This window comes from Cornus florida, unplaced genomic scaffold (genome assembly GCF_030987335.1).
Source record: "Cornus florida cultivar Cherokee Brave unplaced genomic scaffold, ASM3098733v1 CherokeeBrave_3.0.0_Hap2_Chr05, whole genome shotgun sequence".
In the NCBI taxonomy this organism is placed as follows: domain Eukaryota; kingdom Viridiplantae; phylum Streptophyta; class Magnoliopsida; order Cornales; family Cornaceae; genus Cornus; species Cornus florida.
The window spans coordinates 53,401,700-53,545,878 of record NW_026775575.1 but is presented as its reverse complement, the minus strand read 5'-3'; the positions used below and the strand labels follow the sequence as shown (position 1 = coordinate 53,545,878).

The 144,179-nt window shown below is 35.5% G+C and overlaps 8 protein-coding genes across 8 annotated transcripts; 5 read left to right on the top strand and 3 right to left on the bottom strand.

Annotated features, from left to right (window-relative positions):
• Positions 1-32,889: 32,889 nt before the first annotated feature.
• LOC132309286 (uncharacterized) lies at positions 32,890-33,416 on the bottom strand. The gene is made up of 2 exons (XM_059807605.1): positions 33,368-33,416; positions 32,890-33,227 (listed from the first exon to the last, which is right to left on the bottom strand). The coding sequence occupies exons 1-2, from the start codon at positions 33,414-33,416 to the stop codon at positions 32,890-32,892; spliced, it is 387 nt and encodes a 128-aa protein (XP_059663588.1).
• Positions 33,417-42,355: 8,939 nt separating this feature from the next.
• Positions 42,356-42,838, top strand: LOC132309285 (wound-induced protein 1-like). Its single transcript, XM_059807603.1, has one exon. The coding sequence runs from the start codon at positions 42,356-42,358 to the stop codon at positions 42,836-42,838; it is 483 nt and encodes a 160-aa protein (XP_059663586.1).
• Positions 42,839-76,181: 33,343 nt separating this feature from the next.
• LOC132309284 (uncharacterized mitochondrial protein AtMg00810-like) lies at positions 76,182-76,716 on the bottom strand. The gene is made up of 2 exons (XM_059807602.1): positions 76,571-76,716; positions 76,182-76,428 (listed from the first exon to the last, which is right to left on the bottom strand). Exons 1-2 carry the CDS (start codon positions 76,714-76,716, stop codon positions 76,182-76,184), a joined length of 393 nt encoding a protein of 130 aa, XP_059663585.1.
• Positions 76,717-89,693: 12,977 nt separating this feature from the next.
• LOC132309283 (receptor-like protein 6) lies at positions 89,694-92,559 on the top strand. The gene has a single exon (XM_059807601.1). It carries the CDS (start codon positions 89,694-89,696, stop codon positions 92,280-92,282), a length of 2,589 nt encoding a protein of 862 aa, XP_059663584.1. The 3' UTR covers positions 92,283-92,559.
• Positions 92,560-92,926: 367 nt separating this feature from the next.
• On the bottom strand, positions 92,927-94,275 carry LOC132310153 (short-chain dehydrogenase reductase 2a-like). The gene is made up of 2 exons (XM_059808371.1): positions 94,193-94,275; positions 92,927-93,749 (listed from the first exon to the last, which is right to left on the bottom strand). The coding sequence occupies exons 1-2, from the start codon at positions 94,273-94,275 to the stop codon at positions 92,927-92,929; spliced, it is 906 nt and encodes a 301-aa protein (XP_059664354.1).
• Positions 94,276-109,583: 15,308 nt separating this feature from the next.
• LOC132306478 (U2 small nuclear ribonucleoprotein B''-like) lies at positions 109,584-116,773 on the top strand. The gene is made up of 5 exons (XM_059803868.1): positions 109,584-109,739; positions 113,198-113,370; positions 115,025-115,118; positions 115,671-115,753; positions 116,345-116,773. The coding sequence occupies exons 1-5, from the start codon at positions 109,667-109,669 to the stop codon at positions 116,624-116,626; spliced, it is 705 nt and encodes a 234-aa protein (XP_059659851.1). The 5' UTR covers positions 109,584-109,666; the 3' UTR covers positions 116,627-116,773.
• Positions 116,774-120,327: 3,554 nt separating this feature from the next.
• LOC132306477 (WRKY transcription factor WRKY24-like) lies at positions 120,328-124,294 on the top strand. The gene is made up of 5 exons (XM_059803866.1): positions 120,328-120,807; positions 121,523-121,711; positions 121,837-122,426; positions 122,540-122,701; positions 123,593-124,294. Exons 1-5 carry the CDS (start codon positions 120,349-120,351, stop codon positions 124,026-124,028), a joined length of 1,836 nt encoding a protein of 611 aa, XP_059659849.1. The 5' UTR covers positions 120,328-120,348; the 3' UTR covers positions 124,029-124,294.
• A 3,556-nt stretch (positions 124,295-127,850) lies between these two features.
• LOC132306476 (uncharacterized) lies at positions 127,851-129,817 on the top strand. The gene has a single exon (XM_059803865.1). It carries the CDS (start codon positions 128,101-128,103, stop codon positions 129,547-129,549), a length of 1,449 nt encoding a protein of 482 aa, XP_059659848.1. The 5' UTR covers positions 127,851-128,100; the 3' UTR covers positions 129,550-129,817.
• The last annotated feature ends 14,362 nt before the right edge of the window (positions 129,818-144,179 follow it).

Below are 144,179 nucleotides of genomic sequence, written 5' to 3'. Positions count from 1 at the left end.
CAAATAATAACGGCCAATGGAATCAGCTTTTAACATTTAATTACTCTAAGTATTGTACAGACGTCCTCCAACAGCTTGTAAACACCTGTAGGGAGCTGGTACGCACTTACGGAGGCAAAACAGCACTTGGAACAAGCCCGAAGGACTCCATACGCGCTCCCACGCGTCTAGGGAAGCTTGCAGGTCAAGGCACGCACTTCCACGCTCCCCCACGCGCTGGCACCCGCCTGGGGCGCGTTGTGGCGCGTGGCACACCAATGGAAGTACCTCCACGTGCCTTCACGCGCGTGGAGAACATATGTTAGTGCTGGCGCGTGCATCTCACGCGCCAGCATCTCCTCAAGGCCTCTATCTCCTGGCACGTGCTCCTCAAGCGCCAGGCTCACCCTTGGTGAGATACACTTGATCCCAGCCTCTTCTGATGCCTCTTTTCGCCGCCGGCGAGACTCCGGTCGCCGGAAAATCGCCGATTTTTCCAAAAAATCAATAAAAATTTCCAGAAATTAAATTAGGCCTTAAAAAATTTCAGAAAAATTTCGGAAAATTTCTAAAAAATCCCAGAAAATTCTTGAAGCCTAATTTAACCCTCTTGGACCTTCTTGAAGCTTCATAGCATCCTTTGATGAATATTACATAACTTTAAATAAATTTACAATTTGAAATACAATGAGAAAAATTAAATTACATCATTGAACTTTCAAACGGCTAAATCGAAGCCTTAATTACATTTAGCCAAAGATAAAATTACATTCAATTATCCTATAAGCTTCATCCATGGCCCAAACACACATCATCATCCATTCACAATTATACATACATCATTATATATCAATATATTAATTCATACATCAACATACATTAATAAATAAATATATATGCATATCAAAATTGGATCCATGAATGATGAATTTTGATAAAAACATGATCTCTAGTAATGAATCAAACCATGCTCTGATACCACTGTTGGGAAACGTGCTAGTTTTAAAAACTTTTCAAGGGATTTTCTTTCACAGATCTTGATTCACCACATAGAGACAAGTTTTATGTAAAACTAAAACATGATGTATCATTCAATTAAAAGATTGAATACTTACATCAAGGTTTGAGTAAACCTTAGATCTCTCCTCTAAAGTGAATGTTCTCACTTATTGTAGATCCCTTAGCAAGATGCATTCTCCTTGAATCTCTATCTTATTGATAATTGTTTTGCCTTTAGGAATCATTCATATGCCTCTATGAATGACCTTGGAAAACTAGGCTTGTGGGAGCCTCCATTAGATGAGAACACTAACCCTAATTTTCTAGAGAGAGAAAATTTATTCTTTTTTTCTTCACATAAAAATCACCCCTAAAATATACATAGACCATGTATATTTATAGGCAACATAAAGGTAAAGAAAAGGAAACAACTAATCCTTCTCAATCTCTAATTCACATGTCTCAAATCTAATAGGATTCCAATATCAAGTTGGGCTACGAGTGAGAATCCATTGGGCCTATTATTTTATTGGCTACAATGAATTAATAATTGGCCCGATCCATGGACCCAATTCAATTAATTCATAAATTAATTTCTACTCCACTAAAAGAAATTAATTGAACTCCAATTAAATAATATATAACCTCTAAATCAATATTGCACTTTGACCCCTCTATGCATAATTAGTTATCGGATAAATAAAGCTATCAATCCGACTACTTAATTAATATATTTATTTTGGTACTTTTGATTATTTCTGGCTCGATCACAATAAAACATTTGTTTGACAAAAATAATAATTTAAATAAATAAATATATAATAAATCATTTTGTCTAAAAACACACGAAGGCCTTCGAATTTACTTTGTGATCAACCATAATCAATACAAAATAAATACAAGTAGCAATGATGCAAATATTGAAAATATAACCCTCTAGTTATTAATTACATAACTACCCAAAGTGTCGGTCTAAGGATCCCGAAGAATCCGCCGAACAAATCAAAGTAATTATTAATTAATAAAAGAGTTTATAATTTTCTCATGCTTAAGAGTCAAATGTCATGACGGTGATAGGGAGTAATTACATACGACGGCTCTCGCAATATATCTCAACCTAACGCGGATCCAATTCAAGTCTTAATTAATTATGAGTCCATCCATAATTACCGATTATGAACAATTTATAATTATTATTTATATATCATGCATTGATTGCCATCACATACATATATATAAATATTTCTTGCAATTATAGGGACACTATCAATTTCATAGTGAATCGAAACATAATACATTGAATTCACCAATTATATAAATCATAAATATTTCAGACATGTCAGGAACATATGTTACTATAATCCAGATAGGAATTTGTTATGCCAGGACAAATAAATCCCAACAGTAACTGCCATCTATAACTGCTATCCTTTGGATCTATTGGGCCTGGGTTCATCATGGGCTTGGCATCTCTTCATGTAGGGTGGGCTTTGGGCCTTGTAATTGAAGTTAGCCTGGGCTAATTGTCAGTATATTGCCTGTAGTATTGCTGTATCCTGTCTTTATTTTAAAATATTGAAATTCATTTTTTTAAAAAAAAAAAAGTTTGCATGTCATTAATTATTTGTAATTCATTGCAGTGCATGTGAAATAAATGAACCTTATCTAACACTCCAACATTAGTTTTATTATCTTTCCTAAAACATGAATGTTATTATTAATTAGCGATATTCTAGTGACTGTACTTAGAGACTAATTATTATTATTATTATTATTTTCTGTTTTTTTGTCACTCCAGATAGCTTGCAGAGAATGGCTCAAAATGGCTTCCTTTTGGGGGATGAATGTGAATCCCTGAGTTAGAACTAATCAGGGTAAAGTGTAAAATAATAATAATAATAATACTAATAATAAGGGTAGAGTGTAAAACATCATATATATACATAATGTGCAAATCCTAGGTATAAATTTGAGTTATTTTATAAATTTTAAGATAACAATACAACATAGTTGTACCAAGACTGGATTGGGTGGGTTTAACGATTTCTTAAGTTTACTAAACCCAATTTTGTCTTCAATACAAGCTCTCCAAACTAAATTTATCCGGTGCTCAAATATTTCAGTTTTGAGTTAAATTCGTGTTGGATTTGAAAAGGATTGTTGCTATGCTTGGCGGCACCCAATCAACATCTTGAATTTGAATTAAAAAAATTCAATACAAAATTTAAATTAAAATTTTTCAATTCTAAATTCAAAATATCGATTCGATACTCCCATTGCATAAGTTACATCATCACCATCAACAACAACTAGTAGCATATTACTAACAAACATTTTTCCAATTACTTGCTCTCTTTAAGACCACAACTGACAACCTCAATCAATCATTTTTCCAAAATGAAGGTGGGGGGTGGTGGAGTTGTTTTCAGAAATTCGGAGGGAGTGACAGTGAAAGGGGTTGTGTTGGGGCAGTTCAAGGCATCCTCGGCTTCTATGGCAGAGACTGTGTGTATTAGTAAGGCACTTGACTGTGCATTAAAATTCCAATTTTCAAATTGTATGGTTGGAGACGGATTCGATGGTGGTATGCTCAGCTGTAATGAAGGAGGAGAATTGCCCCCATTGAATTTCAAACTCTAGTTTTTGATGTCAAGGCTAAGTTTCGGAGTTTTTTCTCGATTCAGATTAGCCATGTGTGTAGGTATGATAACGAGGTCACCCATGCAGTGGCAAAAATCTCCAACAGCCATGTTGGTGAGGTTGTTGAGTTACTATTTTTTTTCTAGTCATGTACAGTCAGGTCTTTGGAATGATGTATCTCAAGGCATGTAGTGTGTTTTGTTTGCTAGGAAAAAAAAAAAAAAAAAAAAAAAAAAAAAAAAAAATCAATCAGCCATCCGGCCCTGCTATGTAATTAAGTTACAAGTAATATTTAAACGTAAAAAAGTTGTGATTTATAATTATAACTGATGTTAATGCAACTTATTAAAAAAAAAACAGGAAAGAAAAAAGTAAAAAATAAAAACTAATGATGCTATATAATGCACAAAACAGAAAATACAAGTCTCCATTCAAATGTTCCGAACTCTTCAAAACCTAATATTTTATTTTAAAAACATTTAGTACTTAATTTTTAAGAATAAATTATTGTGTTACTGATTTCGCAAACTTGTGTATGCATGCAATTTTTATCCACAGACGAGTCAGATGCATTGTCAAACGGATAAAACCCCCTTTACTACACATATCCACTTAATAAGTTAGCTTTAAATGGCAATGGCATGGTTGAATTTTTAATTATATTAAAGAGCAACTATTTATATTAACAAATATCCAAGCTGCCCTTGCCTTTTGAAATTCAAAAATATAAAGAAGAGTAATATTAAGCATAGCTAAAGGGTAGAACAGTAATTTAAATGTACAAACAACACATCCTATTGACTCTTGAGTGTCCCTGGCTATAAATATAATATACCGGTTAGTGTCCTTATGTATTGATCACACTTTCCCGCTTGCTGAGCAGAGCTAGGGACGAAAACCTGCTGTCTACTATTCCCGCGCGCTTTCCCATGTCTAATAAAACTTACAAACTTAAAACCCTAACCCTAATTTATTCTTTTAAGCTCATCATCAATGGCTGATATCGTCCAAAGCTCGTCAATGCCGTCCAACAACGACAAGCCAGTGGTCGTTAGGGTTAAAAGGAAAGCTTTCCAGTCACGTCTCGAAGCTCTCTGTGAGTTCTAGGGTTTCTTTCAAGTCTTGCTTTCTTGTTTCATGGTGATTATTTAGACTTGGTCTTATTTTTGTGACCCTTGTGCTTCACAGGGCTTGAAATCATGGAGAGGTCACTGAAACGACCGTTGCTGGACTTTGAGAAGCTATCTATATCTGATTCACTTGGGAAAGGTATGTCTGTGTTTCTCTTTCTAGCTTCATTTGCCAAAGAGTATATTTGAGTATGTTGTGATACATATTTAGTACGCGATTAAGAGAGCTCTCAATCGTATCATGAGAGGATTTGAGATCGATTTTCCTATTTAATCACCGGATTGAAACAATTTTTGAAATATTTGAAAAGTCAAATAAATCATTTAATAAAATTTTCAATCCGGTCAATTAGAAGAGTTTGGAGGGCTCTTATGATAGCATTATACCGGATAAATTTACATCATGGGAGCAGCCATTATTTTGAATTAAAATACTAATAAATACCAAAGCAAAGGCCTTTTTCTGAATTTTGATTAGTTGAAATTTTGTTGTACCAGAGAGAATACATGGTTCTTTATTGAATTTTGAGGAACTTGTTGGGCCAGTGAAGTAGAAAAGGAGGAGTCTTTTTGAATTTTAGAATTTTTTCTAAAGGACTTTTATGAATTTATAAGGAGTTTAGTGGGCGCAAAGCTATAATTAGTAAAAATTTTGTATAATAAATTACATTAAATGGAAACTTTTTTTTGTTTTTGAAAGTTGAAATTGAATTATGTAAAAAAGGAACTGTACAGCCCAAAGCTAGCCTATAGCTAACTGTGGAGCAGGCCCAAAAGACTACAACCCAAACAGGGATACAAAAGCCAACTAAAGGCCCAAATCCAACTGCCCACTGGCAAAATCAAGAGAAAACTAATCCAAAAAGAAGTGCAAAACCGTAACAGGGTTGCGATCACTCAGATAAAGCCTTTACTGACATTTTTCTTAAAACATTCCTGTGAAAGGGATCATGTTTTAGGAACTATGTTCTTTTAGTTAGTTTTTACCATGAACTGGAAGGAAAACTATTCAATTATTTTGTCCATTTATGAACTACTGAAGTGAATTACAACTGAATGGAAGAGGCACGAATTTCGTAGCAACTAGTTGCATGAAAATATCTCTATTTAATGCATTTTTTTACATTTTTCTGTAGAGGAATTGAAGATTAAGAAGGTTTTCGTGCAGCACGTGGAGACAGTAAGCAGCTCTGAGGCCACAATAGATATTTTGCAATCACTTGTTGCGGTCAGTATTGTGGTCTGTGTGTTGTTTACATTTTAATTATGTCACTATGATTGTGCTTTTGGTAATGTCGTATTAGGTTGTGCTCAGTTTGATTTTTGCGTCTGTGATTGTTCTCTTGTTGTGCAATCATTCCAAGTAAGAATCAAAGTCTTGTAGTGGGACTAATTGGGCATTAGGTAGAATTTGGAAAGCGAGGTGTGGTCAGTTGTGTTTCTTAAGGTATGTATTTCAGGACTTGTCCTCCTTCCTATTTCTACTAGTTTGGAGTTGTTGTTACTCGTCAAGCCATTTGAAGGGAAGAGAATGAAGCAAATGCATGACCACTTACCGTATTTAATGTTTATAATGTTGGACATAAATTGGAATAGAGATAGAAATACAATGTATTGTATTGATATAAGATACAAAAAGGTCCAATATATATAAGAGAAGATTTAGGGTAGGTGGATGTAAACATGGAAACTGGATAGGTGAAGGTGTAGATGTGTAAACCCTAGTTTGTAGGTAAGAAATATTATAATACTTTTATAATCTAACACAACACGAAACTACGCCAGGGACATGTTTAGTAATGACAACATGTAGTTGGAAATAGATGTTTTGATATTTCACAGTACTGTCCCCAACATAGACAAACTTATGTCCCCATCTCGGACATTGTTTTTAAACTACGACTGGAACATGAATATCAAGTGGCTTTTCTTATAGTTGTTAGTTGTTACTTACAACCATTGAGTCACACTCGTAACTATGTTGGAGTTGGAGGCTCTAATTTATTTATTTTTTATTTTTGTGAGAAAATTCCTAGTCATTGGGGCTTTTCATATTTTTATATTTTTTCTTCATTCTTTCTTTAAACTGTAATCTTATGCTTAAGATAAAGTGGTGAAACATAAAAATTCTATTATCATGTAATTTATAGTATAGATAGACAATTAGCTGCACAATGCCTTGTTGATGAATTAATGATTCAGTCCTTAATTTAAATGCTTCGGAAAATTGCAGGATTATTTCCAGTTATTCGCCTATATTAAGAGAGTTCATTCCAAGTGCTGCTGAGGAGATTGATTATGATATTCATGCTTACATGTCCAAGCAAGGTTTTGCTCTATATTATGCTTCCTTTTATTTATTTTATTTTTTAATAAAGCAATTTTTCATAGACTATTTTTTTTCCTGGGAACTGTGGTAAACACACAGCTTTTCCCTGACCAATCCCCTGGACACCATGCAAAACACCCCCTCCACACAGGTTAGTACAGTTCAGGCTTTCACCCAAGGGCGTGGCTCCGATAAATTGTTTGCACTTAAGGGAGTCAAACCTTAGACTTGATGTTTGCTTTACTTAAATTGTGATATTCTTAATATGCCTTTCATCAAATCAAATGTTATGATTATGAACCACTGCAGTGTGCAGGGTAGCCAAACCATGAAAATTGGGGTCGGTTTTCTCTCTTTCTTTCCTTTTTTTTTTTTTATTTATTAATATTATTATTATTAATTTATTTATTTATATTTTTGATTTTTTTGACATTGTGGTCCTATTATATTAAACTTCATTCAAGGATGATCATTGCTATTAGATTCTCATCTTTTTAAGTCTGTCATTGTTCGTTATTGTGCACTTTTTGATGGATATATATTTGTAATTTTTATGTAGCATCAGCTGATGACTATGTATATGACTTGTATGCTGTGAAGGATGACATCAACACAGATGATTTAGATGCTTCGAACCTATATCCTCTGTAAGATTTTTTTTTTGGTTTTTTATGCTTAATAGCAGTGTTACACATCCTTTCTTTCTCATTTTAACATATATGCATATTTCTGGTTTAGAGTACAAGTTGATGATGACAATGGTGTTTGTGATGGTCCAGTCGAATCAGAATTTGAGACTAATTATTCCAATGGTATCATCAATTTTATATATGTTCCGTCCTTTTATGTCAATTAAAGATGACATTAATTATCACCTATTCATTTATTATTTATTGGTTTCTTGGGTGAAGATAATCCTCTGCATGACTATCTGTATGAGGAAACATCTGAAGACGAGGAGGAAGCCTCTGTACAATTTGATGATGACGATGGTTTTTATGATGGTCCGGTTGAATCAGAATTTGAAATTGATGATTCCAATGGTATTATCGTCAATTTTATTCCTGTTTCATCCTTTTTGGTCTGTTAAAGATGTATTATCAGATATTCATTTATTATTTATTGGTGTCTTGGCTGAAGATAATCCTCTGCATTACTGTCCAGATGAGGAAATATCTGTAGATGAGGAGGAAGTCGAGGGCCGAGCCTCTAGTGAAGAATTGGAGGAACTTGATAGTAGTGTTAGTATTATTTACAAAACCAGAAATAATTCACCAGAAGTTGAATATGATTGGTCTGAAAGTCCAGATTCTTCGATTTGTGGATATGAGTTTTGCAACTTTTGCAGCAGCGATGATGACGGTGGTGACGATGATGTTTACGATTTTGATGGTGATTATGATGGGGATGACTGGGGATATTGTTCCTACTAGCAGGTTTTGTTTGACTTAATTTTATCATGGGAATTTGGTGTGTCCATCTTCTATGGCAAAACTGGTCCCGAATTATTGTGTTTCTGATTGAGGGTAACATTGAACTGATTGTGCTTATGAATCTTAAGTTATGCGCACATTATTTTTGCCTCTGAAAGACTTCTGGTATCATAGTTCCTACATGAATCTTGTATTCTATTTTGTGAAGACTTGGAATATTAATGATTCTGGATAATGTTATCTGAAAACATTATATAACTTGTGGTAATTTTAAACGAATTTTAAGACACTGATATACAACTTAATTTTTTCCAATGATTTATGGACAATAGGAGCTTTAGAATCGGTATCCCCTCTCGTAACCTAAGAAGCATGGACACGGGACATGAAAACAAAACAACACAAATACAATGACACGCGTATGGTATAGACATGGCGCGAACACGGCTAATGTAAATGTAAATATTCATTGAATAGGCTGATTATATAACTTTTTTTAATTTTTAATTTCTTCACTGAAGCTATATACATTAGAAGATTAAGCTATTTGAATATAAAAAATAATATATTATGTTAGGTAAAATATTACTCTTTTTTTATTATTATAATTATGCCTTTGTTCATTACATACAATAACACGTTTAATGTTAAATTTTTAAAGAAAAAGAAATTGAACATTTTGATATATGTTCAAGTTGGTTCCAGTACCATAATGTATTTGGCTAAGTCATACCATTTACAATAAGATTTCCATGAAATCATATATAAACCTTATAGTATGTAATTAAGTGGTACCAAAAGCAGGTGGCTGCACTTATAGCAACTCCAGCGCAGCCCAATCCGGCGATTTAAATAAATTTGTTTTTAGCATAATTTTGGATGCACTTATTTAAATTATATATACTTATAAAATTTAAATAACTTAAGAAACCTAAGTTACAATAACTTTATTTCTCCTAAAGTGACTTAATCTAACAAACCTTCGCGAGTTTGCTTTTATTTAAATGGAGCGGGGGATCCACTTATCTCCTAATAGGATGGAGATGCGATTTGAGAAATCAACCCAGCCGGCATGGGACCAATGTAAAATTTTTATTAATTAAACGAATGTAAGATTTTTCGCTTCAAGTATTTCCAAACCTACGTCTAACAATCAAAAACATCCCAAGGCATTATTAATATAAGTACTCATTTATGGTTTGATTTCTCATATAATCCTAGCTAAGATGACGATGTGATATTTTTGTAACGGTAAACATTAATCCACAATTTCATGTGAATTTGAAAGATGGATGCTTTTTGGACGATGGGGAGCAGGGACTTCCAACATGTGGCTGCCTTAGTAAATACATGTTAGTCACTCTTTAATACATATTTTTATATCCTAAACGTTTTGCCAGTGCAATTTTAATTAATTCTATATATTTCTCAAATACAATTTTTTTTTTTTTAACTAAATTAAATATCTTTGGTACTCCAAACTTTTGCTGTCACAATGCAATTCTAATTTTATATTATTTTTCAAATATATATATATATTTTTTACTCAATTCAATGTCTTTAGCATAGATTAAAATTAAGTAATGGAATATGTATAGACTTTGTGAAACATAGATTCTAATAGAATTTTTTAGACATTTTTTGAAGATCTTTTTTATTTTGTTCATTTCATTGTAAGATTTTAACTCTCACCATTTATTTTGAGAGATAGAGAAGATATACTAGATGAAACGTGTGACCACTTGCCCATTTACTTAATAACTTATCCACCTATTTATACACACTTCAATTTCCATCCAAATTAACTTCCATCCAAATTTAATGTGGGACAAGTTTCACTTGTGATATTAGATCACGAGATCTTTGGTAAATTAAAAAAAAAAATGAAAAAGAATTGAAAGAGCCGGGAAGGACATATATGACTTTAAAAATAATAAAATTTGAACTTACATGGTGTGAGATTATTTTGTAATTTCATTGTGAGAGAAAATGAAAGTGGAGCGGAGCCTACTATTAGAACCCTAAATTAAAACTACACTATCAAGTGAGTCTTACAGTACGGGATCGTGTGGGGTCCATTTCGGATAAAGTTATTTTTTTCATATTACCCTCTAATGAAAAAAATAAATAAATAAATAAATAAAATAAAAATAAGAACAACACATTTGGACTATAGTAGATGCAGATAGTCAAAATTTGGCATTCCAAAATCTACCAAAAGTATTAACCCACTGAACTATCGAGACATCTGCATAACTATAGCTTGATAAGCTAAAAGTCCATAACCTAGTATCCAGCACAAAATATAATTTTTTTTTTGAAATTGAAGTAAATTTTTCTAAACATTAATTACAAATATGTTCCAAGAAAAAAGAAAGAAGCATAAAAGAGAGAAATGAAGAGTCCCTTTGATATTCTAAATGAACAATCACATCAATACAAACATCTTGCCTTTTGGAAATTAAACTATATGTCTCGGCCATGAAAGCTGTTTTTCAACACTTTATACAGCAACAAAAAACAAATAAAACAGTCACTTTGATATTCCTGACAACATTATGTCGTTTAACCTAGTATACACTAACTGTTGGAATTTATATGCCTTGGCATAACAAATTCATATTTGGATTAAAGTGACATATGTTCCTAACATATCTAAAATATTTATGTTTTATACAATTGGTGAATTTAATGTATTATATTTCGATTCATTATGGAATTGATAGTGTCCACTTAATTATAAGAGATATTTATATATGTATGTGATGGCGATCAATACATGAATATAAATAGTAATCATAAATAGTTCATAGTTGGTAATTAAGGATGAACTCATTATTAACTAAGACTTGAACTGAATCTGCATTAGGTTGAGATATATTGTGAGAGCCGTCGTATGCAATTGCTCCCTATCACTGTCATGGCATTTGACTCTTAAGTATGAGAGAAGTATAGACTCTTTTATTAATTTGTAATTACTTTGATTTGTTAGGCGGAATCTTCGGAATCTAAAGACCGGCACTATGGGTAATTATGTAATTAATAGTTAGAGGGTTATAATTTCAATATTTGCATCATTGCTACTTGTATTTATTTTGTATTGATTATGATTGATCACAAAGTAATTCGAAAGCTTTCGTGTGTTTTTAGACAAAATAATTTATTTTATATTTATTTATTTAAATTATTATTTTTGTCAAACAAATGTTTTATTGTCATCAAGCCGGAAATAATTAAAGGTACCAAAATAAATATATTAATTAAGTAGTCAGATTGATGACTTTGTTTATCCGATAACTAATTATGCATAGAGGGGTCAAAGTGCAACATTTAATTAGAGGTTATTTATTATTTAATTGGAGTTCAATTAATTTCTTTTAGGGGAGTAGAAATTGTGATACCCCTCGGATCCAAGACACGAGTTGATCAGGCCCAGGCTCAAACCCGAGGAAAATATCAAACAATTAAAGTATTTTATAGCGAACACAGAATATAAAGATTTAAGAATTTAAATTACAAGCTGAAAGAATTAAGAAATATAAAATCCTCCAAATAAAACTGAATAGTAATACTCCAAATTCAAAACCTCCATGAGTACAACTTGGGAATCCATCTAGTGGACCTCTAAATAAAAATGTCAACTGAATTGGAAAATAAAACTAAGCTAGATCATAAAGAGAAATCCTATGTAATCCAATGAATAAGAAACTGTCCTCAACCAGCACAATTAAGCTCTAAGGCTGGAACCGTCCTGTATCTGAAAAGAATAAAGGAGTGGATCAGACCCACGAACAAGTTCTAATCTAACTGCAATCTATACAGTGACCCGATATGCAGATACACCCTAAATATCCTCACAATAGCTATCTAGTCCATACGTATATATATATCCACACTAAGGACATTCACTGGATTATAATAGGGGTCTTAACCTGAATAGAAGGCAACATGCGAAAACGCACCCGAAGGTGGACATGAGTACCTAGACCTAACAAGGTACACCTACCTACTATATCCAGCTACGCATTCACTGCATATACGCACCCTAACCAACGAGCCTGAGACTCAAGCTCATCTCGTAGTACCATAACCATATATCTAAAGTCCGTCCAAATCCAGAGTATGTTATTCAATTATTCATTGAGGGGACATATAAAACACAGTACAGATAATCACTCAACTTATTCAGCTAATATAACTTTACTACAATGAACAAATCCAGGAAGTCACTCAACTTAGTCAGTTGATCTAACTCAAACACAAATAGGATTCAATATTATATAATCCATTCCTTTAATCTGGTAGGTTAGGTTAGCGTTTTGAGCTAAACCATCCCTAGTATACCACCGTCCCATACTGGTGCATACAATCCTCCATATCCATGTAAATTACAACACATAAATAATAGTTAATATTCTAGCAATTTAAATCCAAACCACAATCCAGCTAATTGCAGAAAAAGATTTAATATTCCAACAATTAAATTCCAAAACCATTATCCAGTCCAAATCCGAAGTCCCGATAATTGCAAAATAGTGTGTGATATTACAGCAATTAAATCCAAAGTATAATCTAGTTTAAAAACCAAGTAAACTACAGAATTATAAACAGTAGCTTAGCAACCAAAGTCCAAAACATGCATAGGTCAAAACTAATAAATACATGACCCTATCACACATTTAAAATCAGTTTTATAACATATTAAATCCCATTAACTTGCTGAAATTTATTTAAGCAATTAGTCTATCTTCCATCCGTTAACAGCATAGAAGGTTAATTCTTTACTATTTATCCCATTCACATAGAGGTCATCCTAAATCACTTTAAGATCATAATGACACCTAAAACCAACTTCCTAGTCCCTCTGTGAAATCCCAAAACTATTAGAACAGTTCAATCCTCACACAATTCAAAACAGTGCGTCAAAAACAACAACAGGAAGCAAATTTGAGAGAGAGCCTACTTCAAGACTTTGGGAGCAGGTTCTAATCAACCTGGAGCCGGCTCCAAGGACCTTGGAGCCGGCTCTACATGTGTGGGAGCCAGCTCCCACTTCTATGGAGCCGGCTCTCACCTTCTCTGAGAGCCGTCTTCAACCGCTGCAACTTCTGCGACCTTCTGCTTCGTCTCCGGTCGCTCCCAACTTGTTTATTTGGTTTTAAACTATTCCTAAGGGTCCTAACTGTGTCCAGTATAATCCCCATGGTGTGTTTACAGTAGTTAAAATTAAATGCAAAAACTACAAGTTCTACAGACTAAGCATGCTTTAAGAATACAATTAAAATCAAACATACCCAAACTATAATTTAACAGATTTCAACACATGTATATCATCAATATAGCATCTAATATACATGTAAAACCCAGCTAATGATTAATTAAACCCTAGAGACAATCTAGGTGCACAGAACACAAGCCAGAGGGAAAGAGGAAGAAAAGAACTTGCCTGTGATTTCAGTTTTGAAATCTCGGCGTTGCGTCCACTGTTCCGGCAACACTAAACTACTTTCTATCCTCCTCTTACTTCTTCTCTTCTCTTCTCCTAGGTCCGACCTTGAAGCCTCAGTCGAATCCCACACCAAACGTGCTCTGTTCTCTCAAAGCCTCACTCTGTATCTCTCTGTTTTAACAGAACTAACTTCACGTTTTTGTGCTATGAGTTATGATCGTAAAACCCTAGGCTACAGCATAATGGTTGTATTTATAGGCATAACTCTAAAACCCTAATCCTTGTAATATTAGAGACAGAGTCCTAATGTAAACCTTAGTCGGCCCAACCGTGTAATCTAGGTTATAATAAACGCGGCTACATGAATATAACTTAAGTTTAATAACCTAACTTTACCATTACAAGAATTATATTGAACAGTGAATTACAAATAACAATAAAAATACTACAATTAACAAGTAAAGAAAAATAGCTCACAATAAATAACCAATTGTCAATAATTCAAATAATTCACGTGAAAAACAATTAAATCAATTTAATTCAAATATCATTTAATAAAAAGGCAAATAATCATTTAAACAAACAAAATTAACAAATAAACAAATAAAATGTAAGAAAAAAAAAATTAATATGCCGAGACTATCCTTTTAAAATTAGGGATATTACAGAAATTAATTAATGAATTAATTTAATTGGGTCCATGGACTGGACCAATTGTTAATTCATTATAGCCAAGAAAATAATAAGCTCAGAGGATTTTCACTCAAAGTCCAACTTGATATTGGAGACCTATTAGATTTAAGATATCACGTTAGTTTTAGAGATTGAGAAAAATATAATGTATTTAATTATTATTGTTTATGTTGCCTATATATACATCGAGTTCATGTATATTTTAGGTTACGCTTTGTAAAATAATTTTAGAAGACAACAAAATATTTTCTCTCTTTAGAATTTTAGGTTTAGTGTTCTCATCTAATGGAAGCTCCCATAAGCTTAGCTCTCCAAGGTCATTTGTGGAGGCTTATGGGTGATTCCTAAAAGCAAAATCATTACCAAGAAGATGGAGATCCAAGGAAAAGGCATTTAACAAAGGGATCTACAATAAGTAAGAGCATTCACTTTAAAGGAGAGATCTAAGATTTACTCAAACCTTGATGTAAGTTTTCTATCTCTAAATTGAATGGATCATCATATTCTTCATGCATAAAACTTGTCTCTACAAATGAATCAAGATCTTTATTTGAAAATCCCTCATAAAGTTTTGAAAACTTTCGTTTCCCCAACACCAACCACATCCAATTCAAATCATATTTATGATAAATTATTACATGGTTCAATCATAATCTGACACGCAAACAAACAATTACGTTTGTAGATTCAAACCACGTAAAAATTTCTCCCTATTTCAAAAGTCGATAAATAATATTAAAGCTTAGTAATGGAAATATTGATTGATGGTCATAATAGAGTGTGTGTATATATAACAAGTACAGAAATCACCCCCACGACTTGTAGCCATTTCTAATAAATCTCCCTTATCAAATTTTTTACCAAAGAACCCCCCTCAACTATCTCAAGGGTGTAAAATAGTTGATATTTGGACCAAAATATCTTTTTATTTAAATCTTAATTTTTTCGAATTTCAAAAATTCATATCTCACAAACCGTACATCCAAATATTACAAATAATATATGCACGGAAAGCTTATAAAACAAGAATTCCGAAAATATAAGATTTGTTTAACAAAACTATGATGACCTTGGATTTTACAAACCTAGTATGTCTTGTGATGACCCGAAACGGATCCAAAATGCGGAAGCTAGAATAAAACAAGGTCTTTAAAGATATCAATCTTCCCTAAGACACCCAAGTGACTCTCAATGAAGTCATGAAATTCAGAGAGAATGAAAGTGGAAACAAAGGTCAAAACGGGCAAAATTCGTTAAATAAGGGTAAAATGGTCAAATTAAAAATAAAAGGAGAAATTTGACTCTAAACAAGTCAAATGAGGTCCATACAACCTAAACTAATCATTTTACAACATTCCAAGAGGTTCCAAAAACCTTGGCCAAGAATCCCACGAAACACCAATTCCTGGTTCAAGCAAAACCTGACAATGTCTCACTAAAACTTGAATAACTCCCATTGTGATTCGAATCTGTGAATTCAATTGGTACCATTGGAAATCTGACTCAAAATTCTTAAATTTAGGTTCAAGAATCACCCCATTTGGAATAGAAATGAAAGAGATATGACCGTTTGAAGTTAGAGCAACAGTGCTGATACACAATCTGAAAGGCTAGTGAATGTGAGGCATTTAGGTCGACCGAAAAAAGCCACCGGTCGACTGAAATGAACCCAAAATGATTTAAAATCTGGAAAATGAAGGAAAATCACTTCGGTAGTCCGAAATGATGAACCGGTCGACAAAAATGAACCCAAACAGTACTTTAGCTACTGGAAATGACAAAATACTGTTTAAATTGAATTGAACAATGAACCGGTCGACTGAAATAAGCCACCGGTCAACCAAAACAGATTGAAAACATGTAAATCAAGCCTGCTATACACCAGAACTGAAAAAGAAGCATTTAAGTCTCATTGGAATCCCTCATGGCATGATCAAACTTAAAACCGTGCATTTGTGTGCTAATGTGAGCATACACACAAGCATAAAATAACATTTTAGACGCATTACAATGGCCTACGGCCTCATTACATTTCATTTATTCCAAATTACATGTCAAACCTCTAAAGTTAGAAAAATTACATTTCAAAGGCAAAACTTAAAATCTAAATACATACACTTGAACTTTAAAGTTTGTGACCCTTGGCCTCGTGTCATATATATTAAATACGTTCCAAATAGTGCATCTAAGTACACTTTACATACCATAAGGCAAAAACGGAATATTGAACCTAACTAAGCATTACATCTTTATAAGCAAAACTTAAACATGCTAACACTTGCATGTGAACAAGAATACACTAAAAGAACTTCAATCCATCGAAACGACCTAGGGATGTTGTGTATCCCAAACTAAGGAATTCATACCTGAAAAACAATCTGATAACTTTGGGGTGAGTAAACAAGTTACTCGTAGGGAATGACCATGCATAGACCTAATTTTTTACAAGGTTATTACATTCAAATGAAGCAATTCAAAAAGATCATGTTACCTAACCTCTATGTCATAAATGAGACTCAGGGATTATCCTAAGCTACTCATGCAATTGAAATGAATTACGGCATACAAGTATACATGCTTAAGTATACTAAACAATGTCAAAACATGATATACGACATATAAGCATACATTTACAAGTATACTAAGCCATATTAAACAAGTTATGCAATTTCTAAGCATACATACACAAATATACAATTAACATGGAAAAAACTCGTGAATCACGTATACAAGCACAAGTATACTAAGTAGAGTTTAGACACACAACCAAGATACAAGTTCAAGTATGCTAAATGGGATCTAAATATATAAAGCAAGTATACAATTTCAAGTATACTAAATAAGATCTAAATATACAAAGCAAGTATACAGTTTCAAGTATACTAAATAAGATCTAAATACATAAAGCAAGTATACAGCTTCAAGTATAGTAAATGAGATCTAAATACATAAAGCAAGTATACAGTTTCAAGTATACTAAATAGGATTCAAATACCCAAAGCAAGCATCAATTCTCAAGCAACAAGTAATCTATGATTAACAACTTGAAATTAAATGCAAAATCAATTATTGGAAAGACTCGGACATGCGGTTGCTAGACCAAGTAAGTATTTTCGGGTAATTATGACACACAATGTACCACCTAGTCTGCACTTATGACTTAGAAGACTCTTATCCCCGTATTAGAGCCAAACCTAAGCCATCGCATAAATTATGTCCTCACAAACTTTCCAAAATCAATAAGTTCAAAACTTATACAAAATCAAATACAAGTTACCACATTTCATGCACAACTAAGGTTGAATTCACACAAACCATGTCCTAAAATTCAAGTCTAAATAAAATATGACATGTCATGTCCTCAATATGCAATTTATACATAAAACAAGAATATCTTTTAATAACTAAATCAAGTTACCCAATATAAGCCACAAGCACTAAATACGCCACAATTTAGTAACTAGCTCCCATGGTAAACATTAGTTATATTATAAACAAGTTATATACCTACACGTGATATATTTAAACAAGCTATTTAAGACAATGATATCACATATCATGCTAAGTCAAATTACCATCTTTAGAGACGACTAGTACTAATTCTACAATAAGTTAGTAGCATGCTCACAAGGTAATTAAACATACTACATTTGAAGAGATTATCAACCTAACATGGAAAGTCTCTAGATTTCAAATAGTCTCGAATTAATATATGTTAAAGGACATAGCACAGTCTTTACATATATTACACCCAATATCAATTTAAGTGACTACAATACTTAAAATAAAATTAATTAAGCTAATTAATTAATTTTATCTTGATTTTCAAACAATTCCAAATGTTCTCAAATTAACATAGGTTAAAGAACATACCAAGACCTATTTTAATATCACGTTACAAGTTGATTTCATACTTGTTACAACTATGTGAATTAAACTTTCATAAAAGAAAATTATTAAATAAAATTTACAATTCTTATTTAAATGCCACCAATTTAATATATGTTACTCAACATACCAAGGCCAAATTTACTAGCATGCCACAATTCAATTTTAAACTATACAGAATCATTAGAATTAAATCCTATACATAGAAAATAATTAAATTAAATTCTAGAATTAATACAAGGCATGCATACAAGTTGTATAAACTCATATAACAATTAATACAATTCAAATATAAGCCTATAACATCCCCTACCTCAATTTGAGATGAAAATCTCAAATGCCCACCGAAATGAAACCGCTCCGAATCCAACGAAACTTCAGGGTTTTGTCGGGGACAACAAGGTGATCATTAAACACTAAGGAGGTCATACCAAAATCTAAACTTGACTTCAAACCCGAACTCAAAAAATGGCCAAAACGGGATTTCAATCGGTTGGAATCAAGGGCCTCGTCAAGACTAACAATAAATGCTAAGGCATCACCAGTTTTTACTAAAGGGAGGAGGTTCAAAAGAGGAGAGAGATGGTGGCAGTCATTAATTGCCATGGAATACGGCCAAGAGAGAGAAAGAAGATGAAAATATCTAACTTTTCATTTTAGAGACCCCTATTTATAGAAAACTCAAAAAGTGCCCAGAACGGGTCCCGCCGGGTCTGGAAAAGTGGAATTTGAGCAGACACGCTCAAACGGCAAAAATCTGTAAACGAAAAAGAACCAAAATAAGATAATATGAACAACGGAAGAAACAGCGTAAAAAATCGAGTCCTGAGCGAAGAGATATGCCCCAAACAAGTTTGGTGCTAACTTGGGCCGAAAACCCAAAAACTATAGGGATCGACCGCAAGGTAATTTCAAGAGTACATGACTCGACTAAATGTGAAAATAAATCCCGTACGAGGATTCAAGCTCCAAAAGAACACTTAACAATTAACTTTCATTAATTGCACAAAGGCCCCTACACAAAAGGATAACTGCGCAATTGACCCAAATGAAAATATCTTTAAAAGAAATTTATGAAACCCCAAAACAAAATATCTTCAAAAGATATTTATGAAAAATACCCCAAGAAACTAAAATGTTTCTAAAGAATCTCTTTATCCATGCCCCTACGAGAAAAAGAAACAACCGGCGAGCTTTTCTCAAAAGTAAATCTACGCCTTTCAAGGAAACGAAAAAGAATGGAAGTACGTAAAGTCAAAAAGTAACTCTGACCACGAAGAGTGAGGTTACGCGAAGGGAAATTTTAACGAAAAAAATTTAACCTGCAAAAAATGGAGAAAAATGAAAGGAAGAAAAATGACCGGGTAATTACAACCTACCCTCCTTAAAGAGATTTCGTCCCCGAAATTAGGAACACTCCCAGAAGAATCATACAAGGACTGAACACATGGTCACACCAAAGAATATATCATAAAGTACCCAAGGACAACTCCAAAGGTCATAAGATCTACGAAGAGACACAAAACCACGAACAGTGAGACACCTCTCCAAACGAATTGACATACTAACCCAATGTCAATCACCCAAAGGAGACTAAGGCAACTACACACCGAAACGAGGAACACAACCAGAAGCAACATGGCAGCACGAATAGCGACTAAAACCCGCCCACAATGTACCCAAGGTGTGGTAGCATCGACAGCCACAAGTGCCTGCCTACACTCACATTACTAGCTAGGTAATGCAAGGTAACATCGATGGCACTAGCACTCACCCACACACAACCTGTACGGTAGTATGACAGTATAAAGCCCTAATTCGTCATTTGCCCCAACAAGCTTACCCATGAAATCTATCGATACAAATGAAATCAATGTCAAAATGATTCTTACCAAAAGCACCACGAAAACCAGGCATTGTGTGAGAGTTGAGATATGGTCCAAAGATGTCCAGCCGAACCATTCTGGCTAATCCCAAAACTCTGATAATAATGTCATAGGTATCGCTATGCTTAAGTCCTTAAATCTTCAATACTGGAAAAACTGACAACCCCAAGTCTCAAAACAACATTGTCAACCACACTAATCACGAATCCAAAGCCTGACGAGTCTATGCCCTCAAGCCAATGGATCGGACTTCATAAAATCAAACAACATCACCATCGCCCTAGTCACAACAACTCCCAACAAGACAATGCACCCAAAATCCTCCACGTCATCCTAAAGCTGACCTACTATAAGGCTACGCCTAGGAATCAAGATATTAGATCAAGATCACACGCACAATCCCAACAACCAAGGTCATACAACCCCCAGCATTGTACGAAATGATAAAAAAAGAATGAACTAATAAAGTAATTAGTCATGAAACATATATATATATATATATATATATATATATGCAAGTATACATTCATAAGTATACTAAGAACTATCGAAATGGAAACACAATATATGTATATGTACAAGTATACATTCACAAGTATACTAAACAGTACTAAATCCATAGTAGACAAGTATACAGGCTTGAGTATACTAAACAAAAATGAATTAAAATATACAGTGCGCAAGCACACTAGGTACAAGTATACTAAACGTAAACGAAAATCCACGCACCAAACAACTAAACACATAGTGTACAAGGACAATCAAATATGCTACCTATCACATAGGGGTCAAGCATCAGAGACACGCTACATATCACCTATGACGCTAGCATGATAAACAGATATAGTACATAGAAAACATATCATCCATATCATCACACAACTACCAAATAGTCACATTCCCTAAACATGTTTCTAAGGCATGCTCAGAACAACAAGGCATATAAACATGTAAGAATGACTATGCAAATAACAATCCCGCAAAATCAAAAGCAAGAAGGGATGAAATGCCTCTCAAAAGGACAATCTCAAATAAAACGAATCTCAAAAACCCAGATGAGTCTGATCTCTCACCGTAAGGAAATGAATCATCTCTTAGAATGAACATTAAGGTCCATGAAACAAAGAACCTGCAAGTCTTTCCCATGATTGACTAGAACCCAAGGTGGAATCCTAATGCCACACAAAATAAACAACGATGTAATGGATAGTCCCAACACTAACCATTATAAGACACCAATAAGAGAACTCAACATAAGATGTCGATGAGGGATCTTGTCGGAACCCTAAACGCAACCCCGAGTCTTCCATGACAAGGGAGAGTAATGAATTGCACCAATGCAATTAATTACATGGAAACACTCACACCCCAACCTTGGCTCATAAAAGCTGTCCAAGGCAAAACAAGAAGAATTCTAGGTCAACGCACCTTTCGAATCCGTAACCATCACTCTAAGAAGAAAGGATACGAGAACCTTGCAGTTGAGGCTCACGAAAACAAAACTCCTAAATCCCCAAGGAAGGACTCGAGTCAATCTGACTCATCGTTCCATGATGCTAGAAACAAGACCCCAATGATGTCATCACATCAAGGTCACCATGAAACCCCAAGTGACGATACCAACCCTAGCACTCCCCGACCACGTCGTGAAGTTATGAAGGAGAAAGGAAATGAAATGGTGCCTCCCTGGCTCAAGCCTCATTCCACCAGACAAGGATTGCAACTCTGCGCTCACATGAGCCTTATTTGCATCAACTGTCAGACCAAGGTGTCGAAACACCCAAATCAATAAAACAGACAAGAAGATTCCTGACATAGGGTCTTTACAGAATGAATTTCTCCTACCCAAGGGGGAAACTCCGCAAGACAAGAATGTATCCAAGAGATACAATAGACTCCAAGAAACAATGCCCTAGCATCAATCTCAACCAACCAAGTAGAACAACCCGTAATGCCTAAACAAGACATAAAAATAAACAGTTAACACGTAACACGTAACACAGTAATGTACTACATACTCACACAAGTAGTAAGGTCACATAAGGCATGTCGATACACACAACATACAGTCATGCTAAGGATAACAAGCACATGCAATACACCAAAGCAAACAAGCATAACTCTCATGCTAAGAAGACAAGTGTAAATCAACATGCTAAAACAGACAAGCACATACAGTGTACTGAAGTCGACAAGCATATACAGTATGCTAAGGCAAACAAACACATAGAACATGCTAAGACCTACAAGTATATACAATGTACTCAGACAGACTAGCATATACAATATACTAAACCAACAACCATAAATATCATGCAAAGACAGTTAAAGTAAACTCCTAAACATACGTCCATATAATCACGTAAACATGTTGTTAAACCAAAACATGCTATCAAGAAGGAACTAAAAACATAGAGTATGGCAACACAAGCATGATATGCACCCAAAACATGTCGTCCTAAGGTTTTCGAACCTAGGAGCTCTGATATCACCTGTGACGACCCTGGATTTTACAAACCCAGTATGTCCTGTGATGACCCGAAACGGATCCAAAATGCGGAAGCTAGAACAAAACAAGGTATATAGAGATATCAATCATCCCTAAGACACCCAAGTAACTCTCCATGGAGTCATGAAACTCAAAGAGAATGAAAGCGGAAACAAAGGTCAAAACGGGCAAAATCCATTAAATAAGGGTAAAATGGTCAAATTACAAATAAAAGGAGAAACTTGACTCTAAACAAGTCAAATGAGGTCCATACAACCTAAACTAATCATTTTACAACATTCCAAGAGGTTCCAAGAACCTTGGCCAAGAATCCCACGAAACACCCATTCCCGATTCAAGCAAAACCTGACACTGTCTCTCTAAAACATGAATAACTCCTACTGTGATTTGAATCTTACAATTCAATTGGTCCCATTGGAAACCTGACTCAAAATCCTTGAATTTAGGCTCAAAAATTAACCCATTTGGATTAGAAATGAAGGAGATATGACCGTTTGAAGTTAGAGCAACAATGCTGATACATAATTTGTAAGGCTAGTGAATGTGAGGCATTTAGGTCAACCGAAATAAGCCATCGGTCGACTGAAATGAACCCAAAAGGACTCAAAATCTAGAAAATGAAGGAAAATCACTTCGGTCGTCTGAAATGATGAACCGGTCTACCAAAATGAACCCAAACAGTACTTTAGCTACTGGAAATGACAAAATACTGTTCAAATTGAATTGAACAATTAATCGATCGACTGAAATAAGCCACCAGTCAACCAAAACAGATCGAAAACATGTAAATCAAGCCTGCTATGCACCAGAACTGAAAAAGAAGCCTTTAAGTCTCATTGAAATCCTTCATGGCATGATCAAACTTAAAACTGTGCATTTGTGTGCTAATGTGAGCATACACGCAAATATAAAATAACATTTTAGACGCGCTACAATAGCCTACGGCCTCATTACATTTCATTTACTCCAAATTACATACCAAACCTCTAAAGTTAGAAAAATTACATTTCAAAGGCAAAACTTGAAATTTAAATACATACATTTGAACTTTAAAGTTTGTGGCCCTTGGCCTCGTGTCATATATATCAAATAGGTTCCAAATAGTGCATCTAAGTACACTTTACATACCATAAGACAAAAATGGCATATTAAACCTAGCTAAGCATTACATCTTTATAAACAAAACTTAAACATGCTAACACTTGCATGTGAACAAGAATACATTAAAAGAACTTCAATCCATCGAGACGATCTAGGGATGTTGTGTATCCCAAACCAAGGAATCCGTACCTGAAAAACAACTCGATAACTTTGGGGTGAGTAAACAAGTTACTCATAGGGAATGAGCATGCATAGACCTAACTTTTTACAAGGTTATTACATTCACATAAAGCAATTCAAAAGGATCATACTACCTAACGACTATGTTATAAGTGAGACTCAAGAATCATCATAAGCTACTCATGCAATTGAAATGAACTACGGCATACAAGTATACATGCTCAAGTATACTAAACAATGTCAAAACATGATATACGACATATAAGCATACATTTACAAGTATACTAAACCATATTAAATAAGTTATGTAATGTCTAAGCATACATACACAAATATATAATTAACATGGAAAAAACTTATGAATTAAGTATACAAGCACAAGTATACTAAGTAGAGTTTAGACACACAACCAAGATACAAGTTCAAGTATGCTAAATGAGATCTAAATACATAAAGCAAGTATACAGTTTCAAGTATATTAAATGAGATCTAAATGCATAAAGCAAGTATACAGTTTCAAGTATACTAAATGAGATCTAAATACATAAAGCAAGTATACAGTTTGAAGTATACTAAATGAGATCTAAATACATAAAGCAAGTATACAGTTTCAAGTATACTAAATAAGATCTAAATACATAAAGCAAGTATACAGTTTGAAGTATACTAAATGAGATCTAAATACATAAAGCAAGTATACTAAATGAGATCTAAATATATAAAGCAACTATATAGTTTCAAGTATACTAAATAGGATTCAAATACCCAAAGCAAGTATCAATTCTCAAGTTACAAGTAATCCATGATTAACAAATTGAAATTAAATGCAAAATCAATTAGTGGAAAGACTAGGACATGCAGTTGCTAGACCAAACAAGTATTTTCGGGTAATTACGACCCACAAGGTACCACCTAGTGTGCACTTATAACTCAGAAGACTCTTGTCCCTGTACTAGAACCAAACCCTAGCCATCACATAAATTATGTTCTCATAAGCTTTTCCAAATCAATAAGTTCAAAACTTATACAAAATCAAAAGCAAATTACCACATTTTATGCACAAGTAAGGTTGAATCCACACAAACCATGTCCTAGAATTCAAGTCTAAATAGCATATGACATGTCATTTCCTCAATATACAATTTATACATAAAACAAGAATATCTTTTAACAACTAAATCAAGTTACCCAATATAAGCCACAAGCACTAAATACACCATAATTTAGTAGCTAGCTCCCATGGTAAACATTAGTGATATTCTAAACAAGTTATATACCTACATGTGATATATTTAAACAAGCTATTTAAGATAATGATATCACTTATCATGCTAAGTCAAATTACCATCTTTAGAGACCTCAAGTACTAATTCTACAACAAGTTAGTAGCATGCTCATAAGGTAATTAAACATACTACATTTCAAGAGATTATTAACCTAACATGAAAAGTCTCTAGATTTCATACAGTCTCGAATTAATATATGTTAAAAAATATAGCACGATTTTCACATTTATTACACCCAATATCAATTTAAGTGACTACAATACTTAAAATAAAATTAATTAAGTTAATTAATTAATTTTATCTTGATTTTCAAACAACTTCAAATGTCCTCAAATTAACATAGGTTAAAGAACATACCAAGACCTATTTTAATATCATATTACAAGTTAATTTCATGCTTGTTACAACTATGTGAATTAAACTTTCATAAAAGAAAATTATTAAATAAAATTTACAATTCTTATTCAAATGCCCCAATTTAATATTTGTTGCTTAACATACCAAGGCCAAATTTACTAGTATGCCACAATTCAATTCTAAACTATATACAATCATTAGAATTAAATCATATACATAGAAAATAATTAAATTAAATTCTAAGATTAATACAAGGCATGCATATAAGTTGTATAAACTCATAAAATAATCAATACAACTCAAATATAAACCTATAACATCCCCTGCCTCAATTTGAGATGAAAATCTCAAATCCCCACTGAAATGAAACCGCTCCGAATCCAACGAAACTTCGGGGTTTTGTCGGGGACAATTAGGTGATAATTAAATACTAAGGAGGTCACACCAAAATCCAAACTTGGCTTCAAACTCGAACTCAAAAATGGCCAAAACGGGATTCCAATCGGTTGGAATCGAAGGCCTCGTCAAGACAAACAATAAACACTAAGGCATCACCACTTTTTACTAAAGGGAGGAGGTTCAAAAGAGAAGAGAGAAGGTGGTAACCCTTGGCTGTCATGGAATCTGGCCAAGAGAGGGAAAGAAGATGAAAATATCTGACTTTTCTTTTTAGAGACCTCTATTTATAGAAAAACTCAAAAAGTGCCCCGAACGGGTCTTGCCTAGTCTGGAAAAGTGAAATTTGAGCAAACACGCTCAAACGGCAAAACTCTGTGAACGAAAAAGAACCAAAATGAGAAAATATGAACAACAGAAGAAATAGATTAAAAAACTAAGTTTAGCGCTAGCTGGGGCCGAAAACCCAAAAATTGTGGGGATCGACTGCAAGACAATTTCAAGAGTACACGACTCAACCAAATGTGAAAATGAATCCTGTACGAGGATTCAAGCTCCAAAAGGACACTTAACAATTAACTTTCATTAATTGCACAAAGGCCCCTACACAAAAGGATAACTGCGCAAGTGATCCAAATGAAAATATCTTCCAAAAGATATTTTCTAAAAAAAATCCCAAAACAAAATATCTTGAAAAGATATTTATGAAAAACACCCCAAGAAACAAAAATGCTTCTGAAGAATCTCTTAATCAACGCCCCTGCGAGAAAAAGAAACAACCGGCGAACTTTTCTCAAAAAGTAAAGCTACTCCTTTTAAGGAAACCAACAATAATGGAAGTACGTGAAGTCGAAAAGTAACTCTGAGCACGAAGAGTGAGGTTACGGGAAGGGAAATTTCAACAGAAAAAATTGAACCCGCAAAAAATTGAGAAAAAATAAAGGAAGAAAAATGATCAGGTTCTTACAAAAACTTCATAACCAGAGAGAAATAGACAATCTAAAAATCTACTGCAATAATCTTATTTTATTTTATTTTTTATAAAATACTCAAGTTATTTGTAAGAAAATTTTCAGAATTATTCATTTTCATATGGAGCATTACATATAAAAAAATTAGCTCCAATAGAGACCGAATATTCATTTTTATATTCTTTTAAATGGCGAGTCTATAAAAGAATGTAAATACTTTGATGCAAAATATGATATTTCATGAAATTGATCTCTGTTGTGGTTAAATTTTTTATATATTCAGCTCCATATGTAAATGAATAATTCTGAAAATTTTCTTGCAAATATCTCGAGTATTTTATTTTTTTAAAATAAAATAAGATTGTTTGAGTAGATTTTTAGATTGCCTATTTTTCTTTAGTTATAAAGGTTTTTTTTGTATAAATCTTATATTTCTGAAATCCTTATTTCATAAGCTTTCCGTACATATATTATTTATAATTTTTAAATGTACGATTTGTGAGATATGAATTTTGTAAGCTTGGGAGAATTAATATTTAAATAAAAGTGTATTTTGGTGCAATTATCAACTCTTTTACCCCCTCAGATAGTTGAGTGGGGTTCTTTGGTAAAAAAATTCGACAAGGGAGATTTATTGGAAAAAGGATACAAGTCGAGGGAGGTTCTTTGGTTAAAAAATAGACAAGAAGGGTTTATTGAAAAATGTTACAAGTCAATGGGGGTTTTCTCTACTTTGCCCTATAGTGTATATACACCAATCCTCATGCACCAACCAAATAGATTAGGCTCAAGTCATTTTCTAAACCTTAATGTAGTTGAACTGTAACAATATTAATTATTATTTTGGGTCAAATTAATCTAACCTAATTTTCCCTATATTTATTGCTGAGAACACCAGACATCCAAAATTCTACTAAAAACAATTTATTTTATAACTTTTAGTTGTTCCTTATTGGGCTATCTAATCTGATCCCCATGCACACCAGCATCTAGATGCTCTTCTTTAGCTAGTAGAGTCCTTCCATGCAGGGTGCCTTAGAAATTTCTACATAATTATTTTTAATTTAAACTGTATTATTTATAATTTGAAGATTAATAATTTTAAAATTAGAAATAATGTTCTTAAAATCTCAATTCGATATATTTAAATCGTATAGAAAAATACATTGCTCAATGAGCTACTTGGTAGAGTACTCAGCTCCCACAAGTGTGCCGTGTTCGAGTCTTATTGATCTCTCCTATATAAGTAGCCTACATCCCTCCTATAAACACATATGGTGTTATATAATCATATTCCTCATTATCTCTGTATGTCGTATTTCAGAGCTATAGGCTAGCCCACAACCAAGCCTGGAGGAAAAAGAAGAAGCCAACAAAAGGGTGGTGAAAGCCCTCTACGAAGCCTTGAGCTCCCGAGATGTCGATACAGTGTACCACCTATTAGCACCACATATAGAGTGGTGGTTCCATGGCCCACGTTACTATCACCACCACATGATGCGATTACTTACCGGTACCACTACATCACCCCACTAATCATTCATCTTTAAACATCTCTTCTTCATCACGTTCGAATCAACGGTCCTCGTGGAGGGTCACGACTCGGTCTCTTGGGTGCACACGCGGACTGTCACCCATGGGATAATTACCCAGCTATTGAAGACCTATAACCCTCGCTGAGTGCCCTTGCAATTTGGCTATGACAGGGGGGTGCCCTCGCAGTATATCTTCGCTGGGGGCGAGAATTCATATGACAGTAGTTTTTCGAGATTCGTGGCAATGCATGTTGGACTGCTAAGAGAAGGGGTTGGTGCACTATTTCTTCCAGGGAGGGATAGGGTCCCTATATATACAGAGGCAGAGCGCTCGCTCTGGGCTATTGAGCTTGCGAGCTGGAAGGATTTTGTGCAAGTCCTACTCAGCTAGTGAAAGCTCAGGAAATATATATGGGGGACTACTCGTTGAGACCCCCTATAGACTTTAACAGGGGCGCTCGTTGTAGTTTCGCACCTGCTCTTACACCGGCAGCGATGTAACAAGGGAAGTCATTGTAACCTGCAATGACAACGTCTATTCCTGAGGCTAAAATAGCTCCAACGCCTATCCTTAGATATAAAACTAGAGCCACCTCTCGTGTAAATGCTGACTTCCCAGAAAATGAGCAGCTGAGTACTGTAGTCTCGGCAATTACTACTGCTAGAAAAGAGAGTATAAAGCCTCTAGCACCAAACACATCTCTACCAATGGCATTAACTAGTAGGGTTCCATTTGTGGATGAGTAATCAGAAAGTGTGGACGCTAATACATCCACTGAGGATCACAGGGAACACACTCTTATAGGAGAGCATGGTTCAATAGCCGCTGCCTTTGGACCAAGTCAGGGTGGGGTGCATAAGCTTCAGCGTGTGCGAGATAGTGGAGTTGATGCCACCATGCATGATGTAAGCTCTGGCGGGGTATTAGCTTCTGATAGTGAATTTCCTAACTTACCCACTTTTGACTTTATGCGAGTCGTAGGCGAGAATTCTCTAAATTGTTGTGCTCAGGAGGATAAATCAGTACGGCCAAGGGAAGATGAAGTGGAGATTTTGAACCCATTGGACATCTCGCCTCTTATTACCATGCGAGATGTACCTGTTCATACCCAAGCGGCAGCTGTTGCGGAAATGATGCAAGAATACTCTGGCACAACAGAGCTGCCTCATGATGGTGTGAATATTGAAGAGGAAGCAGGTCATGCGAGGGAAGGGATAAACACTACTCGAGACGAAGCCCAGCTAACGGAGTAGAATGAGGGGTCCAAGTCCCCAGCTCTCAAAGTGTCAAAAAATTTGGGTGAGGATTCTTCTAAGACACTTAGGGGCGAGAATGTGGAAATGTCCTCTCGAGAGGTGCCAGATCAAGCTGAACATGTAGAAAAAAGCTAAACTTTTCCTTTGGGAGTACCAGAGCCCTTGCATCCTCAGGAAACACAGGAAGTGGAGGTACAAGGAATGGGACAAGATTCCCTTACAAACGAGGGAAACTCGGGTGGGGAAGTGGGGCAAACCTCGCCCCTGGAGGATCTGCAAGTCTTGTTAAACCCTACTAAGCCATAAACACATGTGAATATAGAGGATGCAAATGAGGTTTAGATGAGGCAAGTCTCGCCTCCTGGTGGCGAGCAAACTTTTCGAGATTCATAGCTGTAGGGAGGTATCGGGGAAGAGCAAGTTGCTACTGCCAGGCTTAGGACTCAGGAGGGGAAATGATATAGGGCGAGGTTCCGTGAGTTCAAAAGTTAAGTGGATGGGTATACCATTCCTTCGAGCTTATGTGAGTTTATTAGAGATAGCTCTATCCCATCACCCTGAGGTGTCGCAGTTCTTGTCCTTGCGCTATGAACTTGTGCAACGATCAATGTATTTATGCCTTGGCAAAATTTTAGAGATATTTGTCGAAATTGAGCAGGGCTTGACCAATGAGGATCTCGTAAAGGAGGCCGCACTCCTGTTGGAAGATGTTCAAAGGCTCGAGGTTCTTGTTCAGTGGTTGCGAATGAGGCTAGTTGTGGCTGAGAAGTGCCTAAGGTAGAGACTTCTCGCACCGCGCCTTTAGGAAGCAAGAACGTGTATTGAGCAATTGGAATGAGAGCTTGCACGGGAGCAAGCAAGCTTGGTAGTGATGGTGGCACATTCGTAGGAGCTTGACGATGACTACTCACTGCTATCCTTTTACATAGGCTAGGCTCTTTGTCTTTCTTTTGATGTATGTATATAACAGTCGAGGACTTGACAATTGTAATTCGAAATATTGAATAAAAAAAAAAGTTATGTTATTTCGCACTCCCCCATTTTTTTTGAATGAAAAGAAGTTAAGAGGATAGCGTCGTACATTTGCCAAAAAGGGTTTCCTTGCAAGATAAACATTTTTTGTTTACAAACACTTAACAAAAGTAAGGCATCAGCCAGACATTGTTAATTGGGTTATGATCAGAGCCCTTAAGAGTGCAGTAACCACTATCACTAGACGTCCTAACAATGTAAGGGCCCTCTCAATTAGGTGCAAACTTTAGAACTGAAAGGCCTCGCATAATGTGTGGGGGGGCTTTAAGGACAAGCTCGCCTATCCTGAATTGTCGAGGCTGGACATGTTTATTGTATGCTCGCGCTATGTTGCGCTGATACTGGTGAAGATGTTGAAGGGCTATTTCGCATCTTTCATCGAGAGCCTCCAACTTGTTATCTTGAGACATGTAAACCCCACTTCGCAAGGCAAGCTGTGTTATGGGGATTGCGATATTTACTGGCAGGACGGCCTCAGTTCTATAGACAAGGGAGAACGGGGTCTGGTCGGTAGAGCGTTTGCTAGAAATGCGATAGGCCCAGAATGCGAGGGGCAATTAGTCTAATGAGATCTAATCCCCATGTGTGGAATGGCATGGGGCCTCAATAGGATGGAGGGGTGTAGCTGGAGTATGTATTTGATGGTGGTGGTATTGGTAAGGCCTACACTTCTGCACATGAGACTTGGCATTGCGCTCCATGGTAGGGCCAGTAAAATCTTTTGCGCAACAAATGCGTGAAAAGCTTACGCGCGCCTTGATACTCCAGTTGGTGAGCCATTTTTAATGCTTCCATGGCCTTGCTTTGAGCCAAGCATTGCAAGTACGTGCCATTGACGATGTGGCGGAAAAGCTCGCCCTCCCTAAGCTCGAACTGTGCAAACTTTCTTTTTATCTTTGTTGCGGCCTGTTTGTCCTTTAGGAGAGCGCGATAGGAACTCAATAAATGGGCGACGCCAATCAACAACATCGATAACACAGGCCTCAGTTTCGTCCATCATAGCTTAACATTATAGGCAGGTGCGCTGAAGGGCGTTGGCCTGTACTGCCATGTCTGGCCAGTAGTAACCCTGGCACTAGAGTCGTCGATACAGAGCGAGAGGGGTAGTATAGTGCTGCTCATGAGTTGTTTTGAGGGATGCTTATGCTTTTTGGGGTCAAGGCACCTAGCCAATGTTCCATATGGTAAGCGGAAGTATAGAAGCCCCCAAAAGAGTTGAAATGATTTCAATTATGTGATGGGTATTGGTCCTGTCATGTGTTTGAGTTGATTAATGATTGGGGCTCGCCAGTCATTGCTCGGAACATTCTTTATTGGGAAAAGCTCGGTGATTGTGGCTAGACCAATGCGTTTGGTGATATAAACTTGAGTCGTATCATCTGTAATTATTAGCTTGGAAGCCAATGTTGCGAGCGCGTTTAGATATCAATTGTTGGAGCGAGGTACATGAGTAAAACGGACGCAGGGGAACTTGGCGAGGAGCCTCTGAATGATTGTGCGGTAGGATGCGAGCGAAGGCTCGCGGATGGCATACTCACCAGTTACCTTCTTGATAACTAATTTGGAGTCCCAACAGATGCATAGTTTTGAAATGCCCCTGTCTATGGGTAAAGCATCGTCAAGGGGCTTATGCCTCTACTCTGGGAACTGTGCAAGTAAATCAACTAGGGCTTAGCTCTTGATGCCTCGTGGTGCGTGAGATGCAATATCAAACTATGGAATGGCTAAGAGTCAGCGTGATGCTTTGCTAGAAATGATGGGCTTAGAGAGGATATGTTTGTACAGGTTGCACCGTGTGATCAAATGAATGGGGTGGGCCATGAAATAATGCCTGGATTTTTATGCTGCGAAGACAAACACGAGGCAGTGGAGCTCAATGGCTGAGTATCGAGCTTCGGCCTCATGGACGAGGCGGCTGAGATAATAGATTGGGCGTTCTCGGCTTTCAACTATTTGAGCGAGAAGGGCACCAATGGACCTGTCAATTGAGGTAAGGTAGAGTAGTAGGGGTTGCTCTCTGATAGGTGGACGCATTGTGGTCGAGGAGCTAAGAATGGACTTGATCTTTTCGAAAGCTACTTGATGAGCTGTTGTCCAGACAAATTTGGCATTGTCTTTGATCAGCGAGCTGAAAGTGTGAGAAACCTCGGCGAGTGCTGGTATGAACTTGTGCAAATCTGAAACTTTGCCCAAAAAAACTCTTAAGCTACTTGAAAGAACACGGGTGGGGTATATCTGTAATTACGCGAGCCTTGGTGGGGTCGAGGTCGATCCCCTGGCGATGCACTAAGAAACCCAAAAAATTGCCTTGACTGACCCCAAATACACACTTGAGGGGGTTCATACGCAGGTTGTACATGCGGCATCTTTCGAATACTTGGCGTAGATCCTAGAGATGGTCTTCCTACTATTTAGATTTCACCACTAAGTCGTCGACACCATTTTCCATTGTGCGATGCAGCATATCATGGAATATGGCAGTCATAGCTCTCTGATATGTTGCACTTGCATTTTTTAACCCGAAGGGCATGGCAGTGTAGTGGAAATTGCCAAGTGGGGTTCGAAATGCAGTTTTTAGGCATATTCTTTAGCCATCCATATCTGATTGTAGCCACTGTAACCATCCATAAAGGAAAATAGGGAATGCCCGGCCGTTGCGTCGACCAACGTATCAATGATTGGAAGGGGGAAATCATTTTTTGGGAATGCCTTGTTGAGATCACGAAAGTCAACACAGACACGGATTTGCCCATTCTTCTTCTTCACGGGAATAATATTTGCTAGGCAAGTGAGGTATAGGATTGGTCTAATGAAACTTGTGAGGAGCAAATTTTTGATCTCTGTTTTGATTTGAAGCTCGAGCTTTGGACGATAGACTCGAGGTGCTTGTTTGATGGGACGCGAGCCCAATATGGTGCTAAGATGATGTGTCATGCGCTGGGGGTCTAATCCTGGCATCTCGCTGTAAATCCAAGCGAAAATGTCTGAAAACTCTTTCAAAAGACAAACGAGACTGTCTCGTAGTGACGGATCCACTTGCGAGGAGATAAAAGTGATCCGCAGCTCTTGTATAACAAGGGCAAGATTGATATCTTTGAGATCTGAAAGCTGGGGCCGCTCCACTTCTGTACGTGTGGGCTCAACAACTGAGCTGGTCGAAGCTAAGCCCGCACACCATCATAAACGGTAAACGTATCACCCATCTAGTAGCCAGACCCGCTTGCATTCGCGAGGGGTAGTGGCGTCTGTACTGCGGCGAGGTACATATGGCTGTGGAGGGTAGAAAATTCCTTGTTGTACTTCTTCTGACTTAGGCAGTGGGGTGCGAATGATGTTGGCCTCACCCTCTTTGTCCTCATTTTCCATCTCATCAAAGAAGAGTGCTTCAGCAAAGTGGGCCTCATGCTTAGCGAAGGGCTTATCTGAGCAGGGGACAGTGATGAGTTTGTTGCCCAATATGCCTTTGAAACACTGATGATAGGTTGAAGCTACTATGCCAAAGCGGTGTATCCATGCCCGCCCGAGAAGGACATGGTAGGAAGTGTCAGCCTTGATAGCGTGGAGCTTGGTGGGAGCCCTAAACTTGTTAACTGCCAGGTTGATATTCACATAACCTAGAGTCTGGTGGGACTTATTTCCGAACCCATATACTTCTATAGCTTCCTTGATGAGGTGCTCATGAGGCAGACCAGCTTTCTTGAAAATTATCTAGGGCATGAGGTTAATGGAAGATCCATTATCTAAAAAAGCACGTCGAAACTCCATACCATTGACATATGCGGTGACATAGAGAGGACGGTTCTGAGGAGTAGATACTCTCTTATCAGATTTAGAGAAGGAAATGGTTAATGGGGCTTGCCGGGAGGTGGGCTGACTCGACGAAGCTGTTGCACAACACTCGTCCTCACGCTATTCTTACTGAATCTGTGAGTGGCGGGGATTGGTTTCCGTGTTCTCATTGTAGTAAGTGACTGTGGCCACACTGTGGTGGCGAAGATAAGGGTTGTGTCGCACATCCATTGGCGCAGTCACCTTGAGGTCACCACCTTCAAGTCGCTGCTGAAAAATTTGCCTAAAAGTTCAACATGCGCTTGTTGGATGCGTGATGGCTTGATTGAAGATGCAGAAATTGGGACTGGCAAGATCTTGTGCTGTTGGCTCTTTGTGAGTGATGGGTAATACGACCACGTCATGTTTAACCTACTGCTTGAGGGTGTTGGTGACTTCTTCCATACGAACTGCGAATGGGAGAAGCTTGTTGGCTCGCTCTGCAAACGATGCCTTAGCCTTGGTGTCTACTTTATGGCGCCTTTTGGTCTTGTCATTGTGAGCAGTAACGGGTGCTTCTTTGCGGGTGACCTGTTTAGCGACTTTTACCTTTGGGGGTGCAAGGTCCTTGCAGATGTTCTGTACAGCTGTGGTAAGATCACTGAAGCTGTTGAGTCCCAGATTGACCAAGTGTACCCCGTAAGTTCTGTTCATGCCTTGTATGCAGATGTCGACCAGATCTCTTTCACTACTACCTTCTAAACATTCCCTCACTCGAGCTTGAAATATGGGGATAAACTCAAGTGGTTCCTCACTGGGCTCCTGTGTTTCCTTTATGAAAGAGAGTGGTGACTCGCTCAATGGCCTGGCTGAACTTAGCGTGGACTTTTGGGAAAGCTGCTGCCACGTGGTGATCGAGTTTAGCTCGAGACTCTTAAACCACCTGTAAGCGAGCCCCATGAGGGACTTGGAGAACTCTCTAAGGTGCAGGACCTCGTCGTGGCTATGCTAGCCTAGAGACTTTATAAATCTCTGTAAATGCTCGTCAGCATCTCCTTTTACACCGTCATACTTGGGAAACTTTGGAATGATGTACCCTTGTGGGTACGGAGTCTGAGTAAGACTTTTCAGGTATGGCGGCTCAGTGCGTAGTACCAACGCGCGCGCAGCATACAAGGCATGCTTCATGAAGCAGTCCAGTAACATAGATTCAGTGATGTACTCTGGAGAGGGGTTGACTTGAGGTTCAACTTGCGCCTAGACGGGCTTTGGGGCTGCTTGAGCCTGCGTCGGTGGATGAACTGACTAGTTGGTTGTGTTTAGGCAGGGTTGCTTTAGCTGGAAAGGCGGTTCTAACCCGTGCATTTTCTATGATCATAGCCTCCAGTATGTCTAAGCGATCATTGAGATAACGGTTGGATTGCAATACTTCCTCATGGACTGAAGAGGCCATTGAGCTCTCCAGTAGTGTGATGTGGGGTACACTAGCGTTGGAGGCACGTGACGGCGCCTGAGACTGGATGAGAACATCACCACCTCCCCCAACATGTAGGGGTTCTTTTTTATCAAGACAATAAACAAGTGTATAATGGTAATATCAGAAGTACAACTGTGAAGGAAATAGAGAAGATACTTGGTGTATGAGGAGGAAAAGAAGACCAATCATCAAGATTGAGATGGTGGTAGGGCAGGTATACAATTTCTTATGACAGCTGCCTTTTCTAGTCCGTTATTCCTTCATGGGATAGTACTATTTATAGTCCCAGATTCCATTAGTCATTATCCAATGGTCTTTTTCATGCATGGTTTCTCGCATGCATGGCTCCCAGTCAGGACCACGTGGGTAATCCTAAAGGTTTAGGAGCCTGAAGAGTCCAATCCTCTCATCGAGCCTTGCACTATGTTGTTATGTCGTTTCTCCCCCAATTTGGGCATTAAATGTTACTTGGCCGCCGGTTGGTCGAGCTTGACACAACATTAAATGTGATTTTAAGGTTTGCTGTCATAATGTGTATAATCCTATCATCTTATTAATTGGGCTTTGCTAAGAGCGAATGCACTTCTTGACTTCTCATACACCAATCAAAGATCCTCTTAAGTTTCCCAAGTTTAGATTCCTTATAGCTATGAAGGCCCTACCTTCGTTTCGTGCTATATATGAACCTATGGCATTATGATGGCGAGCTCTCTGGGGCTCCAATCTTTCGATACGTTATGGCCTGGTATGGTACTAGGGCTTGAGGTGCTAGAGAGTTGGTCCCTTGAGGCTCGGTAGGCCTAGGGGGATACCTGGGCTTGGGGTGCTCGAGGTTTGGTTCCTCGAGGCTTGAGGAGCCTGGTGCGATACCAGGGCTTGGGGTGCTCGAGGGTTGGTCCCTCGAGGCTTGGTGAGCCTGGTGCGATGCCGGGGTTTGGGGTGCTCGAAGGTTGGTCCCTCGAGACTTTTGACTTTTCAACTCGCCATGAGGGCCTCGGTTAGGGTTGTATTGACTTATCAACGTGCCATGTCTGACAAGTCAGCGTTTGATAAGTGACACCCACAAAAAGTTCATTTTTTTTGTTGCTCCATTTATTAGAGGGTAAAAAATTACACACACCTAAACAATTTTGTGTTCATTGTACTGACTTATTGTAAACTATGACTAGGTTGCCCAGAATCAAAAGATGACTTATTATAATAATAATATATTGTAATTTATTTAAGGGTAAATTACACTTACTTCCCTTGATGTTTGGATAAATCTCACATGGGTGACGTCACGGTTTTCACACACCAGTCTATTTTAATAATATATTTTTATAATACAAAATATATTATTAAATCTAAAAATAATAATTTTCTATTCCACCCCTCTTAGAGCATCCGGGGCGTCATTATGTTTAGAGTAGAAATGTGTCAGTTAGGAGAGAGAAATGGGCGGTGTGATGAAAGAAGTAGAGTATATCTCTTGTGGGACCTACAGCCATTGTCTAAGCTATTGTCCACAGATAGAGCTGCCTTTAGAGAATACTCCATTCTTTTTTTCCTTTGTTTAATGAATCTGATTGAAGGCAAAAAAGCAAAAGGCAGCAACGGCTCAATTTACTTCCAAACGTTCCATTAAATTCAAACGGTAATAAACGGTTATATTTTTAGCCTATAAATACTATATTTCATCTTCAATATAATTTCCTTTTTCTACCTATGGGAAGCTAATGTAATGTAATTTTCTTTTTCTATTTGTGGGAAGCTAATGTAATTTTTATTTATAAATGTAATGGATATTTCTTTAAATTATAATTTCTTTAAATTTCTTAACAAATCTAATCGAAACAAATAATTTTTAAAATATTGTTTATTCGTCAGCAATATGAAAATTACATTTTATTCTACTACAACAAATTTAAAAATCTTCATTACCAAATTGATTCCATAAATGTTCCATGAGATCTCTCCTAAGATCGGCATTGTCTGATCTATTGCGAATCCTACTTAGGCGAAAGGAAATGTGTGCCGCCAACATCGATGGGTTTCAAACGTAATGTGGAAGGGAGATTGGGTCATCTGTCGGAGGTGTCCATTGCAAAATGTGTTTGCCCTCGTCTTCAATGATCATATTGTGTAATATGATACCCGTCACTGTATAGGAGTGAACCCCATACGACTGAGGGAATCGAGTTTCTGGAGAACCATTTGTCATATGTTGTAACACCGTTCAAAATGCGAAGAAACAACTCTCGTCGTATCCGAAACCTTCTATGAAATATGTTTGGTGGATAAATCGGATTTTCAACAAAGTAATCTCGGAATAGCCGTTGTGCTGCCTCCTCTTGATCACGTTTAATATATTTTCTCTTACGAGGTTAAAAGAATGCCTGCACCCCATCAGGCGATAATAATCTGCTCACATCGTTCATCCTTTTTCGATGGATTTCAAAAATATCTTCCCCATCTGAATATGACGAATTCAATGGAGAAATAGACTCAGAGACGGGTATATCTCGTGACAATGAAGCCATTGTTTTTTTGTATAAGAAATATGAAGACTCAAAGAATAGAGAATGGGTTTGAGAATGCAAAGAAGTGGACTTGATAATTGAAAGAAGATAGAATTAAAAAAAGATAGAATGAGTAGTTTATATAGAAATTGAAAGAACAAATAATGGACTTGAGAATGCAAAGAAGTGAATTTCATAATTGAAAGAAGATAGAATGAGTGGTTTATATAGAAATTGAAATATAGCCGTTGGAAATATAGCCGTTGGAATATATCCGTTAAGAAGACAAAAAATTATTAAATTCACATTCAAATTTTTTATTTTATTTTAAAATTAAATTAATAAAATAATAAATAGAGAAATAGATAATTGGGTTCTACACCATAGAACATATGCATAAAAAAAATAGAGTACCATATCATCACTTTTTAACTTACGTAACACTCTACGTTTTAAAAAGTAAATAGATAACTTGTGTTGTCCAAATTACTTACTCTTATTACTTTCTTTCTTTTTCCTCTCTACTTTATGGTGTGCGGAGCTGCCCGAAGGAATTTGATGTATCCTATCGGATAGGTAATACCTGGAATAGCTATTTTAAATACTATGCAATTATGCAACCAGCTGTACATACGATATGCATGGCGGCCATTCTGGATATACTTCACACATGCAAGTGGAACTAGCGTGTGGCTTCCACTTGATTAGGTTCAAAAGGCGCAGGCTCAGAGACCCCCTCAACTCTTTCATTTTCCACGTGGGTATTTACCCTCTTTCTTTCAGTGTCATATTACTATCTTAATAAGAACCAACTTAATTTACCTTATTACAATTTCTCAAGTGTGCGTGTGTGAAAGATGATGGAGAATGGTGGCAGAGCACTTGGTTTTAGCAGGAATGGGAAATAAAGTCAAAAGAAGTTCCGTTTAGGGATGAACACTTGCAAGTGAAGGCCACATCTTCACATAATTGGTACGACAAATAAAATACCATGGAACACACAGAATAGTTGAGTAATACTTTCAACCTTCATAAATAACCCATTGGCCTCTTTTTCTGTGTGCTTCTTTCTTCAATCTTTTCAATTTTCTTTTTTTATTTTGCAGTCAGGTTTCCGAAACTAAGCTGATTTTACAACTAAATATAATTCCATAAAATAGAATGGAAATTAGATAGGTGGATTTCTTTCAATCAAAAACATCCCAAGGCATTACATATATAAGTACTCATTTATGTTTTGATTTCATATACAATTTAATCCTAGCTAAGACGATGATGTGATATTTTTGTAACGCTAAACATTAATCCACAATTTCATGTAAATTTGAAAGATGGATGCTCTTTGGATGATGGGGGCATGGACTCCCAACATGTGGCTGCCTTAGTAAATTCGCGAATGATACATGAATTATATGTTTGATTTTTTTGAAAAATACTTTCATTTGGCTTTAAGGTTTCAAAGATATTGTAAACACTTGTCAGTCACTGTTTAGTACATATTTTTATATCGTTTTCGAGTCCCAATGCAATTCTAATTTTATATTTTTTTCAAATATAATTTTTTTTAGCATAGATTAAAAAATTAGTAATGGAATATGTATACACACTTTGTGAATAAATATTCTGTTAATTAACCCAACATGTGGCTGCCTTAGTAAATTCGCGAATGATACATGAATTATATGTTTGATTTTTTTGAAAAATACTTTCATTTGGCTTTAAGGTTTCAAAGATATTGTAAACACTTGTCAGTCACTGTTTAGTACATATTTTTATATCGTTTTCGAGTCCCAATGCAATTCTAATTTTATATTTTTTTCAAATATAATTTTTTTTAGCATAGATTAAAAAATTAGTAATGGAATATGTATACACACTTTGTGAATAAATATTCTGTTAATTAAATCTATCAGTTGAGGTAAAGGAAAGAAAGAGATAGAGGAGACATACTAGATGAAACGTGTGACCACTTACTCCTTTATCCAATAACTTACTCATTCATTTATATACACTTCAACTCCCATCTAAATTCGATGTCGGACAAATTTCACTTCTAATATCAGATCACAAGGTCTTTGGTAAATGAAATAAATTAAAAAAATAAGTTAAAAAGAATTGAAAGAGTTGGGAAGGACAAATATGACATTAAAATCACAAGATCACTTGTAATTTTTTTTTTTTTGAAATTGAAGTAAATTTTTCTAAACATTAATTACAAATATATTCCAAGAAAAAAGAAAGAAGCATAAAACAGAGAGAAATGAACAGTCCATTCGATATTCCAAAATGAACAATCACATCAACACAAACATCTTGCCTTTTGGAAATTAAACAAATAAAACAGTCACTTCGACATTCCTGACAACAAACAAGAAATGAACATGAAAATATAGAAAGAAAAAAAGAAAGAGAAAGGCCATTTATAGAGTTGTTTTTTTAGGAAAAAACAGATTCATGTGATTATAAAATTATGGAAAAAATGGTTCTCTACAAAACAGGATCAAGATCATTACATGGTTTAACCTAATATACACCAACAACATCCAATTCAAGTCCTGTTTACGATAAATTATTGCATGGTCCTAGTTAATCATAATCTGACACGCAAACAAACAAATAAGTCTATAGATTCGGACCACGTAAAAATTCCTCCCTATTTAAAAAGTCAATAAATAATATTAAAACTTAGTAATGGAAGTATTGACAGATGATCATGTGTATATATAATATATATACACCAAACCTCATGCACCAACCAAATAGACTGGGTTCAAGTCATTTTCTAAACCCCAATGTAGTTTAACTGTAACAATATTAACTATTTTTTTGGGTCAAGTTAATCTAACCTAATTTTTCCTAAATTTATTACTGAGAACACCAGACATCCAAAATTCTGCTAAAAACAATTTATTTTATAACTTACACACTGGCTACTGAGGTTCGAACCCCTGACCTTCCTTTGAGAAATATGAGTCTTATACCGCTAGGCCACAGACATGCTAGTTTTATAACTTTCACTATCATCTAGATGCTCTTCTCTAGCTAGCAGAGTTCTTCCATCCTGGGTGCCTTAGAAATTTCTACAAAATTATTTTTAATTTAAACTGTATTATTTATAATTTGAAGATTAATAATTTTCAAATTAGAAATAATATTCTTAAAATCTCAATTCAATATATTTAAATTCAATGAGTAACTCGGTAGAGTACTGCCCCGGGGGCCTAACAGTGATGGTAAGGTGTTGGTTTGAGTCATCACTCGGCCCAGGTTCAAGCCTTCCCCCCTGTTAAGATTCTCTCAACTCACCCGGTGTATGGTGGGGGCAGCCCTACACCTCCAATTTGGTGCCACATATTGGGGTCTATAAGGGCCGCTTCGTGGGAAGTTCTGGGTTATTAAAAAAAAAAAAAAAAAACTTGGTAGTGTACTCAGCTCCCACGAGTGTGCCGTGTTCGAGTCCTGTTGATCTCTCCTATATAAGTAGCCTACGTCCCCTCCCATCAACACATATTGTCATATAATCATATTCCTTATTCTCTCTATGTGTCGTTTTCCAGAGATGCAGGCTAGCCCACAAGCAAGCCTGGAGGAAGAAGAAGAAGCCAACAAAAGGGTGGTGAAAGCCCTCTACGAAGCCTTGAGGTCCCAAGACGTCGATACGGTGCACCACCTACTAGCACCACACATAGAGTGGTGGTTCCATGGCCCACGTTACCATCACCACCACATGATGCGATTACTCACCGGTACCACTACATCACCCCACCAATCTTTCACCTTCAAACCTCTCTCCTTCGTCGCGTTCGGATCAACGGTCCTCGTCGAGGGTCACGACTCTATCTCTTGGGTGCACGCGTGGACCGTCACCCATGGCATAATTACCCAGCTGAGGGAGTACTTCAACACTTCCGTTAAAGTCACTAGGTTTGGGAACTCTAACGTCACCTCACAGTCGTCGTCACCGTCGATGAAGTGTCAGAGCATTTGGCAGAGCAAGCTCTCGGACAATTCGTCTGTGCCAGGTCTTGTTCTGGCACTGTAGGGAAGGGGGAGGGGGTTATTATCGTCATTTTACTTGTAAATAATGTGCTTGCGTGTCCTCCTCCTGTGTGCTGCTCTGACCTGTTGATGATGGAGTGAATCCTGGTTTCTTGCATTTTGTGTATATGGGTGTGTTTACTGTGTGAGAATGTGGAGGAAGTGTTGGATGCTTTTGCATGTTTTCTTCATACTGTTTATGTCATACAATAAAAAGCTGTTATAACTTGTGTTACTAATTCTTTTTCTTCTCTCCATCTATCTGTTGGAGAAATTTACATGTGGTGGTAGCCTACTAATCAGCGACCGACTTGAATAATACGTGAGAGGGATGATCTTGTTTTATTTTTTATTTATTTATTTGAGTGAGAGCAAATTCTAAATTTTATAAGTACATAATTTGAAAAAAATTAAAATTCGTGGGTATAATAGCAAAAAGATAAAATTTTAGTGGTGGCAATTCCTCTCACTGAACCAATTACAGGTCCATCTCTGTGAAGTGAGAGTTATTATTTTCGTTAAAAATTACACGTTTCTCGATCATCAATGAAAATAGAGGGTTTCACTTACTTTCCACGGCTGAAAATTTTAAAATATCCGGGATCTCCCAGCCGTCACCACATCTAAGGTCTGGTAGACTCAAGGATATGGTATTCTCGAGATATTGTAGAACTTATCATCCATGGCTACGAGTACCTCATGTAATTGATAGCAACCAGGAGTGGAGAGAGATGTGCCTAGAAGGGCGCATGCCCCTGATTTTATTATTATTATTATTTTATATATATTTTTCTGAAATTTCACAAATGTCTCCCTCCCGAAGTAATGTGTATATTTCAAAAATTAGATTAGTATGTGTATTAAAATGTATATTTCAAAATTTATATTTTTGGAAACCATCAGCATACTACTGTTATGTGCCCTTGGTTTCATAAGTTAGATTAATATGTATGTTAATGGATTGAAAAGATAGTGATTTTGCTATGATTTTTTTCTTTTTTTCCTTTCAATGTGTTAGCTGATTTCCCCCATCAAATACACTAAATCCCTCCGAAATTTAATTCTGGCTCTGCTCCTAATAGCAACCACATTACTATTGTTCATTTCATAGTAACTAAAAAGTAGCTTAGTTTGATATATTTAAGAAAATATTAGAGTTTAATTTTGGATGGCTTTATTGATTGGACCACCACACTCTAAAACAAAACCAATAAATTAAGGGCATGTCAAAATACATATACATAGAGAGAGGGAAGAATGCGCCGCCAAGGCGCCAATTCAACCAAAGAATGGAGAATTGGATAATGTAAATAATGCTTGCTTTGGAAATGTTAATTCATAATTGCAATCACATCAGTCAAATAAGGGGAGTCAAGGAATTGCCAAATATTATGTTTCTAGATCCTTATCATTATGTTCTTTCTATCTTCTTTTTTAATTGATTTGTTGGCTTTGGTGTTCAAAACCTTCAAATAGTACGGTTAGAAAGTGAGAGACATGGAAGAAGAGAGAATAGAGTCAGGTGTGTTTGACGGCGTAGAGTTGAACTTTTGAAATTTGAATTGGTAGAATTAGAAAAAAAATTGGTTTAATTTTTTGAATTATTTTTTTTTAATTCCATTAATTTTAATTTCAAAAGTCTAATTCAATATCGGCCAAACATAGCCTCAAAGAATTTGCAATAAGCATCTAATGAAGAAACTTGAGAAAGAGGGAGACCACTAGGGCATTCAATAATTTTATTTTATTGAATTTAGAGAGCGTATTACCAACTGGTTCAAATATGAATAAGAAAATGATCCAAGGGCAATATGGTAAATAAGGGTAAATTAGTGATTTTTGTCTATGTTTTTAAAGGGAAATAAACGGAGGGAGTGATTTGCATAGTTTTTTTTGCAATATTTGAAGATGGAATGTGAGTATATTTTTTACACTCACATTATTGAATTCTTTACCGTTCATAAAATTATTGAATTTGTCTTCAATGCAAGCTTTTCAGACTGAATTAATCTGATTCTTAATATTTTTATCATTATTATTATTATTATTTTATTGGTAAGAAGCTCATACCCATTTGCTCATATGAAGACTTGAACCCTCACTTTTTATATTGGGAGGAATATGAGATATTACTATGCTACAACCTTTGATGATTAATTTATTGCGTTTGCAAGCATCAAATCAATGACTTGGTGTAAATATATATATGTAAATACATACATATAATTATATTGTATTGGCAACGATTTTTCAAATTCATCTTCAATGTGTATCTCTGGAGCTAGCCCAAATAAACTTCAAGTTAGAGATTTTTCTCTCAAATTTACGGAGTTTCAAAAGATGACGTCCACATTTGAAAAAAAAAAAAAAAAAGAGATTGGGTTTTATTCTGGGATGGCCAGAAATTTAGTTTAGGAGGGCATATTAACAATTAACAATTAATGGTGTGTAACAACATAACAAACTAGAAAATAGAAGTGCAGTAATCAAGTTTCAAATAGTATGTTATTGTTTGCAAAAAAAAAAAAAAAACAAACAAACAAACAAACAAAAAAAGGAAGAGGAAGAAAAGAAAAAGAAACGAGAGAACTTTGAAAATCTCGCGATGGTTGTTCCATTGGACAACAACTATTTGCCTCTTATAGATTGCACTAAATACGTATTATTGTAGGACTCAAAGGCAAAGCACAAATTGCACAATGGTGCTTTACCATTTTTTCGGTTTTGTTTGGCAGTATGGAATTGAAATTGGTGGAATTGAAAAAAAATTTGGTTCAATTTTATAAGAAACTTTTCTCTAATTTCATTAATTCCAATTCCAATTCTAAAACTATAACTCCATATCTACGAAACATAGTATACATTTGGAACAATAATTTGAAAAATTTGTCCTCAAGAATAGCTTTATGTAATGACATAGAAGTAACTATTTGTTCCATTGGATAGCAACTCTTAACTTATTATCGTTTGCACTACACACATTATTGTATTAATATTACAAATGTAAAAGATTTAGCTCCATAAAAGGTATATACCGTAACCAACTTTTTCTAACCAATAATTTGTTGTCTAATATTAACTTTTTTGCGCACGACATAGAGAAAAATAAATAAATAAAAGAATAGTGTACAATTATTGAAAGTATATTAATATGTTATTTAAATTTACAACCTCAAGTCACTTGATTTGTGATTGCCATTTTGAAATGTAATAATAAGATATAATTTAGTGGCGGAAAGTATAATTTATGTGTTTGTGGAGTCCTTGTAGTGCCAAACTTTGTTTGGCCATCTCCACTGTCTTTCGGTTGAAGCCTCAATCAGCTCTTTTGTGGAAACGTACGTGCAATCAACAAAATCAGCTTATATAAGAATTAACTCTTTTCAGGAAAAATATACACAATCGTGCGTGTGTAAGTAAGTTAGTGCTTCAAATTTGAATATTTAATGAAATTTTAAAATTTTGTTTGAGAATTTTTATATATATTTTTTCCACTAATTTTGTTTAAGAATAACCAACGTCCTCGTTGAGTCTTCATCACTTTGTCAAAACAAATGTGAAAGAACATTTGTCGAAACAGATGTGTATAGCCGAAATTTTATTTTATTTTGACACAAACTCAAGTATTGATCTCATTCACGGTCTCAAAAAAAAATAAAAAAAAATAAAAAAAATTCCTTGGCTATTCACAATGGTTTAAGAATTATTTTCCTATATTGAATCAATAGAATCATCTCAATTTCAGGAAAATAAAAATAAAAATCAGCTTAAGCACTAACCCATTTTAAAGAAGGATAAATTATACTGACCTTCCCTAAGGTTTACACAAGTTACACACGGACAGACTTTAAAATTGTTTTAAGTAATAAAAATTGGGCAAAGGAGAAGTTACAGCAGTTTAATAAAAGACTCGCACCTTTCCCTTATAAAGATTTCCTTGAAAGGAAAATCAAGAAGAATAGTCCGAGAAAGCCTCTTTTCTCCTATGTTGTTTTAGCTCTCTTTTCTCCTATGTTGTTTTAGCTTCACTTTAATGTTTACTACTTTAACATCCCTTAATTTTTGGCACATGTGCTCAATGATACCACTAACTTTTTTTCTTTTCCGACAGATATGTTGACCAAATTTTATAGAACAATAATTTTGTCGTTCCCTTGTATAAAATGTAATATAATATATTATTATAATATAAGGACATTATTGACTTTTTATATTTAAAGTCACCATTCAACGGCCAGCGAACGAGTTTCAAGAAGATCAAAATAATAAATGTTAAACAATCAACCCGTGTATAATTTATTCAAACCTTATGAGAAATCAGTCATTTACTCTTTAAAGGAATACCCATAGGCAGACACATCGTGAGACGGTGATTTAATTTTGAATATGTAATGAAATTTTATTAATGTTGAAGAATAAACAAAGACCTATATAAAAAAGGGGAGAAAAGGGCGAGTCGAACTTGGGTCTCTACTAATTGGAGTACTCAACCATATAATAATTCAATAAATAAAACCGTTTGTCTTTCTCCAACCGATATTGTCAAGCGTAATATTAAGATCTGTCTTCTCAATGCCATCTCAACAGCATAAGAAACACTGGTGGTCTCACCACCAAATATATAAAATGCTATCAAGCAAAAGTATCGTCATATTTTAAACATTAGTTAATTAAGTGATATTAGCCAAAAACATAATATGTAGCTGCCCTTATATGTTTGAATTTTCTCCTGAATTTTGTATATAAAATGTATTTAACATAAAGAAACACTAGTGGTCTCACCACCCAAAATATAAAATGCTATTAAGCCAAATTATCATGATATCTTCAACATTAGTTAATTAAGTGATGTTAGACAAAAACATAATATGTGGCTGCCCTTATGTTTGAATTTTATCCTATATAATGTGTGTAACAATTCACTTTATTATATGGTATGAAATTGTTCGTTTTGAATCCGAGTTTATACGATTTTGTTTTTGAGTTTTACTCTAAAAACCCCCATTATCAATTGGAGTGTACATATCTTACATATACAGTACTTTCCCTTTCCACACCCAAATAATGTGAGATTGTGCAATCGTAGTCTACTAGTATGATAGTTTGCCATGCCTCGCACCCACCCACACACATACGCCCACAAGGTCACCACAATCACTCCCCTTAGGGGGCCAAAATTCTCATTGGCCACACTTCCAGTTAGGTCAGCCTCTGATACTATTTATAGTGATAGCCTCTGATACTATTTATAGTGACTCACTACCCCACATGATATGATATTGTCCGCTTTAGGCCTGCTCGTACTATTTTGTTCTTAGTTTTTACCCCAAAATGCTTTATACCATTTGCAGATAGTACCACCACATATAAGCACTTCACTTTTCCCTTACAGTGTGGTAACTCGCCTAGTGCCTATTTACACCCGCCCACACCACATCCGTCCTCATAGGTCATAACAATTACCCCTCTTAGGGGCCCAACGTTCCCGTTGGCTACACTTCTGGCTATATCAGGCTTTCATACCATTTATAACGATCCACTCCACCACATAGTATGATATTATTAGCTTTGGGCCGAATCCCGCATAGTTTTGTTCTTGAGTTTTACCCCGAAAGGCCTCATACCAATTGAAGTGTACCTACCCTACATAAATAACACTTTCCATTTCCACACCCAGAAAATTGAGATTGTGCACCCGTAGTGTAATACCCCTAATTTTGAAAAGGATAGTTCTGGTGTTTATTTTATTGTTTCAATTGCATTTTTAATTGTTGACATGCATATGTGTTAATTTTATTGATTTAATTGTGGTTAATTAGTTAATTGTTTTCATTATTGTGATTTAATTGAATTTACTTATTCAATTGTTCTAATTTAATTGATTTAATTATAGTTAATTATTTGGTTGTTTTAGTTGAATTAATTTACTTAAATTTAGTGGTTTAACTGTTTAATTGAATTGTTTAAATGGACTTGATTTAATTAAATGTCATTATGTTTTCAAGGTGACTGTTATATAGTTGTACATTAGGTTTACAGTCGACATTGATATTAACCTAGATTTCTCTTTGGGCCGAGTAAATCCAATTAGGGTTCAAGAGAGCCTAGGATTAGTGGGGCCTATAAATATTCACCTAAGTTATCTGCTTAGGGTTGTAGAATAAAATTACGACATAGTATGGTTGAGAGAAGTTTTAGAGACGGCTGGGAAGAAAACAGAGAACAAACAAAGGGTTCGCCGGAGAATTGAGACGAACGTCGGTGAAAGGCAAGTTCTATCCTTACTCTCTCCCTTAGGTTTCGTGTTCTTTGCATTCCTAAACAGTTCTAGGATTAATTGAATGTTAAAAACATTATTGGTTCTTGCTTAAACTTGAATTATATCAGTATGTTTGTATGCTTGTTAAACTGTTAAAACGTGATGTTTGCTTGCATAATTCTCTGTTTAAATCTATGTATGTAATGTGATATCAACTTGAACACGGACTGGGAACACACTGGGGTTTGGTTACAACATCTGGGAACCATGGCAGTGAAGTAGCAGAGGAGTAAATAGAGTCGGAATCGAAGAAGACGAGGCAGAGAGGGAGAGAGCCGGCTCCCTTTGATTGGGAGGCAGCTCCTAAGGTGTGGGAGACGGCTCCAAGGCCAAAGGAGCTGGCTCCACACTTGTGGGAGCAAGCTCCTTGCTCCAGATTTTTATTTTTTCGTTTTTCTGTGAGATGTTGCATACAATGGATGGTTCTATGATTTCAGATGCATTTATGACTGTATGGGGGAAATTTATATGAGGCATATGGTTGTATTAAGGCTCTAGAAGTAATGCTCATTAACTAATTTCTTAGATTAGCTTGGACAGTAGAGGACTTAAACAAATAAGTACACTGTTTTGGAGTTGAAAGAATTACACTGTTTAATTCTCTGTGTTAGCAATTTTCCTGTGACGGATATGATAATTGAAACTTGTAACACCATATAACATGATCATGTATTTGTGGTATAAACTAAGCATGTTAAAATCTAAATATTTTTCCTATGCTTGCTATGGAATGATTGGTGTTTAAATTGTCTTGTTTATCGCATCAATTGTTGGACTAGAATTATGAGCATAATAATTGGTCAAGGTTTATTATGCTTGCTGTGGAGTTAATTGATGTAGACTTTTAATCATGTTCTCTCAATTATATGGATTCTGGGGATAAGTTAATATCTGCATATACTGTTGTATTGTCAATTGCTGGATTGTTGGTTGGGTAATGTAAAATCAGCATGTTAAAAGATGTTAATTTAATATGCTCACTTATGGAACAATTGATGTTTAAATTTAATGTTTTTATTCTCAATTGTTGGATTTACGAATTTGGATGATATGTACATGCATGTTCTGTATTATCATTTGTTGGATGGACGGATTGTATACACCGGTATGGGACGGTGACATACTAGGGGGATTAGCTCAAAAATTGCTAAGTCCTACCTACTCTGGAAATTAATGAATGGATTTGACTAAAAATAAATCATATTGATTTGTAGTGTCAAGGCAACGCACAGTTGAGCGGCACTACTATGGATTCTAGATGGATTTTAAATATATTGTTATGGTACCTTGATATGAGCTTGAGTCTCAGGATCGACGGTTAGGGAGCGTATATGCAGTGGGATGCATAGCTGGCTACGATGGTTGAAGGTGGACCCTGTTTAGGCTTAGGTACACATGCCCAATTCGTGTGCATTTTAGCATGTTACCTCTATTCAGGTTGAGACCGACCTATAGTCCATTTAGAGTCCTTTAATGTGATTATATATATACTTACGGACTATTAGCTATTGTTGAATTGTTTAGGATGTATATGCGTATTGGGCCTCTGTTTGGATTGTAGTAGTATAGAACTTGCGCGTGGGCCTGACCCACTTCTATTTTTCAGGTACACGACAGTTCCAGACTTAGACTTGTTCGTGCTGAGCAGAGGTTTCTACTCACTCTACCGACGACGTAGGACTTCTCTCCATAGCTTATATTAGGATGTTCTTTCAGTTGTTTTAATTCAGTTTGGATTTGTGTTATGGGTCCACTAGAGAAGGATTCCCGAGTTGTTTAATCTATTGGAAGTTTTGGATTATTGGAATTTAAGTATTTATTTTTAAAGGATTTTATTTTAGTTTCTTTCAGCTTGTAATATTTATTCTTATTTCATTTTGACATCTGTGTTCGTTTTTAAAATATTAATTGTTTGGTATTTCCTCGGGTTTGGGCCTGGGCCTGATCAACTCGTGTCTTGTATTCGAGGGGTATCACACGTAGCCTACCAGTGCCTCGCACTCGCCCACGCATATCTGTCGACAAGGTCGACACAATGTTATAAATGTTCTGATACCATTTGTAACGACCCACTCCACCACATGATATGAAATAATTGTACACTTTAGGTTTGAGTCAGCACGATTTTGTTTTTGGGTTTTACCCCTAAAGACCTCGTACCAATTTAAGTTTATCCTTCCTACATATATAACATTTCCACTTTCCACACTCAGGTGATATGGAATTGTGTACTCGTAACCTGTTAGTGTCTCGCACCTGCCCACAAGGTCACCACAGTCACCTTCTTTAGGGGCCCAACGTCCTCGTTGGTCACACTTTTGACTGGACATGTTCTAATACCATTTGTAACATCCCATTATACCATATGGTATGATATTGTCCGCTTTAGGCCCGCTCGCACGGCTTTGTTCTTGGTTTTACCCCAAAATGTCTCATATCATTTAGAGATAACACCACTACATATAAGCACTTTACATTTCCCTTACCCAAGCGAGGTAGGATTATGCCACCTGTAGTAGCTCACCCAATGCCTATTCACGCCCACCTACATCATACCCGCCCTCATAGGTCATCACAATATGTATCCAAATCTCTATTTGATTTGTTTCCGAGAGCTCATGACTCTTGTAAGGATAGGGTCTCTACATAACATTACGTTTACCCAAATAGAAGTCACTGTCCAAACTAGCTAGTTTGATTTAGGATGATGTCATTTTTGTAGGGATGATTGTGTGGTGTCGACCTATAAGTATAATGCTAAACAGGTCAACCCGAACATAGATGTATTTAATAATCGTGTCAGTGATCCTTGACATGAACAAAACCCATTTATTAAATGGGTTATACGGGTAACCTGTTTAATTTAAATAATGATATAACTCGTTTATTAATCTAAGTATAAAATTAAAATTAAAATACAATGAAAAATTTGAGATAATAAAATATAAAAGTAATGAAAATTAGAATAATTTGGACAATACAATTATAAAAAATGGCCAAATAAAATATCCATATTGAAATAATGGAGATGTCCATAGTAGTTGGGATAAAACATGTTACAAGTTAATCAAATTGACTTGACACGATTAATTAAAGGGGCTGAACTCCAAAACATGAACACGACACAATTAATTATATGGGTTGACACGATTATAACACAAACATAATTAAGGTCAACCCAAACCCACTAACTTCGTGTTGTGTTCAAAGTTAAGCTCATATGTGAAAATGAGAGTCAAGTTGGATAGATGGTTAATGTATTTTTTGAAGTGTTAAAGTAGGGGTGCACTTGGGTGGGCCAACCTGAACCCAACTGGAGCCAAGCCTGATTTTTACATTTTAGTTGTTTTGGGCTTGGGTTAAAAAATCTCAATTCGAAGTTAATTAGGATTAGACTTAGATTGAGGTGCCAGCAACTCGAGCCCAACCCGAACCCAAATTATAATATTATTTATATATATATTTTTTTATTTAAAATATATTATATATAATATTCAAATTATGATAACCTTTTTCTTTTCAATTTCATTTGTTTTAATCTTAATTTAATTTATGTTTACAGTTTGGAGAATTAATTTGCTAAGAAAGCTTGTAATTTTTTAGAAATTTGCATCAAGTTTTAAAATTTCTTGTGCTTAGAAATAATCTAATATGAAACTAATGCATGATCACTTTAAATTTTTAATGTGGAGATTGGTCATATGGATAACTCGAATTAACCTGATTTTGTAACCTCAAATCTCCATGAGTTTAAAAATTCAAGAATGGGTTGGGGTTGAGTTGAGTAATTAAGGTTGATACTTATGGGTAAGAGCAAAGTGCAGACTTGAATCCTATTGTGCTTTCAACTTCTATGCAGCAAGAGGTAATGTGAATAATATTGTAATTTCTACATGTGAGAAGCAAGTGTTTGTTGCAAATAATACAGATAGTGGGACATTGAGTTAGGGTTGTACAACTTTTACATCTCATATGTCATTGGGTGTGAATTATACCTCCAAGTTGCAGACCTATGTTGAAGTTAAGAATTTTATTTATTTATTTTTGGTAAGTAAGAATACAAACACCTAATTTGAACACTTTAATCTCTCATATGGAATGATGGAGATAGCTAGTTTAGTAGTATTTTGTGATCTTTCAAAGCAAAAGGTCTAGGTTCAAGTAACAAGTTGGGTGTATGTGTTATTTGTCGGGATATATATATATATATAAATAAATTCAAATGATCGAACAAGCCTAGCTATAGCAATTGACATGAAGCAAAGATCGCAATGACAGGACTAAAAGGAGCCAACATTAGCAGCAACTGAGAGCTTAAAGCAAGGATCAACTCAGGAAGTTGAACTGCCATTCCATGGAAATATTTCTGGCTTGGGGAGAGTTTTGGAATTGAACAGAGGCTAATATCTTAGTCTGAGACTTCTTTTTCTTTCTTCTTTTTTTTTGAGGAAAGTTGAGCGTGTATATTTGTTATTTACGGATGTCCATAAATGGACTGGGCCAAAGAGACCCAAGGTAAGTAATGCAAGCCCAATTAATAGGGCCCAAAAAGCCCAAAAAAAAGAAGACAAGCCCTAAAAGTTGCAGCCCAATTTAGACAATCAAAATGCTCTTCCTTCCCTGCCACTAGATCAGGTGGTACACGCACCTGCCAAGTCCGACCTTTGAAATGGGCCGTGGTTTAGTTACAAAGGAGGCGGCATGGCATTTCAATATATATATATATATATATATATATATATATCAAATTAAGGGGACATGAACACAGGCACATTAAAAGAGCTGAGTACTCTACCAAGTACCAACTAGGCCATTGAATGTTACCCTTCGCATTCCAAAACTTCTGCCCGCTATCATTATTTCATTATTCTTCCACAAATTCAATTCTAAATTCAGTGCTTGAATTAGTGTATTTGGATTTTCATTTCAACAAACCATTGATTGGGAATTGAATTAAAAATAATTGATGTGTATAAAAAATTATGTGCAGCATATACATAAATAGATTATATTTATTCCTTTTTCTACTTCTTCTATACACACTCATATAAAACCAACATCTATGCAGATAGACATATAGGTATATTTGTATATACCTATATGATTCAGGTTCTATGTCCAGCAACATCTGAAATAATTAAACTTCAAAGCCATCCACCACTAAAAATATTACCTTTTCAGCAAGATCATCAATTCATCATTAATTGAAACTCACTGCTCATAATACAAAATTTTAAACCCAAAAATGTAGATTAAATGTAAACTAAATCATAAAAATATATGAGTTGAACTGAAACTTGCTCAGATTAAAATCATATAGGGAATGGTAATGCAACAAAACAAACATGATCCTTTCTCTATCTACCTAAATATATATATATATATATATATATATATAGATATATATAGATGAGCTTTAAGGAGTTAGTTCAAGTGGGCAAGTCACTTGATTCTGGTATCTCGAGTTACAACTACTACGTAAAAAACCAAAATAAAATAAAATATAATAACAAGTACACAATACACAAATAGCTTCCCAAACTACAAAGCGGAGCACGTCCACCAATTGGGCTACACAACGCACCCAAGAGGTGTTGAAGTTGTGGAGCCTAAATCATAAGTTTTGATTCTGAGATCGAAGAGGCATTGATCCTAATTGTTATTGACATCTAACCCAGAAGCTTTAATTTTGAGCTCTAGGCTGAAGATTGAAGCAGGATTGAAGCGTCCATCGGCCAACACCAAAGAAACTTTAGTCCCAGAAAGTTGCTAACTTTGGCATATTTTGAACGGTCGAAAGCGGTACTAGTTCGATCGATGTAAATAAGAAGATGCGGGATTTGTTTCCTAAATTGAAGATTTGCCTCTAAAAAGGCTCTAGAATTGTTGAGCAAGTGTTTTTTTTTTTTTCGGAAAATAGAATTGTTGAGCAAGTTGTTTACATATAAATATTAGGTTTTGTAAGAACCCTAGTGTGGCGTATGTGTGTGACACATTGTGGATAGAGAGATATAGACGAGAGGTTGTGGGATTGATGTATTGTGAGACAAAGAGTAAAGTTGTTCTTGTAAACATCTCATTATTGTTGATGGTGAATATTTCGGTACGTTTTGTGAACGTAAACACAATAATTGTGTCGAACCACATAAATCATTGTATTCTTGTGTGATTATATTATTTGCTTCCACGTATTTCATTATTTTCAACAAGAGGCCCATCATAGGCTCTAAAATTCCTCTTCGTCCATAGTAATGCCTCGCAGATCACCCACTAGGATCATGACATGGGATGTTAGGAATATTCTAAACTTCTCTACACAAGTATGAACTAATCCAGAGCTATTTAGTGCCGGGTGGAAATGTATGTCATTCTTTAAAACACTACAAGAATTGTATACATCTGTACATACTATATTATTGTAGAGATAAATCTTTGGAGTATTCTAAAACCACATTCTAGAATTCCCCAGCAGTTGGATTATTAACCATTGATTGTGAGCACCAAGCTTATATAAAGGGATGGGAGTTCGTTTGCTTCTCACCAAACAAGTGTTATAAAACATTCTCCAATACTATTTCAACATTCTTTCAAATTCATTGTGTTTTAAAGACGGTAAGAAACCGGGATATGAGAAATTTAGATCTGATCTCCAATTTAAGAACCCAATCAATGATAGGACTATTATGACAAAAAGAATTAAGACGGAATGGTTTATGTTCATATTTCCATAAAATAGCATTATGAAATATCAAATTAACCACAACCTACAAAAGAGATTTCTAGCAGCAGCACTACTACTAATTCCCGTTCGGTGGGTTCCCATTCGGGGGCTTCAACCAGCATTTCGCCCCATGCATCGGGAATTGGATAAATGAAAAGGCTGCAGAGGGTCTGTAGTACCCGAAGCATTGGAGTGATCCAGTAGCCGGGAATGACTCCCAATTTTACCATAGTCAAAAATATAAAATCAAATTAAATTGAAAGATAGTATTCTAAACAGCTAAATACAAATTTGACAAATTTGACGCAAATACACAAAATCTACAATATCTACTATTCATAACTCACATATTAGAATTATCAAATTTATAAATAAATAAAAAAAGTTAATTGGAAAGGGTAGTAAGAAAATTTTATTGTAAAAGTTGTCGTCTTCTTGTCTTGTCATAATACATGGTTTAAGAAAAGAAAAAAAAAACGAGAACAATGAAGAGAGACCAAAAAAAGAAAATAAATAAATACAAAACATAAAATCAACAACTTTCCAACACCCAGAAGTTCTCAATGCAAATTGGCACCAACAGCATATGTCAACACCTCGTATTTGTTACTGAAAACTTAAACAAAACACAGAACAATGAAGAGCAATTTATATGACTGAAAACCAAATCGTAATCAAATTAGGACTAAGCGTCTAAGCAAAACCTATATTTTTTTTTAATTTAAAATAAATTTTAGTAACCATTGAAGAACTTACTTTTCATAGTGCCAACCAAAATCCTTCTCATTTCAAATGCGAGATTCTTGCTTAGGCAAATACTTCCATTGGGATCAAAATATTTTATGTCTATGCTTTAATTATTATTGTAATTCGACATCTTGAGAGGGAAGGAGGGAAATTCTTACATTAATTTTCATGGATTTTTACTTTTAGGAGTTCAACTCAGAACTGCTTGACTTGAACACATTGCAAGGTAAAAAAAAAACTCAATTAGCCAACTTACCTTTCTACTTGACAAGTTCAATCATATTTAAGTTGACCATATTTGAGTTAGGTTTGAGATGAGTTCTAGCTAGACTCAAATTACTATAGTTTTAATGTTGATAATATCAATCGTTGTATCATTAACCATTTCTTTTTTTAATTTGGTGCAAGGAACTTTGTTTGGCCTGAAAAAAGCGGGCGTCGGTTCCGATGGAACCGGATGGGCGTGCCAGGAGGTGCAGTAGTTCCAAAAAGAGATCCAAACAATATTCCAGAAGGAAGACTGCGAGACCAGACGATTGTGAAAAGGTCTGGAATGAACACCTCTGGGTTATTTTTGCCTTTGATAAAGGACTTCGGGAAAGTTAATTGGTTAGAAAGAACTGTAAAATTACTTATGAAAGTAAATGATTTATCTAATAAAAGTAAAGTGCAAGACTGAAACTAATCATATTAAAAGTGCATTGCAATGAAAAGTAAAGTTGTATTGAAATGTTGTGTTTGGCGTTGAGCCCCTATTATGTAACACATAATGACCTATTTATAGAATGAAAAATACAATCAGTTAATAATAGCAGTTCCATTGATGCCACCAAAAGCTGCCAAGTGTCCAAGCCATGCAATCGTGCCTTTCTAATCAGGGGCGGAAAGGGATAAAGAAAAAATTCAAGTAAAAATAAAAAAATTTCAAACAAAGAAGATGATTTATTGGGGAAAAAATTTATTTGTTTTTCTGAGAAATCCAAATATAAAGAAACCCAGATCCAACAACATGATTCAACACAAAACAATCAAAATTTAACCTAAAGTAAAGAAAACGATATCCAAAATTTTTAGAAAATAATCCAAAAAAAAAAAACCAATTACCAAATATCATTATAAACAGAATGTTGAAGTTATTTTTATTTTTAATTTTTAAAAAAATCTCCACTAAAATTAAAAAAGTGAAAAAAACATTGTTGAAGGAAAAAGAAAAGGATTAAAAACTGAAAAGGGATTTTTTTTTGGTAAATAAAAACTTAAAAAGGGTTTTTATTTTGCTTAAAATTAACCTGAGTAGTTTGGACTTCTTCATAGATTAGCTTTGGTTTGTTGGGCTGGGCCATTTATTATGGATTGGAAACTTGGGCTGGACTATAGCTGATAGGACATAGTAGTAGTAATTTTTTTTTTTTTTTGAACCTGGGCTGCAGCCCAGGTTAGCCCATGAAAGGCTTCGCCCCTGTTTTTGATCCTTCCAGAATTTCCACGTTCCTCTTCCATGTTCCAATTATGTAACCGTGTCTGGAAATTGTGCCTGAAACTCCCACGTTGCAAACATGTTGGAACTGTGTTTTGATTTCTTGGAACTTCCACGTTCCAAACGTGCAATTATGTTTGATTTTCCTTTAGAGCTCCACGCTCCAAACATACCAATAATCGTGCAATCGTGCCCTTGAATGCCGTTAAAGCTCCAACAACATGTAATCGTGTTTTGATTTTTCTGGAACTTCCATGCAATCGTGCCATCACTATTTGATTCCCAAATAAATTGCACGACAGCAAATGGCCATCACCCATTTTTAGGATGGTGGTAGTAGTGGCCCACATTAAAACGGTTAAAGTTTCTATTGTATCGTGGCTTTTGAAGAAAACCAACTTCCACATGTTAAGAACTCTAATTTTCACGTCTAAAACTTCAATAATTGACACGTTCCTTTGACTAAGTCATCTTGTTCAAACGTGGCTTCTCCTGTAGTGGACTTTCATACTAACTCAACTGTTAGATAAATCTCATACCCATGCCCACGTGTCTTATTTCCATTGGAGAAACTGTTTTAAGCCAAAAACTATCAACGACTTCTAATTGAAATTCCTTGAATTTAGTCTTGACCCAAACTCCTTTCATATATCACAAACCGGCTTATCCCAAAAATTCTTTCCACGTATACATTTTCAATTGGGCGAAAATAAGGGTGTAAACATTGCCCCCCTAAATTCTTTGCCTTTGTTTGCACAAAAAAGGCATGGAATTTAAATAGACCCATTACTTCTTTTGGCTTCTAATATTGACAGACGAATTGCCAATTTCTTGGACCCACCAAAATTCTTTCTTTAAAAGAAATTAATTCCTTTTGCTTTGAAGAGAACAAACTGAGCCGTCCCCTAGGAAATCATCCATTTTTGAACCGGCACACAAAACCCTATCATTAAATGGACCCACCAAATCCATTTTTGAAAAGAAACTAACCCCTTATAAATTGGGAGGGCAACTTATCCGTCTTCCATCTCGAACCGATTTTCAAGGCTTCATGAATGAAAGGACCTACCAAATCTCATTCCTTTAAAGAAAGGAATAATTACTTTTGATCTTGAAAAGGCAAGTCAACCGCCTCTTGTGTCTATCAAATTAAGTCTCCATAAATACTCACATTCCTTAACCGTTCAAATCTCCTCGGTTTGTTCAGCTTTTAAATTTTGAACAACCCTTGTATCTCTCTTGCGTATCCAGCACAACTATAAATATAGATCTACTAAAACAAACCCTTCTTCTTCGATTTCAAGTTGAACGAAAACCCTAGACATTTCTGTGATGGCTCCAAAACAAAAATGGCTAACCAGGTCTACTACAAGTTCAACTGTGCCTGCTCCCTCTTCTGATCGAACCAAAACACATAGCCATAGCCACCTAGTCCAAAAAATCCTTAAGTTAGTAACTAAATCAGAGATTACTTTCGATTCTTTCCATCGTGTTGGTCCTTTGAATGGATTAGGGCCGGCTCTGTTGAATGTATTTCCTCCATCTCTATCTGAGTTTTACCCTATAGCAGAGGATGATCTTCCATTTAATTAGGAATACCCATTGATCCTGGTCAAAGGAAAGAAGGTGAAACCCACTCTATCTCTTAAGAATTGGCCAAGATGCCGTCCATTATGGAAATCATGGGTCAATCGTCTCTCCAGTGATGACAAGATCGCCTCCACTTGGAAAAGGCAAGGTATTTTTGATGCCATACAATTAAGCAAAGTATCAATGATTCAAAATAAGAACCTATTTTTTCCTACTGTCTTTTTCTGGTCTAACGTGACCAACTGTTTACATCTCCGGAATGGAATGATGTCTGTCACAATGAGGGATATTTGTTGTATAACTGGTTTGAAACCTCATGGAGATGACATTAGTGCCTTGCTACATGCAGGTTCTTTTAGTTTTCCTTCTTCTAAGGATGGAAACAAGAAATTCTATTCTTCTCTTGTTCCTTTCATAGAATACCATAACAAAAAAACTGGGCGTATTGCAATAAAAGAGCTTACTACATTCTTGATTTGCTGGCTCTCTAAACACCTATTCTGTGTTCCCTCTAGACAAGTCACCAAGGATTTCGTCCAAATTGTTGTTGCTCTAGCCAAAGGTGCAGACTTGGCCCTTGCTCCTCTGGTTCTTTCTCACTTATACTGAGGTATAAATGATTTCCTAGAGTTTAATTTCACTCCCTTTGGCGGTCCATTCTGGATTTTCCAGGTGTGGCTAAAAATATATTTTCCAAACTTGACTACTCCCATTTTTGTTCAACCTGAAAAATCTCTTTTATTTTATAGCTTTGTTGAAAGCCGGCCCACCCCTTTCTCTTTTACAGAAGTATTTCGTTTCTTTTATGACCATAATGACTTCAAACCAAACTCATCCTTAGATCCATTTTCCACTTATGGACTGATGCCTTTTTGGCTTGTACCCTCCTCTGGAGTTTCAACCAAAAAGTTCTCTAATGATTGGAAGAAAATTTGGGCAAGCTTTTTAATCTGCCGTGATTTGCACTATGGAACCTCCACTCCAACTTCAAAGAATAGTCGTTATGGGGTTGAGTATTACAGTCCAGCTTAGTTGGCTAGACAATTTAGCTTGACACAACTCATTCATTTGCCCCCTTTTGAATCGACTAATAGATTCTTTAACACGAGAGTCAGATTTACTAAGAATGAGCAATTCCAGGCAGTGGATGAAAAGTATGCCTTGAAGAAAAACTCTTTTGAATTTGAAGGTTTTAATAGTTGTCCAGAGGTAACCTAAGAATTCATTAATTGGTGGACTGGTTATGTTAACTCAACCAGAAAGTTGGCTTATGTTGAGGTTTACAACAGGCTTTTGAACTTATTTAAGCTTATCACGCCGAGCTGTGAAAAAACATTCTCTGATGGTAAGCTTTCCATACTTTGAGTTTTTTTTTCAGACTAATCACATATAATCTGTTAAAAAATCTCATTTCTTTTAACAGACAATGATGATGATGATGCCGATGGAAAGGACGAGAATCCTGCCGGCAAGAAAGGAAAAGTTGAATTGACTGCAGAAGTCGAAAGTATTGAAGGAGGTGGGGATAGTAATCCAGAAAGCTCTGGTGGTGATAAGGCTCTAGGAAGTGACAAAGGTGTGGCCCTTATGAAGGTTAAGAAAGAGAAATTTCAAGAACATAAGCTCTATAAAGCAAAAGGGAAAAAGAAAAATGATTCTTCTTCTCAGGTATTCTATAAATACTCTTCTAGTTGACATAGCACCCTTTTCAATCCCTTTCTTAATAACTTCTACTGGACTTTTCCATTTGACAGGCTCTAACCATTGCCAAGAAAAAGTACATACCTCCTATCACTTTGAAGAGTCTGATTTCTTTCAGCTAACTCCAGAAACAAAGAAAGCCAAGAAAGAAATCAACTTGGTGAGCTATTCTTTACTGCCTTTCCTTTAACTTGTACTTGACTAACCATTATTCTTTTTTCCAGGGAGCTTCCATAGGCCATAATCTATTGAACATTGATTTGGAGAGTGTTCCATTAGAAGAACAAGACTTGGATCTCCAAAATTCTATTGCTGCAAGTTTAATTCCTTCACTTAGTCTGGAAAGTGATACCATGCCTGCTTATATTGATCCCATTGCAATTGTCCCCCCTTTGAAAGTTTCAACTGGACTTACTCCTTCCCTTCCAGAGGTAAACCCTTTCTTCTTAAATTTTCGATGACATTTATTCAATTAAACCTAAACTATTTCCTTTTCTGTGATGTAGACAACTCATTCATTGTCCACCTCTACCTCCTTCATGGTAAAGAGAAGGGCACTCCCAGCTTTGGATGAGTTGTATAATGTGGCCAAGGCCTCAAAATCTTCAAGCACTTCCACCTCTAGTGCTAGTATTCCCGTTGCTCCTTGTCCAACTGGAGAGGCCTTAAGAGTTGCTAAAACTCAGTTGTTCCAATACCTTGAGAAGAATGTCGAAGAGATTCCTACATTTCAATAAAACTTGATCACTGTCTTATCTACATTAAAGAAAAATCCAGACCTTTCTCCATAAATTAAACTCTCTTTAGGCCAATTGCAACACCAGCTGCCTTTCATGGTGGCAAATATCACTTCTTTGGCAATGGCCATAGTGAACTCAATTAGAAAATTCAGTTGAAAGATAAGGCTTTTGAGGATCTCAATAACAGCCTCTTTCCTTATCCAGAGATCAAACCAAGTTTGAGCAAGTAGCTGATAAAAAGGAAAGTCTTACTGCTGAGATGGAAAGAATTCAAAAGGAATTGGAGAGACTTGAGACTGAAGAAGCTGAATTGGAACAGATTGCTCAAGCAAACTTTACTGAGTCAACCAAACATAGGAAGAGCTAGGAGGACCTTGCTGAAGAAATTCCTCTTCTAGAAGAGGTGAAAAACAAAGTTGTGGAAGAGGCAGATCAATCCAAGCTTCTTTGGGAAAGCTTCAAAGGCATGTTTGCCTCTTTATGATGATGTAGTTCTTTGTTGGCTTTCATGTCCCTTTTTGGACACTTGCTTTTGATGTAATAATCACAGGTGTTTTAGGTTTATACACATTTCTTTTGAATGGCATGTAATGGAACTTTCTCATATATTGAAATGTCATTTTTAATTTCATCTTACTTTTTTGTGCTTTCGAACCACACTTTATTTAATTGAAACGGAATGCATAAGAAATAAAAGGCAAGATTGAAAATATAACTTAAGAACCATGAGTTGGTTCCAAATGCAATACTTTAAGAATATGAAATAACCAAAATACCTCTTGCTGGAATACTTGGTTGTTTTATTCATTGGAAAATCCTATGAAAATTCGTAATTGCCAAGGCCAGTAAAATGGCCATTGGAAAATTTTCAAGCATTTCCATAGGAAAATCCTCTTTCCCTTCCAAACGCAACTTTCCTTTTGGAAGGCTTGACCAACCGTTCATTCGACTGGTCTTAGTATCCTTTTCTCCCATGCCTCAAAGATTGAAGGGTGGTACGGTTTCAAGTATACCCCATTGATGGGAGATGAATGAGGCTCACCATCTATATCCATCAACCGATAGGCTTCTTTCCAAGAACCCTTTCAACCAAGAAAGGTCCTTTTCATTTTGTAGTCCACTTGCCATACTCTTTATCTCTACTCCCAAGTGGTAATTTGACTTCCCAAACCATGTCTCCTTCTAGAAAAGACTTAGCCTTTACCTTTTTGTTGTAGGCTCATATTACCTTCTTCTTTTGTCCAATGACATGGTCTAAGGCACTCAACTGTACTTCATCAAGGTCTTCTAACTCTACTAGCATGGCTTGAGTATATTCAGCTGGAGTTAGCTCATTTTGAAAAGCTACTCTTGCTGACTTCACTGTCATTTCCATTGGAAGTACTACATCGTGACCATATGTTAACATATAAGGAGTAACTCCAGTACTTGATCTTTTTGAATTTCTATATGCCCACAGTGCTTCTGATAAAAGGTTATGCCAATGGTAACCTTGTTAGACGCCTCTACTTGTCCATTTGCCTGAGCAAAGTATGGAGTAGAGCTTGTGAACTGGATATTATATACATTGAAAAGATCCTGCACCATACTTCTACGAAAGGAAAGACTTATGTCAGTGGTGATGGTTTTTGGAATTCCAAACCGGTGAATGATATGATTTTCAATAAAATCCATCACTGTTGATTGTACACAAGATTTCAGAAGAATGGCTTCCACCCATTTTGTGAAATAATCTGTGGCTACTACTATATGAGTATGGTCATCAGCAGAAGGAGGTATGATTTTTCCAATGAAATCTAACGCCCATCCTCTAAATGGCCAGATCTTCACCACAAGTTGCATGTTGATGGCTGGTACTCTCTGAATAGGACCATACTTTTGACAAGTTTGACAACTTTTGGCAAAGTCGTTGCAATCTTTTAAAATGCCTCTCTAGTGATATCCGTACCTTCTTAGAAGCCATCTCATCTTTGTTCTAGCTTGATGGGCTCCACATAGCCCGTTGTGAACCTCCCCCATGACTTGAATTGATTCCAGCTTGTCCAAACACCTGAGGAGAATACCATCCTCTTTGCTTTTCTTGTACAACTCTCCATCCATTAGAATGTAGTAAGGAGCTACAAGCTGAATTTTCTTATCCACATCCGTTCTTGGATTTATCAGGAACTTAATGATAGGGACTGTCCAATCATTTGGATCTGCCTCCTCCAAGTCAACATAATTAACTTCCAAATGCTCATTCCTTATTTCTACAAATGGAAGTGGTCTCCTTTTTATTGATATTATGGTTTTTTCTACTCTAGGTGGAACTTTTATACTGGATGCTTTGTTCAGGTGTCTCGGCCAATGTTGTAACTGATAATCATCAAATTAATCAAGCAATTGTAAGGCCAAAAAATGGAAAGGCCTTAGATGATGACTAAGGCAACTGTATTCATCAGCCAATTGGTTGATCACGAGCTTGGAATCTCCAATGATAAGTACACTCCTGGCTTTCATTTCCAGTAGAATTTCCAAACCAATTATGAGTGACTCATACTCAGCCTGGTTATTAGTACATAAATAATCCAAAAAGAAAGAAAATGATGTCTTCCTTTTCCTTGGAGAAATTATGACGATTCCAACTCCTCCTCATTCGCTAATACATGAACCGTCAAAAAGTAATGTCCTTGGAGAATGTTCGAGGTAGAGACTATCCACCTCATCACACATTTCCTTTGCTATTTCAGTGGAAAGATGATTAGCCTGAAACTCTGCTAATGCACGTCCCTTGACCGCTTTCTGTGGAATGTACTTAAAACTGAACTCCATCAAGGCTAATAACCACTTTCCAATCCTTCCAGTAATCAAAGGCCTCGATAGCATGTACTTAATCAAATCAGTTTGAGAAACAATGTACACAACAACCGGAAGCATGTATATTCATAATTTCATCGCAGAATAATACAAAGTAAGACACAACTTTTTAATTGGAGTGTACCTACATTACACTGGAGTAAGTACTCAACTAAGAAAGTAAACAGCTTGTTCCTTTCCCCACTCATTATTTTGTGCCAATAGAGTCCCAATTGACTCCTCAACGGCCGATAAGTATAACCTTAAAGGCCGCTTCTTTATTGGTGGCATCATTACAAGTGGATTAACAAGGTATCTATTAAGTTCTTCAAAAGCTGTGTGATGCTGGTTTTTTTAATGGAAATCTTCTGTTTCTTTCAACTTCAGGATGGATGAAAAAACATGGGTTTTCCTAGCATGGTTGGAAATGAATCTACGAAGAAAGCTTATCTACTCCAAAAACCTCTGAAGCTCTTTCTTACTTTAAGGAGGTTGTGCTTCCATAATGGCCATGGCTTTGTTCTTGTCAACCTCTATTCATCTTTGATGGACCAGAAATCTTAAGAAATTTCCAGCTGAAACTCCAAAAGCGCATTCCAAATGATTCATCTTCAACTTGTGCATCCTCATCCTTCTGAAGGCCATTTCTAAGTTGATCAAGTGTTGAGGCTTTTCTGAGGACTTGATGACTAAAACCTCCATAAACCTACCAATCATATCATGGAAAATCGCATTCATCGCCCTTTGGTAGGTAGCTCCTGCATTCTTAAGGTTAAATGGCATAACCACCCACTCAAATGTCCCAATAGAGCCTGGACATTTGAATGCCATTTTCGAAATATCTTCTTTAGCAATATAGATCTGATTGTAACCGGAGTAGCCATCCATGAATGATAGAATTCCATTCTTTGCCACTGCATCTACCAATTGGTCTGCCACAGGCATTGGATATTCATCCTTTGGAATTGCAAAGTTAATATTTTGAAAATCTACGCATACTCTTAACTTGCCATTCTTCTTGATAACTGGCACTATATTTGAAAGCCATTCCACATACCTGGTAGTTCTGATGAAACTTGCCTTTAAAAGCCTTTCAATTTCTTCTTTAACTTTCAGAATAACTTCTTGTGACATCCTTTTAGGAGGTTGTTTGAAAGGCTGGTAATTTTCTAGAAAGACCAAGCAGCTCATCATATGTCTAAGCAAAGCAATCCTTAAATTCTTTCAAGAGATAAATCAATTCTTCTTGAAAATTTGTTCCAACAGTCCACTTATATAAGTTAGCCGTGGATCTTCCTCTGTCCCTAAATTGATTCTAACAGTGGATCCTGAACCTCGGCCTTTAAATCATCAAGCTTTACTGGAGCAGACTTAAAATTTGCTAGTTGAATCGCATCCAATTTACCTTCTGGATCTTCCGTGGTTTCTACCAAGTTACTGGAAAGTACCTTGGCACATCGTCTACTTTATTCCAGCCGTAATTCGGCTAAGTATACTTTTAATCTTGCCAGGCAACAGTTCACCGCCTAGTTTCTTGCCCTCTCTTTCTTGGGAGCTTCTTCCATTAAAATTGTTTAAAGTGTAAGGCATTGGACGTCGTCCTGTGAGAGGATTGCTGGCTTTGACATCTCCTGGAGTAAATCCTTAGCTTCTTCTTCAGTAAGAGTTTTCCACATTATTACCGACTTGGGTAGGCCCTTGCTGTCTTTTCCAATGAACCTCACTGGCATGAACTTGCCATTGTAAAGCTCAACATCTACACGATACACTTTAGCAATGAATGGTTTGTTGTCCGCTTCTACAATCTTAACTTCATCGCCATCCCAAAAAATTAGCATTTGATGCAACATGGACGAAATGCAAAAATTGGGATGTATCTATTTGCGGCCTAATAATAAATTATAAGCTACTATAGATTCTACAATAAAGAATGTTGTCATGGTTGTAACATCTCCCACAGTCAATTCCAATGGAAGGATTCCCTGTGTTTCCACTGAACCTCCAGCAAAACCGTTGATAGCCACATCACTAAGAATTACATCCTGAGCTGTCTTGCCCAATTTCCTCATGACATTAATAGGAACAATATTCAGGACTAAACCATTGTCTACCAAGACTCTTGAAAGTGGATGACCCTCAATTAATACCTTTATGTAGAATGGCTTCAACTGCTGAGTCATTCCAACAGGGGGTTTCTCCAAAACCACCTTCTTTAGAGTTAGAAATACATTATCTTGAATTTCAATTTCACAAGACTCTTGGAAAGCCTCGGCTTCTTCTTCTGAAAATTCCTTCTATGTGTATACTGTCAATCCTTTTCTCTGGAACTAAATCCAATTCACCAACTTTTGTTTCTTCTAGAATTAACTCATCATCAGCAACATCACCTATCATTGAAGATGGTTGATTTGGTTTGGATTCAAAAATCAATGGAAGGATAATAACCATATTGCATGACATTTCCTCTGGAAAACTCCCAAAACGGATTTTCTTCAAACTGGATGAGTTCTCAAAACTCTCCAATTCTTTTACTGAGATTACTTCTTGGCCTTATCCTCTTCCAAAAGGGACTCTTCTAACTCAGAAACAAAGTCTTCTAAACAGCTTGGGACTCTATCTCTTCCCCTTGCCAATTTCTCGGTCAGGTCTGTGGGCTTTCTTACTTCATTTTTTGCTTTCCAGCCATGATCCTCCTCCCATAGCTTTCTTCCCTTGGCTCTTCTCTTTTGGAAATGGTGCTTCTGTGTTCGCGTGTAAGCTGTATCCCTGTATTTGGAAAACTTAGGATGGTCCACCCTTTTCCACCTTTCTGAATGAGGAATTAGAGGCTTAACCATCCTTAGTTTAAGGATTTTGGTTTCTTTCTTTTTCTGATTGAAAGGCCTTCTATCAACATGCCGTTCTTTGGCTGGAATGGTTACAATAACCGATTCTACCGGCTATCGAAAAGTCAATCTGTCATGAACCTTTCTTTTCTGACCACGCTTTTCACTTGATGTCTGCTCTTCCTTGTTCTTTCCCACCGATTTATGGACCTTACATTAAGGGCAACACCCTTGCTGAATGAGAGCAATTTGAGCTTCTCAGAGCTACTTTTCCAGTTCCGCCACAGTTTTTTCTAATGGAATTGACTCTGGCTCGGCAACTACTTTCCCTTTAGTCTTTCCTTTGTCTAAGTCCACCTTCTTTTTGAGATGGTCAGCAGCAATACTAATTACATTGATAGTGACTACTGCTGGAAAATGATTCCCATCTACTCCCATTGCTTCATTTTTTTCTGAAAACTTCATCTTCCCCTCCTCGATTGCTTTCTACACAATATTATGAAAAATAACACAATTATTAGTTGAGTGTGTCTAAGAATTATGATACTTACAATATTATTTTCCAAGTAAATCTTTAGGAGTTGGGAGTTTATGCCCAGGAGTTAGAATTAGCTGTTTGTTAGCCATTAACAAGTCGAATATTTGCTCAGCCTTGCTAATGTCAAAGGAATATCCTTTGGTGGAATCAGGTATCCCTTTCTTATTTGAAGTGGAAACGGCTTGGGCACTAGTAGTAGCTATAGATTTTGACTTTACAAGTGCCTCGCAAATATATGGCTTTTTGATGTTCAATTATGCCATATGGACCTCAAAATTACTATCATGGTCAATGGCAAATACTTCATAATTTGGGTCGTGATAATAAGTTCCCTTTGAGGAAGTTTTCCTATCCTTCTCCTCATGAAGTAACCCTTCATACTTGGCAACTCTACTCGCCAAGTCAAATAGATTACGGAATTCTATCCCTTTGAATTTCTTACGCAATTCAAGGTCTAGACCATTGACAACCATCTTGACATACTCAATTTCTGGAAGATCTACATGGCACTTATGCTTTGCCTTTCTGAATTTGGACAAGAAGGTTTCTATGGATTCTCCTGTCAATTGGTTAAGCCTAGAAAGATCAGCTATGGAAACTTCTGGCTTAGTTCGATAGAAATGTGAATGGAACATCTCTTTAAACTGATGCCAACTATTAATGGAGTTTATAGGCAAGTTTGTGTACCATCTAAAGGCTTATCCGGTCAAAGTATTAGGAAACAACCACACTTTCAACCATTGATTGCCTCCTGCTTTGCCACATTGAACCGTAAATCGACTTTTGTGCTCTACAGTGGATTGGTTGCCTTCACCACTGAAAGTAGCAAATTCAGGAATTCTGAAATTCCTTGGATATTCAACATTATCTACGAACTCAGAGTATGGTTTCCTATAGACAGGTCTTCCACCTTTTCCAGTCAAACCAAATTCTTGCTGAAAAAATTCAGTAAGTTGGCATCTATCCATCACCGGTAACTGAACTGGTGGTTGGTAATTCTCCGGCCATCCTTGTGGTTGGTTGGCCATGGGTTACCCCCCATACATCACTGGAAGTGTGTTTGGGTCTAGGTTATTCCTCCAGCGACCTCTATTGCCTCCTTTTTTAGGAGGCTCCCTTGGTACGTTCTGCCCCCCACCTACTACAGGAAAAACCTGAGGTGGTCTTTGAGGGATGGTAGGAGCTGGCTGAATATTCTGCTGGCCAACATTGGGTGAAAAATATGACTAATTTCCCAATTGACCTGTCTGAGCTGTACCCTGAGAAAACCCAAATTATTGCAAATTGTTAGAAAAAACTTCATGACATACCTGTTGAGGCGTAGTCACAGGAGCCAAATTCTGAATTTTCTGGGTCACTAAAATAGACATCGATTGTACAGGTGGCACCTGTACTATCTATGCTTGTGGTATGGTACTCACAAGTTGATGAGATGGATTTCCCTCAAAAAGGGTACTTGGCCTATTCACTGGAACGGCCGATTGCTAAGAATCTTCTGAATTGCTTGGCCTGTTGGCCATACTTTGATTAATGCAAGCCATGCTTTGGGAAAGATTAGACAAGCTTTGAGGGACGCCAGCCATACTTTTAGAAAAACTGACCATGCTTTGATTAAGACTGACCATACTTTGAGGAAAAGCCATACTTGCAGAAGACCGCTCAAGCAACATTCCCAATTTAATGGTAATTTGGTCCACCAAACGTTCCATTTTTTGGTCTTGTGCATTAACAACGTCTATCTGCTGACAAGTATTCTTTTTTTTATTATGAGCTATCGAGCGTATAGTTTCCATAAAAGGTCCGCTTGACATCGCTTCAACGAACCTTTTCACCATTGTTGACCTTAAGGATTTTATCCAAGGACAATCTAGTTGTTTGGATGATTACAAACCATTAACGGTGTTTAAGAACTAATGTTTACATTGAGTGTTAAAGATTATTCACATTCAAAGGATGACCTTAATGAAGCACGAAAGATCATTCCAAGTATTCCATTATTCAAGATCACATCAAGGAAAGCAATTGATACAAAGAAGACATGAAGTTGCAAAGAAGCAAATGTAAAGTCCATCCAGAGATAGCTTGGACTACAACAAGCAAGAAAGCAACTCAAAGAAAAGAAAAAAGCAAGTCTACCTGAAAGCCTACTCGATCATAGACAAAGCGTGAAGAAAAGGAGTAGATAGGATAGTGAGTGTTTAGATTCAATGTCAAAGTATTTATGAATCCATTTGAAACTCATCTCTATAGGACCATGCATATCATATCATCATTCATATGTTCCTATATATATTAGCAATAGATTATGTACTTCATTCATATATAATTACACATGAAGGCGTTGTTAAAGAGTGAGTTAGTTCAAGCTTGCATAAGCTTTGAAAGAACTCATCACTTGTGCTAGAAATGCTAAGACCATGCATATCAATCATAAAATTCATATTAGTCAACAATTAAGGCATGAGAAGCCTTCATTACCATGAGTTGGTAACGGACATTAGGATCCCAGAATGCACGTCATGAAAAATTGTGTTTTTGGCTAAGTGTGAAAAATAAAATTTTGAAATAATGATTATTTCAAAATAATTTTTCCCGGTAATAACTCTTTATACTTCAACTAGCCTAAACTGATTTTATCAAAAAATTTGACCAAGTCTACATTGGTCTACATAAGGATTCATTTTTACTAAAAGTGTCGGAAATCCAAATTTGTACTAAAACTGAATTTCTACATTTTGATTTAATTGGATTTCAATTTTCTAGTATTCTTTATTGAATCCAAATGGGTGGTACTTCCTTATTTACATTGTAAACTTAAAGTAAATGAACATATAAATACTGTAAAGACATATATGCAGATAAGGTATAAATAAGGTATGTGCAGATGTCCTGTGGAAAAACTGTCTCATCTGTTAACTTAGAACAAAACTTCTGAAGCAGCAGTTTCATTTTGGCAGACCGAAATGCATAGGCAAATTGAATCGACAGACCAATTTTGACAATAGCTATGCAATAAGGCCTCAAGCTATTTCGGACAACCGAAATAAAAGCCTAATCCATTTTGGCAGACCAAAGTAAAAAGGTGAATGATAGTCTCAGGACATTTTGAACGACCGAAACAAAATGGTGTTTCATTTTGGTCGACCGAACCAGGGCAGATTCAAATTTGAACAGCTATTTCCTCTCGGGCAGTGTGCACAACAGCTCTATTTTTGAATTAGCTGCAGAAACTCTATAAATAGAGTAAGGGGACTTCGGGATTTCATGTTGCTGCACTTAAGAGACATCTTTTAGCATCATAAGAGCTTTTGTTCTTCATTCATATCATACTCTCTCATCCCATATCATTCATAAAGTATTGAGCTTCAATTTATTCATATATACTCTAGTTGTGAGCTAATATTTGCATATTAATCTTTGAGAGATAAATTTGTATACAACAAATCTGATCTTCAATTTGTAAAGGCTGGTGTGGCCCAAGGAAGAAGAAGCAAGCTAGCTTCATATTTGTAAAGGCTGGTGTGACCCAGAGGAAAACTAAGAGAGGTTGTCTCTTAGCAAAGTGAAGCAAAGAGTTGCTTCATATAAAGGTTTGATCTCCACCCGTAAGGAGATGCACTAGTAAATTAGGAAGTCTCAAGAAGGGTCTTGAGCCGATAAGTAGGAGTTTCTGAACCTCGCTAAAATTGCCATGTGAATGTTTACAATCTCTTTTCCCTTATCTCATTTACATTTATGCTATTAATTGCTCATGTTTATATCTTGATAATTGCATAATTGTTAGAAGGGTTTAGTAGAATTTGCAAAACTGAAAATTGGCCATTGTTTGCCAAAGACTCTATTCACCCCCCTCTAGATTCAATACTTGGGCAACAACCATAATTTCTCCTTCTTTAGGAATGGCTCGCGAACTTTCATCAGGAAGTTTAATAGCCTGTTCCCCTTCAATTTCGGCAAGATCTTAAACAAATTTGCCTTGTCTTTTTCCTCCCGCGATAGAAACACTCCGTTCAGAATGTCCCGCCAGGTGTGCCACTATGTTGGGCTTGAAAAAAAGCGGGCATCGGTTCCGATGGAACCGAATGGGCATGCCAGGAACTGCAGTAGTTCCAAAGAGAGATCCAAGCAATATTCCAAAAGGAAGACTACGAGACTAGGCGATTATGAAGAGGTCTGGAATAAACACCTCTAGGTTCTTTTTGCCTTTGATAAAGGACTTCGGGAAAGTTAACTGGTTAAGATGAACTGTAAAATTACTTATGAAAGTAAAGGAATTATCTAATAAAAAGTAAAGTGCAAGACTAAAACTAATCAAATTGAAAGTGCATTAGAATGAAAAGTAAAGTTGTATTGAAATGCTGTGTTTGGCGTTAAACCCCTATTACGTTATACATAATGACCTATTTATAGAATGAAAAATACAATCAGTTAGTAATAGCAGGTCCATTGATGCCACCAAAAGCTACCAAGTGTCCAAGCCATGCAATCGTACCTTTCTGATCCTTCCAGAATTTCCACGTTTCTCTTCCACGTTCTAATTATGTAACCGTGTCTGGAAATTCGTGCCTGAAACTCCTATGTTCCAAACATTTTGGAATTGTGTTTTGATTTCTTGGAACTTCCACGTTCCAAACGTGCAATCATGTTTGATTTTCGTTTAGAGCTCCCACGCTCCAAACATACCAACAATCGTGCCCTTAATTTTTCTTTGGAGTGCCCACGTTCCAAACATGCCAACAATCGTGCAATTGTGCCCTTAAATGCCGTTAAAGCTCCAACATTCCAAACATGTAATCGTGTTTTGATTTTTCTGGAACTTCATGCAATCGTGCCATCACTATTGATTCCCTAATAAATTGCACGACAAGAAATGGCCATCACCCATTTTCAGGATGGTGGTAGTAGTGGCCCACATTAAAACGGTTAGATTTTCTGTTATATTATAGCTTTTGAAGAAAACTAACTTCCACATTTTAGGAACTCTATATCCACGTCTAAAACTCCAATAATTGACACGTTCCTTTGACCAAGTCATCTTGTTCAAACGTGGCTTCTTTTGTAGTGGACTTTCATACTAACTCAACTGTCAGATAAATCTCATACACATGCCCACGTGTTTTATTTCCATTGGAGACACTGTTTTAAGCCAAAAACTATCAACGACTTCTAATTAAAATTCCTAGAATTTTGTCTTGACCCAAACTCCTCTCATATATCACAAACCGGCTTCGCCCAAAAATTCCTTCCACGTGTGTATTTTCCATTGAGCCAAAATAAGGGTGTAAACAAACTTATCATGAATTCACTGATTTATGTCGATTCCGTTATTGTTGCTGGATTGGCCGTAGGGCTTGTTACTATTGGACCTGGAGTTGGTCAAGGTACTGATGCAGGCTAAACTGTAGATGGTATCACCAGACAGCCCGAGGCGGAGGAAAAAATAAGAGGTACTTTATTACTTAGTCTGGCTTTTATGGATTGGTTGTAACTGTTGAACCAATAGGGGGGTGAATTGGTTAACACTTTACTTTATAAAACTTTCACAATACAACTAAACAAACATTCAAGGAACAGATAACACAAGGTTTACAAGGAAACCCTCTTAATTAGGGAAAACCTTGGTTCCTGGCCTCAGCCAATAAGCAATCCACTACTTGCTGTATGATCTTGTTACACACTCAGCTGTCTCACTCTCTTCACACACACCCAGACACAAGAATAGACACTAATTTTCATAACCAATACACACACTAGTACACCAAAGTGCATCCAAGCACTCCCCCTATCCTAAACAACCATGCTTGGACCAAATAAGCTCTCACAGCTCACCAGACACACCATTACAGATGTAGTTCAGTACAATAAAGTTTTTGCAATAATTAAAATAAGTTGGACACATAGAATTCCAAGTTACTGCCTCAGAACTGCAATCTACTGCATCTAGGGTCCGAGGGGTAAAATGGCAAATTCCTTTTGAGATTAATTTACCAGCACCTTACACAGTCTTCTTTCACTATTGTACTCATTTTTATAGCTTTGCATAATCAAACACAGCATGAGTATATCACAAAGTTCAGTTAAAGTCCTTGGTTTAGCACATAAAAGCTTCAGCACAAAATAGCTTCAGCACAAAATATCTTCAGTACAAAATAGCTTCAACACAGAATAACTTCAACACAAAATAGCTTCAGCATAGAATGGTCTTAGCATAAAATAGCTTCAGCACAGAATACTCAAAATCAAACCATACCATATTTCTGTCACAAGTCAACTTTAACAATCTTGATTCATCAAAATATACTTGCTAGCAGCATAAATCATTATGAAATAGCTAAGTATAATCAAACAGCACTTGAATCCATGATTAATTCACAAAAACAAGCTTAACTAGTGACCACACTGTCCAAATTCATTTTCTATATATTCTCAACACAAACACAATCTGAGCAAGTGTAAAAAGATGAATTATACATTTGTCAACCTTCAGAATAGACTACTGCAGCATGAAACACAAAGTCACTACTCAATACAGCCCTTGCATCAACAACTTTGATAGCAGCCTCATCTCAACAATCAGTACACACCTCAAAGTTGATTCAATGAGTTTTTATTGCATAGATCATCATCAAACAGCAGAGAAAAACTTGTTTGACATAGTATGTTTGAGGGTTCTCAGGTGCAGCTCAATGTGCAATGTGAATTTTTAAGGCTTGAACCCTAAGGAGCCTTATAACAACATATATATACTAGTGTACTCATAGCAACCCTTGTATAGCTGCTACAATACACCCGTCACATTCCACCAATGATTGGGAGAGCATAATTCAGATATTTTCAGAGCAATACACCAATACAGACCTGCCACCTCAACTAATTTATCACTATTCTCACCAGCTGCAGCAAGTAACAAGTTTTAATACTGAATTCTAATTCTATCCAAACCTAGCCTCTAAGGAATGTAATATTCTTGCATATACTAGCTCTCTAAGACCATTGAAACGTGTCACATATTTGAGCAGAGCTAGAAAGTACCAAAATACCCTTGTGACAGATTTTATGCATCTTAACTAAGCAAAAGTCCCGAGGCTACATAAAGGGCAATGCAGGTTCATTCAAGACAATCCAGTGCAATGCAGCTACCTGAGCATACATATATATATGCAATACAACTGAGAAAAGACAATAGTACCCCTGTGAGCACCTGTAGCTAAAACTTAAGTGTTGAACCTTCACTGTCACAGTGATTTTGATCAAAACAAGCTAAAGCATTGCAATGCACTATTACAGACCATTAAGTACAATGTGATACAAGGTAGTAAATGATAGTACAATCCCTGGACCTTATTTTAACACACAATGTAGATAGAAATCATACTTGAAGCCACTGAAACAATACTTTTTGACATTAAAAGGCAAACATTCTTTAAGGTAACTTAGGACCAACAATCTCCCCCTTTTGCCTTTAATGACAAAAACTTTGATATGAAATAAGGCCTCAATCACAGTGATGCAGATAACAAAAAAGAGAACAACCCAAATACAAAAGGAATAGCTTCAAGCTATCCTTATTTCAGTCCATTTCTCCCCCTTTTTGACATTGAAGGTCAAAAGATGAGTAGGACCAACAATATAAGTTCAGGAGGGAGGAGGAACAACCCTGAGAAGAGCTCCAAGGGTTGAGAATCTCTAAGGAAGAAGAGGTTTGGTCATGACGTCTGCAAGTTGATTTTTAGTAGGCAAATAAATAATATCAATAAGTCCTTTTTGAACTTTATTTCTGAGAAAGTGATACTTGATGTCAATATGTTTGCTCTTCCAATGTAGTGTGGGATTCTTACTGATAACAATAGCACATTAATTATCACAGAAAAGCTTGAGAGGTCCAGAGAATTGAATGCCAAGATCTGAGAGAGTAGTTTTCATCCAAAGTAATTGAGAGCCAACTTGTGAGGCAGCTATATACTCAGCTTCAGAGGTTGAAAGAGAGACAGTGTCCTGCCTTTTATTTAGCCAAGAAACAACATTGGAACCAAGAACAGAACAACAACCAGAGGTACTTTTTCTGTCAGGTAAAGATCCACCCCAATCAGCATCTGAGGAGCTACAATAGACATTGAGGGTGAGTAAATATAGAATAGACTATAGGAGATGGTGCCCTTGACATATCTGAAGATTCTTTTGGCTGCTTGAAGATAGAGATTCTTGGATTGCTTTGAAATCTAGCCACTAAACCCACTAAATACATTATATCAGGCCTTGAAGCAGTAAGATATAACAAACTACCAATGATTGACCTGTAAAGTGTTGAAGGAATAGCTTCAGTGGTGCACTTCAGTGAGAGTTTGGTATTAGGACATAGTGGTGTTGAGACAGCCTTACAATCATCCATTTTTAACTTTTTAAGTAGCTCAGAGGCATACTTTTGCTGAAAGATGAAGATTCCAGTGGATGTTTGGGTAATTTGTAGGCCTAAAAAGTATCTGAGAGTCCCTAAAAGTGACATTTCAAACCTTGTCTTCATGAGATTAGCAAATTCTGAAGCTAATAAGGTGTCCGAGCCACAAAACATGATATCATCAACATAGATTTGCAGAATTAGAAACTGTTCTTAATGAGTTTTTACATAAAGAGTATTATCAACCTTGCCTTTGTGAAATCCTTGTTCAACTAAGAACTGATGCAGCTTCTCATACCAGGCTCTGGGGGCTTGTTTGAGACCATACAAAGCCTTACTTAGTTTATAAATATGAGAGGGAAACTCTGAATCTTCAAAGCCTTCAGGTTGTTCCAAGTAGACTTCTTCATTTAGATCTCCATTAAAAAAAAGCAGACTTGACATCCATTTGGTATACTTTGACTTATTTGTGACAGGCAAAACATAAAAGCATTCTAATGGATTTCATTCTTGTAACTGGAGCAAAAGTTTCATCATAATCAATACCAGCCTACTGAAAGTAACCTTTATACACCAGTTTTGCCTTATTTCTGATAACTGGTCCTTTTTCATCCATTTTATTTCTGAAAATCCACTTTGAGCCAATTATATTCTTGTCTTCAGGTCTGGGATCAACTGTACAAGTATCATTCTTATTGATTTGATTAAGTTCCTCTTGCATAGCAGCTAGCCAATCTCTACTTTTCTGAGCTTCAAAATAAGACTTTGGTTCAATGGATGACAGCATAGCAAAGTGACTGTATTCTTCACCATCTTCAGCTTCTAATTCATTTAGCTTCTTTTTGTTTCTTGTTTAAACTCCAACTTGAGATGAACCAATGATGTTCTCAGCTTAAACCTGCTTCTGCAGCATTGGATAAGTGGTTCTCTTGGATCTTCAGGTTTAGTAACTGAGGAACTGGTTTCATTTGAACCAAAAGTATTGTCACAGTCTTCAAGAGGTGTGGACTGAGGATTCTCATCAAACTTCACATTGATTGACTCAACCACCTTCGAAGACCTGAGATTGTAGCATCTATAAGCCTTACTTTTTGTAGAATATCCCAAGAATATGCCTTCATCAGCCTTTGAACCAAACTTTCCCAGATTATCAATGTGGTTCAGTATATAACACTTGGTGCCAAACACCTTGAAGTAGTGAACTGTTACAGGTCTTCCATACCACAATTCATATGGTGTTTTATTTAAATTTGGTCTAAGAAGAACTCTCTTGATAATATGCACAGAAGTACTTACAGCCTCAGCCCAAAACCCTTTTGCCAAGCCTTTTTCAAGTAGCATTGTTCTTCCTATTTCCTGAACTGTCCTATTTTTTCTCTCCACAACCCCATTTTGTTGAGGAGTGGCCACAGCTGAGAATTTTTTCTTAATACCCTTGTCATCACAATAATGCTTAAATTCTTTCATGATGAATTCAAAGCCACAATCAAACCTAAGTCTCTTCACAGTGCAGTTTTTTTCATTTTCAACAAGATTGACAAACTTAATGAAATGTGTAATAGCCTCATATTTTTCTTTCAAGAACTAAACTCATACCATCCTACTAAAATCATCAATAAGAAACATGAAATACTTACTTCCACTAACACTAGTAGTTCTGGTAGGGCCACAGAGATCCATATGTATCAAGTCAAGAGCTTTTGAAGAGTTGGTTTCCTTGGAGGGAAATAAGACTTTGGTTTGTTTTCCTTGTTAACAAGCTTTGCAGAGATGATCTTCTTTGAAGTTGATATCAGGTAAACCTCTGACAGCTTTTAGTTTAAGAAGTTTAGACAAATTTCTTAAGTGCAGATGTCCTAATCTTTTGTGCCATAGCTTAGCTTCATCACAAGTTGTTAGATTGCATTGAGTATTCTGAGTTTCTTTAGTGACAGTATAAAAATTTCCTGAGGATCTATAAGCTAAGAAAATGACTTGTTTGGATCTGAGATCAACCACACTACACTTCTCTTTATCGAAGCATACTTCTTTTCCATTATCACACAGTTGGCTTACACTGAAAAGATTGTGTTTGAGTCCTTCGACAAGTTGAACTTCATGAATCTCAGGTAATTCTTCAGAATTGTTTACAGTTCCAATACCAATAATTTTTGCCTTTTGATTATCTCCAAAGATAATGTTTCCTCCATCAAACTGCTTCAGAGAAGTAAATTTGGATTTATCACCTATCATGTGTCTAGAGCAGCCATTATCAACATACCATTTGTCTTGAGTGTTACAAGTTTTAAAAGTTGTATACACTAGGAGGCTCACAGAGTTTAATTTCTTAGGAATCCATATCATTTTAGTCTTCATCAATGATCCTTTGTCCTTGACCTTCTGAGCTGAAGTTAAGTCTGACTTCTTGACATACATTCTAGTTATCTTGAAGTTCCTTATAGCTCTAGTAGTAAAGTCTCTCTTGTTGAAGCTTAGAGCACTGCAGGTGTCATTAAGTAACTCCCCTTGAACCTCTAAGGTTTTATGATAGGAAACCTTGCATGCACTTCACCAGTTGTGGCTTTGACAAATACAGAGTGAGTTTGATTGACCTTTGTAGCTGAATTACACACATAGCCAATTCCAGTCTTTCTAATTTGCTTTGTGGATTGCTTCTAGATCTCAGCCATCTTTAGGGATCTTTCTTCAAGAATGAGAGACAGTTCTTCTTTACACTTCTTGGTAGACCACTGAGTGTTGACTTGAGATTTCAATAGGCTTTAAAAAATAAGATAAGCTGAACACAGCATTGACAGTTTAAGTTTGAAGTGTTTAGTGAGAATTTGTTTGGACTTTAACAATTCTGAATTGAGCCTTTTTATCTGAGACTTCTATTGATTACACTTCACTGCAAGCCTTTTACATTCTTCAAGAATTTCGTCAATCTCAGTGTCACTATGTTCTTCAACTTGAATTGGAGTTTGTGGTGCTTCGAGAATTGCCATAAAGAAATATTCATCTTCTTGTGTCTCCTCAGGTTTATCTTCTTCAGGAGCTGCATCCCAGTCTGAGATAAGTGCTTTTCTACTAAACCTTCCTTTGTAGTTTCCTCCCTCACTCTTCTTTTGACTTTTCCCCTTTGAGTTAGGACAATTAGATACAACACGACTAGGTTTACCACACTCATAACAGGTTAAATTTTGCAGCTGATTCTTCTTTTTAAACCTGAACTTTCTGAATTTCTTAGCAAGGTAGGCTACCTCATCTTCTTCAAGATCATCTTCAGACTTTGTTTCAGTTTCTTCAACAACTTCATTTGCTTTAAGAGCAGTTTCTCTTCTATGAATAGATGGAACATCAATTCTCATTTCATAGGTGATGAGAGAGGCTTGAAGCTCATCAATCTTCAATTTAGAAACATCTTTGTCTTCGAGAATTGTCACTTTAGGATTGAATCTAGAAGTGAGTGACCTTAGTATCTTCTTACAAACATCAACATCCTTAATATCTTCACCAAGAGCTCTCATATTATTGACAAGGTCATTGATCCTGAACATGTACTCAACAACAGTTTCTCTTTCTTCTATCTTACAAACCTTATACTGAACTTTGAATAGCTGTATCTTGTTCTCCTTAATAATATTGTTTCCCTCATAAGCTGCTTGAAGAGAATCCCATATTTCTTTGGCTGTTTTACAATTTTTAACTCTGGTGAACTCCTGTTGCCTCTAGGCACAAAAGAGAACATGTTTGGCCTTGCCATCATTAGCCACAGCCAATTTGTCTTTAGTTGAGGAGTTATCAGGAATGAGAATCGCAACATCATGTACAGCAGCATGCCAAACATCATAGGACTGAGACATTAAGAAGGCTTCCATTCTAGTTTTCCAAGAGTCATAGTTTGAACCCTCAAATCCTAGAGCTTTGTTGATAACTTGACTTTCATCTATTGCTTGGATCAACTGCAGGCTTATTAGAACCTCACAATGTAGACCAAAGCTCTGATACAAATTATTGAACCAAGAGAGGGGGTGAATTGGTTAACACTTTGCTTTATAAAACTTTCACAATGCAACTAAACAAGCATTCAAGGAACAGATAACACAAAGTTTACAAGGAAACCCTCTTAACTAGGGAAAACCTTGGTTCTTGGCCTCAGCCAATAAGCAATCCACTACTAGCTGTATGTATCTTATTACACACTCAGTTGTCTCACTCTCTGTACACACACCCAGGCACAAGAATAAATACTAATTTCACAACTAATACACACACTAGTACACCACAGTGCATCCGAGTACTCCCCTTGTCCTAAGCAACCATGCTTGGACCAAATAAGCTCTCATAGTTCACCAGACACACCATTACAGATATAGTTTAGTACAATAAAGTCTTTGCAACAATTAAAATAAACTGGACACACAGAATTCCAAGTTATTGCCTCAAAACTACAATCTGCTGCATCTAGGGTCCGAGGGGTAACATGGGAAATTCCTTTCGAGATCAATTTACCAGCACCTTACACAGTCTTCTTTCACTGTTGTACTCATGTTCATAACTTTGCATAATCAAACACAGCATAAGTATATCACAAAAGTTCAGTTAAAGTCCTTAGTTCAGCACAGAATACCTTCAGTACAAAATAGCTTCAGCACAGAATAGTCTCAACATAAAATAGCTTCAGCATAGAATACTCAAAATCAAACCATACCATATTTTTGTCACAAGCTCAACTTTTAACAATCTTGATTCATCAAAATATACTTGCTAGCAGCATAAATCATCATGAAATAGCTAAGTATAATCAAACAGCACTTGAATCCAAGATTATTTCACAAAAACAAGCTTAACTAGTGACCACACTGTCCAAATTCATTTTATGTATATTCTCAACACAAACACAGTCTGAGCAAGTGTAAAAAGATGAATTATACCTGTGTCAACCTTCATAATAGACCACAGCAGCATGAAACACAAAGTCACTACTCAATACAGCCCTTGCATCAGCAACTTTGACAGCAGCCTCATCTTAGCAATCAATATACACCTCGGAGTTGATTCAATGAGTTTTTCTTGCATAGATCATCATCAAACAGCAGAGAAAAACTTATTTGACACAGTATGCTCGCGGGTACTCAGGTGCAGCTCAATGTGTAATGTGAATTTTCAAGGCTTGAACCCTAAGGAGCCTTATAACAGCATATATATACTAGTGTACTCACAACAGCCCTTGTACAGCTGCTACAGTACACCTGTCACGTTCTACCAATGATTGGGAGAGCACAATTCAGATATTTTCAGAGCAATGCACCAATGCAGGCTTGCCACCTCAGCTAATTTGTCACTATTCTCACCAGCTGCAGCAGGTTACAAGTTTTATTACTAAATTCCAATTCTATCCAAACTTAGCCTTTAAGGAATGTAATATTCTTGCATATACCAGCAGCTCTCTAGAACCACTAAAACGTGTCACATATTTGAGCAGAGCTGGAAAGTACCAAAATACCCTTGTGACATATTTTACACTTCTCAGCTAAGCAAAAGTCCCGAGGTTGTATAAAGGGCAATGCAGGTTCATTCAAGACAATGCAGTGCAATACAGCTACCTGAGCATACGTATATATATGCAATACAACTGAGAAAAGGCCATAGTACCCCTATGAGCACTTGTAGCTAAAATTGAAGTGCTGAACCTTCATTTTCACAGTGATTTTGATCAAAACAGGCTGAAGCATTACAATGCACTATTATAGACACTGAGTACAATGTGATACAAGGTAGTAAATGACAGTACAATCCCTGGACCTTATTTCAACACACAATGTAGATAGAAATCATACTTAAAGCCACTAAAACAATACTTTTTGACATTAAAAGGCAAACGTTCTTTAAGGTAACTTAGGACCAACAGTAACTTATAGCATTAGCACTATTATTTGCAAATTCTTTTGCTTAATTATAGAAATATAAAAAATGCTTATTTTTCATATTTTATTGCCTTGGATGTCGCTTGATTTGTCAAATTATATCAAGATTTCACTCCTATAATTACTTATTCGTTGATAAACTAATCCATGGAAAGGGCTGATTTGAGTACAAGGAATTAACATACCCATTCCCTCTTAGTCTTTTTTTCCTTTTTTTTTTTGGTCATTGGCAAGAAACATTTTTATTTATTTATTTATTTTGCTCGAAAGATGGTGAAGGCTTGTCATTGACAAAGATAATGTAATAGAAACTAGGAATATATATATATATATATATACACACATTAAAATAAAAAGATGAAAAAATAATTTTAAAAAACAGTGCACCAAACCAAAAGCATTCCAAATTTTCGGCCAAGTCACCATTTAGAATAAAATTCAGAATCTGGGTTTTTCTAAAACTGCATGTATTGAAGTTAAGAAGAGTGAATTAAACAATAATGAAATCCAATCCATTTTTCAAAATCCAATCAGATTACCCAATAAAAAAGATTATCTAATTTATAACTTATATAAAATTCATCTAGTATTAGATGATTAATAAGCCATATATAGTAACAGGGATATGACAGACTTAAATAGCTAGAAACAAGATCCAGGATTTCTCGTTGGGGTGGGCTAATAATAACAAAATTTCTTTAGGAAAAAAAGAAGAAGATTGCGTGATTCAATTCCAAAATTTGAAGGAAAATAAGTAGAAATCAGAAAAAAAGAAATTGCGAACGTGGAAGGGTATTGAATTGACTCACAAACGTGAGTGTGAGCAGCCAATCGAGGCATTCTTTTGCCTTCGGTGAAGATATCGAAACCTAGCTGATGATGGTTTTGCTCTTGGAAATTCTTGGATGGGTTTTTACTATTATTTTTTTTTTTTTTTTTTGGAGTGGGCAATATTAGTATAGTAAAAAAAAAGTACTTATTTTTAGGGTGGGCTACAGCATACCTTTGCCCACCCCTCTGTTCGCCTTTGGCTAGAAATATTCCAATGACAATGGAACGGAGGCTTTGAGGTTTTGGATTGAACTATCAAGCAGCTAGTAGCATTTGCTTCTGCGAACAGTCAAAACCTTGGGGGCACAATGATCCATTGATGGAAAATACATAATTATTGAAGGAAAAATAAATAGAAATACATATCCGGGTTAAAGAATAATACTAATAATCAGGGGCGGAGTTAGAAATTAAATTTTGGAGAAAAAAAAAAAATTATTGTAGCCATTTTCTTAACATGTTTATAAATGATATAAATAGAGTGCTAAGAAGTTTTAGCAATGGTTACAATAGTAATTTCTCTAGCTTTAATAGCCATAAATATGTAAAAAAAAAAAAATTGGGGGTGAAACTAATGTTGAGGCTATGGAGCCTAAATGACGAGTATTGACCCTAGGATCGATCTTAGCTAGTAATGACATCAATCCCAGGAAATTGTGTAAAGTTGGGATGAAACAAGATCAAACTCCAATCAATCGAGGATGAATACTGATCAAAATAAGAATACATACATATCAACTAGCACCGTGAAATCTTCAATCATTAGAAAATAGAAATAAAATGCGCGGGATTTGATTTATTAAATTGATTTTTCTTTCCTTTGAAGTTTGTAGAATAAAGGAAAGGTTAATTTCATACAAGTACCATGTCTTGTACAAACCTTAGGGTGTGAGATTGCACAATTGACGTTGAGAGTGCCATAGATTGATTACTAGAGAGAAAGGGAAGATCATATAGAGATCTTCTTTCTTACCATAAACCACTAAACCCCACTTCAAGAGAAGATCATATAGAGCCCTCCAAGTTAGGGCCGAAGTGCACAACCTATGAGTGGGGTCATTCATGTTCTTCAACAGAACCCCTTATTCTTGACTTGTGATTGGGCAAGGCCTCTCAGTTTTCCTTGAAGATCAAGGAAGAAATTGGAAAATTATGCCATTCGTTCGAGTCAAAAAGACCAATCTAATAGACTATTTTGGCTGCATAATTCGGGAATATTTGCTTGGCTCTTGTTAGCTCGAAATCATAACTTTCAAAATATCCAACTATTTTGAAAGAACAAAGAGTAACAAATTTAAGCTTAACAGTCTTGGCAAACTCACTCATAAAATTACAAGACAACAAAACAGTCTTTAACTACGTTTCAATCATTAAAACTAATTAATATTCACCCATTTCTGAAGGCAATTAACTGATATAGATACAGTATAGATACAATATTAAATATCCTTATATTACTAAATTCATAGCAGTAAAACCTCCACCAGAGACAACTGTTGAGTATCTTCATCCTCAATAATTTTGTGTCAGAAATATCTAAGTGTAGGTATGTTAAAATGTTTAATAAAGGAGTCAATCTCAAATAATATTGAGCTTTTGACTTGCATACGTGTTGTATTGAATTTTCCGCATATCGCAATTAAAGGAAGAAAGTCTAGAAGGCAAAAGTCTTTTGCCCATCTCTCAAAAGCAACGCATGAGAAAAACGGTGAGAATTACAAGGCGCTGGTTACAAGTTTTATTACTAAATTTCAATTCTATCCAAACTTAGCCTTTAAGGAATGTAATATTCTTGCATATACCAGCAGCTCTCTAGAACCACTAAAACGTGTCACATATTTGAGCAGAGCTGGAAAGTACCAAAATACCCTTGTGACATATTTTACACTTCTCAACTAAGCAAAAGTCCCGAGGTTGTATAAAGGGCAATGCAGGTTCATTCAAGACAATGCAGTGCAATACAGCTACCTGAGCATACGTATATATATGCAATACAACTGAGAAAAGGCCATAGTACCCCTATGAGCACTTGTAGCTAAAATTGAAGTGCTGAACCTTCACTTTCACAGTGATTTTGATCAAAACAGGCTGAAGCATTACAATGCACTATTACAGACACTGAGTACAATGTGATACAAGGTAGTAAATGACAGTACAATCCCTGGACCTTATTTCAACACACAATGCAGATAGAAATCATACTTAAAGCCACTGAAACAATACTTTTTGACATTAAAAGGCAAACATTCTTTAAGGTAACTTAGGACCAACAGTAACTTATAGCATTAGTACTATTATTTGCAAATTCTTTTGCTTAATTATAGAAATATAAAAAATGCTTATTTTTCATATTTTATTGCCTTGGATATCGCTTGATTTGTCAAATTAAATCAAGATTTCACTCCTATAATTACTTATTCGTTGAGAAACTAATCCATGGAAAGGGCTGATTTGAGTACAAGGAATTAACATACCCATTCCCTCTTAGTCTTTTTTTCCTTTTTTTTTTTGTCATTGGCAAGAAACATTTTTATTTATTTATTTATTTTGCTCGAAAGATGGTGAAGGCTTGTCATTGACAAAGATAATGTAATAGAAACTAGAAAATATATATATATATATATATATATATATATATATATACACACACATTAAAATAAAAAGATGAAAAAATAATTTTAAAAAACAGTGCACCAAACCAAAAGCATTCCAAATTTTCGGCCAAGTCACCATTTAGAATAAAATTCAGAATCTGGGTTTTTCTAAAACTGCATGTATTGAAGTTAAGAAGAGTGAATTAAACAATAATGAAATCCAATCCATTTTTCAAAATCCAATCAGATTACCCAATAAAAAAGATTATCTAATTTATAACTTATATAAAATTCATCTAGTATTAGATGATTAATAAGCCATATATAGTAACAGGGATATGACAGACTTAAATAGCTAGAAACAAGATCCAGGATTTCTCGTTGGGGTGGGCTAATAATAACAAAATTTCTTTAGGAAAAAAAGAAGAAGATTGCGTGATTCAATTCCAAAATTTGAAGAAAAATAAGTAGAAATCAGAAAAAAAGAAATTGCGAACGTGGAAGGGTATTGAATTGACTCACAAACGTGAGTGTGAGCAGCCAATGGAGGCATTCTTTTGCCTTCGGTGAAGATATCGAAACCTAGCTGATGATGGTTTTGCTCTTGGAAATTCTTGGATGGGTTTTTACTATTTTTTTTTTTTTTTTTTTTGGAGTGGGCAATATTAGTATAGTAAAAATAAAGTACTTATTTTTAGGGTGGGCTACAGCATACCTTTGCCCACCCCTCTGTTCGCCTTTGGCTAGAAATATTCCAATGACAATGGAACGGAGGCTTTGAGGTTTTGGATTGAAATATCAAGCAGCTAGTAGCATTTGCTTCTGCGAACAGTCAAAACCTTGGGGGCACAATGATCCATTGATGGAAAATACATAATTATTGAAGGAAAAATAAATAGAAATACATATCCGGGTCAAAGAATAATACTAATAATAATCAGGGGCGGAGCTAGAAATTGAATTTTGGAGAAAAAAAAAATTATTGTAGCCATTTTCTTAACATGTTTATAAATGATATAAATAGAGTGCTAAGAAGTTTTAGCAATGGTTAGTGGGGTTTAACAGAACCCCCTTATTCAACAGAACCCTCTTATTCTTGACTTGTGATTGGGCAAGGCCTCTCAGTTTTCCTTGAAGATCAAGGAAGAAATTGGAAAATTATGCCATTCGTTCGAGTCAAAAAGACCAATCTAATAGACTATTTTGGCTGCATAATTCGGGAATATTTGCTTGGCTCTTGTTAGCTCGAAATCATAGCTTTCAAAATATCCAACTATTTTGAAAGAACAAAGAGTAACAAATTTAAGCTTAACAGTCTTGGCAAACTCACTCATAAAATTACAAGACAACAAAACAGTCTTTAACTACGTTTCAGTCATTAAAACTAATTAATATTCACCCATTTCTGAAGCGCAATTAACTGATATAGATACAGTATAGATACAATATTAAATATCCTTATATTACTAAATTCATAGCAGTAAAACCTCCACCAGAGACAACTGTTGAGTATCTTCATCCTCAATAATTTTGTGTCAGAAATATCTAAGTGTAGGTATGATAAAATGTTTAATAAAGGAGTCAATCTCAAATAATATTGAGCTTTTGACTTGCATACGTGTTGTATTGAATTTTCCGCATTCGCAATTAAAGGAAGAAAGTCTAGAAGGCAAAAGTCTTTTGCCCATCTCTCAAAAGCAACGCATGAGAAAAACGGTGAGAATTACACGGCGCAAAACACTTTTTTGTTTTTATTTTTAATTTTTTTAAAGGAATGCATTATACGATTATTTGTCAAAAAATAGTCTAAAAGTACTTTTTGAACCTATTGTGTAGTTGGATAATATTTTTTTTATGAATAGTGATGCCACTTTCTTCTTCTTTTTTATTATTATTTTTTTATATTTTATATTTTAACAATAAAACAGGTACAAGTTCATTATCTTTACCTTAAAAAACTAAGAAAACACCATATAATAGAATCATTTTATGTACACATGTAATTAATTATGTTATGAATCAATTGCATGTCTCCCAAATTTTTAGTTTAATTTTAATTTTAATTTTTTATTTATCGTTTTACCTTTAATATATATATATATACACACACACATACATATCTTATCCGATCAGAAACTGAGGCTTCCGTTTGGTAACTATTTACGTGTATAATTTATTATTTATATAAACAAATTTTGAAGAAAAAAAATATTTATTAATATTATTTATGTTTATCGATTGTATAAATTCACTTACATAATTATTGTTCACACGGGTTAATTTTATAAACGTCAAAACTATGTTTATGATTATGCATGTGTTTATGTTTATGATTTTTATTTATTATTATTTTATTTTTTTTGCATGAAGAAAACAGAGAGCTTATAAGCAAAACAAATATCATTATTTATGACTTTAGATAATCAAGAGGGCCACATTCCACTGAAGATCAATAGTTTTTTTACGAGCATCATCCCATTTGTTAAGGTTGTGAGCAATCTTGTTAGAGAATAATTGGACACTTCATAGATATTTTAATAATTTGTTTTCAATTGATGTTGAATTTTTTAAAAACGGTTTAATATTAACAAACATATTTTTTTGTTCATTATTTTTAAAATAAGACAAATATCTTTACGTTATCAATGATAACAATGTATGTGTTTATCGATAAATGAAAAATACACATAAACAGTTATTATATTTAAGCTTAAATGATAAATAATAAATAAAATATTATCGAGTAGGGTTTAAATTTCCATTTTTACAAATGGATGTCTTGGTTAGGGATTGAGATTTATGTGAATGAGAAATGTGAGAGTCAAGTAGTAAACTTCCCGTTCCCATTTCTATAGTTGTCTTACCATATTGGCAAAACGAATTCATCCATATCCACGTTTTACACGTAAAGGAAGAAAAGGGTGACTCTACCTGAAGGCGTGCATACCATCTGTGTGTATATACACAGTATTGCACAACATATTATATAATTTGATACATTATCTAAACACATATATTTTTTAAATTGGCATTTTGACGTGTCGTGATGATTTTTCCATGCTAGTGGAATCATAAAGACGCCTTTCTATAATAAAGCAGTTTAAGACTAGATCTTATCAATTTGAACACGCAAATTCATTAATTTCCTTTGGTTTACACCACATTCACAGTGTACTTTGGGTTGGTGCACAGATCTTAGTCTTCCCGATTAGTCCATAATGACCGGCTAAAGTAAAATAAACCTCAATTAAAGTGGTTCTCAGTCATTTTGTGGATGACACGTTTATAGTAGAAAAGAAGGCCAAGGGACCACACATTTCAAAGTGGTTAGTGTTCAACGAGAAATTATTTAATCATGTCACAACTAATCCGACAAACACAAGAAGTTATGTAAATATAGAGTTAAATAAAGATGACACACAAACATACGTTCTCGTAATTAGTCAGCACATGGTCCGAAACTACTAACGGATAAGGCTTGACTTAACAGGCCCAATAAGTTCCTCGCACGTACATGACTCTTGACTCAACATGGCCAAGGACTAAGTTGTGTCCACATTTTTGTAAACTTGTGATCAGTTTGTTGTTCTTCTATAAAAACACCTTTCTCATAATATGCTTGATTATTATCATTTCCATAATGGGTTGTTCATCAATATTGTGTCGTCACTTCACCTTATTCTTGCACTACTTGCTCTTCCTACTGATCACCACATTTGGTTACTGTATGGTCATAAACTGTCTCTCTTTTTTGCAGCATCCACAGCCACTATGCCACAAGGATGAGTGCTCTGCTTTGATGCAGTTCAATCGAAGCCTTTCGATAAGAAACTTTGCTTCTGAGGATCCTTTTGCTCATCCAAAGGTAGCATCGTGGAATGGTAGTGATGGCTGCTGCTGCTGCTCGTGGGACGGTGTCACATGCCATGAGGACACCGGCCATGTGATTGGCCTCAACCTCAGTAGCTGCTATCTCTATGGTTCTATCAACTCGAGCAGCACCCTCTTTAATCTTGTTCACCTTCGGAGACTCAACCTCGCGGACAATTACTTCAATTACTCCAACATTCCGTCTAGCATTGGCCGTTTTTCAAGGTTAACATATCTCAACCTCTCATTCTCTTTGTTTTCCGGCCAAATCCCATTAGAAGTTTCGAAACTAACCAAACTAGCTTCTCTCGACCTTTCTGTCAACGATTTTGTGGGCGAGATAACTAGTACTACTTTTGATAATTTGACACAACTCGTCTATTTAAACCTCTACAACAATAATTTTCTAGGTCAGATACCTCATTCGTTTCGTAATCTTACTCAGCTCACACATCTGGATCTTTCTCTTAATGATTTCAAGGGCCAGTTACCTTCTTTAGCAAACCTTAAACAACTTCGGATTTTCTACATGGATCATAATAAATTAACTGGTCAAATCCCATACTGGCTTGTAACTCTCACCCATTTGAGAAAGTTAGACCTTTCATCTAATTGGTTGCATGGTTCAATACCTGAATCAATTTCTCAACTTGTGAATCTAGAATATCTATCTCTCTATGCAAACAAGCTGAGTGGGAAAATAAGAGTAGATGTGTTTCTTACCATGAAAAATCTCACCAGCCTTTTTCTGTCCGATAACATGCTGACATTGCTCGCCAGTACCAGTACCATCAATGTCAATGCTTCCAAGCTGCCAAAGTTCAAGTACCTAGAATTGGCCTCGTGTAACTTATTGGAGTTCCCTGATTTCTTGAGAAAACAAGACGGCTTGATGTCACTAACCCTACAGAACAACAATATCCGCGGCCCTATACCTAAATGGATATGGAACATGAGTAGAGAAACTCTCTTGCTTATGGACATTTCCGAAAATTTTCTAACCTCTGAGCTGCTTCCTCTAGTCCTTCCGTGGAGAAAACTACGTAGTTTAGACATAAGCTCTAACATGCTGCAAGGTTCACTTCCAATCCCACCATTAACCACCTCTTTCTATAGAGTCTCAAACAACAATTTGACCGGAGAGATTCCACCACTGTTCTGCAATCTGAGCTCTGCTTTTGTCCTCGATTTATCTTCCAACAACTTGACCGGTGTCATCCCCCAATGCTTGGCAAGCTTTAGTGATTCTCTGTCCGTGTTGAACCTTCGAAACAACAACTTTCATGGCCCCATTCCTCAAATGTACAAGAGAGGAAGCCAACTAATGATGATAAATTTTGGTGGAAACCAATTACAAGGGCCGGTGCCTAGATCGTTGGCCAGATGCACATTTCTGGAGAGTCTTGACCTCGGAAACAATCTAATCAATGATACTTTTCCCGTTTGGCTGGGAACACTTTCTAACTTGACGGTTCTGATTTTGCAATTCAATAAATTCCATGGTTCCATACCAAACCCTTACTCCAATGTTGCATTCCCCAGCTTGCACATCATTGACTTGTCTCACAATTGTTTCACTGGTGAGCTGCCTTCGAATTTCTTCACAACCTGGACGGCCATGAAAGTTGTCAATGATCTTAACCAACCAAGGTACATGGGGACAAGCAGAAATCTGGACACACCTGGACAAAGTTGGAATCTAAATTACTTCTACTCCATGACACTGACAAACAAAGGGGTGGAAACAGCATATATGGATATTCAAAATATCTTGATTGCCATTGATCTCTCGAGTAACCACTTTGAAGGAGAGATTTCAGATTCACTGGGGGTTCTAAGTGGGCTCCACATGCTCAACCTTTCCAACAACAATCTCACTGGTGAGATCCCATCTTCATTTGGGAATCTGACAGAGCTCGAATCATTGGACCTTTCTCAAAATAAACTCTCTGGAGAAATACCCCAGAAGCTGTCCCAGCTCACGTTCCTTGAAGTCTTCAATGTCTCTCGAAACCATCTCACAGGGCCGATTCCACAAGGGAGGCAATTCGATACGTTTCCAAACAGCTCATACGAGGGGAATTCAGGATTGTGTGGAGACCCTTTGTCGAAGAAATGTGGCAGTGTAGAAGCATCACCACCACCTTTTTCAAAATTCAAGCAAGATGATGATCATTCATGGTTTCCGATTGATAAAATTGATTGGGTTGTCATATGCATGGGCTATGGAGGTGGGCTAATTGCTGGGTTGATCATTGGGCACACTCTGACCACAAGGTATCATGAATGGTTTGTCAACACCTTCGAAAGAAACCAAAAGAAACATGGAAGGAATAATAAAAGCAGGCGAAGAAGTTAAATTTGATGAGCGGCCACATTTGCTTCAAGGATGTGTGCTTCTATAGATTTCCCGATTGGAAGGAAAGAATTTCAGACCTAGAATGGAGATTTTACCTTGTTCAGGGCAGTTTCGAAGATGATATACATGGTTTGTCGTGATTATATACGCATTAGATAATTCGTGTGTATTGTGTTTCTTTTGCCTTCTGTCATGTAATCATTTAGTAATGTAGTTCAGACGAGGTCATAACATGTTGCAGTGTTAAAAAATTTGGAGTACTAAGTTTGGTTGTGTGTGTTTTTAGCAAATTATGGAAATAGTTTTCTGTTCTCGGAAAATTGAAAACTGTACAAAAAAAATTATATTTGGTTCAGTTTTTTTTTAAAACTATTTTCTAAAAACTCAGTTATAAAAATGTCTATTTTCATATAACAATTTTTTGTAGTTCTCTAAATATTATTCTCTATTTTTTTAGTTTCTGATAACTGTTTTCAAACTTACCAACCAAACAAGTTCCAAATTTTTTATTATAAAGGAACATCATTAAACTTTAACCATAAAATTTTTTTAACATATTCAAAGATTGTTTCTTTACACTTTTCTACTCCATTACTTTCACAAATGAACTTGTATAACAATGATGAAATGAACACTACTCATTACTATAAGCCTACACAATTTTTCATGGTAGTGATCCCACCATCCACAACAAGGTTATGACCACTTACATACTTGGATTCATCACTAGCAAGATAAAGTGCAGCCTCAGCAATATCTTTGGCCCTCAGTGTCACACCCTTTAGATTGGCCATTTCTCTCACCATTTCCTCCATCTTTTTTACTTCTTCCTCACAAGGTGCCCCTAAATCCTTGCATTCTTCGTCTTCCTCATGACTCCTCCATGCATTGACAAGCATGGAAGTGGCCACCCCAAAGGGAGATATGCAGTTAACCCTAATCCCATACCTTCCTAGCTCACAAGCCGTGTTCTTCGTCAACCCTACAATGGCATGTTTCGATGCTGTATAAGCATGAGGCCCAAGCCCTCCCATGAGACCGGCCACGCTGGATATAGAAATGATGCATCCACTTCTTCGTGGCACCATTACACGCGCCGCGTGCTTCATCCCTAGGGCTGCTCCTTTGACATTTATGCGCATGACATGATCAAACTCATCCGCATCAAAGTCTACGATGCTCTTGTGCTTCGATTGGTTTCCAAGTACACCGGCGTTGTTGAATAGAATGTCAAGTTGGCCATACATTGAAAACGTTGAACTGATCAAGTGTTTGATATCCTCTTCCAAGCTCACATCACAATGCATATAGGTTGCTGAGGGTGACAATGAGTTAGCTAAAGCAATACCAGAGGCATCCTCGACATCTCCAATGACAACCTTGGCTCCATGTTTCGCAAAAAGTCTCGCTGTGGCTTCTCCTATCCCTCTGGCTCCACCTGTTACAATTGCAACTTTTCCTTCCAACCTACACAAGGTTAACATTTTTATATTTAAAAATAAAGCAATCAAGAAAAAATGGACATATGTGTGTGTGTGTAGGTAAAGAGTCATAGGATCATATATAATTTTTCATTAGGCACAACAAAGCCTGACAATTAAAGTATCAAATTATTAATGATATCAATGATTTGGGAATGAATTTATATATATTTCCCATATCCAGTGCAATCAATTTCAGTGATTTCTTTTTCCCTTCTAGAAGCCATCAGTAGCTGATGTTTATTCTTAATTATTATATAAATGCATTTTTAAGTAAATTACAGCTAGAGGAACTATAGAAAAATCATATAATCAAAATGTGTATCAAATATTTTATTGCAACTATGAACCATTAATTTCTTGAATTCTCAAATGATTTGCGTAAGGGTAAAGAGAATTAGAAAAATTAAAGAGTGGAGTGAAGGTAACCTTTTCGGAGTGAGGAGGGAGTTCTCCCTGCTGCTGACATGAATTGCCCGGAGGGTTTTCTCAGGTATTACTTGAGCAGGCATGTGTGCGTGTGCGTGTGTGTGTGTGTGAGAGAGAGAGAGAGGGAGAGAGAGAGATTTAACAATAGAAAGGAATAAGGACACTGAGGAATGAGGATACAGATGGTGGGTTGAAGGATGGAAGGGCTTTATAGTGTTCCAAAAAGTGCTTCTGCAGTGGAGGGGACACTTTCTTAGATATGTCCCTTACCCTAAAGCTCGCTTGCCCCTCAAGTACTTGTTTCCCTCAACTTGTCAAAATATCCCTCCCAATTAATTCATACAAAAAATAATAATAATGAGAAACAAACCCTTGTAATTGTAACCCCAGTGACCAAAATTGCCTTCCCTTTTATTTATATATGGCTTAATTGTGACACACACACACACACACAACATAAATAAACCTTCAATTAATGTATTCAACCTCAAGATTATCCTCATGTTGCATGCTTAACTTTGATGTATATTTGAACTTTCATCAAGTAGGTCCTACCACAAATCCCTTTGAATGAGAGATCCATGGTACGATGCCCGAGTATTATAGAATTTGTCAAAAAACGGAAAATCAATTAAATGGCGGAATTCATATAAACCGAGATGAACAAAAATAACCCATCTTTTATTTTATTTTATTTTATTTCCAAGTTTAAGGAATATCCTAAGCTGACTACTCATGCATAGCTGGTGTTGCAATCATATATGATGGGGCTTTTTCCCAAAATGTTGCGGATAGGATTCATTCTTACATCATCAGCAATCCAATGGACACATCAGAAATATCTCACAAATATTTCTTCTGATCATAACTAAATGTCTAGCTGTTACTAACAGGAAGTGATATAGGAAATGCAACAATTACTTGTAAACAGTTAGGCAAGAGCTATAGCTAACAATATATGGCACACGCAAAGGAATCAACCAAACCAACAAAATCCAACTCCTTCCATATATATCTTGTCATTAATTCTAAGATTTAATTCATATACATATATATATATATATATAGATATATAACTTGTTATCTCATTACTATATTGCTTCCATATATATCTTGTCATTAATTTTAAGATTTTAAGGAGATATATGTGTCTGCATGTTTGATAAGAGGACTGGTTTTCTATAAAGTTCAATCTCATTCAAGATCAAGAATATAGATGCATGCCAAAACTGGATTAGTTATTTCGATCAAATGCACATAAATTGCCTCTCTTCGGATTAAAAAAGAGTGCAAGTTTTCTTTTCTTATATATATATATATACATATATTTGCTTTACCCTTTGAAAAAAAAGAGAGTGCAAGTTCAATCCTATTGGATGATACACATTCGGATTATGTGTTAAAAGGAGAAGTCATAGGTGGGTTTGTGAAATGACCGTTAGATTTAATCTAACAGTCTATATAGAAAGTGTGAATTATTTTTCTTGCTCCATGAGGAACAAGAGATCAGGACTCATGTATATAGATAACATATGGATACCATTAATCCCTCCTCTTAGAGGAAAAATGGGTGGCAACTCCAACTAATCTTGCTTTGGGAAAATAGGTGGGAAGAAAACAAAGGAAAAAAATATTTTTTTTTTTTATGGGAATAAGAAGTGAAAAATAGGAATTCACTTGCTAAGGACCATACGAATAATCACCAACTCTAACGAGAGTAGAGAACGGTTCAAAAATTATTTTATATATATATATATATATCATGGTTCATCGAACTGATACACGAAGGTTCGATATCGTTACACATCTTTTTAAACGGATTAATTCGGCTGATTTATACCGATATTATTTGTCTGAATTCATTACATTGCAAGTGTGAAGCATAATATATAGTATATACAGTGTTCGCTATTTTAAAAACTTTTTTAGACAGGTAAGAATATCTCTTTTCGGGCAATATGAGATGTCCCAATATATTTTTCCTTCATTTTCTTTCATATCCGTCCCTATTTTTAACCAGAAGCATATGTGGACCAATTTTGTGCCCTTATTGCCATACTCACTGATTAAATTATCCATTGTAGTGCCTGTTTTACGGGGATTCTTGTTTCCCCCAACTAAGGCTTTTGATGATAATTGATTTCATTATTCTCGGGATAATGGTTTTTTAATTGATTTCGTTGTAGGCCACTACCAATAATTGGCCTAAAGAAGGTTAGGTTAATTTTTTATACATTCTCACCTGCTAAAAAGTTGTATTAAACTAACAAATCCTTATTAAAATGACATGAAATTTATAAATACCAGATGAGCATGCAACATTATGGCAAACAAAATGGTAAAGTGCAGAAAATGCCATTTCTGTTTTAAAAAGTGTGTTAATAACTTTTTTATTTTTTTAATATTAGGTAGAAGCACCCTTCAAACAAGAATATAACATAACATAATGTTACAATACTCGTTTTACCATTTTACTCTTTTCAAAATAGCTAAGGGGGTGTGCATGCTAATAATCTTATCGTATATGGATATTATGTGCACATTAACACAATCCAAACAAGCCTAATTTATAACTAACCAAACGAACCTAACTTACTATGACATGTTTAAATTGTTTTCTAAAAGATGTAATCTTAAAAGGTTTGCGGACATTTAACACCTCTGCAATATGCATATAGGGCATATAATCCCCCTCTAGGTTCTGAAAACCCCCATATAGTTCATTTTAGGGGCGAACAAGGGTCTCCCATCATTCAGCTGTTAATGAGTTGATAAAAATACTAAAATGCCCTTCCTTCAATTATTTTTAAAAATTAAAAACTCAGTTATATATTATAAACTGGCCATAATGACCTTTACTAAACGACCTTTATTTTGTCATTGAAAAAGGGCATTTTGGGTATTTAATACAATTAATTAGTCACGTGCCACACACATGATTTGTTAACGGTACCTTTGTAATAGTTCATCGCTGAAAAGCCCTAGCTAGTTTGCTACATTTTTAAGGGATTTATATATCCAAAGTAAAAGACAAGTGTATTATTTGCTCAAAAAATAAACCTTAGAGGTGCTTTGGTCTTTAGATACTTACCTCATCTAAAAATAACATCAAAATTCATTGAGACAACTATTTTGTAAACATCATCGGTCGTCATCATAGGTCGTTATTATTAGGAGTATTATTATTTTGAATTTGGAGTTAATTAAAGTAATGGGCATTAGTTCATTGAAAATTGTTTCTAGTGAACAGTACCAAATAGGAATAGGACATTAATTTGTGACTAGAAGAATGAGGGAGAGGTTAAATTAAGTTGACTCTGTGTCACAATCTTTAGTTCATTAGATCTTAACTCTGGTATATTTATTTATTTTTTTATTTTGGGTGATCGATTATAAACTTAAAAAAATAAAAATAAAAGGGTTTAAATGGATAGGTTTATATGTTTAAAGTATGCAATAAATTTGATGGGGTAACAAAAGAAGTCATAACTATGTCAAAATTATTGCATATTTTACTTTTTAAACACCTAGTGGACGACACCAAAGTTATATTCTTTTGGATGGGGAGCAAAAGAAGCCCAACATTGGAAGTTTTGGATCTTCTAAAGTCAACACAAAGATAAATGGAGGGGAAAGAAGGAAATTTATTTTATTTGGTTACATAGCAAAATCAAAACTTGGCATTAAACTAGGGATTAAGATATTTGCATTACTTTTTCTTCTTTGTATTTTGTTGTCATGCGCGACCTAATATGTTACAACTTAAGTCACATAGAAGAAGTGCATGAGGGGAAGCAAATGTGAGAGCAAGAGCGTGAAAGTGACAAAATTTAAGTCACATATCACACATAATGGGATTGGAAGCAAGAGCGTGAATAAAACACGAGAGCGAGAGTATAGGCGGAATGTAAGAGTAACATGTTTAGAAAAATTATGTAACTTAAGTCACAACAATGTCTCTTGATCTTTATTGAGCAATTACCTTATTTAAAATAGGTACAAAAATTAAAATAAAAGTTAGTTAATGTGTAATATTGGATTGTATCAAGGATTATATGATAGAAAAACTAATAGAGCTAAGAAACACCAATGTAGATGCCGATACAGGATATGAGTATGATATGATACGATACGAAACAAATATGACAATACATTAAATTTAAAAAAAAAAAATTATAGGACACGAATATATATCACATGAATACTTCAAAAAATAATAATATAATATATTATTTATAAAAATAATAATAATATTTACTCATTTTATCCATACAATTATGAATGAAATCATTATTAATTTAGAGCTTGGAGCTAAATATTTGTTATTTTTGTTTTATTAATTTTCTAATTAACTCATAATATATTTTAAATTGTATTGAATTTTATTATTCAAAATTTTTTATTATAAAACTATATTGTCGTGTCCTGAAAGTGTTCAAATTATGTCTTTGTTGTATCTTAGTCTTATTCAAAGAAAAAAATAAAATATTTAAATTTTGAGTTAATTACAACGATAGCCTTTGAGGTTTGCCATATTGACAGCCATATACAACTTAGTCATTTTTAGACAAAAACACCCCTGTGAGATTTTTTATCCAAACAAGCCCTTAAAACATTAGAGAAGACAATATTGCCCTTCAATGTTTAATAACACATGAAAAGTCAAATTTACCCTTATATATATACAATATTACATCAGCACCATCACATATATATATAACCAATCTGGCTGCCTCCTTCCCCCACCCCTTCCTCCACCTCTGCCACTGCCTCCGTCGCCGCCTCTTGATCCGCCGTCACCGCCTCTCCCCCAACAACAGCCGTCACCGCCTCTCCCCCAACAACAGCCGTCGCCACCATCATCTCCCCCAACAAACAACCACCACTTCTCAACCACAGCCGCCACTATCACTTCTCCTCATCCACAACCACCACCATCGCACCGACGCTAACCCACCACCAAACCAAAGCTTGTGATCCAACCACGATTCCCGACGATGGAGACTACCAGTGGAAGCTTCGACGAAGGCGACCATCATACCAAACAATGGTGACGGCTAGAGAAGAACGATGATGGCGGTGGTGATTCGATTAATCACAATCTATATAATCATACATATATATATAGGAAGAAAATATATTACAAGAATTTGGGAGAAGGAGCCCAACTCGGACGAATCAGCCATTGAACCCAGCCGTATTAAACCCATGAAATAGGGCTTGAATGTTGTTGGTTTTGGGTCACTGGCACTCTGAGACGTGGCTGGTTTGTTCGTTGTAGGAGCTCGTCGCCGGATCTTCTCTAAGTATTTATATAAGTCACTGATGTATCTTTCGAAAGCTTGGTCGGCCGGAGATTCTCTGTGATGATGTATAAAGCTTGATCTCTGTTGGGTCTATTAATTAGCACTGATAATAATATATCAATGAAGCTCTCGGTCTGTATCTCTATATATCGATTTAAGTATCGACCCTTCAAGATTTTTTTTTTTTTTTTTTTTTTTTTTTTTTTTTTTTTTTTGGCTCTTCATCGATTTTCTTCTGTGTCATGCGCTCTCGGACTAAGGACCGGGTTTTATAAATATACATATATGTGTGTATATTATACACAGAGAGACTAGGGGTTGATCTTTGCAAAAACAGATGTATTGATCTTTATACAGATATATTATGTGTATTTTATACAGAGAGAGACTAGGAGTGGATCTTTGCGTAAACAGATGTATTATACAGATATGTGTGTTGATATTTGGGGGAAGTGAATTTGGTGGCGGCTATGGTAGGGCTGTGAATTGATGGTGGTGGGTGTGAACTAGTCGTGGTGGGTGTGGTGGCTATCGGTTTGGTTTATTGGAAAGGTATTTTAGTTAATAAAAAAGAATTTTTTGTTAGCTGAATCCTTAAATTTTAGAACATTTTTAACTATGTCTAAGTGTCCGACATGCACCGTCATGACACCTCTAAATGAAGTGTTGGTACTTTCTAGATGGAGAGGATCATGATCCGTTTAACTAGGTCATGACCTTATTTTAACTCTCGGAATAACTTTACGAAGGACTTGTTGTGATAACCATTAAGGGCATGTTTGGCTGAGCTTTCTGAAGGTTTCAAATGAGCTTCCAAACCCAAATAGCCCGTTTGTGAAAATTTTGAGTGTTTGGCAAAATATTTGAAACGGACTTCCCATGGAATCAGAAGTCATTAAAAGTCCATTCCAACGAAGCCTATAAAACTTGCTTCTAAAATCACATTTAGGAAAGTAAATACCTCATTTTAAATAAATAATTGCATAGAGGTTTTTGCCCCCTTTTATTTCTTGAAACTAGTCGATGCTAGATACGCAAGAATAACGATGCAACACAAGAAAGCAAAAGAGTTGCAGATCCCCTTCAGATTCCAATCTTGAAACAATTCTTATGAGTCTAGTAGTGTTGAGTGCTAAATTTATGCAAAGTTAGGGTTTTGAAGACCGATCAACATATTTATGTGTACGTGAAATTTGGGGAGAAGCACACAGAGAATTCACTCATGTGTTATCCTCTAATTCCAAATTAATATGGATTTTTAGTTTGAGAGTATGAAATTGAGTATTGCTACACTCCTATTCATGGTATCATTCTTAATCTGATTCCAACACTTGCCTCTACCATATAGTTCAAGTCTGAATCAATGTCTCAAATATGTTACTCCCTCTCTCTAGATTTCTGTAGGCCAACGAAGAAATTTGTAGGTAGAAATTCACTAAAAGTCTAGCAATTACAAATTCAACAAAAGTCTCTAGCAATTACAAATTTAGAGGGAGTCTAATACTTTAATTATCTCTCTCTCTATATATATATATATATAGTTCAGTTTTCGTCACTTATTAATCTGTAAGACCCATATTAATTTCCAGCACTTGCAAATTCTCTATACTTTTTCGTAAAGCCAATTCAGGCTCTTTATACGGATGTATGATATGTTGGTATTGTTGTGTATTCATTTCTTTTTTCTTTTTCTTTTTTGGAAGGTTTGAGTGTTTCTTTAGTTTCTAATTCTCTAAAATAAAACCTTTATATATATTCTTGTTTTTCTCACTCAATTTAACTTGCAAATTAAAGAAAGAAATCTCCCCACTTGTCATATCTCACTTAATTTTTTTTTTTTCTTCTTTGGACACAGGTTAGGCATATGATATTTTTGTAATAGTATACTGAAATTGGCATTGTATTTATCAATTTTCTTGTTTTATTGATTCGCTTTGCATTTCTTACTCTTTATGCCGATGCATGATATGGGTATTGTTGTTTAATGTGTTCCTTTCATATCATACTCCTAACTTCTTTTTTCTTTTCTTTTTTTTCATCTATGATTTTCTGTTTGTCTATTCAATTTATGGATGTACTTTTTGTTGTTTTCATGCAATTTAGATGATTCGAACAAAAGAAGAACATGTCAATTAAAACTAAAGAACAAATGATCTTAAGCTTTTTAGTTCCTTGTCAATATAACTCGATGCGAAAACATAACTTAGAAATTCTATGACTTAGTGACATTACTTAAATAACAGTTTTCGTTTCTCTTCTTCTTCTTTCTTACTTGAATTAATGTAATAGCATGTACTATGAATTCAATTTGATAAAGAAAAGTGAATAGAGTTTCTCCTCCCTTTTGATTTGATTGGAAATATATCCAAGTGAAGAGCAATTTGCACAGCAAGTCTGTGACGACCCTGGTTTTTAAGCCAGCGTGTCCTATGATGAACCGTAAGGATGATCCGATAACGGATCCGAATGCGGAAGTGAAAATAGAAAACAAGACTCTAAGAAGTCAAAGTGACCTTCCATGAGGTCGTGGAACTCAACAAGAACTGATGCGGAAGCAAAAGATAAAAAATGTGACAAATAAGCCCCCAAGGGCAAAATAATTATTTCTGAAAACTGTAGATTCAGGTGCCACCGAGCACACCGCTGGAAGGACAACGAAAAACTAATCAAGATGGACTCAAGAATCGCATGATTCGGAGTCCGAACGAAGGAGAAACGGCATGACGAAGAAAAACGAGCACTTAAAGTAAAAAGGGTAAACTGATAATTATCCAGGAAGAACCGGGTGCAACCGAGCACACCGTTGGAAAGACAGCGAAAAATTAGTCAAGTTCAAAAAAAAATTCACTTGAATCGAAGTCCGGACGAAGGAGAAAAGCCCAAAAGAAGAATTGACGTCGCGGCGGCCCGACGAGGGGCCATGGCGCATACGGCGCCCATGCGTGAGCCCACCGGCGCCCAAAGACATGGTTGGTGGCAGCCCTTGGCTGCTGCTACATTTTTTTTGATCTACCCAGAACTGAGGCTTGAAACGGAGGTCAAGACGAGTTTTTCTGGAAAAATACGAAGAAGAAACCCCCCCTAAAATCGAGTTTTCTACCCAACCTCACTAACGGAATCGGAAAAAACTCACTATGAAATCCCCAAAATGCCCTTAGATCAGAACTGAACAAGAGGGTCATAAAGCTGCTAAATGAAAACTGGAAGTTGAAACTTCACGAGGGATTTTCGGTACCAAGACGACATTTTCTGGAAAAACACGAAGAAGAAACCCCCCCTAAAATCATGTTTTCTATTCAACCATGTCAAAAAGAAGAGAATAAAACTGATATGAAAGGTCCATAATGCCCCTAGATCAGAATATGCAAAAAAAAAAATGCGAAATGAATTCACAAGAGGCTCAAAACACAAATAATAAGGTTTTGCCAGGAAACGACCATGCACGCAAACGTAACTTACCTATTTAGACACGCTACAATGGTCCATGGCTTAAAAATATAGCTGATACAAAATCCGACCCCCCAACGGGCAAAAAGGCAAAAATGGACTTGGAATGGAAAACATGGAATTCAAAAATGTAAAATGGAGTCAAATGACCATTTGGCCCTTGGTCACACTTCATACAAGATTAATAAGACCCTATGAAAGAATGAAAATGGAATTCCCACACCCGATGCAACCATAGTGAAGCAATAACTTGCGATTTTTCAAAGTTTTCATGATATTTCATGAAGTTAAAAAGTTGTATAGAATACAATACACATGTCATTGGCCTCCGGCCTCATCTCATACATGTCAAATACATTGAAAGGAGTGAACTTATGTACACATTACATACATGGAATCAAATATACATATTTTGACATATAAGTCTACAAAATGACATTTTATGCTAACATTTGCATGAAATGGAAACTTGAAAGCTACACGACATCTAAGAAATGCTAGGCTTCACGAACCAAGTCTTCGTACCTGAAATATGCCCCAATATCGTAGGGGTGAGTAACATAAAGCTACTCGTAGGAGATGAGCATGCATCGACCTAGCATTTTACAAATTTATCACCTTAAGGTGAAACATGTTAAAGGGGCTCATGCCACCTAATGTCTATGTCCAAGTGAGACTTGGGGTGCATCCTAAGCTACCTTAGAGTCTAAGCAACAAGAATCATGATATACATACGTGTATGAAACGAATCATGGTTGGGATAATCCAAAGAACACGACAAGAAGAATGTTTGAGCATAGATTAACATGAATTGCATTTTCAATACAATTGAACTAGGTCTAGAGTAATCCATACAATATGACAAAAGCATATTTGAATACAAGTTAACAAGAATCACATTATCCATGCAATTCAACAACAAAAGAGCATGTTATACAATGCAACAAGGTTTAAGTTCTCAAAGCCATCAACTTAGAATCTAAAGCATAAAATAACAGTAGTGGTTCATGCCACCTAACGTCTATATTATAAATGAATCAATAGGATCAATCCTAAGCTTTATTAGAACGTCAAAACACGATTTTCAATATCGATGCAATTTAACCAATATTGGAACTTCCAATATAACGCATAAAGCATAATTTCGCAAAGTTAACATCCTGTAACTTAAAATGGAACGACAAATAAGAAACAGCAAGTTACAACATCATCTAGTTATCAACTTGAAATTAAAATGAGAAATCAAACAAAGTGGATACTCGGACGTCACGCCGGATCAGACCGACAACATAGTTACTTTAGGGTTACTAGCCCATGGGTAACCTCCCTATGTGCGCACTAGACTATATATAGAGGGACTATCCCCTGTACTAGAACCACGTCCTAGCCATAGTCAAACAACGACATCCCCAAGTTTCCAAAATCAACAAGTTGTGCAACAACGCATATATCAACAGGAATATGCAAGATAATCAACTATCTACTAAGTACAACCAAATTTGGAAACCTATACAATACATGCTCTAAATCCACAACTAATATGATATGATGAATGTCGAATCTTCAGTGTGCAATTCATTACACGCTATGCATGAAAGATGTTAAACACAAAGTGTGCAAATCATTACACAAGGCAACAATATATTCAATAAGGAAAACATATTCTCATGAATACAAACATAGCAACTATGTTATCCAATGTTCAAAACATAACCAAATGAATATACAACAAGTCCAAGTCCATGATTTGAATATAGAAACCACTTCTAAAACACAACTAGATCATGGAGCAAATTGATAGAATTTAAATAGATAAACACAATTAAATTCTCTAGATTCTGATCCAATTTCAAATAACTTCAATTTAATACATGTTAAAGGACATGGCATGATCATCACCTATATCCATTCTAAAACTCAATTAGCTTGTTGGAACAACAAGGTAGAACTTTAATTAAATCATGCTAATTTAATTACCAAGGTTCTAAAGTAACTTCAAATAGTTCACAATTAATATATACTAGTAAACAAGTCATGGTCAATACAAATATCAAGTTAAAATCTTAATTAAGCTAATGGGACCACAAAATAGATTTTAATTAATTCTTTTAATTAAAATCTCTATATTTTCAAACTTAACCAAATGCTCTCAATTTAACATATCTTAGAGAACATGCCAAGGACTAATGTAATATCACATTACAAGCTTATTTCATTCAATTTAAGACCATGTGAATTAAACTTTCACTAAAGTTAAATATAAAACAAAAGTTGCAATTCTCATGCAATAAATCCCAATTTAATACATGTGAACAACCATACCAAAACTTAATTGTCTAGCATGCCACAATACAATTCCAAGTTGTATATCACCATGAGGATTAAATCTTAAACATGGAATTTAATTAAATAAAAGGTTTCAAAACCTAACCGAATATTCTAAATTAAATATATGTGAAGCTATATGGCATGTAAATCAAGAATATCAAGTCGAAATTTAAATAGAGTGAATAGTGCACTCGGGGCAAATTAATTAATCAAATTAATTAATAATTACTAATTTTCAAAACACCTCCAATCACTTTCAAATTCAACTATGTTGGAGAGCATGTTAAGGCCTAATTTAATATACTAATACATATTGATTTTAAGCTAGTTAAGACCATGTGAATTAATCTTTCACTTAAGATAAATATTAAATAAAATCTTTAATACTTATTCAAATGTTCCAATTTTAATACACGACAATGAGCATATCAAGGGGTAATATAAAATCATGCTACATGTTTAAACCAAATCATGAGCAACCAGAAAAATTAGATCCCGTACAAGAAAAATAAATAATCAAATCTCTAGATTTTATATTTAATCATGCAAATAAGTAGTATAAGCATCACAAGTATGCTATATAACAAGAATTTAAACCTAAAACATCCCCTACCTCAATTTGAGATGAAAATCTCAAATGCCATCAAAATGGAACGGCTCCGAATCCGACGAAACTACTAGGTTTTGTCGGGGACAACGCCGTGAACATAACCCACATGAAAGCCCCATCAAAATCATAACTTGACCTCAAAACCAAACTCAAGAAATGGTCAAAACTGAATTCTAATAAGGGGGAAAGGTAGAGCACGGCGAGGGGAACAACAAACGTTAAGGCCGAAGACTTTCCATCAAGGAAAAGTGAACCAAAAGAGGAGAGAGAAGATGGCAGCACCCCTTGGGCTGCCATGGGAGCTCCAGGTCGTGCATGAAGAGGGGAGAAGATGAAAAATGAAATATCTCACCCCCCCTTTTATAGAAATCTCAAAAAGTGCCCCGAACGGGCCCCGCCGGGTCCGAAAAAGTAAAATTTGAGCAAACGCCCTCAAATGGCAAAACTTTGTGAATGAAAAAGATTCAAAATGATAAAATATGAACAACGAAAGAAACGGCGTCAAAAATCGAGTCCCGAGCAGAAAGTTATGCCCCGAACAAGTTCGGCGGCAACCGGGTCCAGAAACTCTGAAATTGGAGAAAAACGACCAGAACAGAATTCTATGAATTTACAAGTCAACAAAAAGTGAAAATGAATCCCGTACGAGGATCCAGGCTCCAAACAAGATATTTTATAATAACTTTCGTTAATTGCACAATGGCCCCTACAAAAAGGGTTAACTGCGAAACTGTCCCAGAATGAAAATATCTTCCAAAAAATATTTTCTTAGATGCCCCTGAAATAAAATATCTTCAAAAGATATTTATGAAAAAACCCCAAGAAATGAAATTAATTCCAAAGATTTATACATCCATGCCCCTATGGGCACCGGGAGCAAGTAGAGTACTTTCTTGCAAAAGTAAATATACGTATTTCGTGGAAACCACTCAAGATGAAGGCACGTGAAGTCAAAAACCAACTCCAAGCTTGAAAAGTGAGGTTGTGCCAAAAACTGACAAACGGAGATAAGACGAAATAGGGAAAAGGACGAAATAGCGCATAGTATCGAAAAATGTGAAAATGACTCGGTCCTCAAAGGAAGTTGTCAATTCACATGAAAGAGTCTCAGAAACCAATTCCGAGCACTCGAGATGACACTAAGCGACACGAAACAAAGCTCAGAAAGGAAAATTAAACGAAAAAAATTCATTCGTAAAATTTCAGGAAAAAGGAAAGGAAGGCAAATGACCGGGTCGTTACAAAGTCCATATGGATGTAATGATTCCTGGACTTGTTATGGATGTGAAGATTCCTGGGTTTGTTATGGATATGAAATTGATAACCATTGTGTTCTTAGAAAATGTAAGAAAATATTAATGGCAATACTCTATGTTGTTTTTGGGATGACAAAATACTGGTGCTAATATGATTCAATAATTGTGTTTGATGTAAGATATGTAAATATTATGTAAGGTTATTATTATAAATTTGAAATTATTTAATAGTAGGACTTTTTAACACATTGTTACCAAACATACATCATGTGAATAAAATCACTTTTGCAGATAAAAGCACTTTTTGACATGATGTTAGTCAAACAACTTTTTATTTTTAAATTTGTTTTTGCGAAGGCATTCTTGTAAGCCATTTATAATGAAAGGATTTTTTACATCAAGAAGCCTCCCCAAACACAACCTAAAGCTTTTGTTATTTTGGGGAAAATGTAAATAATTAAAGCAAATTTCGTTGAAACATCAGCTGGTGAATTTCGTTGGCAAATTGTGTGTTGATAAATTTTGTTGGCAAAACTTGATTTTTGTAGTTGTAATTTTTACTCAAAGTATTGGATAGGAAGTGTTGGAAAGCAAAGTGCGAATTTATCATCATGAATCATGGACCACACCTCAACTAGCATGGTTTGAACAACACCTAGGTCGTGCAAGTGAGTGTTGTGAGGTCACTTTGCATTTAAACTGGTTGAAGTCTGTTTATGAAAATTCTTTATCAGCGTTCAAACAGTGAACTAAAATGTTTTACGAAAAATAAAATGCAACTCTCTATGGGTGGTCCAAATCTTGTAGCGATTTCGCTTGAATTTTAAATTTGTCTAGTAAACAATTGTACCATCAAGGGTAGCTCTCCACTTTTGTGAATGTAGAGAGTCAAGCTACAAAAGTGGCCAGCCCAGTCAGTCGGTATGGTATTGAATGGATTGATTTATTTATTTAGGTTTTCAAGAGAATGCGGGTTTGTAAATTGAGAAAATAGAAAGTGTGCATTTGTGGATTGAGAAACTAGATAGAGTGCTACTTGTGGCAAGAGTTTGCTTAACATTTGTGTAGAGTCCATCATGTGGCGAGTTCTACACCATCGTCATGTGACATGCATGGCATACTAGATAGCCTGAGTAATACAAAAGAGCAATGCCAAGTGGATCGACTTAAATACATAAAACTACTTAGGGTGTGTTTAGTTGCACGTAATTGGAGCCTTAAAATTGAAATTGGAAGAAATTTTAGTTCAATTTGCTTAGTTACTTTTTTTCAATTTTACCAATTCTAATTCAAAGTTTCAATTCCATACAGCCAGAACATAGCCTTAATTCAATAAATCGACATCCAAGGTATGAAGTAGATGGAAAAGGGAACCTCTCCTTTTCATTTCCTTTCTCTTTGCCATTTGTTTCTACAAAATGAGACGGCCTTCTCCTTACTTAAGTGTTGTTTGAAAGCTCAATTCAACACTTAATTTTGAATGAATTCATCACTTATTTAATTAAGTGTGTTTAATAACACAATTTAAATATCACTGAAAATGGTAATTGTCACTTAAAATAGGATAAAATTTTATATGATAGAGACATTACTTATTACTGAAGGCTGAACACTGAAAATTAAAAAAGATATTAAAAATATGTATTTTTAATTACCACTTACAAACTTCAGCACTTAAAATCCAATTCTTATAATTTTCAGTTTGATCAAACAACACCCTTACTCTCCTTTTCTAATTTATACTTTTCCATTTCTTCCATTCCTTCCATTATTTTGCCTACCAAACATGGCAGCAATTTGTTTTTACTTTGCTAAGAAACTCACACACCCACTTTGCCTCCACGACACCCACTTTGCCTCCACGAGGACCTAAACAATCACTCTTCTATTTTGAAAAGCGATAAAGTATCACTAAGCTATAACCTTTAGTAAACATCACAACAATTAAAGTGTTTGTTGAAGAGCACTTTCAAATCTAGTAATTTATTTTATTTAATTGCTTAAAATACTTAAAACAAATTATTCATACTAAAATCATCCATGATAATAGTTTATTAGTACTTTTACACTTTTCAAAATAGAAGGTTGATGATTCAAGTCTTCATTCGGACAAATCTATGACTTGGTGTGTGAATTTTAACTAAGAAAAAAAAAAAAAAAAAGGTATTTTGTACTATTTTTTTTTTTTCAATTTTGTCAAACAATATTAGGAAAATGTCATAAGAAGTGAATTTAGAACAAATTACATTAAAATTAAAATCATTATCTATCACTACTTGGAAAGTTTTCATGCTAACTATGATTTATAATATAATAATATGATAAGATTATTATTGGACATTTAGGTGAGCTGACATGACCAACATGAATGAAACCAAGGCCCATTTACCAGGGCGATTATCTAGGCCCACCTAAATATCACACTAGTGACTACACGGCTGTTTTAAATTAGGGCTCAAACCTGTTCGAAGTACTCTCTCTCTCTCTCAAATACTCTCTGTGTATCTGAAGGTGGTGTTCAGTGACAATGCTCTCTGGGGACATACCGCCTAATCAGACCATATACATAAAGAATCTCAACGAGAAGGTCAAGAAAGAAGGTAAGTTTTGTCTGAGTTATGGCGATGGTTGATCTATATTATTGTGCGATTCACAGTGTTTGTTCCAACTTCAACTACTACTTTGAATATGACAGCGTCTAATTGATACCCTTATGTTAAATGCATACTTTCAGTTGCTTTCATTGTAGAATTTGGTTTGAGTCTTGTGCTTTTTTAATCACTGTTTCAAAGATTCAGTAATTCAATTGAAAAAGGTGAGAAGTGCTTTCTGCATATTTATATGTTCATTTATGCCCTGTTTGGTTACTGAGAAGCTGTAGGATGATAAACAACAATTTGAATCTCAATTTAATGTGATTTAGGATCTCATGAAATGAATTGAGTTCCCCAATTATACCTAATATAATAGATATAATTATTTGGTGGGTTGTGTTGGGACTTACTTGACCACCTTGAATATACAAATCCTTTAATTAGGGTTGGGGTGAATCTTGGGAGTGGCCAACATTAACCCTACCACTCAAAATTTTATATAATGTTATCCTTCTTTCATTTATTCAGCAACCCGTTGAAAAACTAGGGTTGGTATGTTTGAAACAAATTGGTAGAATTCTAGCAGCACTGGATTTCGAGTGATTGAATATTTTGTCAATTTCGTAATCATGAAACCCTACTAGCTGTTATTAAAACCAATAAGTGAATACTTTCACAAAATATAACCAAACAAATCTTCAATGGCTCATTTGTATTGCTTTATTTTTTTTTCCTTTTTTGGATTTTAACTCCCTTTTGCTGTTGCAAGGCTTGGTCATTAATGGTTCCAAAACTTTTTAATCATCCCAACACTTTTTTCTTTTCTTCTTGTTGGTAAGTGTATAAAAAAAGGCACTCAAAAGGGGAGTGCATCCCGCTTAAAATCCCACAAGGCCAAAAGAAACACTATAATCTCAAGTTATCCGACAAAAAAAAAAAAAAAAAGGTGAGCCCCTCCACAGATTTTCATTGTCTACCGTGAATAAAATAAATAAATAATAAATAATAAATTGGAACTAAGTACATATATTAAAAACATAAATAAGAGACTCATCCCCATCAAAGGATGTCCTATTTCTCTCCCACCATAAGCCCCACCAAAGACAGAGGAGCAGTTCTTCAAGCATCACGAGCTTGCTTCTGGCTTCCCCACTATACACCCTTTCCAAATTTCAAGCAAGCTCCTAGTGGAAAATAGCATCACCCAACTAACACCAAATAGGTCGAGGAGCAGTCCCATCCCTCTATGGCCACTGGACAGTGCAAGAGGAGATGCTTTACGGACTCTTCAGCACTATTACACATGCAATGCCAATAAATTTGCTCTACCGCTGCCGCCTTAGGTTGCCATTTGTCAATATCTTTCCCAAAGAAGCCGTCCATCTGATATGGCACATCAACTAAGATGTTCAGCTAAATTGTTTTTCAGCACAGGGGTATTGCCCATCCCATATTTTTTTCATCACATCAATGCATATGCATCAAATAGGTCAAATATTATTCCCAAAGTGCAATAATAAAAGACATCTTAATTTTAAGGATACATTATATTATCATAAACTTTCATAATCATGCACTAAAGACATTTAATACAAGTAGTGAACCATAAACTCATAAATTGTGGAAAACCCAAGTATATGATAGAATTAAGCAATATGATTAATCGATCATTCGATCGTGACAGTGATACGGGGTATAGGATATAGAAATAATAGAACATGTCAATTAATGGTCATTTATAAAAGAAAGGATAATGATACGATTGAATTAATGCAAAATAAAGGCTTTTTTTACGATTAAATTATTTCAAATGAGACTACTAAAAAGCGACATCAGTATGTCTTACCTTCCTTCAAGATGGCTTACTAAAACTTCCTGTCTGTGAATGTGATTTAGACACGGTAAGTTTTGCCTCTTTGATAACATTCAAAGGCATGCTTTGATCACAGTAGGTCTGAAGGAAAGACTACATAATGTCTTAGCTTTCCTCTTCTCTAATCTTAATTTTGTATTTTTAAATATTTTGCGAAGTGGAAAAAATTCATGCATATTTGATGGACATGGTTATATTCCCTTTTAGTTGTATCCTTTATTCGCTGTTTTCCTTCTCTCATTTCTCAGCTTTCTGGTTTTGTATTAAAATGACAATTTTACCTCAACATAACCGGACCGTATATTTATATTTTGTGTAAATTTTGCTCTTGAATTGTTGATGGTGTAAAGGTACAGAATTCTGGAATAATCAGTGGGCTTATAATGGGGGTATGGGAACTTCCAGGGGTTGCTTGTAAATAATTACTAACTGATGATTGTCTTTGGAGTTGCAATAGTTCTTTGAACAAGCAGTGTACGATTGCTTTTCTACCTGCATAATATATAACATCATATTCTTTTTAAACAGAAAGAAATTTGATTAGAGCCTTTATATATATATATATATATATATATATATATATATATATATATATTTTTTTTTTTTCTATACATGAACTCCCTGTATTCGAGGCACCTTATTAATTATATAAAAACTGTCTGTCAAAAAATTTGAAAACCCCACCCCCTATGAATCCTCTAATTTCTCTCTTCTGCTCTTGATGGAAGAATGAAAAAGAAGAGAAATAGTGGACTAGATATTTAGACCCTTCAAACTCCTCAACATGCGAGGTCATTTTGAAAGTGTTTGCTTAAAATGGCATTATTGTACTGTGGAAAGAGTAAGAAGGTGCTTCTCAACACACAACAAATCAGAGGTAACATTGATAAGATCTTTAAACAAAAGTTGAAGGGGCTTTTGTGTTTGTATACTGTTTTCTGAACTTTGGCGGTTCACTTGTTCCTCCCATGGGACCAGATTCTTTACACAGTCATCCCTCTCGGCATCTTCTCACTTTTACTGCTTTCCTTTTTTTGCATATATATATTCATATAGCTGGCATGCAAAAGTTAGATAAGCTCAGTAACTGATTTATGTCTTAGTTTCCATAAGTCACATTTTTTACCATGTGTGTGCATTTTCGGGGTTGGCATACACTTACTGTGCAACATACTAATCAGACTTCATATGTGCTGTTAAATTTATGGGGTCAAACTTCACAAGTGAACGCGTCTTGCAGATTATTTTTATGTGCCTGTTTGAAGAGTTTTTTTTTCTGTTTTTTTTTTTTAGAATTGTGAAGCAAACACACACACACACACACACACTATATATATATATATATATTGCCCCCACCGGGGCTCGAACACTCAACCCCCCATTTGGGGAGGGAGAGCTTATACCATCCAGGCTAGAGCCTATTGGCTTCCTGTTTGAAGAGTTGATTCACAAGAATCTCTTGCACAATTACTTATAAAAAAATAATAATAATCTCTTGCGCAATTAAATGTTCATATGTATAACCACTTGTATCTTAGAAGTCAGCTAATTATGGAATTAATGCAAAATTCACCTTATTTTATTGTGGCAGAGTTGAAGAGATCTCTTTACGCCTTGTTCTCGCAGTATGGAAGGATTCTGGACATTGTTTCCCTGAAGACGACCAAGCTTCGAGGACAAGCATGGGTTGTGTTTAGTGAAGTGACAGCTGCCAGTAACGCAGTGCGACAGATGCAGAACTTTCCATTTTATGAAAAACCTATGGTGGGTTTAAGTAACAGAAAGTAATAGTTCCTCATTTATTCTGTGCATGTACTTATGTGATGTGTGCATGTATGTGTTATAATTTTGAACTTTTAGCTTCTGGAAACGAACTTAACTTCAGCCTGTTCTCAGTACTTTCTTTTTCAGTTTTTGGATTTTGCTGATGGTGCTTTTGTGAGTCATATTGTTAACATGTGAGATGGAAAATTGGAAGGAGTCTTTTCCTCCTTTTGTTTGGTTGAAAAGGAAGGGAGGAAAGAGGGAATGACATGATTATACTGTTATATCATTACTTCTTAAAGGAATTTTATTGTTTGAAGGGAAAAGTATAGGGAAAAATAGCAAAGAAAAGTTGGAAACCTTTTGCCTCCTCTTTGTTTCTCACTTTTGTAAGGAATATTGTGGCCTTCCCTCCTTTCTTCTCTTCTGTTCCCTTTTTACTCCCACCATACATGGAGGACTACCAGCCCTCTCTCTTTCCTTTCCCTCCTTCCTTCCACCCTATTTACCCTCTTGCCAAATGGATCATAAATTACTGAGGGGCAGTTGGCAGTGGCACTTCAGTATTGTAGACTTCTAGTCCTTGTTATATGCACGAAAATAGAAAGAGTTATTCTTTGTTCAGTTTGTTGATTAAAGTGAAATTATTGGTCATTGATTGATAGTTCTGTAGTTGATCCTGTTCTTCAGTTGCCTTGCAAAATGATGTGCGATGGTTAATTAGTTTACTGGCTTTTCTTATTATGTTTTAGAAATCTTAAATTGCGATAATGTTTGGTCCAGTTGAATAAAATATAAATCTTGGTCACTATAGATACATTGGAGTGGTTGCACACGTGAAGTTCGTGCTCCATATTACATTATATATCTCTCAAGTTTCCCTCCTTGCAACTCCCTCTTTGCTCTTCCAATTAGTTCTAGTTTCCAGCATATAATTGGTTTCAAGTGATAGGAGTAAATTAGAAAAGAGAAGAAGTGGAAGATGTAGGGAGGACGAGTGACTCCTTCACTTAAATGAATAGTGTGGTTGAATTTGTTCAAGGCTTAATTTCAGATACCATTATATACTGCCTCATGCATATATCGGAATGTTTTGACCTGACGAAAGGGTAGTGGCTATATCATTTATTTGTTTTTCTAGAATACATTGGTTGAGGCTGTCAAATGAACCAAAGTACTCTAGCTTGGCTCCTGATCGGTTTGTTAAGGTCGCTCAAGATTGACTCGTGATAAATGAGCCAAGCTTAATCACTTCTTGAAACCTGTTAATTTATTGAGCTCAACGCAAAGTCAGCTTGATAAGCTGAAGAACATCCTAAGACTAGAAAACCAAACTAATAATCAATCTTGGAACAAGATTGGTCCGGTTTGATCCCCTGAGATCAGCTCATGTGATAATAAGTCAGGCTTGATCACATTCTTGATAATTCATCGAGCGGAGTTTGAGCACCACACCATTTGGCTACTGAAATTATGTGCATGCCTTCGATGCCTTTACTTTTACATTATGTATCATGCCTGTGTGTGAATCTCTTCATGTTCTCTTCGGAAAGGTTCATATTGGTAAGTATAATGTTTTATTAAGGGAACTGTGCATGCATTTGATGCCTTTCCATTTTACATTATGACCCTGTGAGCATTTGATGTAATGCAGCGGATACAATATGCAAAAACAAAGTCGGATTGTGTTGCTAAAGCAGATGGAACCTTTGCCCCAAGAGATAAGAAAAAGAAGCAAGAGGAAAAAGGTGAACAGAAGTCATTTTGCAATTTCCATCCTACTATATTTGTCACAAATCACCCTCCCCCCACCACCCCCAAATTTTTTTTAGTTGCCTGAATTAATATAATTTCACAAATCACAATTCAGAAATATTCATTACCATGGATGAATTTGCGGCATACAATGTAGTTATTAATGTGGTGCTGACAAATTGAGATCCAGTTAAAAATGTTAGTGGGAGCATGTGATGTGAGATGTAGGGTAGAAAAAGCAAAATAAAAAATGATTTTCTATCTTAATAGCAGCATATTCTGTAAAAACAATGTAATTCACTTCACAGGGAATTTTTTTATTATGAACCACCATATCTGCTGTAACGGATGATACAACAGAACTTTCAGTTGAAATAGTGACATGTTTTTAGGAGTGGACAGACTATTGAATCACTAATGAGGTGGCTTATGTTGAAGTTCCAGTTTGATATCTTTGTTTTCTGTGTTTGACTTGCTGAGCTATGCGAATGAGTTGACTGTTATTGATGTGGTGTCATTTTTCCTTTCTGACCTATATCTTCCAGCTGAAAGAAAGAGACGTGCTGAAGAAACGCAGCAATCGGCTACTGCTAATGGTACAAGAACAGATAGTAATGGAGGCCCATCTGTAAGTTTGCTCGTGTTTCTTTCTTGTGTTATTGAGTTGCCTCTGTGTGTGTGTGTTTTGTTGTATATATATGTATGTATTTTATGGAGTTTTGAGTTGGAGGGTAGTTGGAAGAACTTGAGTTTTGATTATTGTTAAAAAAATTTAAAAAGAAACTGAATGATGGACCGCAGTATGGTGCGATGATTTGCTCAGGCAATTTAGGGGGGAAAAACCTTGAAATTATGGGCTTGTTATAGGTGGTGTTTGAATAATAAACTGACATGGTCGAGAAATGAGAATAGACCTCTGGAAAATAAATTATGGGCTATTTAGGGGGGGAAAAAAACTTGAAATTATGGGCTTGTTACGGGTGGTGTTTGCATAATAAACTGATATAGATGAGAAATGTGAATAGACCTCTGGAAAATAATTTGTTTTCATGTTTTGGGGTCTATCAAAATTAAATCATAAATGAAATAGGTGGATTTTCAATCCCACATTCAGCTCTTTGCATGTATGTCATATGCTATTTGATATTTTTATGTTCTTTCTGTTTGAATATGGCTTCCTACGTTTTTTAACCAATCTAACCTCCTGTGTTGCATGCAGGCATCCTTCCGCCAAGGAAAGCCAAGCTCACAAGAAGCAGCTGCAGCTCCAAACAATATACTTTTTATACAGAACTTACCCCACGAGACAATCAGTTCGATGCTGCAAGTTCTGTTCGATCAATACCCTGGTTTCAGGGAAGTTCGAATGATCGAGGCAAAGCCGGGAATTGCCTTTGTAGAATACGAGGATGATGTGCAGTCCTCGGTCGCCATGCAGGCCCTTCAGGGTTTCAAAATCACTCCTCAGCACCCCATGGCCATCGCATACGCCAAGAAGTAGTAAGCAATGTTTTTTTCTTGGTAAGTGATGATTTTGTGTCTGCGTAGCTTTTACTGAGGAATTGTATCAATCAATTGGGAAGAGTTTTATACATTGTAATACCGTATATTTGCCGAGTACCAATGACAATGTTCTTTGTTTTGTCTAGTCATATATGAGTCACAGTACTTATGTATATCAGAGATGTTCTGAATGCTCTTGTTCATTTTAGGATGTTTTAACACTGGTCTCTCGTAACTAACTCTTTAACCCTCTCATTGCATTGATCTTCAAATTGAATTGTAGGATCAGTTTCTTAGTCACTTGACTATAGGCAAATCATGAGTTGACCAGGATCAGTTTATTGGTATCATTTGACCAATATGTAGTTGGTAGTTGATTTTGATTTTAATTTTGTGTGTGTGTGTGTTTTGGTTCTTCATGTAAATTGAGTTAAATAATTAGTATTTTTCTTCAAATGTTCAAGCAAAAGTGTGTAAATCTACAATATTGTTCCTATCGGAGGTTGAAGTCTCAATTCTCTTTTTAGAGTGCGTAGGTCATGCATACCATCTGACTAATCCCGTTAGTAAGCGAGTTTAATTATTTTGTCAAAGTCTATTAATAAGAGTTTAATTATTTTGTCGAAATAATGAGGTTGATTAATAGACCATGGCTCTTTAATCATGACGAGTCATATTGAAAATAAATTTGACCCCATTTTGTTACAAGTTTTCCGTTGACATTTTTGAGAACTTCAAATTTTAATGATGGTTGGGCCAAGGAAGCATAAATATTATAAAATTTAAATCGAAATAGGAGTAGTTTTTTTGCTTAAAAATAATAAAATTTAAGTCACACGTGGCTTAATCTCTAACATGTGGTGACCATATCTTTTGGAGTGTACATCTTTGCTTTTAAAGAAAAGACGTGTGCAGAGAGAATTAGTCTCATTTGTAAACCGAATACATTACTCTTTTTTTTTTTTTTTTTTTTTTTTTTTAAAGTAAATAGATAAAAATATATAGAAGACTTTGAAATGAGATTGAAATTAAAGCTGAATTCACCAAATATATATATATATATATATAATTTAGGTGGATGGGAAGTCTATTTCTTAATGTTGACTAATTGCCATTGTCCGTATCATTTGTGCCAATTTTAATTTTAAACACCAACGGATTGGCTTGAACCTAGTCTTTATGAAATGCTATTTTATTTGTTACTTTTTATACAAGAAAGTTACTTTCATACTGATACCTTCTAGTTTTCATCAAGTTTAGGAAAGTTCATCAAACGTTAGGAGGAACTCATTCATTTTGAATAAGTATTGGGTGAGCCGGATATATCACGTTGCTCGTTTGTCCTTTGTCTCTTATTAAAACTTAATTTTTTTAAAGTGTAATTTTTAATTATATATATTTTTTTATTATAGTGATAAGAAATAAATTTTTAAATATATTCTTTTATGGTGAATTTACATGACTTTAATTACTTTTATGACTTTAAGATAAGAAGAGTAAATTTAGAATATTAAAAAATTAATACATTAAATTTTAATTTGGTATAATTATTCTGGGGCAATAAAAAATAAAAAAAGGTGAATATTTTTTTGTGGAAAGAAAGAATATTGTTTCTATTTAGGATTATGTTTTTTTCCGGGACACAACCCCCTTTAAGGAGATCCAAACCGGTCCCATTAGGGTGGGGTTATAGTTTGCTATATTCTGTTATAATACCTAACGACTTATATTCTACAACTTAATTATCAAAAAGAAAATATTAATATATTCAGAAACTTATATTAAACAACAAATTACAATTTTTATACTGTTTACTTGCCCAATCATTTGGTTTGGTAGAAGTAGAGGAAATGAAAAGAAATGGAAAAAATTTAGTTGAAAGGAAAATAAGTTTTTAGTCAAAATATAATTCCCTTAAGTAGTTTAATTTTCCCAAAAATACTTCTATCATAAAATCATAAAGCTATGTAGTTTTGACGAGCATAATAAAAAAAAAAAATTTACCTTTCTTTACTCATCAAAAAAATATATATATACACAAAACTTCCTTGATTATACTTGGAAGAATAAAAGGGCAAAATAAATATTATAACATTATTTTAGGTCAAATTTTTATTTGAGGGGTGTTTTCGCACAATGTTACAATATTAAAGGAGTTGTTTGTAAATTTTTTTAAATAGGGAATAAAAGTGCTAGCAGAAATAAAAATAAAAATAGGTCTTACTAAAAATATAGTAAAAAAAATTCTGTAACAATTTATCTCTCAATTGTTTAAAAACCAATCTGTTAAAAATTGTAAATAGAAATATGGAGGTTGATTTGTTGTCAGATCTAGTTGAGAGAACACGTGACATCCTTTAATGAGGTCTACGGTTTACACCCGACCCGTTCACATGAGTGCGCAATTACCAGATATCTCACATTCGTCGCCTCCATCCTATCTATATTATAGCCCACCAACCCAGTCAAACCCACGAGCTTTGACCAAAACCATTTTATCCACTTTGATGACAATGCTTTCACATTTAAACTCGGCTCACCTATCCCGACACTTTCGAACCACGTGTATTCACCAACGCAACCGAGTTTGAAGCAAATAAATGAATTTTTGTTCTATATTTATTTGAAAAGCATCAATGTTTTTATAAAAAAAAAAAATTCAAAAAATTAGTTTATATTATTTTTCCGCCGTTGGATTTTAAACGTTTAAATAAATGATCAAATTATTCCCAAAGACAGGGTGACATTGATAGAGATGTGAGAGGTAAGTCATTAAGGTCTCGTCTTTAAATCGCACTTCGGACTTAAATGATTTGTATGTTGTGGGAAGTAAATTATTAAGATCTCGTTTTCGAATTACACTCATGACTTGAATGATTCGTATGTTATGGGAACGATACACATTTCTAAGAGATAATAAAAAATAAAAATAAAAAAACAAATTTATCCATGTTTTATTTTACATTTTAATTATTTTTAAAGTAATAATTTACAAACCGAATTTGATAATTAGTGAGTGGAATGTCTCACCATATGATATCGATATAATGTCATGGGATATGATTCACCCGCCACTCTTTTCACATCAACGAAAATTGAAAGTTTATAATATAATTTAGTCTCAAGTTCAATGTAAGTAGGATAAATCGTAAATATTATAAAATATAATATAAAAAAGTAAATATACTTAAAGTAATTTTTTTCAATTTCAAATCAAAAGCTTTAAATATTTTTAAACATAGCATATCTAAGATTCTACATGTAAAAAATGAATATGAACAGGCCATGGGAACAAATGGGAACATTTTTATAAACAAAAGAAAAAACTACAATAATAAACAGAAGAAAAGAAAAAGAATGCTATATATTAAATTAAAATACAAAATTATATACTTATTAAATTAAAAATATAACTTCAATTCTACTATTAAGAGTCAATATATATATAAATATCAAAACCCCAATTTCATACCCCAAATGTAATGAAAGTAAAAGTGATTATGAAAATGACAAACTATTGTTTAACTTTTTAGACTTATTAATTGTTTGTGTGAAAGTGCAAGTCTGAAATAAATAAATAAAAAAATCATTATCTTATTATTATTATTTTTAAAATTTTGTTATTTTCAACGGTCAAACTTCTTATGAACTTCCCGGAAGATCCCTCCGAATAAACAAAGAGGAGAGAGAGAGAAAGTGAGAGAGGGGGGTGATGCATCTATGAAGCGAGAGGCTTGTGCCATACGTCTTCATTTTCATTTCTTCCAACTCTACCCTTCATTCCCACCCACATATAACTCTCTCTCTCTCTCTCTCTCTCTCTCTCTCTCTCTTTCAAAGACTCAGCAAGCTCTGAATCTGACCCACACCCACCACCGGCGATTAGAAATTACAGAAACCAACATAAACCCTTTTCATCTCCCGACCCGATTGATGAACACCACCACCTCTTTCTCGCAGTTGCTCGCCGCCGACGACTACCCCGCCGTCAGTCGCGGCCTTTCCGATCGTATCGCCGAGCGAACCGGTTCTGGGGTGCCCAAATTCAAGTCAATCCAGCCACCGTCGCTGCCTATCTCTCCGCCCTCGTTCTCCCCTTCCTCGTATTTCTCCATCCCTGCTGGAATAAGCCCAGCTGAGCTCTTGGATTCCCCTATCCTCCTCTCCTCTTATAACAACGTATGTATCTCTAATCATCGCTTCCTTTTTGCTTTTCATTTACATCTAGTCTCTGTTTGGTTTCTGAGAAAATTAAGGGGGCAAAAATGTAAATAATTGAATCAAAACATTTATTTCTTGTGTTTTAACTGCCTACCCATTTTGCTTTTCATCACTACCTACCCATTTGCTTTTCAATTTACTGTTTGGTTTATGAGAAAACTAAGGAACAAAAAAAAAAGAAAAGAAAAAAAAGTGAATGATTAAATTAACATGGAGTTCTTATGTTTTTACTCCCTCGAGTAATTGTACAAGACTGAGCTTAGTTGAGTTGGTGTTGTATTATTCCCTTTAATTTCCTTTGGGTTCTTATTAACCAAACAGAGGATTAGGTTTGAACCCATAATTTTTATTCATTCAATTTGAAATTTTTGTTTCTGAGAAAACTAGGTTATTGTGTTTTAAATCCGTTATGTAATTGTACGAGAATGAGCTTAGTTGAGTTGGTGTTGTATGATTCTGTTTTTCTTTCCTTTGATTTCTTATTATTAACCAAACAGAGGATTATGTTGAACCGATGTTTTTTTTTTCTTCCCCATTTCAGTTTGAAATTAGTCTTAAGTTTATTTTATATATGATTTTTTTTTATTTTTTATTTTTCAATTGTTTGTTTGATTGGATTTTGTCATGTCTGTCCAGTTCTTTATGAAAAGGTTTTGTTTATATTTATCTGCAGATTCTACCATCTCCCACTACTGGGACATTTCCTAGTCAGTCCTTCAATTGGAAGGGCAATTCCAACAACAACCAGCTGGGCATCAAGCAAGAAGAGAAAAACTACTCTGATTTCTCTTTCCACCCCCAAACAAGAATCCCCACATCATCCATATCAAACTTTGAATCTCAAAACAACCCAATTCCAACAGTATGTCTCCATTTGGTCGTTTTTAACTGCAATTCAATTATTTTATTTTATTTTATTTTTTTATTTTTTTTTCTTTCCTATCATAATATGGATTGTCACACTTGGAATTTGTACATAATTTTCAGGAGCAACAAGCATGGAGTTTACAAGGATCCACCAAGCAAGATGGTCTATCGTCGCAAAAGAGTATGGTAAGTTCTGAATTCGATTCGATGCAGAGCATGTCCCCGGAGATAGCCACCATTCAAACTAACTCACAAACCAAGAGTGGGCTCCAATTTGATGGCAATCACTATAATCAATCAGCGATGAGAGCGCAGGGAAAATCAGACGATGGGTACAACTGGAGGAAATATGGGCAGAAACAAGTGAAAGGGAGCGAAAATCCGCGGAGTTATTACAAGTGTACATACCCCAATTGTCCAATGAAGAAGAAAGTTGAGAGGTCTTTGGAGGGGCAAATTACTGAGATTATTTACAAGGGTGATCATAACCATCCCAAGCCTCAATCTACTAAGAGATCCTCTGCAGCTTCTTCTCAATTTCAAGCAATTCAATCTTGCAATCCTCCCACCAGTGAGATCTCAGATCAGTCGCACGTCTCACATGAGAATTCCTCAATCTCATTTGGGGAGGATGATTTTAATCAAAGCTCTCTGAAGAGAGAATCAGTTGGAGAATATTATGATGATGAAGTACCTGAGACCAAAAGATGGTAAGTTTGATATATATATATATATATATATATATATATATATATATATATGTTGTGTAAAGGATTTCATTTGATTAGTAAGAATCAGATTTATGTTCCATTTCCTTTTCCAGGAAAAGCGAGAACGTAAATGAAGGTATATCAGCACCAAGGAGTAGTGCAGTGAGAGAAGCTAGAGTTGTAGTGCAGACAAGAAGTGATATTGACATTCTTGATGATGGTTATAGATGGAGAAAGTATGGGCAGAAGGTGGTTAAGGGAAATCCAAATCCTAGGTAAAAAGCTTGCTTTCATTTCAACTTTATTTTCTAACTTGCAAAAAAGTGATGTAGTTTCGAACTTCTAATATTTTCCAAGCACACATTTAGAGTTCAGTGTTTCCATTTCCAAACAAGCTTCTTTTTATTCAATCTATGGTAAATTGACCTCCTTACATGGGAAACACATCATAATCTTTTATTAATCACTATTTGAAATGGATTCTATCTATTTGCATATCTAAATTTACCTTGTGAATTGTTTTAATCCTGTTATTTAGGTAACTACCCAACTTAGGATTGTGTTGTTTGAAAGATGTCGGTTGAGATATACGACTTTATTCAGGAAAAAAAGGATATATGACTTAGTTATAGAAGGGCTGAGTTTGGGTTGTTTGGGTTTGCTTGTGGAACCAAGATCCTCTCTTGTTTCCATTTTGTCCTTTGCCCATAATGTGCCCTATTGCACAACAAATGTCGTGAATGCATCAGACAATGCAACAACTATATAAATGCGTTAAATTTTCGATTTAATGGTGTTATAACGTTGTAACACAACATAATATGTTGCATCTTCGATATAAATGCGGTGCATAACTTTTTAAAAGTTGTTTCATGGGTATTGCATTTTTGTGATATACTTGTGTTGTATTGTGATGTTGTTGTGTTACACTATGATGTAGCTGTGCTGTACCGGTGCACGGGGTGAGTGCACAGGATCTCCGGAGGGAATCCGGGTTCTTGCTTGTGACCAGTTGAGTCATGTAATGGTGTAGGCAAACAATACACTTGTGTAGTTTGCATTTTCTCTTTTCAAACCACATTAAGGGTGTTGATTTGTAATTTTAATGTTTTCAATTAGATGATCTTGGAACTTGTCTAATTTTATGATTCTTTTATTACTCACAGGAGCTACTACAAGTGCACAAATCCTGGATGCCCGGTGAGGAAGCATGTAGAGAGAGCGTCACAGGATCTAAGGTCAGTGATAACAACCTACGAGGGGAAGCACAACCATGACATCCCTGCACCACGAGGTAGTGGCAGCCATTACGCCAATAGGCAGAACAACAATGCAGACATGGCGACAAGGCCTTCTGGCATGACCAACGATCAGTCTGACGAGTCGGTCATCGACCCGATTCGCAATTTTAGGATGCCAACATCTGAAGGGCAAGCACCCATCACATTAGAGATGTTGCAGAGCCCTAGGAGCTTAGGGTTCTCAGGGTTTGGAAACTACATGGGCTCTTACATGACTCAGTCACAGCACATGGACGCTTTTCTTTCCAGAGCCAAGGAAGAGCCCACTAATGACAGTTTTGTTGAGTCCTTTCTATGCTAGGTGTCATGGGCTTAGAGTTTCAACACCACTCTAGCTAACCCAGTGTGGTACCAAGATGTTGCTTCTGCTTGCGCCACATAGGGCACCCAATTTTTGGAAGGTTTGGACTCCAGAAGTATCAATAATCAATAGGAGGAGGAAGCTAGACTCATTTGTTTATTCATATTTTGTTTGTTTGTATATTTTTTTAATGGAATTTGATTTTGTATATTCAGGATTATATAATTTATATGGCACAGAGGTTAGTGAAATTCAGTGCTTTGTTACATCATTTCATCATAGGTAGACACTTCTTTCCTTTTTGTGTTGAAGAAAAAAAGAATGTAATGGACCATGGGGTGTTTTTTTTTTTTTTTCATTTATGAAAATTAAATATGAAAATAGAAGCTGAGAATAATTGAAACTATTATAGAGTTACTATTATTATTGTCGTATCTCTTCAATCTTTCAAAGTAAATGATGTCGGGCTATTATCATGCTCGTATCTCCTCGGTGTGTGAAAAAAAAATAAATAAATAAATAAAAATAAAAACAAAAACAAAAACAAAACAAGGCAAGGCATTAATTAATTGATGATGAAGCTTTTATTCTTTTAAAAATCAAGATGTTACTTCTAAATAGAGCAATTAGGTATAAATTGTTTTTAAAACACAAAGATATATATAAATAAATAAAAAAGCATTTGAGAAGAATAATGTTTTGTATATCAATGAAGACCCGAATTCAAGGGCCGACTATTTGTCGACCCTTGGACACATTGGGATGGAGATGGCGCGAATCACCTGCAGTGAGGCTCCCATGCAGTTTCCTGCTGTAACTTTTAAGTAGTCTATATTTGACCACATCATTCTTCAACTAACGGACACTAAGGCTGTGTTTGGCTAATTACACCACTATTTATAAGTAACATTTTACCACCATTTATAAGTAACATCACATAGTCTAAAAAGTAATGTTACGTATAAACATAACTCAATTTTACATATCATTTATGTTATTATTTGAAATTAAAAGTGGTGATATTTCCTTTTACAAATGGTGATGTTACTTTTTAGACTCTGTGATATTACTTATAAATGGTGGTGAAATGTAAAAATAGTCTAAAAAGTAATATCACTACTATTTATAAGTAAAATCACATAAGTCTAAAAGTAATATCACATAGTTTAAAAAGTAACATCACCACCATTTATAAATAACTTTTGCCCTCAAAACGTGGTGATGTTACTTTTTAAACTATGTGATATTACTTTTAAACTTATATGATGATACTTAAAAATGGTAGTAAAATGTTACATATAAATAATTGTGCAATTGCCAGATACAATGTTAGTGTCTATTAAGTGGAGTAAAATGTGACCAAACCAATGCCACTTACTGTTCACTGCAAGAAACTACATAAAAATTGCACAGCAGGTAATTCGCGACCGGAATGGAACCCCCTCAGTGCATCCAACTCAGTCCTTGAATTGGAGCATATGGCACTAGAAATTATATATATTGGCGAAGTATTCTAAAAATTTATTTATGAAGAATACTATTTTTGTTTTAAAAAAAAAACTACACAAAAGAGTTCTATACACTATTAGATATATATATATATATATATATATAGTTTAAATATGTAAAGAATCTTTGAATGAGTCAAAGATTTGCAGCTGTGCATTACTTGGTGCCCACGCTAGCGATGGTCAACTGATAAATTTGAAATTTACTTGATACCCCTGGTTGCCCACCAGGGGTCCAGGCCACACCTACCTAACAAAGTAACAATGCCAATGTCAAACTTTTTTTTTGGGGTGTATTATAATAATTCATTTGATGCCATTCTTTATTATTATTATTATTTTTTTCAGTGTATAAAATTGAAAAAAAATAATAATACTGGCCTGCTTAGTTATTTGAAAACAATTTTTAAGAATGTCTTTAAAAAACAATAAATGACAGTTGTTTTATTAAAAAAATAGTTTTCAAAAAATAAAATCAAATAAATTTTTTTATATAGTTTTCCATTTTTAAAACTATTTTTTGAAAGGCAAACCAATCATGATTATTGTGTTTTGTGATTCACATATTAAAATAAATTTTGTGATAGTGTAGCATTGCTCAAATCGAAATAACTAAAAATGATTATTTTGTCATCAGATAGATTTTAGAGAAATGCTATCACGAGAATTCTTCCATGACATGACAGAAGGTATGAGTCTTCTTTGTTTAACTACATAATTGAGAGTTTACGAGATATTCATTTCATTCCAAAATAAGTATTCACCTTTTTATTTTTATCCGTTTCAAAATAAGAATCTCATTTGAAAAGTAAATGTACTATTTTTTTTTTGTAATATTACTAATTTAACTTTCTTATATTAAATCTATAAAAAGTAAACCATTGCATCATTGTGGACACACTAGGATAAATTTGATAATCAATTCACTAATAATATAATAATAAAATAATAAAAATTATTCACTTAAAAAGTTAGAGTTCCAAAAAAGAACACTTATTTTGAATTGAAGAAAATATATAAAAAGTCAAATTAATTAATTTAATAAAATTTTCAATTCATTAGTTAGTGGCTCTTAGCATAAGATCACTTTAGATTTAAAATAAGGAAAATGACGTCGTCTTCAAGATTTTGCCGAAGAAAAAAAACAGGAGGAGGAAAATAACTTCATTTAGTTATTTCATTACTCCATCAAATTTAATACGCTGTAAACAAGTTAGGGATGATAATGGGGCAGAGATCTTAATTCTCATCCCCATCATCATTTAATTTTTTTATTTCTATAATCATTCCAAAATTTATGGGGTGGAAATTTTTGTCATCCTTAATTGCAGGCCCTGCCCGGCGGCGACTAGGGCCTCCAATTTAGAAGGCTCAACAAATTTAGGACCATAATACAAATATAGTAGTATATTTCTAACATTCAGGTCATAATTTTCATAATTAAAAAACAATATATAGTTATATGTCAAGTAAATTTATGGTAATAAAAAAAATTTTAAAAAAATTTATGACAATAAATACACGTACTTATAATATCAATTTATATATGTTATACAGTAATTTGTTTCTATCCCTCCCCGTTCAAATATATATATATATATATATATATATATATATATATATTTATCATATTAGTTTTGGACTTGTGTGTATACATGGCTCTATTAACTCCCGTCCAAATAACTAAATTTTTAACTAATATGTGCAATCAATTGTCACATTTTTCAAAATAACCTTGTAAGATTTCCTAAAATGTGACATAATTTATAATATTGATGGGATATAATTATTTTCAAAATTACGGAATTTTAACCAGACGAACAAAAAAGACAATTGAAGTATTTGATTTTTTATAAAAAGTTAAAAGTTATTATTTTTCAAATGTTTGGATTACATATAGAGTATTATTGATTATCCCAATTACAAAGTTGAAGTTGATCAAATCTTACCAACGGTTATGATGTCACAAGAGATTGAATTGATTGGGTATGATACTTATTGAAAAAGATATGTTGGAGAAATTTGATTGGAGCACTCTAATTGATAATTTTATTTTGATATGAACTTGATTTTTAATATTTGCAACTAAGTTGTATTAAATATTTCTTTTAATTTTTTAATGTAAATTGGATCGTGCTAGTTATAATACACCAAAAATGGGTTTTGTTTTGTGTGTTCAAAATTAATATATTTTATATGTTTATTGTCTCATTTTAATGAAAATTTTCCCTTTTTATAATTTTTTTGTGTGTGTGAAATTTTATAAAGGGAAGGTCGCTTTTGGAAATCTCAAGGCCGGCCATGGTTGCTGCTAATTTTTTTTTTACAAGACTTGAAACATAAAACGGTTAAAATTTCTTAATATATAAGTGTAATTTAATAAATTAATAATATATTTATGGCGAAACCGACCTAACCGACCTAAACTCGTTGGATTTTTCAAGGCATGCCCGCTGGGAATTTTTTTTTTTTCGAAATGTGAATTTTTGCCATACCTATAAATAACTCTCTTTGATTTCTCAAATATTTTATTCAATCTCTCTCTGCATACATTCAGTAACACCATGGAACCTATCGTAGGTAAACCAAGTCTCTGGAGCGATATTCTGGTGCGAGTGGTCTCATTTGGCATTCTCATAATTCTCGCTCGATCCGCTTTCATCGTTAGCGATTCCGCCGACTTCTGCTTCTTCTCCGACACGGTCAGAGTCTCCGATCCCTCCCCCGCAACCTCCGTCGCACACCTCCAGAATTACTTTTCGTCGGTCTTCCAAGATTTGATCGCCGAAGGCTTCCTCTCGCCGGACTCCAAGGCTCTCTGCATCGAAACCCTAACCGGCCAAGACGTCGAAGCTCTGCGGGAAATCGGAGTCGTTGACTCCATCGGAATTTCCAAGAAACCTTCCCCGCCGTTCGTCGTCTCCGGCCGTTCCGTTCGCCATCCATTCCACGATAACACCTTCGATTTCGAGTTTTCCGGCAATGCAAGTCTGGACCGGTCGGCTCATCCGGCCGAGTTCGCTTCCGAGGTATCGAGGACGCTCAAACCGGGAGGCTTCTTCGTCGTCCACACACTGTCCAAAGACCTGTACAGTCTCAACTCATTGCTTGATTTGTTCAATTCTTGCACATTGATTAGGGCACGCGATATCGACGGTTTCGATTCATCGATGCCGTCGATTCGCGAGATTGTTCTGAAGAAGGAAAATGAAATTCTTGGCCATGGCAAGAAAAAGAAGCAAGCTTTGAATGCCAATTCGGTGAATAGATGCTCTGTTCAGGGGTATAAACAGGAATTGACACGGAATGCTGAGCCTTTGATCACACCAGAGCCATTAAAGCCTTGGATTACATTGAAAAGGAATGTAAAGAACATTAGGTATCTTTCTTCAATGGTGGATATTGGTTTTAAGTCCAAGTATGTATATATTGATGTTGGAGCTAGGAATTATGGTTCAAGCATTGGGAGTTGGTTTAATAAACAGTACCCAAAACAGAACAAAACCTTTGACATTTATGCAATTGAGGCCGACAAGGCGTTCCACGCAGAGTATAGTATGAAGAAAGGAGTAAATCTTTTGCCTTATGCTGCATGGGTGAGGAATGAGACTCTGTTTTTTGAAATTAATCGCGAACCAAGTCGAAAAAATGAGGAGAGAGGTAGAGGAATGGGTAGGATTCAAGCTGCGCAGTCCTCCAGTAATTTTGTGGGTGATCTGGATAGGATTGTGGGATTTGATTTTGCGAATTGGTTGAAGAACACAGTGTCGGAGAGAGATTTCGTGGTGATGAAAATGGATGTGGAAGGGACTGAATTTCATTTGATTCCGAGGTTGGTGGAAACCGGAGCAATTTGTTTGATCGATGAGTTGTTTATTGAATGCCATTACAGTAGATGGCAGAGATGTTGCCCCGGGGAGAGGAGCTCAAAGTATCAAAAGACATACGCCCAATGCTTGGAACTGTTGTCTTCTTTACGAAGGAGGGGAGTTCTTGTGCATCAATGGTGGTGATTGGTAACAGTCAATTACTTTGACTTACTTTAATTCTTTCTCAGTGATGATTTTAGTTGTTGTTTTTTGGTAGGGAGAAGATGTTAGTTGTTGCATTCGAGAATTTGTCTATATATATATTTTTTGTTCTGTACTCAATTTTTTCAACTTTCCCACCTGCAAATAGGAATCCAATTACATTTTATCTGTATCATGTGTTTTCTGTTTCTGAATCTTTTAATTGTACATTGTCAAAATAATCTGAATTTTATTTTCTCATTATTTTACAGTGTCTCACTGTCTCTACTAGTTTAACTGGTCCATAAAGATATAAAAAGCAGGGAAGAGAATGGGTTTAGAGTATCTTTGAGGGTAAAGATTTCATGTCTAATGTGCTGAAAAATAATTGCTAGATTTGTTGAAACTGGCATCTTGAATTTGTGAAGATGATTGAGTTGTGGCTTGCACATTTCGATTGACCTAAGAACAAAGGGCAAAAAGATGATATCTATAGGAAAACTGAAAGACCTAACTGTTAAGGTAGTTGTTTAAGGAAAAGGGTCCGGTGATATTAAGGGGTGGCAATATTGGACACGAAACGAGATAAGTGGGTTTGGGTTTGGCTTTATCGTGTTCGTGTCGACCCAAATTGACACGGTAATTAAACGTACCATGTTCGTGTTTGACCTAGCACCGTGATAACATAATGGTGATCCAGGAAAAGGGTCTGGTATACCATGCATGACAAAGGCTGTGCAGGCTGAGACGAGCGACGTCATGGTGGTGCAGTCTATGGCAGCAGATAGAGTTGCAACCAATGTGCTGTTCATGAATGGTACATGAATTTCTATTAATGCAAAAATACTCAGCTTGTTAACTTAAATAGGCTAGAAACATTCATATTACAGCCACTTTATAAGATATAATTTCTGAAAATGCAGATATCAAGGTGTCGTGGTATAGTTGGTTATCATGTCAGTCTAACACACCAAAGGTCTCCTGTTCAAGTCCAGGCGATGCCATTTCTTTTTTGATTCCCATAAGTTTTTCATTAGTCTACTCATGTTTTTCTTTAGGCATCAAGTTATAATCATTTCGTCCTTCACTTTTAGCATTCTGAGGCCCAACTATCAAGCTAGTTATTTGGCTTGGGGGCTTTGATTGAATGAACACTATCCATGGGGTTGTCTTGTTTTAAATAAGCAATTTTGCTATTTAATTTCCTGATATATTATTGTCTGATGTTAAGTTTTTCAGGGTTATACATTATAACTTTAGGATTGGGAATTATTATTCCAATTTTTTTTCTTTCATATGAGATTTTGGAACAGAGATGGGCTTCCTTAAAATATGCTCAGGTGGACAAGCCGTAATCTCTGATCTCTCTCTCTCTAGTCACTGCGGTATCTATATATGAAGTTCTTTGTATCATGAATGTAGCCATACAGGCATGAAGTATATGGTTTTGACTATGAGTTCAGACTCTTAAGAGTATACTTTAGAACCATTTGAGTTTAATGTTGATGTTTATAAACAAAAGGGTGGTTATTGAAATTGTCGTATTAACTCTATAAATTTTTTAAAATCAGGGCTTGAATTTAAGTTTTAGAACTTTTGAAAAATTGTGAACCTGAATTTTAAATTAGGGTTTTTTTTTATTTTTTATAGGTTTTAGGATTTATTTGAGATCTGGAAAATGGAGAACAATGTTTTATAAAATTCTCAGCCTGTTGAGGCAAGTTTTCGGGTAACTATTTTTGAGCAATGATCTGTTCAACTGCCTTACATGTACCTTTCCCTCTTCTAATTTTGTTAGACAGTGTTATAGTGTAGAAATAGTCTCATTTTGTTTTACCTAGCATTTAAAGCACCATTTGTGAAACAAAATTGGGACACTTGGCTCTCAATCTGTCGTGTTTCGTGCGAGTGCAGAAATACAGAACTATTAGTTATCAAGAGACTAGGTAAAAAGCTCTAATTGCGGATGGAGCAGATATAACAACATATGTTGTGTCAGTGCAGCTGTTTTAATTTGCATACAATGCTTGTGGTAGGTTTTTTACAAGTTGAATGGTTACCAACTAATATACCTAGGTGAGACAAATAGGACCTTGCTTAATTTGGGATCTGTAGAATTAGATATGTCGGGTGTTTATATAAATTCTCAGATGCGCACAGCATGAGCTTACTACAATAGCTAGTGGTGAAGACCATCCATCGTCTAAGAGTGAGAAGTAAATTAAGGTGAACTCTTAATCTCAAATTTGTTTAATGTATAGTTGATCCATAACGTTTATTTGTTGGTTTTTTTTTTTTTTTTTTTATTGGTTCTCCGTAAGAGTTGTTCTGTCAAGTTGTGATAAGCTTTAGAGAGTTTGAGTTCAAACATTTTATAGGGGTTTCTTTGGGGAGTGGTTAATTGGTTAAAAAGCTGTGTCACATAGACTTCAGTATGTGTTGGGTGTGTGCACATGTATGTCAGATGTGAGTTCAAACATTTTACTTGATTACGATAACCAGATCCTGCAGAATGGAGAGCAACTTGTAGTAATACTCTGTTTTTCAGTTTTAGACATCTACACATGCTTGAAGTGGGACAATACTTTCTATCGCCACTGGTGGAAAGTATTCTGATATATGGAAGTGGGACAGATTGGTGGCTTTTTCAAAGTTGGAATGGCCATCACTTTGTATTTTGCATTTTCGGTAGAATATTGACATTGAATGTGATGGAAATTGTATTGTATATTTCAAATTTGAGATCGAAATTGTTTTCCGGAACTTTTTAAATGATTATTTTCTAATAAAAGAATCATTTGATAGTTCGAATGGCCATCACTTTGTAAGTAGTTTTAGTGATTGTTTTGCTGCTGCCTGGTCCTTTAAAGAAATAACTCTTTACATGCTTGACGACAGTTTAGAAATCGGATTCATTGAAAAATGACTCAAATTTTTAACTTGAACCAAGAGCTGCATTCGGGTAATGGGACAATTTTTAGGCCTGATAAACTCAGAAATTTTACGTGTGCGTGTGTTTTTATTTGTTCATGTGCATATGTCAGAGCTTTGTAGTTAATTTTTATGAATTTTCTCGTGGGACCTGAAATGTTTGGTTGCAAAAAATCATGGTAGGCTCAGCCCCGTGGGACTGCTGGGGGGGGATTCAACCCTTGCATTCAAAACTATTCGAACTTGAGACACGCGTCTACATCCCAATTACATTTTAAATTTAAGCATCTCTAATACACTGGGTTTTATCATAGTTGGTAAACTAATCACAGAAAAGTACATGTTTGAATAAATAGGAATATTATTTAATCTTTCATTAAATAAAACGTTTAAAAATTTTACAAAAAAATTAATTTACGAAGCATTTGAATAAATTAAAGTGTATAGTTTTGTTATACGGTCGTTTGATCCTTTTTTTCCCTAAAAAAAAATAATAAGACCTTTTTAATATGAGTAATATAATGTGTAACTTCATGATAGCCTGAGTATTTATCACCAAATAATAGTGTCTTTGTTGCGAAGTCTCTTTCACCAAATAACGTGCGTCTTATATGAGAAGTGTATTCAAACGACCCGTTTAAAACCTGATACATTGAAGAGAATGGCTTTAATACATTTTGTTGACACGAGACACATATGTATCTTGGATTTGGATCTCCAATAATACACTGGGTGTTTGGCCGGTAAAAGTGGTCGGTTCCGATGGAGCTGAATGGGTATGCCAAGAACTGCTGTAGTTCCAAAAAGAAATCCAAACAATATTTCAGAAGGAAGATTGCAAGACCAGGCGACTTAATGAGGTCTAGAATGAACACCTTAGGGTTTTTTGCCTTTGAAAAAGGATTTCGGGATAGTTAACTGGTTAGGAAGGAACGAACTACTTGAGAAAGTAATTAAATTGACTATAAAATTATCTAATGTAAAGTAAAGTACGGGACTTAAGCTAAACATAATGAAATTGCATTGCAATGAAAATAAGAATTTGTATTGAAATGTTGCTGTAATTTGAATTATGTGTTGAATAGGGCTTTTACGTTACAACATAATAATCGAGCTATGAAAATGACAATTAACAAAGCAGTTCCAAGCAATTCCATTGTTGTCTTCAAATGCTTCCACGTGGACTGGATATCTCTGCGCCATGTGTCCCATTATATTCCTCAACCTTTATAGTGCTTGCACGTTGGTTGGCCACGTTCTAAAACTAATCAGATGATGACCACGATCTTCCAACTTCAGAACTGTTATAGCAGTGGCTCATGTCACTTTGCATGTTGGTTGGCCACGTTTTAAAACTAATTAGATGATGGCCACGATCTTCTAACGTCATAAGGTTACATCAATGGCTCACGTCACTCTGCAATTACACATTGGTTAGCCACGTTTTAAAACTAATCAGATAATAACCATAATCTTGCAACTTTAGAATTTTACAGCAGTGGCTCACGTCACCTTGCAATTTCATGTTGGTTGGCCCCTTTTGACATAGTCAACTTTAAATTATGGCAAGTCTTATGTAAAACTCACCACGTGTCAACTAATCATTGGCTAAAAAATAGAGTGTAAACATTGGCCCCCAAATTTGATGTGCCTGATATTCTTTGAAGAATTATAAGGCATATCAAATTTTAGATGTGAGTGATAATTTGCCATGTGATATTTCAACACCTGTTGGTAAGGAATTAAACAATTAAAACTTTTCAACCGGAATGTACCATTGGGCCGAAAACTTTAAACAGCTTATTAACGAAGATTTGAAGCCTCACGCCTAATTTCGTTGTCCTTCGAGGTCTGGAGGTTTATGAGGAGGACAAATTTGTACATCTTCAAGCCAAATACATAGTTGATTGGACAAGTTTTGCCCCCCAAAAATCACAAGATGTGAATTTGGGACAAATAAAGTACTAACATTTTTTTTCCAAAATTGAAAGAAAAATACTATGACCGTTATATTCTTCAGGTGGAAGAATATACAACGATTAAGAAGATCGTGCCGTTTCTGAAAGAAAATCTGACTGTGGAAAATCTTCTTCCAATGGAAGAAGTGGTAACGGCTTCTTATTGAAAGATTTGTCGACCTTCTTCATAACCAAGCCACAGTCTTGCTAGGAGAAGTCAGTAAGTTGGCTTGTATTTTCTAGCCAACCTTTAGGTTGGTTGGCCAATGGATGCCCCCCAAACACCATTGGAATTGGGTTTGGGCCTGCCAAAGGAATACTCCTCCGGCGGATTGGATTTACTCCTTGATCAGAAGGTTTCCTTGGAGGGCGTTGCATTTCGAATGTCATTGGAAAGGCCAATAGTGGCCTTGGTGGTGTGTTTGTAGGTTGCTGAATGTTCGAAAGTGGAACATTCTGTTGGACTTGAAATTGAAGTTTCTGGATTGTTGCTGGTGGAGGGTTCTGCACCTCAGGTGGAACCTGCACATGCGATGGAAGTGGTTGAGCTACTGCTGGTGGAAGGTTCTGCACTTGAGGTTCCACTTGAAGTGGAACTTGAACTGGTGGTGGAATCGACTTCACTGCTAGTGGAATTAACACCACATGTGGTGGTTGTTGCTGAGCTCGTGGAATGGTTTGTACACGTTGTTCATCTTTTCCATTCTTGGAATCTTTACTTGCATTCTCGGGAAAATTGCTCACATTTTTCTTCCACCTTTAGGTACCTTTGGTAGCACTCTTCACGTTCTTCGGCTATCTCTAGGTAAGTACTCGTCACGTTCTTCGGCCCTCATTCGGTAGTACTTTTCAGCCGGAGTGTACCATTGGGTCGAAAACTTTAAACAGCTTATTAACGAAGATTTGAAGCCTCACACCTAATTTCGTTGTCCTTCGGGGTCTGGAGGTTTACGATGAGGACGAATTTGTACATCTTCAGGCGAAATACATAGTTGATTGGTCAAGTTTTGCCCCCCAAAAATCACAAGATGTGAATTTGGGACTAATAAAGTACTAGCATTTTTTTTTTTCCAAAATTGGAAGAAAAATACTATGACCGTTATATCCTTCAGGTGGAAGAATATACACGATTGAGAAGATCGTGCCGTTTCTGAAAGAAAATTTGACTGTAGAAAATCTTCTTCCAATGGAAGAAGTGGTAACGGCTATGAAAAGGTTTGTCGACCTTCTTCATGGCCAAGCCACAGTCTTATTGGGAGAAGTCAGCAAGTTGGCTTGTATTTTCTAGCCAACCTTTGGGTTGGTTGGCCATTAGATGCCCTCCAAACACTACTGGAATTGGGTTTGGGCCTACCAAAGGAATACTCCTCCGGCGGATTGGAATTACTCCTTGATTAGGAGGTTTCCTTAGAGGGCATTGTGTTTCGAATGCCATTGGAAAGACCAATAGTGGCCTTGGTGGTGTGTTTATAGGTTGCTAAATGTTCGAAAGTGGAACATTCTGTTGGACCTGAAATTGAAGTTTTTGGACTGCTGCTGGTGGAGGGCTCTGCACCTCAGGTGGAACCTGCACATGCGATGGAAGTAGTTGAGCTACTGCTGGTGGAAAGTTCTGCACTTGAGGTTCCACTTGAAGTGGAACTTGAACTGGTGGTGGAATCGACTTCATTGTTGGTGGAATTGACACCACAGGTGATGGTTGTTGCTGAGCTCATGGAATGGTTTGTACACGTTGTTGGCACCTTTTCCATTCTCAAAATCTTTCTTTGCATTCTAGGGAAAATTGCTTACATTTTTTTTCCACCCTTAGGTACCTTTGGTAGTAGTCTTCACATTTTTTGGCTATCTCTGGGTAGTACTCATCACGTTCTTTGGTGCTCATTTGGTAGTACTCTTCACATTTAAAGCCCTGATATGTCATAAGAAAGATCTTTTACCTGTTGTCCCACCGGGCGTGCCAATATGTTTGGCCTGTAAAAGTGGTTGGTTCCGATGAAACTGGATGGGCGTGCCCGGAACTGCTGTAGTTCCAAAGAGAGATCCAAACAATATTCCAGAAGGAAGATTGCAAGACCAAGCGACTGTAATGAGGTCTAGAATGAATACCTCAGGGTTCTTTTTGCCTTTGAAAAAAGACTTCGGGATAGTGAACTGGCTAGGAAGGAACGAACTGCTTGAGAAACTAATTGAATTGACTGTAAAATTATCTAATGTAAAGTAAAGTACGGGACTTGAGCTAAACATAATGAAATTGCATTGTAATGAAAATAAGAATTTGTATTGAAATGCTGTTGTAATTTGAGTTGTGTGTTGAACAAGGCTTTTACGTTAGAACATAATAACCTATTTATAGAGCTATGAAAATGACAGTTAACAAAGCAGTTCCATTATATTCCTCAGCCTTTATAGTGCTTGCACGTTGGTTGGCCATGTTCTAAAACTAATTAGATGATGGCCACGATCTTCTAACTTCAGAATTGTTACAGCAGTGGCTCATGTCACTTTGCATGTTGGTTGGCCACGTTTTAAAAATAATTAGATGATGGCCACGATCTTCCAACGTCAGAAGGTTACATCAATGGCTCACGTCACTTTGCAATTGCACGTTTGTTTGCCACGTTTTAAAACTAATCAGATGATAGTCAAAATCTTCCAACTACAGAATTGTTACAGTAGTGGCTCACGTCACCCTACAATTTCATGTTGGCTGGCCCCTTTTGATATAGTCAACTTTAAATTATGGCAAGTCGTATGTAAAACTCACCACGTGTCAACTAGTTATTGGCTGAAAAATAGAGGGTAAACACCGGGTTATCATAGAACTACTCAATAAAAAATATGTGCTTTAATTTTTTTATTAAATAGAATTTTCAAAAAATCCAGAATACAAAAAGAAAACTAGTATAATACAACTTCACTTATGTATGTATATACTATTAATACGTTATATTGTTATAAAAATTGGTGTGAAAAATTCAGATATACATATTTTATTTATTTTTATATGCAACTACTTTATATCAATAATAAACAGAAAATTTTAAAAAGAGCTAAATAATTAAATTGTCATCCATGCACAATATAAAAACAATTGAACATAATTCTTAAGGAGTGAATCAAAATAAAAAGCAAAGATAAATAAATTTATTAAAATAATTAATTAGTAACTAATGATATAATGACAAAATTATGAATATATATATATATATATAGATATATAGATATATATATATATATATATTTTTTTTTTTTTTTGCGGAAGGTAAAATATGCATTTCCGAATTTTTTCACACCAAATTTTATAACAATATAACAAATTATGAAATTTGTGTCACCTGTACTCACTGACAGTACCAAACCCATAAAGGACTGGAAGGCTCGTGGAAAGTGACAACCAAATTCCCCATTTTTTTATAGTCGTTGTATAGATTGTTAACATAATTAGATTATATTATAACCATTGTATAGATTGTTGTCGTAATTGTTATATTGCCGTTGGTGATTTCTAACCTATTTATATCTCTCCTTGTACATGATTCATACACACTTGACTATACAAAACATATTCAGCATATATCTCTGTCTGTTTATATCTCTCTCTTATATTCAACATATATCTCTGTCACTCTCTTATATGCAATATGGTATCAGAGCCATCGATTGATGGCCTATACTGAATCATGCCTCTGATCTTCATCACAAATCTGCACCATCAATTATTCTTTTTTTATTTTTTTCTTTTAAAATCGTTGAAATTGCGTTCCATCGCAAATCCACACCGTAATCGTCTCTCCTTCCTTAAACGCGTAGCAGGCCGGCACTAACTCTCTGCTACTGTTGTTAGCCACCAACGGCGGTCAATCTCTGCCACCTATTGTCACCCCAGCCTTCCGCTCCTTCATCACACGCCTTTCCTTATCCCTCTACCAAGGCTTCGCCCAACGCTGCCCTTAGTTTAAACTAGAATATTTCTAATCCTAATTCTAAGACACTAATCCTATGTAACCGAGCATAGCAAGTTTAATTCATATTACAATCAAAGTTTAAACTAAACTACTTGTAGGGGTGCACACGGTTCAGTTTGGTACGGTTCCTGACGGAACCGGAACCGATCTTAATGGTTCGTTAAAAATGGAACCAGAACCGAACCATTGAGATCTGGAACCGGACCAAACCGAACAGACATTCACTGTTCGGTTCCGATTCGGTTCCAAGGAACCGTTGACTGTCTGAATCAGCTTCATAAATCTCTAGCCACAATAATTACAGACCTTGATACACAAGACAAGAATTACAAAATCAAGAATCACAAACCTTGATTTATATATATATATGTGCATACACAAAATCAAGAATTACAGACCTTGATTAGTTGATTTGGAAAAAAAATTTAAAACAAAACCCATACATACAAGTTAGCAGTTGCACAGAGAGAGAGGGGCAAGCTTGAGAGTTGAGAGACAGCGGCTGAAGCTTGCGAACGGCGAACCCGAACTGGAACTGAAAGGTATGGTTTTTGATTTTTTGAACCTCTTGCAGACAGATCTGCAATATATGGGTTTTGAACTTCTGATTCTTGTAGATTTTGTAGATCTAAAGTATATGGGTTTTGAACTTCTGATTCTTGTAGATTTTGTAGTTTGCAGTTGCAGAGAGAGACGGATAGAGAGAGATAGGACAAGTTTAGAGTCCAGAACGAGAAGAGAGATGGAGGCGCTTGGAGTTGGGAAGGCTGAAATGATTTGCCCTAAAATATTTTGTTTTAAAGCTTTAGAAATTAGGATTACTAATATTAATAATATAATCAAATTTATAATATATATATATATATATATATATCAGTTCGGAACCGAACCGTGAGACCGGAATCGGAACCGAACCGAATCTCAACGGTTTCTCATTTTAGGAACTGGAACCGGACAAAAGACTTTATAACAGAAGTATACAAGTAGTTAGGGGTGCACAAAAGAACCGTGGAACCCTTAACTACTTGTCTACTTCTGTTATAAAGTCTTTTGAATTTTTATTTATTTTTTATTATTATTTATTATTTTATTTTTTTCGGTTAACTACGTGACCACTTTAATATGCTTAAAATAATATGTAACTTATTTACTGTTTTTTAGTATTCCAAGTGTGTTAATTCAAAATGAGCTCATACTTGCATGGCATGCTTGGATGAAATTGGTAAGGCTTTACGGACAAGATCGTGTATAACAAATGTTTGAGGTTATTAAGAGTAAATATTTGTTATTCCAATTAGGAGAGGTATTGAATTGACTCTAGAAGGAAAAAAAAAAAAAAAAAAAATTGACTCTGTAAACAGCTTAGTATTGGCCATGTGGTTTATTACAAGAAGGGAATTTGTTCCTTTTTAAATTATTTTATTTTCATAAATAAATAAAAGAAATAAAACTTTTAAAGAAGTGACAAAAGCATTTGTCATTACTTTAGTGGTTCACACCTTTGTAATTATTAGTGTGAATGCAATTATAGTAAGAAGGAAAATTTTTAGAACTTTGTAGTCTTTGAGCGACATAGGAAATTGCTTAAACATTGACTGATGGAAGCATTTCTCATTACTTTCGTGCTTCACACCTTTGTAATTATTAGTGTGAATGCAATTATACTAAGAAGGAAAATTTTTAGAACTCTGTTGCCTGTTTTTTTCTTTATACAGCGTACCTTTTAGCCACGTAGGAAATTGCTTAAACATTGATTGTAGTCTGTGGTCAATGTGACCAATACAAAAGCCATAAATGGTGGGGGTAAGAAAAGCACTGATAATGCTTTTGTTTTTGTTTTTTTTTGTTTTGTTTTTATTTTTTATTTTTTTTCATACGTTGACTTTAAACTCTCAAACTTTCTACCATCTTAATAATTCAAGATGTACCATTAGACTTCATTGTGGAAAATCTTAATCTGAATTTTCATCCTTTGTAATGGTGAGAAATGGTAAGAAGGAAATGCTAGGAAATCATAGCTATTTGATATTGTGTCTGTCCATGTAATATATTACACTTGGTAAAATAATTGCAAAAAAAAATACATGTTTAAATAAGTACGAATTTGATTGAATCTACTATTATATAAATGTTCAAAAAATTAGACATATAAAAAGAAAGGAGTAAAATAAAGCTTTATGTACAGGTGTATATGTTATATGGTATATTGTGATAAAATTAGGTATCAAAAATTCAACTATATATGTTATATAAAAAAAAGATGTAATAAATTCAACAAATCATGCATTAAGCATTAAGTCCAAATATTAAGAAAAGATAAATAAACTTAGTAGAATAATTAATCAGTAATCATGACAGAATGAAAAAATTATGAAGAAGAAAAAAAATCCTAAACCAAACAACCATTTAAAGTCACAAATGCTATGATAAAGCCCTTGGTCCAAAAAAAAAAAAACTCTTATGTTGCCTCCAATGAAATAATCCTATCTCATCTCATGATTAACATATAATATATATATTTAGCCTACAATGGTTAGTAGTTAGTTTGGGGAGGAGGGAATCGAATTTAAAATAGAGTGGGAGACACTTTAGGCCTGACCGTTTTACTACTCGGGCAACACCGTTATACCTAATTAATATATAATAAGTTCAAGGAAGGCCTTAGTAAAGCCGTCCAAGTCACGTTTTGTAAACTAATGCTATGTTTTGTGTGCAAGAATGAAATGGAATGAAATGCCCATTCCAACCATTCATTTGTTTGGTATGCAATTTAAAGTGTGATCAGATGAAAATCCATTTCCAGTAATGAAAATCCATTCAACAATTAAACCTATAGAATGACCATTTCATTCCCAAGTAATTTTTTTTAAAAAAACCAACTTACCAAAAAACCCTTGTGTTCCAAGTCCAAAAATAACCATTACCTTCCACAACAACCACCAAAGCCCTTCACCACCACCACCATTACCACCGCCTTCCATCACCACCATCGCCACCGATTTTCACTATTGCCCACCACTTTCCACCATTGCCCACCGCCTTTCGCCACTGACACCGCCTTTTTTTGTCGTAATCACCACCACCACCGCTACCGCCTTTCACCACCACCATAGCCGCCGCCTTTCACCACCACTACCACCTTCCACCACCACCTTTCACCACCGCCACCGCCTTTCACCATAGCCACCTCCTTCTACCTCCACCGCCTTTCACCACCACTACCACTTTCCACCATTACCTTTCGCTACCGCCACTGCCTTCCATTGCCATCACCTTACAGTGCCACTGTCGCTACCACCGCCTTCCATTGCCACTGCCTTCTACTGCCACCACCACTGTCGCTACCACAGCCTTCCAGCACCACCATCATCACCACCACCACTGCCACCGCCACCGCCACCGCCACCGCCTTCCACCAACACCACTGTCGCCTTCCACCACCACCGCCGCCACTGCATGTAATTATGTTATGGGTGCTGTCTTATGACAACAAGTAGAAAAACTTCCTTATGTTATATACTATGCGAGCAAAACTCTCTTAGATGCACAATTGAATTACACCACTACTGAGAAAGAGTTACTTTCGAAAAAAATGAAGTTAATGAAAATGCTAACGTGGACATGAAACAATACTATTTCTCCTCACCGAGGTACCACCTTTAGGCACATAGGTACTACTTTTTGTGCACAAAGGTACCACTTTTTGTGCATCAGGTACCATTTTTTATTTTTGGTATAGAGGTACCGTTTTTATTCACATAGGTACCACTTTTTGTACATCAGCTACCACTTTTTTGTGCAACACAAAAAGTGGTACCTGCATGCACAAAAAGTGGTACCTATGTGCCTAAAAGTGGTACTCAATGAAGATAAACAGTGTTTTTCCATGTCTTCATTTTTTCAAAACTATGAGATTTTGACTCCATCAATATACTTTTTTCTAGTTGGGTTTCACTACTCACACACTCCCTTCGAGGAATTGTTCGTACCTAGCAACAGGAAAAAAAATTCTATATTTATATTAGCCCGTGTTCTACTTTTTAAAAATTTAAAAAGTTAGTGTATTCGTCGTGCTCGTGTCCCTATCATGCTTCTTAGAGAATTTATTTCAAATCAACTGTCAATTAGAGTTTTTGATAACTTGAGTTTAGTTTCAGTCAATATTGGTCGGTCATTATCCCTTATTGAACCCAATTAAAAGGCCCAAAGCATCAATTTGGACTATAACCCAGTTGATTTAAAATTGGGCCACCCAATTGAGCCTATTTTGAGAAATTAGGCTTTTCAGCCTGCCTTTCCTATTCCTAAATTATCAAATCCCCACCTTCTAATTGTTAAAGACTCAAATTGATGATTCTATGGTTAAATTCAATTTACTTTCACCGTTGAATCATATCCGAGCCACTAGAGCCGTCCAATCATGAACAAAATTCCAATTCTTCATCTTTCCATCATCAAACATAAAATTGATGATTTTATGCCGAAATTGCATTTATTTGACCCAAAAGCCTTCAATTCGCACTTTGATTAAGTTGCTTTGGATCGTCAAAAAAGCCCAATGGGAACGTCAGAATAATCATCAAAAAGGTTCTAGAAGGATTTTTTATTTCAAATTAGCTGATATTTATAAATCGCAATTGGCCCAAGATGAAATTTATTATCCAACTTTGGTGGGTCCTTGGATTATATGAAAATGATAAGAAAGGAAAAGAAATTGAAAACTTTTAAGAGTATTAGGAGTTTGGATGGTATTAGAATATATGTATATCCAAACCATTTAACTTTTTCATAAATTTTGCCTACAAAAAACACACCAACACTTTTAGTTTTTGAGAAGGATATGTGAACTTATTATTATTGTCCTCTTCATCTTGTTAAAATAAAAAGAATTTTTGCATAATTTTTGTATAAGAATGGTATAATAATTCGTACCTTTTTTTATAGTTATTATTGATGATGCAAGATTCTGTCACGACCTAGAACGATGTCGTAACCTGCAGAGAAGAGAAAGAGTTGTCGAAAGGCACCGGTACGGTACCGGTCCAAGAGTCTCTGACGGTCAAGTTAGTACAAGACTAGGAAGATAAATGGACTCTGTTAAGGATATTTTTTGCGTACCTTTTGAATTGGCTGACTACCCTTTTTATAGGATAGGTTATAGTATTTGATAAGGGAATTAATTTCTTTATTCTAGTGCAATACGGATCTGAAGCACTCATCCTTATCCATATCGCTTCATAACTGTAGCATATTTGACTTCGTGGCTTCCATGTCTGTCAGAACTTGTGTATTCGTGTTGGATTGTAGAGACTGTATCATCAGTTGCCCCCCATTCTCATGTTTGGATCTCAAACTAAGAAAATGTAAGGTGTTTGATTCCCTGGAAGATTAGTAGAATATATATATATATTTTATATATTTATATTATTGGGGCCTTCATGGAAAATGCAGGGGACCTCTTCGTCAAAGATAACAAGGGCTCCTTTGTCAAAATTTAGTAAATGACCTCCTTGTCAAAAAGTTACAAGGGACCTCCTTATCAAAAAAGCAGCAAGGAACCCCCTTGTCATAAAGCTACAAGGAATCCCTTGTAAAAAAGTTACAAGGAACCCCTTGTTAAAAAGTTACAAGGAACCCTCTTGTCAAAAAGCTACAAGGGACCCCCTTGTCAAAAAGTTACAAGTGACCCCCTTTTCCTTTACAACGTAGGGGCCTCTTGTCATAAAGTTACAAGGAAACCCCTTATCAAAAAGTTGTAAGGGACCCTTTTGTCATAAAG

What these genes read in the sequence shown, in the direction of transcription:
- LOC132309283 (XM_059807601.1), top strand. Translation starts at nt 89,694, where the DNA reads ATGGGTTGTTCATCAATATTGTGTCGTCACTTCACCTTATTCTTGCAC.
- LOC132309285 (XM_059807603.1), top strand. Translation starts at nt 42,356, where the DNA reads ATGCAGGCTAGCCCACAAGCAAGCCTGGAGGAAGAAGAAGAAGCCAAC.
- LOC132306478 (XM_059803868.1), top strand. Translation starts at nt 109,667, where the DNA reads ATGCTCTCTGGGGACATACCGCCTAATCAGACCATATACATAAAGAAT. An exon ending in AAAGAAGCAAGAGGAAAAAG is followed by an intron (nt 115,119 to 115,670) that starts GTGAACAGAAGT and finishes TATATCTTCCAG; the next exon opens with CTGAAAGAAAGAGACGTGCT. An exon ending in ATAGTAATGGAGGCCCATCT is followed by an intron (nt 115,754 to 116,344) that starts GTAAGTTTGCTC and finishes TGTTGCATGCAG; the next exon opens with GCATCCTTCCGCCAAGGAAA.
- LOC132306476 (XM_059803865.1), top strand. Translation starts at nt 128,101, where the DNA reads ATGGAACCTATCGTAGGTAAACCAAGTCTCTGGAGCGATATTCTGGTG.
- LOC132309286 (XM_059807605.1), bottom strand. Translation starts at nt 33,416, where the DNA reads ATGCCGCATGTACAACCTGCGTATGAACCCCCTCAAGTGTGTATTTGG. An exon ending in CCCTCAAGTGTGTATTTGGG is followed by an intron (nt 33,228 to 33,367) that starts GTCAGTCAAGGC and finishes GCAAAGTTTCAG; the next exon opens with ATTTGCACAAGTTCATACCA.
- LOC132310153 (XM_059808371.1), bottom strand. Translation starts at nt 94,275, where the DNA reads ATGCCTGCTCAAGTAATACCTGAGAAAACCCTCCGGGCAATTCATGTC. An exon ending in TCCCTCCTCACTCCGAAAAG is followed by an intron (nt 93,750 to 94,192) that starts GTTACCTTCACT and finishes AACCTTGTGTAG; the next exon opens with GTTGGAAGGAAAAGTTGCAA.
- LOC132306477 (XM_059803866.1), top strand. Translation starts at nt 120,349, where the DNA reads ATGAAGCGAGAGGCTTGTGCCATACGTCTTCATTTTCATTTCTTCCAA. An exon ending in TCCTCTCCTCTTATAACAAC is followed by an intron (nt 120,808 to 121,522) that starts GTATGTATCTCT and finishes ATTTATCTGCAG; the next exon opens with ATTCTACCATCTCCCACTAC. An exon ending in AAGGGAAATCCAAATCCTAG is followed by an intron (nt 122,702 to 123,592) that starts GTAAAAAGCTTG and finishes TATTACTCACAG; the next exon opens with GAGCTACTACAAGTGCACAA.
- LOC132309284 (XM_059807602.1), bottom strand. Translation starts at nt 76,716, where the DNA reads ATGGATGATTGTAAGGCTGTCTCAACACCACTATGTCCTAATACCAAA. An exon ending in GCTTCAAGGCCTGATATAAT is followed by an intron (nt 76,429 to 76,570) that starts GTATTTAGTGGG and finishes TGTCTATTGTAG; the next exon opens with CTCCTCAGATGCTGATTGGG.